The sequence below is a fragment of the Carex rostrata genome, chromosome 9 (assembly GCF_964058835.1).
Source record: "Carex rostrata chromosome 9, lpCarRost1.2, whole genome shotgun sequence".
Taxonomy (NCBI): Eukaryota; Viridiplantae; Streptophyta; class Magnoliopsida; order Poales; family Cyperaceae; genus Carex; species Carex rostrata.
Window position 1 is genome coordinate 4,646,183 of NC_135926.1, and position 136,765 is coordinate 4,782,947.

Sequence of the window (136,765 nt, forward strand, 5' to 3'; positions counted from 1 at the left end):
AAATGATGGTGTTCAAATCGTAAGTTTATTCTTTTATCTTGTTATAATTTTCCTCTTTATTTTATTTACCTATATATGCTACTGTGGTAATTCAAGCATTTCATCAAACACCTTGCGCACCCAAATCTCAATCAACTTGTAAAGTCTCCTATTTTAAAAAAAAAATTGTAAAGCCTCAATCTATAAATAAATAAAACCTTGTAAAGCCAACTTGGACTGGGCCTTGTCGGTTTTTCAAACATTCAAATGGTTACGCAACAAGACAATGCAAAACTACTCGGGCTGACAAGAAAATCTCGTAGCGTGGTCTGCTCAAAGATCAACTCCGAAAAAGTTCATAATTAGCTGGTTCTGCTCGTCTTTAACAAGTTTAACCTTGACCCAACTAGACTCGAGCTGACTCGGCTAGTTTCTTAGCTCAGTACAAGAAGAAGATAAAATTATTTTCCGACTCTTTCACTATATTTATTTATATTTATCATGGAACAATGAAACTCTTTGCAAGAAGATGATGAAATTTTCTTCCGACTTGTGATCTATGAGAGACTCGTAACATCAAATTGACAAAAACAAATTATTTGTACTGTACGGCTCACAACACAAATTAGCTGGCTTGGCTAAAATCTAGCTCAACTTGTTCTGGCATGAGTTCAAGCTTTACCTAGCTCGGTTCGGCTCAGCCCGTTAACAGTCCTATATATTACTACTATTATTATAAAAATAGTTTAAATAAGACAAGAAAAAACTGTATGAGATGTCCTTTGAGAAAGCTAAAATAGGAAATGAATGTGTGACAGTTTTGCGAACTTATATGTACGTAAAACAAATTACAGGTAGGTCGCATACACAAAGGGCTAAACCCATCATCATTGAACGAGATTTATTGGTCCGGGCCTAATCTGAAGAAAGGGGCCAGAATTGGATTCATGGCAGGGATGGTTGGTTTAACGGTAAATCTCTCAACACATGCATGTAGCAAGCAGTTAAACTTCAATTCGGAATTATTACATTTTACTTTATGTTAAATTAATATATGATGGAACAGGAAGCTATAGCAATTGGAAGAACATTTGCAGCAATCAAAGATTATCAACTTGATGGAAACAAAGAAATGTTGGCATCAGGAGTTATGAACATTGCGGGTTCTTTCAGTTCTTGCATTGTGGCAACAGGTATTGTTAAGCACAGAAAAGTTTCATAAAACGAAGTACTTTTTGAATTCATGATCTGATTTTTAGATTTTTAGATTCTAATAAAAAATTATGACTTCTTCTGATGGACGAATACTAAAATATTGTAGGACTAGAACTTGTCATATAAACGAAACCAGTAATGTTTATAATTATGTAATTTTGTAGGATCATTTTCAAGATCAGCGGTGAATTTCATGTCAGGATGCTATACGCCATTGCCTAACATTGTCATGTCTCTGATAGCGTTGCTATTTTTAGTTGTAATCACACCTCTATTCAAGTACACACCAAATTCAGTTATTTCGGCGATTATCATAAATGCCATTATTGGATTAGTTGATTTTAGATCTGCATTCAAAATTTATAAGGTCGACAAAGTCGATTTTCTCGCATGCTTGGGGGCCTTCTTAGGTGTTATTTTCAAATCTGTTGAAGTTGGCCTTCTGATCTCGGTGAGTATTTAATATCAATCGTACAAGTATCGTATTGAGATGCATGGAGATAATTCTGGTACTGCATGTGTCCTGTACCAACCATTTTCTTATTTCTGTTGCTTGTTCTTACAGTTCTCATTTTATTCTATCTTATGCATCTAAATAAATCATAGCAAACCTACATAAGTTTATTCTAATTGTTAATGCTTTGTCAATTAGGTTATATTATCAATTGCTAAAATACTTCTTCAAGTAACAAGGCCCAAAATTCTCCTACTTGGCAATCTCCCAAAAACTACTACTTTTAGAAACGTTGAGCAATATACAGAAGCAATCAGAATTCCAGGAGTTCTGATCTTAAAGGTTGAATCAGCCATTTATTTCGCCAATGCCACCTATGTCAGAGAAAAGTAAGAAACTTAATTTTGTCGTATTAATAAATCTTTTTTATTTATTTAATATGTTTAATTTGTAGCATGGTCAATATACTTCCCCAAATAGCCCATTATATTGTGATATTGCGTTTTTCAATTTTACATATATAGTGCATCATGTTTAAGTTCAAAAACTTTCATGGTTATTTTTACCAGTCTGATTGTACCGGCCAATAAACCTTTATTTGCAAGCCTTGATCAGTTCCATATTTCCCTTCTTTTGTAAACCAGAAAATGATTGTTAACAATCTAATAATGGGCAAAGAGAAATCTATGCCAAACTAATTGTTCCAAGAAAAATTAGCTAACTAATTACTTGCAACTTTCGCTCTTATAATTGACCATAAATAAAAATACTATTAATAACTATTCATTTCAGAATACTAAGATGGTTAAGAGATGAAGAGGATCTAAATAGGCAGTATATGAAGGACAGAACTCAACACTTAATACTTGAGATGTCAGGTATGCAAACTTTAAGAAAACTTTTTATTTATGTGTGTGTGTGTGCGCGCGCGCACACCCACGCGTGTGCATGTGCATGTGTGCGTGTGTGTGAGCTTATCAAGCTATATTGCAATTTTAATTAACAAATGTGAGACCTTCTTTTGATGTAATTTCTACAGCTGTGACAGATATAGACACTAGCGGCATTCGTGAATTAGAAGAGTTGTTCAAAATCCTCAAAAGGTTATATATCCAGGTTAGTAATTAGAACTGTTCAAATTGCATGATTATGAGGAAGAATAACATATTTCAAACACATGAGTAATCATTTTTTCCGGTACAAACCAGCACGTACAGTCTGGTATGTGGACTGCCATGCATGATATGCCCCTCTCATTGATAATCCACATAACTTGGATTTTGAGGCTTATAATGACCAAAATTAAGAAATTCTAGCAATTATCACACCATTAGAATTGGACGGAATGAGCGCTTATAACTAAAATGGTACCAACAATTGAGACGATACACAACTCATCAGCGCTTATAACACAAAAAAATTAATTATAATTACATAACTATTTTTTTTCCACCTTAGCTTGAACTTGTCAATCCGGGCCCACTGGTCATGGACAAGCTTCTCCTTGCCAACTTTATTGACCTACTGAGAGAAGAACATTTGTTCGTCACGGTAGGAGATGCCGTCGCACATTGTTTTGCAAAGTCGTCCAAACCCCCGGAGGATGTATGTGTATGAAGGAAATGAATAACATGGTTAAGCAAAACTTAGATTCATTATCAAAGGAAAATTTTACCATGTTAGTGTATTTTTATGTTATAGAGAAAGTGTGTGCAACCAGAAGCGAAAGTTTTTATTGTGCGGATTTGGGTTCTCAATTTGTATAGCAATTAGTGTGTATTGTGCATATATACACCGTGAATGGAAGTAATAGGACATGTCAAAAGTCATGAGTAAAAACAGCCCTTATTTCAAAAGAAGTAATAACAAAAACAAATGATACATGTAAATAATTTTCTATCAATCAAAATGTAAGATGACAAGGTGCCCTTACCCTCGGAACAAAAATAAATGATCCTGGTAGAAATTCACAATGCTAAATACGAAATTATAACATCACATATTGCACTTTAATTGCGCTGTTATATATGTTGCATTTAACGCTACGGTTATAGTTCATATATATATATATAGAGTTAGGCTGGAGTGCTATGGATAGCATAGTGGTCTCCCGTGCTACGGCTCAATATTCAAGTTTTCAAAATCCAAACGGTCGATCCGAACCGTTCATCTTGTTCTCCATATTAATATGTGTTTGGAGACCAAATTTTACATTTTTTGAAAATTTTTTACTATTTTTTTAGCTAGGTAGAAAATCACTTGATCTAAAAAATTCTGCACCATTAAGATATTTGATTTTCTACCTAGCTAAAAAAATAGTAAAAAATTTTCAAAAAATGTAAAATTTGGTCTCCAAACACATATTAATATGGAGAACAAGATGAACGGTTTGGATCGACCGTTTGGATTTTGAAAACTTGAATATTGAGCCGTAGCACGGGAGGCCACTATGCTATCCATAGCACCCCAGCCTAACTCTATATATATATATATAGAGGTTGGCTAAGATCAAAGTGGTAGTTCCTAAGCTTTGGTGCTACCAATTCGTTTTTTAATTTTCAAAGTTCAAAACGTCGATCCGAACCATTCAAGTTGTTCTCCATATTAAATTGTGCTTGGAGATCAAAAATTTCATTTTTCTGAACTTTCTTTACTATTTATTAAGCCACTTTGAAAATCACTGATCCAACGGTGTCTTAACAAAACAGTAAAATCAGAAGCCACCGTTAGATCAGCTGTTTTCAAAGTGGCTTAATAAATAATAAAAAAATTCAGAAAAATATAAAATTTGGTATCCAAGCACAATTTAATATGGAGAACAACTTGAACAGTTCGGATCGACGTTTTGAACTTTAAAAATTAAAAAACGAATTGGTAGCACCAAAGCTCAGGAACTACCACTTTGATCTTAGCCAAGTTATAACGAGTCTAAGTTATAACATGTCATAACGTTAAAATTTCAGCCTAAGTTATAACGAGTCAATTTTTGAGATTTCAAAGTCCGAATAACCGATCCGAACCGCTCAACACAATCTCCATATTAATATGTGCTTGGAGACCCAATTTTACATTTTTTGAGATTTTTTACTATTTATTAAGCTACTTTCAAAATCGCTGATCCAACGACAATAGTAAAACCAAAAGGCACCGTTGGATCGGCGATTTTCAAAGTGGCTTAATAAATAGTAAACAAATCTAAAAGAAAAAAAATTTGGTCTCCAAGCACATATTAATATGGAGAACAAGATGAACGGTTCGGATCGGTTGTTCGGACTTTGAAATCTCAAAAACTGACTCATTATAACTTAGGCTGAAATTATAACGTTATGACATTAGCCGGACTCTATATATATATATAGAGTTAGGCTGGGGTGCTATGGATAGCATAGTGGCCTCCCGTGCTACGGCTCAATATTCAAGTTTTCAAAATCCAAACGGTCGATCCGAACCGTTCATCTTATTCTCCATATTAATATCTGCTTGGAGACCAAATTTTATAATTTTCTGAATTTTTTTACTATTTATTAAGCCACTTTGAAAATCGCTAATCCAACGGTTTTACTATTTTGTGCAGCCACCGTTGGATCAACAATTTTGTAAAATACTTAATAAATAGTAAACAAATTCAGAAAAATGTAAAATTTGGTATCCAAGCAGATATTAAAATGGAGAATAAGATGAACGGTTCGGATCGACCGTTTGGATTTTGAAAACTCGAATATTGAGCTGTAGCATAGAGGCCTCTATGCTATCCATAGCACCCCAGCCTAACTCTATATATATATATATATATATAGGACTTGGCTACGGTGCTATGGGTAGCTAAGAGGCCTCCTGTGCTACGGCTCAATATTCGACTTTTCAAAATTCTAACTGTCAATCTGAACCGTTCATCTTGTTCTCCATATTAATATGTGCTTGGAGACCAAATTTTACATTTTTTGGAAATTTTTTACTATTTTTTTAGATTTATTGAAAATCGCTGTTTTTCAGACAAATCTGGACCATAAAAACAGCGATATTCAATAAATCTAAAAAAATAGTAAAAAATTTCCAAAAAATGTAAAATTTGGTCTCCAAACACATATTAATATGGAGAACAAGATGAACGGTTCAGATCGACCGTTAGAATTTTGAAAAGTCGAATATTAAGCCATAGCACGGGAGGCCTCTTAACTACCCATAGCATATTAGCCAAATCCTATATATATATATGGCATGGCTAATTTGCTGTCGGCGGTGCTGCCGCCGTTTTTTTATTTTTTGATGTTCAAACAACAAATCTAAATAGTTAGATATTTAATCTATACTATAATCTACTTGGAGACCAAATTTTACATTTTTTGGAATTTTTTTACTATTTATTAAGCTGGTTTGAAAACCGCTGATTTCAATGTTGCAGAAATTTACTGAAATCAGCCGTTTTCAAACCAGCTTAATAAATAGTAAAAAAATTCCAAAAAATGTAAAATTTGGTCTCCAAGTAGATTATAGTATAGATTAAACATCTAACGGTTTGGATTTATTTTTTGGACATCAGAAATTACGATATTGCCCCGGCAGTACCTCTGCTGAAATGCTACCGACGGCAATTTAGCCGTGCCCATATATATATATATATATATATATATATATATATATTAAGGTTGGTGGCATAATTCCTATATTTTGAGGTGTATAACAATGTAAATAATTTTTTTATCTTCAATACAACCGTTAGTGACCGCTCATGCCACTGATTTTCAATTAAAAACAAAAAATCAACTCGATCATAGAAGAATGTGGGGCCTTTGTTGGTTGACATTTATATTTCTTCATATAGAAGAAATTGGCAACACAAAAATCAACTCGATCATAGGACTTGCTAAAAATGCACACCATAAAAATGTCCCGATACATTGGAGCACTGCGGGTAGGTGTGAAAACTAGGGCTGTAAATGAGCTGAGTTTGAGCGAGTTACCCCCAACTCGAATTCGGCTGGCAACACAAAAATCAACTCGATCATAGGACTTGCTAAAAATGCACACCATAAAAATGTCCCGATACATTGGAGCACTGCGGGTAGGTGTGAAAACTAGGGCTGTAAATGAGCCGAGTTTGAGCGAGTTACCCCCAACTCGAATTCGGCTGGCAACACAAAAATCAACTCGATCATAGGACTTGCTAAAAATGCACACCATAAAAATGTCCCGATACATTGGAGCACTGCGGGTAGGTGTGAAAACTAGGGCTGTAAATGAGCCGAGTTTGAGCGAGTTACCCCCAACTCGAATTCGGCTCGTTTAATAAACGAGCGAGCCAACTCGAGTTGAGATGGTAATAACGAGTTGTAGAGCCAACTCGAACTCGGCTCGTTATCAACTCGAGTTGGCTCACAACTCGTTTATAACTCGTTTAACCAGTGATAGTATTACAACACAAGTTCGAACTCAGCTCGTTATCAACTCGAGTTGGCTCACAACTCGTTTATAATTCGTTTAACCAGTGATAGTATTACAACACAAGTTCAAACATATTTTGCACGAATCTCAAAACACAAATAACAGTCTAGAGATTCGAGTTTGATTATTTTGGAATTTATTGTGACCAATAATTTGCAACTCGAGTTATAAATGAGCGAGTTAAATTGGGCCAACTCGAACTCGGCTCATTTATTAAACGAGTTGGCCAACTCGAGTTGTAAATAAGCTGAGCTGTAAATGAGTCGAGTTAAACGAGTTGTAAATGAGCGAGTTACGAGTTCGAGCTTTTTTGCCCAGCCCTAGTGAAAACGAATTGGATACGGAACCAGTATCTTTTTATTTTTCGAATATGAATTCGTATTAAATATTAGAGGATCACAGATCGGTCGGAAATTTTTAAAATATATCTGTGTTATTAAAAATGTCAAAATTATAATATTTATTAATTATAATAGTATAATATAAATTATATAGTATATATCTATTAAAATACGGATGATTAAAATTTAAAACTATATCCGTAATCATATTCAATATTGAATATCTGTACTTGAACTGAATTGTGAATACGGAACATATATTATCCGGTTGATTTTCATTCCTAACTGCGGCTACTAACATAATATATAGCAACATTTTTTTTTTCAAATTGTCGAATAAATCAAAATTCTGATCCCATGAGTCCATGACCCATACATTGTCCGAATTATCAACAACAGCAAAAAAAAAAAAAATTCGTCAATTAGCCACTTACAGATGGGAATGTGATGCCGTCTTGTTTGCATGATGATGAGACGGATTTTAGTGTACATTACTTAGTCTCCTTCATCGATTCTACATTTTTTTAATTATGTACATTAAATTTTAATTAATTTTTTTTAAAAGTTTTGATTATAGTTCAACTTCTATTATAAGACATCAAATATTTGTTTGTAACTTAGTAGTTAAAATTGTTCATTGTGGTTGTAGAAAATTTTGAGTTCAAATTTCACCTATCACATTATATATTTGTATATTTTATGTTTTAAAAATTATTTTATCTAAATTTTCTAGTTCCATCCCTACATAATAGTTCAAGTAGATCATATCAGTATCAGTCAGACAACAAAACTCAACAAGTTATTTTTATTATTATTATTTAGATAAAGATGAAATTTAAAACTTTCCAACTTTAAATATTTAGAAAGTAAAAGCTCCTTTCAAAGGAAAAATCATTGATAGACCCATTAAACATTCTAAATTACTTATCAAAACAACCAAATCTTTTATATCGCCATTTTAAATTAAAATACATTTTTATTTCTCCTTATGTGTATAAGGTAACAAAAAAAAATTAACAAAGAAAACAGGGTCTAACCCTTTTTCAAAGAGTGTAGTCAAAATAAGAAAAACAATTCTGCTCGAAACATTCGAGCATAAATAAAATACAGAATTAAAGAAAAAAAAATAGCAATAAAATAAAACAACAGAAAGCAACAACATATTAATATGTAATTATTTGTAATATAGACTATCTTTTCAAACTCTTGTTGTTGGGCTATATTTCCATTGCATCTCCACATGTTCCGTCAGTTGCATCAAGTTACACATTTCTTCTCTAAAAGTTTTGACACATCTCTCTCTCCAAATTATAAATTGTGTGATTAGCAAAACTAATCTCTCCTCTCTTTTTTTTTTTTTTCTAAACTTGAGTTCCTTCAAATTTGTTATGGTGTCTTCATCTTCGTTTGATAAACCTCCCAGTAATTTGATCTTCATCTTGATTTCTATCAATCTTTATAGAAACTTGTACTATATGCACCCATTGAATAAGTGAAATAATGATTCCGATTGCATCTTACACATGATGCATCTATTCGGAAGACATCAACCACGCTTATTTAAGTTATCCACCATGATATCAACCATGCAAAAATTTTGAATTTTGGTGGCACTTTTAATTTTCAAATTCTTCTAACTGTATTTTCTATTCTTGGGCTATCCATCAATGCTTGATAAGTCGACTTATTCGTGAAATTCTCTGTTGATGTCAATAACAAAATTATTCCATCGTCAACATTCGATAATTGCACCGGACTTGCCGCAATCTGTCTTTCGAAGTTTGTCATTTCTGAAAGTTGCCTCTAAAGCAATTTTGTAATACACCTTGTAAAATCTCCTTTAAACTTGTTTCTTTGTATTCAACAAATGTGTATAAGATTGGATATATATAGCTCAACCGACATAATCCCCAGTTATATGTCCAGAATTGTATATTACCTCCATTACTGGGAATTTTGACAACTGATATATTGAACATTGGTTCTGCCGTCTTTAAGATTTTGTTGAAGAAGTATGCATTCGGGTAAGGAAGTTGCTCCCCATTTGTGATCTTGAAAATTGTCTTCCATAAGTGTTCTTTAGGTGCAAATCATTGCCATAACCATTTCATAAGTAATGCTAGATTGAACATCTCGAGATCCATAATACCCAAACCCTCCATCTTCTTCGGCTTGCAAATCATTGGCCAATTTGCCAAGTTTAATTTTCTTTTAAACGAGCTGACCCCATGCCATAAGAAATGTCTTCTTAATCTGTCAATTTCTTTCAAGACTCTTTTTGGTAATATGAAAGTCGACATAAAATATATCGAAAGAGAGGATAGCACATTATTAAGAAGTACTAGTCTTCTGGCAATTAATAAATGTTTTACTGACCATCCCATGATTCTTTTTTGGGAAGTAATGGAAGATACGCTTGTTTGTTCAACGCTTTGTTAGAAGAAGAAGACTGATAGGGGTAAAATAAGTAGTGATTTTTCTTATCACTTGACCTAAAATATTGCCATTATCGAATTACAATTACTCATTTTTTTATAGAATCAGATTCATTTTTATTATTTTACTTGATTTTGGAGAATTGCATATTTTCAGTGTTATTCAGGCTAAAACAAGCATAAAACGAAGCAATTCAAACACAAAGTCCCAGGGTGTGCGGATGCACTCATCCGCATGCGACCCAGAGAGCTGCTGCGCAAGAAGTTATGCTATCCGTACGATTTACCCATGAACCGCATGCGACTCAGGCATCTGAGCGAAGGCCTACCATTCATCATTCCAAACCAGAGAGCATATAAGATTTCTCTTATGGAGGCTATGCAAGCATAGAAGATTAAAACAACAAAGTCTCCATTAAAAGAGAAGGAAGAGGCATGATCTGAAGATGATGTACATGAGAGAAGAGACCGCATAGGTGTACTCATTTCATCTCTCTCTATTGTTCTCTTTCTTCATGTCTTTTGTTGTTGAACCAGTCATGAGCTGCTAAGCAACATTTTTTCTAGGGTGAAGACATGTAATCTTGAATTATTATGAGTTTAATCTAAAGATTTATTTATATTTATCATTTGCTTATGATCTGAATTCTTTTTGAGATTTACTCTTTGTATCACTACTTGACTTAGTGCATACCTTGACAACATGGAGATGTACACTATATGGATGGCGTATAGGGTTGACCAGTAGGATTAGTGTACAATTATCTTACATCTAAATAGAGAAATAGACATAACTGTTGATCTCTTGTGATCCGAACTTCAGTTAGAAACTTATTGGAATATAGATCCGTAGATGAACGTCACGTTCTATAAACTGATAGTGGAGTAATCTTAATTATTACTATCACGAAAGGCGTATAGGAAGGACGTAACTGTGAAGTTAAACCTTTATAGTCATAATAATTGAGACTTATCATTAATCTTTATGCAATTGCTTAGGGTTAGGATAGGATAGGATACCATCCCCTTACCAATCCTACTTAATTAGGGTGTTATAGCATAACTATGATTAACACTAGAACATGATTAGCAACTCTCAAATTGCATTTGATACTAGTACAGGGCATGTGCGGTTCTAACCAAACCTTGTGTGATTTCGACTGGTTTACGTAGTAGCATGCGGATAATGACAGAACTGTATGCGATTGATTAACTTTACTTGACAGGTTTACGCAGTAGCATGTGGATGGTGATAGAATCGCATCCAATTGTTTACTTACCAGAAATTAGATTAAACAAGTTTGAATGATAGAATGTCTGAATCCTTAGAAGCCACATCTTCTAAACAATAATCAATTACTTACTACACTGTTGTAACTGAACATTACAACTAAACAACCAACCAACCAATCAATCAACAACCATACCAACCTAAAAGAATCGATAATCTAGACTTGATTTGCGATTATATCTCTTAATACACCATTTTTGTGTATCAACATCCCGATCTATACTATACGAATTGATTCATGCACTTGTGAATCGATAGTAGAGTAGACAATTAGGGTTATAAATATTATTAGCTCTGACTTGACCCATCAAAGACCAAAGTAAATGAAGGGGAAGGTACTTAGTCTATATCCCATCATTCTTGCCAAAGACGAACCAATTGTTTCAGAGTTTTGAGTGAGCAGTAACTCAGGTTTTCCCAGGTTTACTTGTAGACCTAAAATATTTTTGAAGGTTGTGAAAGCAATTATGAGCATCTGGAGTTGTTGTTTCCCCGATTTCACGAAGAAGAGCACATCATCAGCGTATAGCAGGCATGGTTTCATTCCGTGATATGGCAGTCTTATTGCACCAGTATTGACTAATTTTGTAAACCATCTTGATAAGAAATCTATCAAGGTGATAAACAAAAAGGGTGATAATGGATCAATTTGATGAACCCCTCTTTTTAGAATATATTTTTTCCAAGTAACTCATTAACAATCAGCTGAGAGGTACCTTGAAGCACTACTTCTTTTATTATTGTTTGTCATTTTGGAGGGAATTCCAATTTCATCGTCATTTTTTCAATGAAGTTCCAACTTATTGTATTAAAGGCCTTTTGTATATATGCTTTAAATATTGTCAGTGGTATTTTTGAATCCTTACCAGTGTTTTAAAATGCGGCCGCATGGGCCGCATATGCGTATGCGGTCGGCAGCCGCGCTCAGAACGGCCATGCAGTCATCCCATGCGGTTTTGAGCATGCGGCCGCATATGCGGTCCGAATATGCGGCCATGCGGAATAAAAAATGCATATGCGGATTAAAAATGCGGCCATGTGGTCCGAATATGTGGCCATGCAGTCCTCCCATGCGGATCAGCAGCCACCGTTGGATCAACAATTTTCAAAGTGGCTTAATAAATAGTAAAAAAATTCAGAAAAATGTAAAATTTGGTCTCCAAGCACATATTAATATGGAAAACAAGATGAACGGTTCGGATCGACGTTTTGGAGTTTGAAATTTTAAATTTGGACCGTATGCATACGAATGCACATTAGTCACACACTCTCTCTCTCTCTATATATACGTGAATTTTTATTTTAAAATCTGCATATATAAATCCGCATGAAAATCCGCATATGCGTCCGCATACCGCATATGCGGTATGCAGTGGCCTTCCGCATGCATGAACAAAATCGCATTTTAAAACATTGATCCTTACAGTGGTGAAAACTTGCTATGCATAAATAAATCCTTCCGTTATTTGCCGAATTTGATGAAACCCATCTGTGGTATATCCACCATCTTGTGTATATGTAGCTGCACCATGTTTGCAAATACATCCAAAAAAAATTATGGATTGCGTGTATCAAGCTGATCGGTCTGAACTCCTCTTATTTCGTTGCATGATCCTTCCTCTGTATGAGGACTATGTATGATATATTGAGAGGTTTTAAGGACTGTCCTTGTGGAGCTACCTTGTGAAAAAACTTGTGTATGTCTTAAATAATGATATCACAATTTTTTTTGAAAAATTCTCCCGTGAATCTGACTAGATCCGGACTTTTGTTTAATGGCGACTATTGTATAACATCCTTGATTTCTTGAATTGTTATCTCCTCATTTAGCTCATGTACATCCAGTTGGTTCGTGTATAAGTTAGTGTTGGTCCCAAAGGCACCTAGAGGGGGGAGGGTGAATAGTTTTTTTTTTTTTTTCAATTTTTAATCTAAATTAAATTATCTAGCGTGTCTATAAGTTATTCTCGGTGAAAACTTGAATAACTTGAATCTAAACTAAAATATAAAATAAATAAAGTAAATAGTAGAGTTTAAAGACACTTGACAAGAGAGATGTTTACGGAGTTCGACACTAACGCCTAAGTCTCCAGGGCTTTGCGACCTTCTTGATGATGCGTCTTTCTTTACCCAATGAGAAAGGAGTATAAGGTGGAACCGGTGAGCCCTTACAAAGCTTGGAAAGTCGCACGGCCTGAGCACGAAAATGGATCAAGAGCACTATAGGCTCTAATACAAGAGAAACGAGCACTCAAGGCTCTAGGGCTTGTATGAATAAAATATCTCTCACAAATCACTCGAATTCTTACAATAGATTGAGTATGGAGTAGATTTTCAGTTGTTGAATGAATATCAAGGTTTTAAATAGCGATTATAGCGGCATAGCGGGGAGACAAAAAAAAACCTATTGCGAATAACGTAGCTTTAGCGAAAGCTATCATACATAGCGATTTTTCCTTTTCAAATTTTATATTCTATATTACTACTAATTATCAACATAATCAATATTGGAGAATTGTGGTAGCAACTAAATAACAACTAATCTAAGTCTATACTTTTTTATCAATTTTGGAAATAAGAAGGAAAAAAAATTCTAAAAAGTAACATTATTTAATAGTTCATACTTCATAGTATTACATATTATAATAGACAAAGAGCAATTAATTTTATAAGGTAAATGAAGTCAATATATATATTTAAATATTTTATATATTATAATAATAATCAAAATTAGCTTTCAATTTAAACGAACGATAATAATTTTACAAATGAATACTATACGAAGAGCAATCAAAATGAAGAATTAATATTTGAATATTTCTCAATATAGAATGAGAGAATAAATCACAAATAAAAAAAAAGGAGCACATAGTTTGGTTTAGCATACTTATCGTAGAGGACCATGTAACATTAGTTTGGTTTAAAACACTGATGAATATTGAAGTTTCAAGATCAAGCAACCAAGGTAGCTCTCTATTTGAGTTGAGAAGAAGATGTTTGACGGCTGGAGCACTCCCAAGAAACCTAGCCTTTGTTGGCTTTTGGGATGAAATTGAAGGTGTTTGTGGTACTCTAGTAATGTCTCCAGATGGCAAGATAATAGGGCATTTACAACCCAAATACAACACTCTAATTGAAGGTGTTTAGAGCATTCTAGTTGTGTCTCTATATGGCAAGATAATAGGGCATTTACAACCCCAATACAATACTCTAATTGGAGGTGTTCAGTGCACTTTACTAGTGTCTCTATATGGCAATATAATAGTTCCTTTACAACACTAATACAATACTTCAATTGATAGTGTTTGGAGCACTCTAGTAGTGACTATATGTCGCAAGATAGCATTTACAACCCTAATACAACACTCTAATTGATGGTGTTTGTAGCACTCTAGTAGTGTCTCTATATAGCAAGATAATAGGGAATTTACATCCCTAATATAACACTCCAATTGAAGGCGTTTGCACCACTATAGTAGTGTCTCTAGATGACAAGATTATAGGGCACTTACAACTCTAATACAACACTCCAATTGAAGGTGTTTGGAGCACTCTAGTAGTGACTCTATATTGCAAGATAATAAAGAATTTACAACTCTAATATAACACTCCAAATGATGGTGTTTGTACCACTCTAGTAATGACTCTATCTAGCAAGATAATAGGGCATTTACAATCCTAATACAACACTAGTACTCTAGTAGTGTCTCCAGTGGCGTAGCTAGGGTTTGCATCAGGGGTAGGCAAAATTAATTATTATTATTTTATTTAAATTATTAAATAATTTTCATTGATAGTAGAATCAGTAATTGACCATAAGTTAAAATCAAGAAAATCAGTAGAAATCAACCGAATTAGATCGAAAAATCAATTTTTTCGAAAAATTATTAAGATAGAAAATTTAATCTGAAATATTGAAGTATTAAATTTCACTTTGAAGCATAGTTTACAAGACTCTTCTATTAAAATTCAGTCCATTTTGAATGGTTAAACTTAATAAAAATAATTTAATGCATTACATTAAATTTCAGTATATTACTAATTAGGGTGTGTTTGGATGAAGGCTTGGGTTAGTGAGAATAGTGAGCTAACTCAAATTTGAGATAGTGAGCTAACTCAACTTTTAGTTGAGTTAGTAGAATAGCATGCTAACCCACTAAAGACAAACAAAGAATAGTTCCTTTTTACTAACCCAAACACATCCAAACATAAAATAGTAGTTCGGAATAGTAGCTAACCCGGGTTAGCACTATTCTTTACCTCATCCAAACGCAACCTTATAAAACATTTTAGTCTATTCCTTTAAAAAAAAACATGTTTATTGTGGTTCCACTATCATATCATTCTTAATCACCTTCCTCTTGTCAGTATATTTCAAAATAGATTGATGAAAGACTACCAAGTTTATAACGACGACTCGGCCAATTTCACTAATCAAGAGCTTTGACTCAGTTAGGAGTAGGCAAAACTCAAATCCAGAAATAGCAAAATCCAAATTTAGAAATAGACAAAAGCCAAATCCAAACCAACTATATACAAACTTGGCATTGTATTCCAAAATTCAGGGGTAGGCGACTGCCTACCCCTAGAATAAGCTGGCTCCGCAACTGAGTGTCTCCGTATGAGAAGATAATAGGGACGTTTACAACCCTAATACAACACTCCAATTGAATGTGTTTGGAGCAATCTAGTAGTGTCTACATATGGCAAGTTAATATGGCATTTACAACCCTAATATAACACTCCAATTGAAGGTGATTGGAGTACTCTAGTAATAGCTCTATATGGCAAGATAATATGGCATTTACAACCCTAATACAACCCTCCAATTGATGGTGTTTGTAGCACTCTAGTAGTGACTCTATATACCAAGATAATAGAGCATTTACAACCCTAATACAACACTCTAATTGATGGTGTTTGTAGCACTCTAGTAGTGGCTCTATATAGAAAGAAAATAAGGCATTTACAACCCTAATACAACACTCTAAATGATGGTGTTTGTAGCACTCTAGTAGTGGCTCTATATAGAAAGAAAATAGAGCATTTATAACTCTAATACAATACACCAATTGAAGGTGTTTGGAGTACTCTAGTAGTAGCTCTATATGGCAAGATAATATGACATTTACAACCCTAATACAACACTCCAATTGATGGTGTTTGTTTCACTCTAGTAGTGACTCTATATAGCAAGATAATAGGGCATTTAGATCCCTAATACAACACTCGAATTGAAGGTATATGAAGCACTCTAGTAGTGACTCTATATAGCAAGATAATAGGGAATTTGCATCCCTAATACAACACTCCAATTGATGGCGTTTGCAGCACTTTAGAAGTGTCTCTAGATGGCAAGTTTATAAGGCATTTACAACTCTAATACAACACTCCAATTGAAGGTGTCTGGAGCACTCTAGTAGTGTCTCTATATGGCAAGAGAATAGGGCATTTGCAACCCTAACAAAATATTTCAATTGAAGGTGTTTGTAGCACTCTAGTATAACAAGATAATAGGGCATTTACAATCCTAATGCAACACTCCAATTGAAGGTATATGAAGCACTCTTGTAGTGACTCTATCTAGCAAGAGAATAGGGAATTTACAATCCTAATGCAATACTCCAATTGAAGGTATATGAAGCACTCTAGTAGTGACTTTATATAGCAAGATAATAGGGACGTTTACAACCCTAATACAACATTCCAATTGAAGGTGTTTGGAGCAATCTAGTAGTGTCTATAGATGACACGATAATAGGGCATTTAGATCCCTAATACAACAATCGAATTGAAGGTATATGAAGCACTCTTGTAGTGACTCTATATAGCAAGATAATTGAGCATTTACAACCCTAATACAACACTCTAATTGATGGTGTTTGTAGCACTCTAGTAGTGACTCTATATAGCAAGATAATATGGCATTTACAACCCTAATACAACACTCCAATTGATGGTGTTTGTAGCACTCTAGTAGTAACTCTATATATAGCAAGATAATAGGGCATTTAGATTCCTAATACAACACTCGAATTGAAGGTATATGAAGCACTCTAGTAGTGAATATAGCAAGATAATAGGGCGTTTACATCCCTAATACAACACTCCAATTGAAGGCGTTTGCAAGATTGTAGGGCATTTACAACTCTAATACAACACTCGAATTGAAGGTGTCTGGAGCACTCTAGTAGTGTCTCTATATGGCAAGAGAATAGGAAACACTTCAATTGAAGTTGTTTGTAGGACTTTACTATAACAAGATAATAGGGCATTTACAACTGTAATGCAACACTCCAATTGAAGGTATATGAAGCACTCTAGTAGTGACTCTATATAGCAAGATAATAGGGATGTTTATAACCCTAATACAACACTTCAATTGATGGTGTTTGTACCACTCTAGTAGTGACGTTTACAACCCTAATACAACACTCCAAAGGTGTTTGGAGTACTCTAGTAGTGTCTCTATATAGCAAGATAATAGGATATTTACAACCAAAATACAACACTCCAATTGATGGTGCTTGGTGCACTCTAGTAGTGTCTCCATATGACAAGATAACGGGGCATTTACAACCCTAATACAACACTGCAATTGAGGGTGTTTGGAGCACTCTAGTAGTGACAATATATAGCAAGATAATAGGGCATTTACAACCCTAATACAACACTCTAATTGATGGTGTTTGTACCACTCTAGTACTGGCTCTATATAGAAAAAAAAATAGGGCATTTACAACCCAAATACAACACTCCAAATAAAGGTGTTTAGAGTACTCTAGTAGTAGCTCTATATTGCTGGATAATAGGGCCTTTACAACCCTAATGCAACACTCCAATTGATGGTGTTTGTAGCACTCTAGTAGTGACTCTATATAGCAAGATAATAGGGCATTTAGATCTTTAATACAACACTCCAATTGAAGGTATATGAAGCACTCTAGTAGTGACTCTATATAGCAAGATAATAGGGCATTTACATCCCTAATACAACACTCCAATTGAAGGCGTTTTCAACACTCTAGTAGTGTCTCTAGATGGCAAGTTTATAAGGCATTTACAACTCTAATACAACACTCTAATTGAAGGTGTCTGGAGCACTCTAGTAGTGTCTCTATATGGCAAGAGAATAGGGCATTTGCAACCCTAACAAAATACTTCAATTGAAGGTGTTTGTAGCACTCTAGTATAACAAGATAATAGAGCATTTACAACCCTAATGCAACACTCCAATTGAAGGTACATGAAGCACTCCTGTAGTGACTCTATCTACCAAGAGAATAGGGAATTTACAATCCTAATGCAACACTCCAATTGAAGGTATATGAATCACTCTAGTAGTGACTCTATATAGCAAGATAATAGGGATGTTTACAACCCTAATACAACACTCCAATTGAAGGTGTTTGGAGCAATCTAGTAGTGTCTATAGATGGCAAGATAATATAGCATTTACAACCCTAATATAACACTCCAATTGAATGTGTTTGGAGTATTCTAGTAGTAGCTCTATATGGCAAGATAATACGGCATTTACAACCGTAATACAACACTCCAAAGGTGTTTGGAGTACTCTAGTAGTGGCTCTATATAGGATATTTACAACCAAAATACAACACTCTAATTGAAAGTGTTTGGAGCACCCTAGTAGTGTACATGGCAAGATAATAGGGCATTTATAACCTTAATACAACACTTCAATTTAAGGTGTTTAGAGTACTCTAGTAGTTTCTCTATATAGCAAGATTATGGGGCATTTACAACTTACAACACTCCAATTGATGGTGCTTGGAGCACTCTAGTATTGTCTCCAGATGACAAGATAATGGAGCATTTACAACCCTAATAAAACACTCTAATTGATGGAGTTTCTAATACTCTAATAGTGGCTGTATATAGAAAGAAAATAGGGCATTTACAACCCTAATACAATACTCCAATTGAAGGTGTTTGAAGTACACTAGTAGTGGCTCTATATGGCAGGATAATAGGGCCTTTACAACCCTAATACAACACTCCAATTGATGGTATTTGTAGCACTCAAGTAGTGACTCTATATAGCTAGATAATAGGGCATTTACAACCCTAATACAACACTCCAATTGAAGGTGTTTGGAGTACTCTAGTAGTGGCTATATATGGTAGGATCATAGGGCCTTTACAACCCTAATACAACACTCCAATTGATGGTGTTTGTTTCACTCTAGTAGTGACTCTATATATCAAGATAATAGGGCATTTACAACCCAAGTACAACACTCCATTTGATGGTGTTTGCAGCACTCTAGTAGTGACTCTATATAGCATGATAATGGGTCATTTTGCAACCCGAATACAGCACTCCAGTTGATGGTGTTTGTAACTCTAATAGTGACTCTATAAAGCAATATAAGGGGGGTATTTACAACCCTATTACAACACTCCAATTGAAGGTGTTTATAGCACTCTATTAGTGACACTACATAACAAGATAATAGGTCATTTACAATCCGAACACAGCATTGCAATTGATGGTGTTTGGACAACTCTGGTAATGTCTGCAGATGGCAAGATAATGGGGCATTTAAAACCCTAATGCAATACTCCAATTGAAAGCGTTTGAAACACTCTGGTAATGTCTCAAGATGAGAAGATATAACAGGCATTTACAACCCTAAGACAACACTTCAATTCAAGGTGTTTGGAGTACTCTAGTAGTGGCTCTATATAACAAGATAATAGGGCATTTATAACCAAAATACAACACTCTAATTGAAAGTGTTTCGAGCACTCTAGTAGTGTCTACACATGGCAAGATAATAGGGCATTTATAACCCTAATACAACATTTCATTTGAAGGTGTTTCAAGCACTCTAGTAATGACTCTATATAGCAAGATTATGGGGCATTTACAACTTACAACACTCCAATTGATCGTGCTTGGAGCACTCTAGTAGTGTCTCTAGATGGCAAGATAACGGGGCATTTACAACCCTAATACAACACTCTAATTGATGGTGTTTGTAGCACTCTAGTAGTGGCTCTATATAGAAAGAAAATAGGGCATTTACAACCCTAATACAACACTCCCATTGATGTTGTTTGCAGAACTCTAGTAGCGGCTCTATATAGAAAGAAAATAGGGCATTTACAACCCTAATACAACACTCCAATTGAAGGTGGTTGGAGCACTCTAGTAGTGGCTCTATATGGCAAGATAATAGGGCATTTACAACCCTAATACAACACTCCAATTAATGGTGTTTGTTTCACTCTATATAGCAAGATAATTGAGTATTTACAACCCTAATACAACACTCCAATTGATGGTGTTTGTAGCACTCTAGTAGTGACTCTATATAGCAAGATAATAGGGCATTTAGATCTTTAATACAACACTCCAATTGAAGGTATATGAAGCACTCTAGTAGTGACTCTATATAGCAAGATAATAGGGAATTTACAATCCTAATACAATCCTCCAATTGAAGGTATATGAAGCACTCTAGTAGTGACTCTATCTAGCAAGAGAATAGGGAATTTACAATCCTAATAAAACACTCCAATTGAAGGTATATGAAGCACTCTAGTAGTGACATAATAGGGACATTTATAACCCTAATACAACACTCCAATTGATGGTGTTTGCAGCACTCTAGTAGTTACGTTTACAGATGGCAAGATAATACGAAATTTATAACCCTAATACAACTCTCCAATGGTGTTTGGAGTACTCTAGTAGTGGCTCTATATAACAAGATAATAGTGTATTTATAACCAAAATACAACACTCTAATTGAAAGTGTTTGGAGCACTCTAGTAGTGTCTCAACATGTCAAGTTAATAGGGCATTTATAACCCTAATACAACACTTCAATTGAAGGTGTTTGGAGCACTCTGGGAGTGACTATATATAGCAAGATTATGGGGCATTTACAACCCTAATACAACACTACAATTGATGGTGTTTGTAGCACACTAGTAGTGACTCAAGATAATAGGGCATTTACAACCAAAATACTACACTCTAATTGAAAGTGTTTGGAGCACTCTAGTAGTGTCTCCACATTGCAAGATAATAGGACATTTATAACCCTAATACAACACTTCAATTGAAGGTGTTTCGAGCACTCTAGTAGTAACTGTATATAGCAAGATTATGGAACATTTACAACATACAACACTCCAATTGATGGTGTTTGGAGCACTCTAGTAGTGTCTCCAGAAGGTAAGTTAACGGGGCATTTACAACCCTAATACAACACTGCAATTGAAGGTGTTTGGAGCACTCTAACAGTGACTACATATACCAAGATAATAGGGCATTTACAACCCTAATACAACACTCTAATTGATGGTGTTTGTAGCACTCTAGTAGTGGCTCTATATATTAAGAAAATAGGGCATTTACAACCCTAATACAACACTCCCATTGATGTTGTTTGCAGAACTCTAGTAGTGGCTCTATATAGAAAGAAAATAGGGCATTTACAACCCTAATACAACACTCCAATTGAAAGTGTATTGAGTACTCTAGTAGTGGCTCTATATGGCAGGATAATAGGGCCTTTGCAACCCTAATACAACTCTCCAATTGATGGTGTTTGTTTCACTCTAGTAGTGACTCTATATAGCTAAATAATAGGACATTTACAACCCTAATACAACACTCCAATTGATGGTGTTTGTAGCACTCTTGTAGTGACTCTATATAACATCATAATAGGTCATTTACAACCCGAATACAGCACTCCAATTGATAGTGTTTGTAGCACTCTAGTAGTGACACTACATAGCAAGATAATAGGGCATTTACAGCCCTAATACAACACTCCAATTGAAGGTGTTTGAAACACTCTGATAATGTCTCAAGACGGGAAGTTATAAAAGGTATTTATAGCCCTAAGACAACACTACATTTCAAGGTATTTATAACCAAAATACAACACTCTAATTGAAAGTGTTTGGAGCACTCTAGTCGTGTCTCCACATGGCAAGCTAATAGGGCATTTGTAACCCTAATACAACACTTCAGTTGAAGGTGTTTGGAGCACTCTAGTATTGACACTATATACCAAGATTATGGGGCATTTACAACTTACAACACTCCAATTGATCGTGCTTGGAGCACTCCAGTAGTGTCTCCAGAAGTCAAGATAACGGGGCATTTAAAACCCAAATACAACACTATAATTGATGGTGTTTGTAAAACTCTAGTAGTGATATAGAAAGAAAATAGGGCATTTACAACCCTAATACAACACTCCAATTGAAGGTGTTTGGAGTACTCTAGTAGTGGCTCTGTACAGCAGGATAATATGGCCTTTACAACCCCAATACAACACTGCAATTGATGGTGTTTGTAGAACTCTAGTGGTGACTATATTGCAAGATAATAGGGCATTTACAACCCTAATACAGCACTCCAATTGATGGTGTTTGTTTCACTTTAGTAGTGACTCTATATAGCAAGATAATAGGGCATTTACAACCTTAATACGACATTCCAATTGTTGTTTGTAGCACACTAGTAGTGACTCAAGATAATAGGGCATTTACAACCAATATACTACGCTCTAATTGAAAGTATTTGGAGCACTCTAATAGTGTCTCCACATTGCAAGATAATAGTGCATCTATAACCCTAATAAAACACTTCAATTGAAGGTGTTTGGAGCACTCTAGTAGTGACTATATATAGCAAGAATATGGGACATTTACAACTTACAACACTCCAATTGACGGTGCTTGGAGCACCCTAGTAGTGTCTCCAGATAGCAAGATAACGGCGCATTTACAACCCTAATACAAAACTGCAATTGAGGTTGTTTGGAGCACTCTAGGACTATATATAGCAAGATAATAGGGCATTTACATCCCTACTCTAATTGATGGTGTTTGTAGCACTCTAGTAGTGGCTCTATAAAGAAAGAAAATAGGGCATTTACAACCCTAATACAGCAATCCAATTAAAGGTGTTTGGAGCGCTCTAGTAGTGTCTCTAGATGGCAAGATTATAGGGCATTTAAAATCCTAATACAGCACTCCAATTGAAGGTGTTTGGAGTACTCTAGTAGTGGCTCTATATGGCAGGATAATAGCGCCTTTACAACCCTAATACAACACTCCAATTGATGGTGTTTGTTTCACTCTAGTAGTGACTCTATATAGTAAAATAATAGGACATTTACAACCCTAATACAACACTCCAATTGATGGTGTTTGCAGCACTCTAGTAGTGACTCTCTATAAGATGATAATAGGTTATTTTACAACCCGAATACAACACTCCAATTGAAGGTGTTTGTAGCACTCTTGTAGTGACTCTATATAACAACATAATAGGTCATTTACAACCCAAATACTGCACTCCAATTGATAGTGTTTGTAGCACTCTAGTAGTGACACTACATAGCAAGGTAATAGGGCATTTACAACCCTAATACAACACTCCAATTGATGTTGTTTGAAGCACTCTAGTAGCGGATCTATATAGATTGAAAATAGGGCATTAACAACCCTAATACAACACTCCAATTGAAGGTGTTTGGAGTACTCTAGTAGTGGCTCTAGATGGCAGGACAATAGGACCTTTACAACCCTAATACAACACTCCAATTGATGGTGGTTGTAGCACTCTAGTAGTGACTCTATATAGCAAGATAATAGGGCATTTACAACAATACAACACTCCAATTGATGTTGTTTGTAGCACTCTAGTATCGGCTCTATATAGAAGGAAAATAGGGCATTTACAACCCTAATACGACACTTCAATTGAAGGTGTTTGGAGTAATCTAGTAGTGGCTCTATATGGCAGGATAATAGGGCTTTTACAACCCTAATACAACACTCCAATTGATGGTGTTTGTTTCACTCTAGTAGTGACTCTATATAGCAAAATAATATGGCATTTACAACCCTAATTCAACACTCCAACTGATGGTGTTTCAGCACTCTAGTAGTGACTCTATATAGGATGATAATAGGTTATTTTACAACCCGAATACAACACTCCAATTGATGGTGTTTGTAGCACTCTAGTAGTGACTCTATTAAGCAATATAATGGGGCATTTACAACCCTAATACACTCCAATTGAAGGTATTTGTGGCACTCTTGTAGTGACTCTATATAACATCATAATAGTTCATTTACAACCCGAATACAGCACTACAATTGATAGTGTTTGTAGCACTCTAGTGGTGACACTACATAGCAAGAATTATAGGACATTTACAACCCTAATACAACACTTCAATTGAAGGTGTTTGAAACACTCTGATAATGTCTCAAGATGGGAAGATATAAAAGGTATTTACAGCCCTAAGACAACAGTTCAATTCAAGGTATTTGGAGCACTCTAGTAGTGGCTCTATATAGCAAGATAATAGGACATTTATAACCAAAATACAACACACTAATTGAAAGTGTTTGGAGCACTCTAGTCGTGTCTCCACATGGCAAGATAATAGGGCATTTATAACCCTAATACAACACTTCAATTGAAGGTGTTTGTAGCACTCCAGTAGTGACTCTATATAGCAAGATTATGGGGCATTTACAACTTACAACACTCCAATTGATCGTGCTTGGAGCAATCTAGTAGTGTCTCCAGATGGCAAGATAACGAGGCATTTACAAACCTAATACAACACTACAATTGAGGATGTTTGAAGCACTCTAGTAGGGATTATATAGAGCAAGATAATAGTGTATTTACAACCCTAATGCAACACTTTAATTGATGGTGTTTGTAGCACTCTATTACTGGCTCTCTATAGATAGAAAATAGGGCATTTACATTCCTAATACAACACTCCAATTAAAGGTGTTTGGAGTACTCTCGTAATGGCTCTATATGGCAGGATAATAGGGCCTTTACAGCCCTAATAAAACACTGGAATTGATGGTGTTTGTAGCACTTTAGTAGTGACTCTACATAGCAGGATAATAGGGCATTTACAACCCTAATACAACACTCCAATTGATGGTGTTTCTAGTACTCTAGTAGTGACTCTATATAGCAAGGTAATAGGGAATTTAGATGCCTAATACAACACTCCAGTTGAAGGTATATGAAGCACTCTAGTAGTGACTCTATATAGCAAGATAATAGGGTATTTGCATCACTAATACAAACACTCTAATTGAAAGCGTTTGCAGCACTCTAGTAGTGTCTCTAGATAACAAGATTATAGGGCATTTACAACCCTAATACATCACTCCAATTGAAGGTGTTTGGGGCATCCTAGTAGTGTCTCTATATGGCAAGAGAATAGGGTATTTGCAACCCTAACAAAACACTCCAATTGTGGGTGTTTGTAGCACTCTAGTATAGGAAGATAATAGGGCATTTACAACCCTAAGACAACACTCCAATTGATGGTGTTTGGAGCACACTAGTAGTGACTCAAGATAATAGGGCATTTACAACCAATATACTACGCTCTAATTGAAAGTGTTTGGAGCACACTAGTAGTGTCTCCACATTGCAAGATAATAGTGCATCTACAATCCTAATACAACACGTCAATTGAAGGTGTTTGGAGCACTCTAGTAGTGATTGTATATAGCAATAATATGGGACATTTACAACATACAACACTCCAACTGATGGTGCTTGGAGCACTCTAGTAGTGTCTCCAGATGGCAAAATAACGGGGCATTTACAACCCTAATACAACACTGCAATTGAGGGTGTTTGGAGCACTCTAGTCGTGACTATATATAGCAAGATAATAGGGCATTTACATCCCTACTCTAATTGATGGTGTTTGTAGCACTCTAGTAGTGGCTCTATATAGAAAGAAAATAGGGCATTTACAACCCTAATACAGCAATCCAATTAAAGGTGTTTGGAGCACTCTAGTAGTGTCTCTAGATGGCAAGATTATAGGGCATTTAAAATCCTAATACAGCACTCCAATTGAAGGTGTTTGGAGTAATCTAGTAGTGGCTCTATATGGCAGGATAATAGGGCCTTTACAACCCTAATACAAAACTCCAATTGATGGTGTTTGTTTCACTCTAGTAGTGACTCTATATAGCAAAATAATAGGACATTTACAACCCTAGTACAACTCTCCAATTGATTGTGTTTGTAGCACTCTAGTATTGACTCTATATAGCAAGATAATAGGACATTTATAGCCCTAACACAACACTCCAATTGATGCTGTTTGTAGCACTCTAGTAGTGACTCGATATAGCATGATAATAGGGCATTTGCATCCTTAATACAACACTCTAATTGAAGGTGTTTGGAGCATTCTAGTAGTGTATGGCAAGAGAATAGGGTATTTGCAACCCTACCAAAACACTCCAATTATGGGTGTTTGTAGCACTCTAGTATAGCAAGATAATAGGGCATTTACAACCCTAATACAACACTCCAATTTATTGTGTTTGGAGCACTCTAGTAGTGACTCTATATAGCAAGATAATAGGTCATTTACAACCCTAATATATCACTCCAATTGATGTTGTTGTTGCACACTAGTAGTGAATATATATAGCAAGATAATTGGGCATTTACAACTTACAACACTCCAATTGATCGTGCTTGGAGCACTCTAGTAGTGTCTCCAGATGGCAAGATAGCGGGGCATTTACAACCCAAATATAACACTGCAATTGAGGGTGTTTGGGGCACTCTAGTGGTGACTCTATATAGCAAGATAATAGGGCATTTACAACCCTAATACAACACTCTAATTGATGGTGTTTGTAGCACTCTAGTAGTGGCTCTATATAGAAAGAAAATAAGGTATTTACAACCCTAATACAACACTCTAATTGAACGTGTTTGGAGAACTCTATTAGTGGCTCTATATGGCAAGATAATTGGGCCTTTACAACCCTAATACAACACTCCAATGGATGGTATTGGTTTCACTCTAGTAATGACTCTATATAGCAAGATAATAGAGCATTAACAACCCTAATACAACACTCCAATTGATGGTGTTTGCAGCACTCTAGTGACTCTATAATGCAATATAATGGGGTATTTACAACCGTAATACAACACTCCAATTGATGGTCTTTGTAGCACTCTAGTAGTGACTCGATAAAGCAAGATAATAGGGCATTTGCAACCCTAATACAACACTCCAATTGAAGGTGTTTGGAGCACTCTAGTAGTGTCTCTATATGGCAATAGAATAAGGTATTTTCATCCCGAATACAGCACTCCAATTGATGGTGTTTGTTGCACTCTAGTAGTGATTCGATAAAGCATGATAATAGGGCATTTGCAACCCGAATACAACACTCCAATTGAAGGTGTTTGGAGCAGTCTAGTAGTGTCTCTATATGGCAAGAGAATATTTGCAACCTGAATATAGCACTCCAATTGATGGTGTTTGTAGCACTCTAGTAGTGAGACAACATAGCAAGATAATAGGGCATTTACAACCCTAATACAACACTTCAATTAAAGGTGTTTGGACAACTCTGGTAATGTCTCCAGATGGCAAGATAATGGAGCATTTATAACCCTAATACAATACTCCAATTGAAAGTGTTTGAAACACTATGGTAATTTCTCAAGATGGTAAGATATAAAAGACATTTACATCCCTAATACAATACTCCAATTGAAGGCGTTTGCTGCACTCTAGTAGTGTCTCTAGATGGCAAGATTATAGGGCATTTACAACTCTAATACAATACTCCAATTGATGGTGTTTGAAGCACTCTAGTAGTGTTTCTATATGGCAAGAGAATAGGGCATTTGCAACCCTAACAAAACACTTCAATTGAAGGTTTTTTGTAGCACTCTAGTATGACAAGAAAATAAGACATTTACAACCGTAATGCCACACTCCAAATGAAGGTATATGATGTATTCTAGTAGTGACTCTATCTAGCAAGATAATAGGGAATTTACAACCCTAATACAACACTCTAATGGAAGGTATATGAAGCACTCTAGTAATGACTCTATATAGCAAGATAATAGGTCATTCACAACTCTAATACCACACTCCAATTGAAGGTGTTTGGAGCACTCTAGTAGATTGCACGATAATAAGGAATTTACAACCCTAATATAACACTCCAATTGATGGTGTTTGTACCACTCTAGTAGTGACTATATATAGCAAGATAATAGAGCATTTACAATCCTAATACAACACTAGTACTCTAGTAGTGTCTCCATATGAGAAGATAATAGGTACGTTTACAACCCTAATACAACACTCCAATTGAAGGTGTTTGGAGCAATCTAGTAGTGTCTACAGATGACAAGATAATACGGTATCTACAACCCTAAGATAACATTCCAATTGAAGGTGTTTGGAGTACACTAGTAGTGGCTCTATATGGAAAGATAATATGGCATTTACAATCCTAATACAACACTCTAATTGATGGTGTTTGTTTCACTCTAGTAGTGACATAGCAAGATAATTGGGAATTTACAACCCTAATACAACACTCCAATTGATGGTGTTTGTAGCACTTTAGTAGTGAGTCTATATAGCAAGATAATAGGGCATTTACAACCCTAATACAACACTCCAATTGATGGTGTTTCTAGTACTCTAGTAGTGACTCTATATAGCAAGATAATATGGCATTTAGATGCCTAATACAACACTCCAGTTGAAGGTATATGAAGCACTCTAGTAGTGACATATAGCAAGATAATAGGGCATTTGCATCCCTAATACAAACACTATAATTGAAGGCGTTTGCAGCACTCTAGTAGTGTCTCTAGATGGCAAGATTATAGGGCATTTACAACTCTAATACAACACTCCAATTGAATGTGTTTGGAGCACTACAACACTCCAATTGAATGTGTTTGGAGCACTCTAGTAGTGTCTCTATATGGCAAGAGAATAGGGCATTTGCAACCCTAAATACACTTCAATTGAAGGTGTTTGTAGCACTCTAGTATAACAATATAATAGGGCATTTACAACCCTAATGCCACACTCCAATTGAAGGTATATGAAGCACTCTAGTAGTGACTCTATCTAGCAAGATAATAGGGAATTTACAAATACAACTCTCCAATTGAAGGTATATGAAGCACTCTTGTAGTTACTCTATATAGCAAGATAATAAGGATGTTTATAACCCTAATACAACACTCTAATAAATGGTGTTTGTACCACTATAGTAGTGACGTTTACAGATGGCAAGATAATACGGCATTTACAACCCTAATACAACACTCCAAAGGTGTTTGGAGTACTCTAGTAGTGGCTCTATATGGCAAGATTATAGGACATTTACAATCCTAATACAACACTCCAATTGATTGTGTTTGTTTCACTCTAGTAGTGACTCTTATAGCAAAATAATAGGGTATTTACAACCCTAATACAACACTCCATTTGAAGACGTTTGCAACACTCTAGTAGTGTCTCTAGATGGCAAGATAATAGGGCATTTACATCCCTAATACAACACTCCAATTGAAGGTGTTTGGAGCACTCTAATAGTGTCTCTATATGACAAAAGAATATGGCATTTGCAACCTTAACAAAACACTCCAATTGAAGGTGTTTGTAGCACTCTAGTATAGCAAGATAATAGAGCATTTACAACCGTAATACAACACTCGAATTGAAGGTATATGAAGCACTCTAGTAGTAACTCTATATAGCAAGATAATATGGTATTTACAACGCTAATACAACACTCCAATTGAAGGTGTTTGGGGCACTCTAGTTGTGTCTCTAGATGACAAGATAATAAGATATTTACAACCCTAATACAACACTATAATGGAATGTGTTTGGAGCAATCTAGTAGTATCTCCAGATAGCAAGTACCATCATCTCTTTACATCTTGAGAACTACAAGAGTACTGCAGAGACCTTCAACTGGAGTGTAGTATTAGGGTTGAATCTACCATCTTCTCTTGCCATCCAAAGATACTATTAGTGAGCTGCAAAGACCTTCACTTGAAGTGATGTATTAGGGTTGCAACTAACATCTTTTCTCTCTATATGATGACACTACAAGAGAGTTTCAAAAGACTTCAATTAGAGTGTCTCATTAGGGTTGCAAAGACCCTCTTTTGTTGCAATCGAGGGAGGGGGAGAGGGGCACTACTAGTGTCCTGCAAAGACCTTCAATTAGAGTATTGCGATAGGGTTACAACTATACTCTTATGTTACCAACTAGAGACACTACTAGGGTGCTGCAAAGACCTTAAATATAGTTTTGCATTATGGTTGCCACTACTCTCTTGTCATCTAGAGACATTATTAGTGTGCTGCAAAGACTTTTATTTGGAGTATAATATTATGTTTGCAACTAATATCTTCTCTTGTTATACGGAGACGACTATAGTAATGCAAAGACTTTCAATTGGAGTGTTGTATGTAAGTTGCAACTACCATCTGGATATACTGCTAGAGTGCTGCAAAGGCCTTCAATTGAGTTGTATTAGGGTTGAAACTATTATATTTTCTTGCCTTCAAAAGACACCACTGGAGAGTTTCAAAAACCTTCAATTAGAATGTCATATTGGGGTTGCAACTACCCTCTTCTGTTGCCATCTGGAGACACTACTAATGTTTTGCAAATTTGAGTGTTGTATTGGAGTTGCCACTACCCTCTTCTCTTGCCATATGGAGACACTGTTGGCTTTTGGAACCCTCGACTTGCTCATTTGACTGGATTTGCAAAACATACATAATTGCATTTTACAATTTTCCTTCTTGAGACATGTGCAGATTCATGACAACTGGAGATACAATAAATATACATCGACGATGAATCAATGAACTGCAATATAACATCAAGGATGTGGTCATGAAGTACAAGAGTATGGATAGCAAAATCATAACTCAAGATTAAGGATAATCAATCTGTAAAATTGGTAAAATAAGCTTGATGTTGCATATCCAAACCTGTTGCAACGGAATAAATAAAGCATAACTTACTTAAAATGAGACTGAACTAAGTGAGGCCTACTGTTGCAATGGAAAAAATAAAGTCGCAAAAATGACTGCACCGCATTAAATTGAAATCAAGCGGCTCCAGTCAAAAGTTGAGACAGAGACTTCCGTTGTGGAGACCGTTACAACGGTCCTTGACTGTTGCATATCCAAACCTGTTCGAACTACCCTGCCATTGTAACGGTCCATGTACCGTTGCAACGGTCAGCACCACTTACTTCCTTTTTGACAGCTCTCTATAAATAGAAGCTATACCAAGGTTTGGATTGACACTCTAGCCACCCCCAACTTCAATATTTCGTATCTACAGATCTAGAGAAAGCCATTTTTGCTTGTGTTCTTAATCTTTAATACTCACAATCAATTTCAAGCTTATTCAATCAATTACACAACTCCTAGAGTGATCCTGCGTGATCAAACCATTTACTACTTCGAGCCTTTGTGCTCACCCAGCAATTCTTGAGTCCTTGCGAATCAGATTGTCTTCATTGAGTCTTTAGTGCTCCTTGTTCGGGCCGTGTGACTTCCCAGAAGATTGTAAGGACTCATCGGTTCCACTTTGTAATCATTTCTCATTGGGTAAAGAAAGGCAAGCCATTTCGAAGTTCGCGGGCCCCGGAGACGTAGACGTTAGTACCAAACTCCGTAAACAACTCTTGTGTCAAGTGTCTCTAAACTCTACTCTTTACTTTATTTATTTCATACATTTAGTTTAGGACAAACTTATTATAAGTTTCCGCCAATAATAACTTTAAGACACACTTGAACTTTATAACTTAGGTTAAAATTTAAAAAGACCCTATTCACTCCCCTCTAGGTACCTTTGGGACTAACAGACACTACTGGAGTGCTGCAAAGACCTTCAATTGGAGTGTTGTATTAGTGGTGCAACTACGCTCTTAACTTGTCATCTTGAGACACTATTATTGTATTGGAAATACCTTCAATTAGAGTGTTGTATTTGGGGGTGCAACTATCTTTTTATCTTGCCATATGGAGACACCTCTAAAGTGGGAGAGAGAATTTCTCTCTTTTTACCTTTTTTTTTATTTTTCCTGACACCTCTAGAGTGGGAGAGTGAATTCAATTTTTTTCTCTTTCACATGAGTGGAAGAGAGAATCTCTCTCTCTCTTTACCTTTTTTTTTTATTTTTCTTGACACACTTAGAAGTTTTATATATAGAGATTCGGTTTTAGTTTGATTTATAATTGTGGAACTAATCAAATGGTTTGGATCCGACTATGTATTTCTTTTTTTACAAATTAAATAAACTAATGAGAATTATAAATACATAATTACAAATTATAAAAATAGGTGAAAATTTTAAATACAAATTGTTTTAAATTACATAAATAGGTGATTTTTAATACATTTTTTTTACTAATATATGAGAAATTATAAATTACATAATTATTATATACATATTTGTTAATTTTTTTATAAATGTTTATCAATATTTATATTTATAAAATAATAATTGAGAAGTAATGTTTATATTTATTAAATTAATAATTAATAAGTAATGTTATGTTATTATTTAATATATTTCTTAATTATATTATTAATAATTTTATTAATCAAAATTATTGTTTAATATCAAGGATTTTAGGAAGAAAAATAAAATATCTCATAGCTAATCCTACAGTAAAACTCATTTAAACACATTCCATAATCAATCATGTTTGCATCTGTATCTGTGTTCTCACTTTTTCAAAAATTTGTTTCCATCCGCATCAAATCTCATCCCGTACAATCTTGTGACAAACAAAACTGGCCCTTAAGTATGTATTATTATTATTTTTTTTACTATTGTACCAAAAAGAAGATAAAGAGATGATATTTGATTCAAGGGTTATAAAATGATGAGACAGTTATTGTACTAAAAAGAAATAAAGATATGATATTTGATTCATGTCCGGATTCCGTAAGATTGTGCTCCACAGCGCAAGGGTAAATTCCTCATTAAAGAGAAGGAAGTGAACATATCAACCTCCGAACAGTGTTTTTATACTCCAAATCGGAGGTGACAAAATTCGCCAAAAATCAATACCTCACAATGTTGTGCTCCCCTCTGAACAGTACGCCTTCACCTCCGCTCCCTCTGTAGTTCTTCTCTTCTGGAGCAGGGAAAATCGTCGGGCAGCAACAGTCTAGGGTGAGCGTCTCCCTTGCACAGTAAATTTCCCTTTCTCTTCTTCCGCGTACCTTTGTTTGGGATTCGGATTCGTTGCTCGGGATATGTGCACTCCACTTCGGATGGATTGTCACGGATTCGAATCGGACAATTCCGATCTAAAATTCAACAATTGAGTTACTTTATTGGATCTGAACTCATTTGATTCAAGGGTCATAATTGATAAGACAGTTATTATAAATAATTTATTACAAATATATTCCAGATAAAAATTGTAATTATAATAAAGAAAATAGTGTAGCTCGACTAATCAGCAACAGAATACATTAATCAACTGATGTGAAACTGTCTTGCAACCCAAAATAATAATAATAATAATAACCCAGTCAATTCGCCATTAAATTGAAACCGTCTATGAAACTAACCAACTAATCAGCAACATAATATAGAACAAAATAAATGACGTATCCCAATATATAAATATATAAATGTCATAATTTTTTTATAGCACAACGTCCACAATGAATTTAAGTATCAGTTCGAGGTAAAATTTTGTTGAAATTCTACAAATTGGACGCTTCCTTGACAGATAAATCATACATCCATGCATGTTTTAATAAGCAGCTATATTTGTTTCAATAAGTCCTTTGAGAAATTACATATTTACCTTTAGGCCCTGTTCGGCTGCAAAGTGGGAATGAGAATATGAATGGGAATAGAAAAAGTTTGAACTGAAATTTACTGTTCACATGGAAAAAAAAAATTCAGCCTGAGTGAATTTTCTTTTCCCCACGTGAACAGTATTTTTGGGATTACATCCGAACAGGCCCTTATAAGAAACTCAAAAGCAAAAGGCATTGGGTGCCTCTTGAGTCTTGACAGATAAAATGCAAGAAGCGCGCACGGTAGCAGAAGAAATCAGGTATGTGCTTATATATGTTGAAAGGAGATCACTTCATTATAACACATATTTCATAATAGATATTTAAAACTAAGAAGTTTGCGCTCTATCTTTAATTTATCTATATCAATATATTTTGAGAAAAGAGAATGAGAAAGGAGAAATAATAGAGGAAATATCTTTCTTTATTATTATTTTCATGAGTAGAACTAGGGTGCTCTTAAGCTCACCAAAGTGTTTGGTGAGCTTGACTCCAAAATCCATCAAATCGATTTTAAATGACGAATCTGAACCGTTGAAACCCGCCTACCTTACGTGTGATGCGTCTACATGTGAAATTTTTAAACATTCGAATTAGTTTAGTATAAAGTCAATCGGTTAAAATTAGAAGGTTAATAAATTAATTTTAGTGCATTCATTTTTTGAACATTTTTTGACCGCTTGACTTTATACTAAACTAATTCGAATGTTTAAAAATTTCACATGTAGACGCATCACACGTAAGGTAGGCGGGTTTCAACGGTTCGGATTCGTCATTTGAAATTGATTTGGTGGGTTTTAGAGTCAAGCTCACCAAACACTTTGGTGAGCTTAAGAGCACCCTAGTTCTACTCTATTTTCATTAAATTTGTATTAATTCTGACAGAATTAATTATAGCAGATGAGGGAGAGAAAGTAGGAATTTATATCCTTCCATGAACGGTCCAGATTTATTCTCAGTCAGTTTCTATTTGAAATAGCACAGGGCAATATTATTTGTGCTTTGAGATTCATGCCAAATTAAAAGAACGTACATGGACAGTCCATTTCAATCATCTTCAATCAGGTAACCTGAGAGGATGTGAATTTGAGAAAGTAGAAGAGTATAATAGATATTTGGGGCATGATAATTGCCCCCCCCCCCCCCTTTCATCCCCCCATTATATCTCCAATTTTATTTGTTCAATCTCGTCCACATTTCTCATGATCTATAAGGAATTTTACGAATCTAAAACCACGAATGTCTTCTACGTAATTTTATCTTTCAAATGAGATCCATGATGACATACTTTCGAGCTCGTCATCACGCAAGTATTTATACATCGTCATTTAAGTATTTATACCTCGTATTTTACACATATGACATTGCTGACATTTAAAAGTATTAATATCAAGTATTACAAGTATTACAAGTATTTATACCTATGCATTGAAGTATTTATACCTATGTGATCAATTATTTTTGTTAGAGAAAGGTTGATGCAGGGACGATTGGAAAATGTTGATGCGGAGATGCGGGGTCCATGATTGGGGATAAATACTTACAAGTATAGGTATAAATACTTGCACGATGAGGTATAAATACTTGTGTGACGATGAGCCCGAAAGTATATCATCATGGATCTCATTTGAAAGATAAAATTACGTAGAATACGTTCGTGGTTTTAGATTTGCAAAATTTCACATAGGTCGTGAGAAATGTGGACGACATTCTCAAAATTTCACATAAATGGAGGTTTAAAAGATGAGGGAATAATGGGGGGATGAGAGTGGGGGAATTGATATAATTATTCTAGATATTTAGATAGAAAATTTTCTCTCAATTCTCAAAATTATAATTGATGTGTTGAATATAGCACCTCCCCTGTTTGTTGATATATTTGGTGAAAATTAGAAAGTTTGTTAAATTGCGACAATAATTAGTTTCTAGTTTAAGGCAAATGCGTATGCTATGTTCATAATTAAACAAGCACCCAAAAATAGACAACTATGAACTATTAATTACTTCTACAAGGTTTTGGTAAGGTCCTTTTGAAACTTTGACAGTGACTGTCAAGTATAATTTTTATTAATTAAAACATAAAATACATCCATCGTTCTACATCCAAAACATCATTCAAATTATATCTAAACATCACATCTAATAACACAAACAATTAAAACAACAAAAAAAAAATCATATCCTTTAGTGATAGACACTGATAACCTTCAATGAAGGTTATCTGGCTAGCGAAGGTTTTGGTAAGGTCATTGCTATAATTAGATATTTGATACCTATGTCCTATGACCTATATTTTAGCATATTCATATCCTGTTTCATAATTAAACAAGCACCCGAAAATAGACAACTATGAACTTTTAATTACTTCTACAAGGTTTTGGTAAGGCCATTGCTATAATTAGATGCTTAATTAATGAACAAAAGTTAAACATTTTATATGCTTTTGAAAGGAACATCATATGCTATTGAAACGAGAAAATGTTTTTTTTTTTTTTTGAAAGAGAAACATGGGAGTCTAGCCCCCAGATTCCATTAAAATGGACACCAGAGGTGTCAAAAGGTACAGTGTTCATAAGAGAATCAAGAAAAGAAAAGGAAACGCCAAAAAAAAAAAAAAAAAAAAACCAAAAATTGAATTTAAGCTACAAAACAAATCTCTGCGCATGGCTACTCTTCTCGCCTTAGTGTATTCCAACTGGTGTACTCTTGGCAGATCTCATCCCCCACTGCCTCAACGTTCTTCCTCTTATCCTGAAATAGCCGCCTACATCTTTCCTTCCATAGGATGAAGCAAAACGCCAACTGCATATGTCTTACCTTGGTATGCTTTGAGAAGAGGATTACAGCTCTGAAAGACCCCCTTTGAAATAGCTGACAACTGCTAAGTTCCGGCATCTTCACTGTGATTTCCCTTCTCAGCAAGCTTGTAAACTCGCAAGCATGAAAGAGATGTCTCACTGACTCAGCTTCCTTTCGACACAAGTAGCATATGTTTGGCAACTCCCATCCCTTCCGAGTGAGGTTATCCGTTGTTAAAATCCTTTCCTTAATAGCTAGCCAGCCAAAGATTAGGATTCTTAGAGGTGCTTTGAGCTGCCAAACTTTTGCATTACAGCTCTCAATAAATGGCCCACTTGCCATTGCCTCATAGGATGTTTTAACCGTAAATTTTTCGTTCAATCCCCACTTCCAACTAAGCTGATCCGGTTCCTCCTGACTCACTAGGTATGCATTAAGCTCCTGCATTAATGCAGTACTTTCTTGCTCCGCCTGGATTGATAGCTGCTGGGACAACTTCAGATTCCATTGATCCCCACTTCTAGCTTGCTGAACCATCATATTTTTCTCTTGCGCATGACTGTATAGCTCTGAGTATCTATTGCAGATCGCCCCACTAAGTCAATCATCCTTCCAGAATCTTGTATGAGTACCTTGCCCCGATCTATAGGTGATGGAAAAATCGAAAAAGACTTTAACTTGCTTTAACCCCTGCCATAAAGGAGTAACCTGTGTGAGATCCCATGGTCTGATGGTTGGACCCGTAAAGGTCAGCAGCTTCATCCAATCCGGTCTGTTGATTTGTACCCATCTCCACATGATCTTTGACAGGAGCGCCTTATTCATAATATGCAAATTAAGGACTCTCATTCCCCCCAATCCCTTATGCCTTGTTACCACTTCCCAGGCCACCAAACTAATCCCTCTTCTATGTTGTTGTTTATGGCCGTGCCAAAGGAATTTTCTTCTGATTTGATCAATCCTTTTTATCACCCACTTGGGTAACAAAAACGTCTGCATCATGTACAATGGCATGGCCGTTAACGTCGCATTCAATAGTATGACTCTGCCTCCTATTGATAGCATACTCGCTTTCCAACTTGTCAATTTATTTTCTATCTTCTGTATCAATGGCAAATACTGACTTTTCAGTAATTTTTTGTTGGATAGCGGCATTCCAAGGTAAGTGATCGGAAAGACTCCCGGTTTGCATCCCATGATCCTTGCCATATGATGCACTTGAGTTTCATCCGCTGCCGTGATCAGGAGCTCGGATTTTTCCAAATTAATCCCTAGACCTGACAATTCTTGAAAAATCCGAAGAATGATTTTTAAGAACTTCATCTGCTGGCTGGTTGGTTCTATAAAAAATAGCGTGTCATCGGCAAATAGGAGGCATGGCTGACACCTTTGGAATGGCGGCCTGTACAGATTCAATTGAACAAGCTTCTTTGACCATTTTGCTAAGAAATCCGTAGCCAAAATAAATATGTAAGGGGACAACGGGTCTCCTTGGCGTACCCCTCTCTTCAGTATGATCTTTTTTCCTTGCACTGAATTGAGCAGCACCTTTGCCGATCCCATAAAGACCCCATTTTTTATCCACCTCACCCATTCTTCAGGAAATCCTTTAGCCAGCAACACTCTCTGTATGAACTCCCACAATAGGGTATCAAAAGCCTTGAAAATATCCGCTTTGAACAGCCCAACCTGTTTCTTTTGCCTTGTTGCCATTGTAACCACCTCTTGAGCATAAAGGAACCCTTCATTTATGAATCTGTCTTGGACAAAACCCGTTTGGTTTGGTTCCACCAAATCATTAATTTTCAATTTGAGCCTATTTGCCATTACCTTTGAAAATAGCTTTTGAACCGAGTTTATGAGGCTAATTGGCCTATAATCTCTTGGCTGAAAAGATCCCTTTTTCTTTGGGATAAGGGCAATGTAGGAATCATTCAAGGGGTACAATGTCTGATTTGTCCCCCTCAGAACGCTGTTGCAGACTTCCAATAGATCCGGTAACATCATTTGCTTGAACTTTTTGTAGAACTCCCCCGTGTAACCGTCAGGTCCCGGTGCTTTATTTGGTGCCATATGCCCTATTACCTGCTCAATTTCTTGTACAGATATAGGATCCGACAAGCACTGTAGTTGGTGCTCTTGTCTCTCATATAGCGATTCATAGTCAAATTCCATGCTGCTGTTATGGCTTGTTCCCATTAATTTGACAAAATGATTAAAGAAAACCTTTGCCTTCTCCTTGTGTTCTAAGATTTGAGTATCTTCCAGTTGCACAACATCAATCCAGTTTCTAGTTTTTCTGAGGGTAGCCACTCGATGAAAGAACTTTGTATTTCGGTCTCCCAACTCCATCCATGCTCCTTTCGCTCTCTGTCGCCATTTGTTTTCATTTGCTAATCTGATGGTGTTATGCCTATTTTCCATAAAGGTTCTTAGCAGCTTCTCCACCCTCGTTAGGTCCCTCTGTTCCGATTTTTTTTCAATCCATGACAAGGTTTCAAGACAGACCCGAATTTGGTAAGTCAAGGTTTTATTGAAATTCCTCTTCCAAACCGTGATTGCTTTTGTTACCTTTGACAGCTTTTCTGCAAATTGAATTGCATTTGTTGCCAATGGAGATTGAGCCCACGTATTCTCAACCAGCTCCTTGAACTGATTCAAATTGATCCAGGAGTTCTCTATTCTGAAAACATTCGACGTTGGGAACTTTGTTTGGCTGATGCATAGCAGTGGGCAATGGTCTGATAACGGGTCTGTTCCTGCCGTCTGCACAGTGTTTGGGAAACTGTGAATCCATTCCGTAGAGACTAGAAACCTGTCTAGTCTTACAAATGTTGGGTTTTCTCTTTCATTAGACCATGTATACCTCCTTCCATGCAGCGGCAAATCAATGAGCTCCAACTGCTCTATCAACCCTCTGAATCCCCTCATCTGGTTCGCGTGATGGTTCAGATTCGACCTGTCTTGTAGATTTAAAGTGACATTGAAGTCTCCTGCCACCATCCATGGCATGGCAATTGGCGGTTTAGCCTCCTTTAATTCCTCAAAAAATGCAAGCTTGTTCCGCTGATTTGATGGCCCATAAACCCCTGTTACTCTTATCACTGATGTGTCCATGTTGACCATGAGGTCTACTGACAGTGTGTACGCCCCCACCTGCTTATCTATCAATGTCATCAGATTTGCATCCCACGCAAGTAACACCCCTCCTGCTGTGCCAATTGCCGGTAAAACCACATAACTCATGTACTTTGCACCCACTGCTTCCTTAACATTTTGTATAACATCCTCTTCCCACTTTGTTTCTTGCAAACACAGCACCGTTGGCTTCTCTTCCTCAATTTTCTGCTTTGTCATTATTCTTTTATTTTTTTCCTTTTATCCCTTTAACATTCCAAGAAAGGAACTTGAATTTTCTAGCTTGATTCATTAATTAAAATAATTGCAACATTCATACCACAAATTGCCTTCTTTTCCTTTACAAAAACGAGCCTGAGGAAAAGAAACCCAATTCGGACTCCACTACCCAGTTCATCACTGCAATCTACGCCCCTCTGACAGACTTGCCCAATCAACAACAAAGTGCTAATATCCCCTCTACTTAGAACAAAATACTTAAAAGCAGGAAAAAATTGGAAAGCATCTAAAAGGAGAAAAAAAGAAGAAAAGCTGATACTCAAGAACTCTTCATTCATTGGACAAATTGGTACCCATCATTCTGACCTCCAATTCATGCCCAGCCGCACTCGTTTCTCCTTGAATAAGCACCTGATGGCCTTCCTTTGCAGCGGCAAGGAGGAAATGTTTTTTAATCGCAGGCGACATTTTTTTTCAATTTCGTCTTCCAACTTTAATTACTTCGCTTTGGCTACTTCTAATTATTAGAACTTATTTAGGAATTTAAAGAATTATAGTATAAATATACGAGTGTGGCTAATATGTTTCCATAACAATTTTGGCCTGAAATGTGGCTAATAATATGTTTTTATAAGTATTTTGATTTGAAATATTTACAGATCAAATTTCAAAATTTCATATTTAAAACGTTGACTTAAGCAACTCAATAAATTGATTATATCAGAAGCTTGTAGAATCCAATATTTATTATATGTAAATCTTTTTACTATTTTTGATGATTTTTAAAAGATGGTCTAAAAAAAATCTTTTTGTTGAAATGCTTATGAAAATATATTAACAGGAGTCATAATTATACTATAAAGTTATTGCTTTAGGTTTTGAAATTTTTATTTCTTATAATTAGTTAAGAAAAAAAAAGTTATATTCTAGCTCTTATATATTTGGCAAGCTCCGCTATTAGAAGAAATTTGTTGACTATTTAGAACCATTCTTTAATTTACACTCTGTTTGGATAGAGAGTAGAGAAAAGAATGGGAGGTGAAAAGTAGAAGGGAATAGAAAGGAAGATTAATATATTTAATTTCTTCGTATTTTGATGATTAATGAGAGAAAATAAATTTAACTTTCCTTTCCGTCTCATTTTTTGTTTGGTTGATTAAAATTTAGAAGGTTAATGAGAAATTTGGTGGTTGTTGTAGGTTTATGATAAAAAAAAACTTGTATGAGAATTATATTGATAAGATATAGAATTGGATATTTGTATTATTTTTTCTAAAAATATTTACAATAAAATTTATTTTCATCCGCTATACCTCAAATTGAGAGGAAAACTAATTCTATTAATTACAATACAAGGTTAAACTTTTTATCTCATGTACCCTTTATCTCCGATATAATTTTGTCAACCAAACACGATTTGATGAAAAGTTTTTTTTTCTTTCCATTCTCTCTTCCTCTACTCTCCATCCAAACAAGGTGTTAGTGACAAAATATAACATACTCTGTATAAATAATATCAAGATCATCGATCTCCCATAAAAGTGGTTTATTTTTTTTTAGTATGGTATTCATAAAAATTTCGACATCCGACTTCTCTACGTATAAAGAATAACCAATCAAACAAACATAATTAAGATTCCCTAGGCAAGTAAAGCAACATTGTACAAATCCCGTGACCTGTGTAGTGTTGTGATTTTTAAAAAGTTACTAAAATCGACTGTACGTAGGTTATCTAATTAAGGAATTGAAAGCCTTAGATATGAATATTTATTTTTTTTTTTTTTTTTTTTTGGTGAATATGCCTTTGGGCGTTTTATTTCATTAGAGCAGAGTTACACCCTGCTTAAGCAGGTTTCAAAAGGTCCAGAGTCAAAGAAAAAGTAAAAACAAGTGTTAAAAAGGTGTTAAGCCCTCTTCCTTGGCTCTGTTGTAAATCGCACAAAGGTTAGATCTCCTGCTCTACTTGCCACTGAAGAGGCGAGAAGATGGGATAAGTATGTCCCGTGTATGAGAACTGAAGAACTTGCGCCCAATTAGCCAGTTGATGCACACAATGGTACGATTGTTTAGGTCGAATGATCTTGGAGATTTTGACCAGAGTTGAGTATGCTCTCCAGTCCGCCACTTGGAAAGTGTGAAAGAGGATCTCTGTCATTGAGAGTGTCCACTAAGGTCTCAAAGTCTGTTTTGAAGATGCATGCTTCCAGCTGCATTGCTTGTGCCGCTTGGAGGGCCATAAGCAATGCGTTGGCCTCCATTTGGAAAGGGGAAGCTGCAATGGCACGATACCTTACCTCGTACGAAATGAGCTAACCTTGCATCTTAAGAACAAAGACAATGCCTCCTCTTTCCATGGAGCTGAACGAACCATCTATCCAGCATTCAAACAACCTTTCATTGGGAAAAGGGGGTGAGATACCCAGGTCTGCTATTTTGCATTTTTTTATTTTACCGTTTGTTCAAAGTTTCTTCATTTTGACAACTTACCAATTTTTCAATAGTAACAGCCAAGAGGATTCAAAAAATTAAAAACCTAAAAAATTGAAAATTTAGTTTTGCCATTTTTTTCTCTGTAAATCAATAAACGAATAAACGAGGGAGAAAGAAATTAATAAATCTTGCTCTTCTCACGAGCAGTGGTAGCAACACAGCGCAGCAGCAACAGCGATATAGTGCGGTGCAACAGCGGCAGTGACAGCAACAACAATACAGTGTGGCGCGGCAATGACAGTAGCAGCGATACAGCGTGGAGCGGCAGCAGCAGCGGCAGCGATACAGTGTGGCACGGCAGCGACAGCGACATCGATTGAACTGGGTGAGGCAAGGCAGCGGATCGCGACCTCTGGATTGGGCTGCTCTGCCTCATTACCTAGGTTTTATCGTTCTATTACTTTATTTAATCTTTTAATTTAAAACAATGTTTCCTAAAAAATATGCATCAGATAGCGAAAAAAGAAAAAGAAAAAGAAAAAGAGAGGGAGAAGAAAAAATTTTGTCCCCCATATTTTGTATGATCTATTGACCTATTAATAAAAAAAAACAATATTTATATTAAGATCACAAATTTTTTTCTCGCCCCAGACCCCAAAATCTTCAAGACCGGCCCTGGCTAGCATACAATCCATCGACACCTGACAACCAAAAAAAGTATAACCACAAACCAAAATAACATATAACACCATAGGCTAACAACGAAAGCATACGAGCATAACATGAAATAGTAATACTAAATGGAATTAGAAATGGCTATAACACTAGAAGAGGAGGCACTAGCTGATGAAGATGAAGTACTAGGCAGAAGGCCAGCAGCACCAATAACTGCTCTGTCACTCAAATAATCAGCTAGGTCCTCGTCTGAATCCAGCGGGGAGCTGTCCTGTTATGTGCATCCGTGTCGGATAATACTATCAGAGAGCCTATCTGAGTCAAAGAAGAAACATAAAAATGCATAATCATAGATAACTTGAAATAAGAATTATCTAATCGCGACTTACACCAAAATGAAGTTAAAGCAATAATAAAAGCAGCTACAAACCTAATAGAAGGTATAGGAGAATTTTGAAAACAAATTTTATTTCGTGTTAACCATACAATCCAAAGAGTTGCAGCCCTAATCAATTCCACTAGTAGTGAATCCTTTAATGGAATCCAATAATCAAAATATGAAAGATCAAACACCTGGGTACAATTAAAAAGAAAGTTGTTATGGTTACCAATCCAAGACCATAAAGAAGAAATAAAAGGACAAGTAACAAAGAGCTGATCGACAGTTTCTGGGGCACCACAGAAAACAAAATCAACATTACCATGCCAACCCTTTAATTGTAAATTGCATTTAGTAAGGATTTTATCTTGCCTAAGTAACCGAACAAAAACCTTAATCTTAAGTGAAATCTTAGCCTTCCAAAGAGTATTTGTAAATACAAGTTGGAACACCTCTAAAGAACAACCATTTATAAAGAGAATTTACAGTACAAAGACCAGACGAATTCCATCTCCATAATATTCTGTCAGGACATGATGAATCTAATTAATAAGAAGAGAAAAGACCTAAAAGTTGTAACCATTCAGAAAATATAATACCAATTAATTGCCTATTAAATTGGAATGATAAGGGGAAATTAGTGAACACATCTGTTACAGTGATATTACGGTTAGAAATGATTATAAATAGATTAGAAAAAAAAAATATAAAGCACAACTGCTATTGCCATGCCATTTATCGAACCAAAAAGAAGTATTGGAACTATCGCCTACAACCCTATTAATACCCAGAGTAAGGGCTACGATGTTATGGGTTGCATAGAGCGTTACGGTGCTATGGCTCAATATTCGAGTTTTCAAAATCCTAACGGTCGATCCGAACCGTTTATCTTGTTCTCCATATTAATATTTGTTTGGAGACCAAATTTTACATTTTTTAGAATTTTTTTACTATTTTTTTAGATAGGTAGAAAATCACTTGATCTAAAAAATTCTGCACCATTCAGATATTTGATTTTCTACTTATTTAAAAAATAGTAAAAAAATTTCAAAAAAATGTAAAATTTGGTCTCCAAACACATATTAATATGGAAAACAAGATGAATAGTTCAGATTGACCGTTAGAATTTTGAAAACTCGAATATTGAGCCGTAGCATCGTAACCCTCTATGCAACCCATAGCACCGTAGCCTTACTCTAATACCCATATCAAATATTTAAGTAAGATCTAAAATACTAGATCAAAAAGATGAAAAGTTATTAGAATTTAAACTATTAAGATCATATTTCACAATAAAAATTGATTTCCACTTCCCTTCATCGTTATATATCCCAAAAAACGCGAATGATATATTTCATATCATTTCATTGTGCTATTTTAGTTCAAGTTTAAACGTCTATATTGTTTTTATACTTGCCAAAGTAAACGTCTAGATTGTTGGTGTGAGATTCCATAGACTTTCTTTTGTTATTTTTCGCTCAATAATAAATATAGTTGCTTTTCAATTGGGAGTTGGGACCGATTTTTTTTAAAATACCCAGACATTAAATAAAATTAATAAAAATAACCACGTTATCACCAAAATTTTAAAAATACCCCCCTCCCCCCCCCCCCCCCCCCCCCCGCGGATATTATCCGCGCTCCGTAATTAAAATTCCCCCCGGCGGATAATATCCGCGCTCCAGATTAAAAATTCGCCCTCGCGGATAATATCCGCACTCCGAGTCTTTTATTTATTTTTTTTGGCACAATTTTTTGTTATAAATATGAAAGATCAGAGAGAAGTCAGAGAGAGAAGGAGAAGGAGAAAGAGAGGATGGAGAAAGAGAGGAAGGAGAAGAAGAGAGGAAGGAGAAGAAGAGAGGGAGAGAAGGAAAAGAAGGAGACGTATTTGTTCAGCTGGTAAATCAGGTATGCACTGTTCATATACATATACGTATTTACTATTTATGTGTATGTATTTTCTTTTCATGCACTGGTCATATACATGTACGTATACGTATTTACTGTTCACGTACTATTCACACCTACTGTTTGTTCACTGTTCATGTACTGTTGAAGTACTGTTCCTATACTGTTCAATCACTGTTCATATATACTGTTCAAATGTACTATTCATTAACTGTAGAAATATTGTTCATAAATACTGTTCAATCACTGTTTAAATACTGTTCATATGTACTGTTCAATCACTGTAGAAATACTGTTCATACATACTATTCTCAACTGTTGACAATTGAAATCAGTAAAATGACCAAATATTTGATATTTATGAATGTAGTTCATTGGCCATGTCTATTGGAATTTCAGTACATTTTGGAGGGAAGTTCATAAATGATCAATATGGTGTACGTTACTCCAAACCTCCAGTAAATACGTATTGGGTTGAAGAAAATTTCTCATTCAAGGAGTTGCATTCGCTTATTTATGAAGCGAGCAGCTACAATAGGAATCACTGGAAATTAGAAATACATGCCTGTATGCTCCAAGCAGGAAAGTATCTCAGAATCACATTGCGAGATGAAGGAGCATTTAGAGGCCTGCTTAGGAAGGTTGTGAGGTCCGGTGATCCTCTGTTGGAAGTTTTTGCATGCCGAATTAACAGAGAGTCAGGAGCTAGATGTTCATCCCAAAATTTGGCTGTAGAAAATTATCAACCAAATTATGAACCACACACTCCTCTATTCGTACCCAGACCAATGCCAGTACTAGAACCAGAACCAGAAATATACAGTAATTCACCTCAATCGCCACCTTTTATCCAACCCCAACCACAATGTCCACCTTTTATCCCACATATATCCGTAGGTTCTCCATCCTTACCTGGACCTGAACCAAATCCTCACCCCAGACCGCCACGAGTACAGGAAGATCCAACGGAGTAAGAATTTGAATTTATTTACGAGGTACCGGATGAGAATCTGCAAACTGGGGATGAATGGGGGGAATGAGACTTGGATGATGAGGTAGATGAGGAAGATGAAGAAGATGAAGAAGATAAAGAAGATACACAGCTCACTGTGAGGCAAAATAGAGATATGCCGTTAAGTGGCCGTTCTAAGACTCACCCGTTCCTAAACTTCAATGACACATCTGCTTTTCGAGAAGCAGATGTTTCTTACTACAGTCATCGGATTGGTAAAACAAACTCCAATCTCTGCCGGGGTGATTGCCGTGCGTCATCCTGTAATTAATATGTTAGTTACAATTTTAAGTCAATAACCAATGTCCGCTACTAAATAAAAAAATAATATAACTTACCCGTGTAGCCTCCTGATCTCAGATCTCGGGACGTCTGGATCTGCGGGGATGAGTGGAGGATATCCAAACTGACGGAGCACCCGGTCCGGATAGTGGAACTACACTATCCAAAGGCACACCAGTGGACCCCTATATAGCCACACCGCCGAATCATCTGCTACAGTCTGCGGCAGCCTTCCCTCACTGTATAGCTCCTGGTATGGAGTCCAGGTCACCTTCGTGTCACCCAGGCTCTGAATCTGTCCTCGGACCAGCCTGATACCTACTGGTTTTCCGTGAGGCTGGTTCCTGTATAGGTGATGTCCATAAAATTTCTTGCCAAATGCATAACAGTCTTGATTCATGGGAACTCCCCATTATGGCGATTCATTCAGCATAGGTACCCCTACCGGAAGCCGTGACCATGCCCAGTGCTATAGCAGAATTACTGGCCCATACATAACCTTGTGTTTCCTCTTTAATTTGAAGAATATTAGCTATCACAGAGAAGTTAAAAAATTTAAAATAAGATAAGAAGAACTTACTGACCTGACAACTCTGGTACAAGTTGAATTAAAGATGTGCCAGGACTGCCCCACCCCAGTTGTACTTTCTATCCGTCTCAAGGTCCTACACCAGCTCCAAATACATCAGCGGGACGGTATCACCGCTCGAATCAGGGAACATAATAGAACCAAATAGGTCCATCAGGAAGGCCCGTGTGTATCTGTAATATTGAAATTAGAAGGCAACTCATTTTTCGTCATGAATTATAGTACAATATAAATTTATTTCCTAATAGTTTTTTTAGTACCTCTGAATCTCGAGCTCCGTGGCATGCCGATCCAGACCTCCCGCAAACAGAGCTCGCAGCTTCGTCTTCTTGAGAGCGTATCTGAACTTCCCATTATTATCCCGTATATCTCCTTCAGCTCCCAACAGCTCTGCGAGTCTGTCATTGATCATGTCGTCATCCACCTCAGGGGGGTCAGATATGCCACCAATGGGCTCACCCTGGATGGGCAGACCCCATAAGACACTAACGTCCTGGAGAGTCACTATCATCTCTCCGAACGGTAGGTGGAACATCTGAGTCTCAGGGCGTCATCACTCCACTAGTCCTGCCAAGAGGGACGCATTAATGGCCTTAGTCTCCGTCTCCATAATATCGACCAAATGATGCAGTCCCAAATTTTGCAGATACTGGTCCATCAACGAGTAGTAGTACTGTATGCTAGGATGCCGACTCCTGGCCTCTACAATCTCCTCACTCTGTGTTGAAAGAAGTAAACAACATAAAAAACTGAAAATACGACAATTCCACAAAATTTAACTTAAAAAAGTAATAAAGTACCTCAACAGATGCCAGTGAAACTCGGTGCTCTGCGTGAGTCATCCATAATAGAGGACTGAAATATTACGTGCTGTTATCGGGAATTGGTTCAAGATCAGGGTCCGGTGGTGGTACTCTCCTAGGCCGTCCCCATCCCCTAGCCGCCATCCTACGTTAAAAAAAAATTAGACATGATACTATTGGGTAAGATACTCTAATTGCGGTAAAAATATGTTAAATTAGGCTAATATGAAAAAAAGAGGGTTATTCGGGTGAAATATGCTCAAACATGCCAAAATATACTCAAATATACTAAAATACCATAATTGCGGTAAAAATATGCTAAATTAGGGTAATATGCATAAAAAAGGGGTTATTCGGGTAAAACATGCTAAGACATGCTAAAATATACTCAAATATGGTAAAATATGCTCATTGCGGTAAAAATATGCTAAATTAGGCTAATATGCCAAAAAAAAATTATTCGGGTAAAATATGCTAAAACATGTCAAAAGATACTCAAATATAGTGAAAAAATAGAACATGATTATAATTAAAAGATATAGCTCAAGTGATATTGAACTCAAGTGAATTTTCTGTATGAAAGTGAAAGCTACATTAATTCATTATTTCTAATAAAAGAATGAAATCTAGTATAATTTCATGACTAAAAGAAAGGCCTTATCACTCAAATCTTCTTCTAATCGTATTAAAACCTCTAATAATCAACTAAGCACGAACCTCTAAAGAACTGATGTCATCTAATTCCAAAAGAAAATCTCATCTGAACTCATATGTCAATGGCCTGTAAACAGTACTAGCAAAGCACCAATCAAATTTATGTAATTTATTTTTCAAATTAAGAGTAATAGAAAATTTTGTAATATAAGAAGCTATTAAAAAAAAATACAAACTCATGTTCTCTGAAATACAAACAAATTATAGTTTTATTTTAATTTTACAAAAATAGTATTTGAGCTCATCATTGACTCCCAAATTATTAAAAAAAAATCCCAACATATTGCCTTATACACATACAATTAATAAAACTAAGCTATAATTTTGATTTCTAAATGAGAATTTGTAATAGGCATCTTCATAGAGAAAACGGATACCGTCCTCATCTAAATGAAACATTTTACATAGCATTATAATCACTATACATCTACTATACATAATACGAATTTTTGGATCGTTTAAATAGCTATACATCTACTATACATACCTTATTTCCATGTTCAGTATTGTATATTCAACATACTTCACCTAAATACTATCTAAAAAGGGATCAAAACAATTCTATTGAGTCGGGAAAATCAACAACACGCACTCAATAATTAATCAATTCAAGTTCTACGATCTTCTCGAATTAGATCGATCGACACAAGTCACATAAGCTATCATTAATTCGATTGAGTCGGGAAAATCAACAACACGACTCGATAACTATCAATTACTTCAAATATGAAAAAATTGAGAGAGGGATATTTACCCGAGAGAGAGGAAAATTACAAGGAAGGCTGCAAAAGTCAAATGCGCGGAGAAGAGAGATCTTGGCTACCTTTCTGCCTTCTCAATCGGTGCTGCAGGTTAGTGAGCAAGAGAGACGGGTTAGGGTTAGTGAGCGGGGTGGGTCAGTGAGCAAGGAAGAGAGGAGGCGGATCAGTGAGAGGAGAGGAGGTGAGTTAGTGAGCAAGGAGGAGAAGGAGGCGGCGGAGCTTCGGGCAAGGAGGAGACAGAGGGAGAGCAGAGGCGGAAGGGTTTTCACAGAAGGGACGCGGGTTGGGGAAGAAAGGCACGCTTCAAGATCCGTGCTGGGCAGATCACGCCTGGATGGAATTTAAACCCCGGGCCACGGATAATATCCGCGCTGGGGAATAAAAATTCGGGCCCGCGTATAATATCCGCGCTCCGGAATATAAAATCGGGGCCGCGGATAATTCCGCGATTTGGCTATTTTTAAAATTTCAATCACAACCTGGTTATTTTTATTAATTTTATTTAATGTCTGGGTATTTTTAAAAAAATCGGGAGTTGGGACCATTCAAAAAAAATTCTATATAATATCAACAAGTTCATTGTAACCACATATTTTAAATCGATTGACTCACTGATCGCTACTATCAGTTTTTTTTTTTTTTAAATATTAAATCGATTGGTATAGTTTAAAAAAAAGATAGTTCCGACGACAATCCTGACGGGTTTTTCTATTAATATCCACCATAAAATAAAAAATTACAAGAATATCCATCATTTTCTACGAATTTAAAAATACCAAATCTATCGTAACTTCTAGCAGTTGAACTTTTTATTAGACCGTCAGGAGTTCTGACAATCCATTTTTTTAGAGAAAATTTTCAAAATTAAAACACTAAACTAAAGTTTTGATAAAACACTAAACCAAATACTCAAAATGATCTATTTTTGTATAACATACTCTAAATCTGAATATAAAAAAAATACTAAACTAAATTATCAAAATTATATGTTTTTATTATAACATATCCTAGATCTGAATATAAAAAATGCTAAACTGAATTCTGAAATAAAAATATTAAACTAAAAAATATAAATATAACAAAAAACTCTAAATTTGAGACTTCATACATTTACGTGAACAATATCTAAGAAAAAAATATGGTAAAGAATAGGAAAATAAAAATTAAACCGAAAAAACTTTAATAAGAAACTTCAACTCAAGTTTTGAAGCTCTTATCTTTGTTTTTTTTTTTTTTTTGAATTTCTGAATATCAAAAAAACACCATAGTTGTTAAAATCAATATCTTTTTCTCGCAAACTTTTCGAAAAATAGTCATACGTTGAAATCGAATACTCGAGTTTCGAGATACGCATGTTTGAAGTTTCCTTGTCACTTTCTGCGATTCTCAGTGATATCATCTCTCTTACCCTAGCCTTACCTGTTTACGAGAGATGTCTCAGATAAATGCATGTACAACCTACAGGTGCTTTAGAAATGAGATGACTTACCAAAAATAGATAAAGATGCATTATAACACGAAGACAAAGATTAAAATGAGATTGTTGGAGCATAAAGTAAAACCATGTATAATTATTAGAGCATTCATTCGCAAAAAATAATGCTTCTTTTTTTTAATTGAAATAATACAATATTTATGTATTTTCCTGTAAAAAAAAAGTGGACCCCAGAATTCCTGTGGTCTAAAAAAATATTCAACTTGTAGGAATCCTAGCGGTTTAGATATTTTTAAATTTTTCAGAAAATTATGGATATTGTTGTAATTTTTTTTTTAGGGTGGATATTAATAAAACATTCGGCAATCCTGGTAACGTGTGGCTAAGGGAATTAGATCTAGTTTGGTTCTTTTGTGGCAAAACAACTATCACTCTCCGTGTCGGGTCATTTTCATCTAGGTTTCGGCACTATCAATTATCAAATTGTTTTCAATTCCGTTTGAAATTGCTTTTTTTGGTAAGTTATTCTAATCTTTAATCCTTAATTGCAGTATCAGTAATCTCACTATAGTCTATAATTATCAATACAATTTCAGAAATAAATTGCTTCCATGATTTAAAATGAAATCAAGACAACTATTTTTGAAGAAAAGAGAGTAACGCCTAATGTTATCGTCCAATGGGTAATTAGAGAAGAAACATTATGGAAGCGCACTGTAGAGCGGTACTGATACCGGTACATGCACTTGCTCCAGTTACTTAGAGATCTAGCTTTTTGGTTTTCATTTTGTTGTTTTCAATTAGCTGGAGCGTATAGAGAGATGGGTATTTTTTCTTTTTTTTTATGCAAGGATGTGGCGGCACTGTGTAAGAATTGTGTGGCTTTTTAATATATCTCCCCTGGCAGCCTCTGCCCGGTTTTCTTATAAAAAAAAAAAAAAAAATCAAGACAACTAAAATTTAGAAATTATTTTCTTAAACTTGTTCTTCACCAGCTCGCTACATGCAAAGACACACTTAAAAGGAGACGGGGACAAAGACCCCTGTTCTTGTTCTGTCGCTGTCATGTATTCAATGAATCGGGACGGAAGTTGGGCCTCATCAATTCGGGTTTCTTTAATTTTGCTTGTTTGCAGGGTATTTTGACCAGTCTTCAGCTGCTCGGATACACTGTTACCGATTTTATCAGAGTTTACTGTTACGAGTCAATAAGAACTGGGCAACAAGCCAACAACCCACATGACTCATGAAACTTGCTTAAATAATGGCCATTCACTTTTAAGTTCTAACAGAATAATTTAAATAGATAAAAATTTGCATATTTCATCATCTACGGTCAATGGCCACAATTATTGAAATGTGTTGATGGGGGGGCCACATGAAGACATTTAATCCTATTGTTTTGCAAAATCAAATACTGACACTTTGGCAACTTTTTAATTGTCCACTTGTAATGAGGTGATATATTCGGGTTTTGACTTGTTGCCCCGGACACTTACGGAAGACTTCCGGCGTTATTTCAAGGAAAATTCAAAAGTTTATTAACTTTTGGGAATGTGAAAAGGGCGTAGTGAAAGTTGCACAAACAAAATGTTTCTATTATTTTTTTGTTTCTGAGAAATAATCATACTTAAATATTTAGATCAGTCATCAGTGTAACTGTAAACACTTGAGTGGGTTGCAAGACATCTTTATTTATTAAAACTCATTTTAAATTTACAAAGTATCAATTTTTATTCTTTATTAAAAAATAAAAATATATATAGCATGTTTAACAGAAATGTTTAATTTTCTAATTAATTGATTGTGAGATCACTATATATACATCACAAATAAGATATTCTGAGCTATAGATATTACTAGAAAAACAAAACATATAAGGATAATTATGAAGTCTGCTTCTTAAAGGATACATACTTGAAAATGCAGATTTTGAGACATCAAAATTCTAGTTTAAGTGAAAATTTAATTTTTAGTTGGTAAGAGGAGATTTACGCGGAAATTACGTTGGATTATATTGGTCTTTATCCCTTCAGTTGATAATTTCTAATGTACATATTGCTAAACCAGATTCTCTGGTTTTGTATATAATTTTCTTATTAATTCAATCGTTAGTGGACAATTAGCCCCTAACTTTTTTTTTAAAAAAAACTTTTTCGTTAAGAAAAAAATATTTGAGCCAGAATTTGTAAATTCCAAATTCTTTCAATATTCTTTTAGAAATTTATATTTCTCAATTAGGAAAATAGCGGTTGACTCACAGACTACAGTCTACACCAACCCCAGTCCCCAGATTTACAGCGGTCCAGTCACATATATAAAAAGATATTAGTCTTATTTCTGTTTCCATAAGGGTATAATAGAAAAATTGCTCTGGTCGGTGGAAAAGCTTTGGAAGCCATGATCGATTGCACCAAACTTGCCCTTTTTGGCACTTAATGATCCCTTTATAAGGTAACTTTTGTTAATTACTTTTGTTTTAATTCTCCAAATGGCAGTTCCTTGATTCTCTTAAAAGCCACTGAACAAGAGGTCTAAGAAATTATTAATCTTGCTCGTATGATTAATTTGGCACCAGCTTAAATAAACCAAACCCGAGTTTTTTATTTTTTATTTTTTCTTCTTTCGAAGGATGCATATCACTTGGCCAGTCCTACTGAATAGGTTTTTTTTAAAACTTGGGTTTGGTTTTGAGAAGAAAAGGAAGTATTTATATATGAATGCCCTTTTATGTCATTTGCCCTTAAAATATTTCAGAAATATATAAAAAAAAAGTATAAGAAAATCTCTTGTTTGGTTATTGAAGCTGTGAAGCTGGGTTGACGTCACATTTTTTTTCTATATAGCACAATTACCAAAATGGAATAATATACCGCCAATATCAGGGTTTCTTGATACCGTGAATTTCATAAAGTACCAAAATACAGTTTTGTCAATAATATGCATAAAGTTTACTTTTTACAATAGTCCCATGCCTCTGTTTAGGTTGTACCATCCTCATACCTGTTTGTACCAGGTAGAACTGAACTGATACCAACCAGAAGTCAAAAGTCACTTGTTATTGCCTTTGCTTAAGTTAGGCAGCATTATAATCTGTGATCTAGTTTCAGCATGCACTGGTATCCGGTAGTATATTAATTCTTGCCAAGATCTTATATGCTTCTGTTTAAAAAATGGGTCAAAACAACTGCAAGAAAAACTACAATAATTGAGGTTTCATTGAAATTAGACTTTTTGTTTCCCCAATTGCATCAATTTAACTTTTATAGGTTGCCTCAACATTTGGGAATTTCAATTTCTAAAGAGGAAAGGAAAAAGAACAGGGCTTTTTTGAAAATAGACTGTGAAAGGAGAACTGTCTGTACATATTATATCTTACCCGAAAAAATGTCTTTAGTCAATCAAATCAATGAACAAAGTCATAATAGTTGGGATGATTCAAAGACTAAAGGTTGGCATTGCTGTCACTTCACTAATTACAAATTATATCTCCTAACCCCAATATAAACCAACTACAATTATTGAAACCCTGATTTTCCTGAATGATTTCACCAGAACAGCAAAAGATAATAAGTTGACCAAAACAAGTATTTAATACTTAAAAGCTAAAGTTCATATTACATTGCTTTCTTATTATACAAAGGCATGAATTAGAGATTCATTAAAATAGTGCATTTAATATTTATTCCATATATTTGAATTTAGCGCAAATTAGATCTAGATTCATACATACCTGTGAACACAATTTTGGTTGGCAGATATGAGTTGACCTCTCTGCCAGTTTGGTTTTCAAAAAAAAAAAGATATGAGTTGACCTGAATTTTATATTTAGTTGTACTACTTGTATATAAGACTATAGACATCTTATACTTAACCAGACCAAAATTGCCTTGAAGAATAGTTCTCTTGTACAAGTGAGGCCAATTTCTTTTCTTTTCTTTCCATTTTGTTAATAAAGTAAAATTTTGTGTATTTTTCCTTTTTCAATTTAATTCATTGTCAGATACTTTCAAGAGGCTTCCTATATATTATAGTATAGTAATACTCTTTTCTTAAATCAAATAGAGTAATTTCACAAAAAGCATCATGTTATTGGATTAAGGTGGTCTTTTATCCACAACCTTTTTAAAATGAGATTAATTGGCTAATCTGATTTTTTTTTCTTGTTTTCATTAAAAATGTTCAGAGCCATCTTGGGTCACATTATCAGAGGCCTGATGAAGAGCAACTCAATTTCGGCTGAAAATGATATCAGCAGTAATATTTCTTCACAACCCCACCAGCGCAAAGTAGGAAACAATACCAGCAGCCACAGCCATAAGGTCGAAGTTCCTCCGAAAAGAAATCTTCTTCATGATTTTTCAACTACATTTAAAGAGATATTTTTCCATGACGATCCACTTTACGAGTTAAGGGATCAACCAAAGAGGAAGAAGTTCTTGCTTGGAATTCAGTCCTTTTTCCCGATTGTTGGTTGGGCAAGGGATTACAACCTGAAAAAGTTTAGAGGAGATTTAATTGCCGGATTAACAATTGCAAGCTTGTGCATTCCTCAGGTACATAGAATAAATAGCTTAGTTGTTAATTTGTACTGTATATTATATATCGTTGTACCACTGCACATCATGTTTTTGTTGGGGAATCATAAAGGCCAAACAATTACGTCTTATCTAGAGATCAAATAATTATATCTCATCTCGGGGTCAAACACTTACATCCCGGGAAAGGAGAAACAGTTCCCTACTTTAACCGAAGAACCGTCCTATGCCAAAAAGACCCAAAATATAAATCATAAGTGCGGAACATAATACATGAATCCATGTCATTTGTCATGGAATAACCAAAGCGATAGTAGAGCAAGCCGTCTCCGTGAACACGAGACAAGTCTTCAATGGCAAGAAGTCCTTCTCACCTTTTTGTCATCAGGTCGAGGAATAAGTCTTCCAAGACAGCAAGGTCTGGCCCTTGAAAAATCATCTCCATATTTTCTAATGGATTTCTCTTCTTTATTCTTTGATGATGAAAGAAGAAGAGAAGGCACACAGAACTGTATTTTTCTTAAGAGAAAAACATATGTTCAGTTTCTATATTTTTTTTTTTTTATTACCTTGTACCTTAGGGACCAATCCTTATATATAATAACATTTTTGGTTATTTGCCAAATTGAAAAATATATAATGTGTTGTGCATCAAAAACCGTGCTGACGCATCAAAAGCTCTGCGACTGCATTGATTTCCGTGCAAACAGCACAACCCTCCATAAAACCAGATTTTTTAATTGCAAATTTCTAAATCAGTCTATCAATGATTTGATCTTTACCTAAATTGTTCTACATATTTATGGACCACATCCTAATGAATATATTAATTGTTTATTACCTTATTTGATTACTTTGATTGACAACCATATATGACAGTAAACAATCTATAATTATATTACATATATACTCAATATTGGCATTAAATCCAATGAGGTTGGCAATAAATCCAACAGTTATGTGTTATTTAATGTTTTTTTTTTTTTTGCCTTATTAATGTTTACCTAATGGATAGTTGTGCCTCTTTGATAACTAATGCTTCCAATATACCTGTGAAAATGACATGTTATTATTCCAGTAAACACGATATTACCTATGACAAATTATGCTTCCAGAATATATATATATATATAGAGCTGGGCTACGGTGAGTTGCGAAGTAAAGCGACTATTTTACTTCACGCTCATATTTTGTGATTTTAAAGTTCAAAACGTAGATCCGAACCGTTCATCTTGTTCTCCATATTGAAATGTGCTTGGAGACCAAATTTTACATTTTTTGAAATTTTTTTACTATTTATTAAGCAATTTTGAATGCCGCTGATCTGAGGGTTCACAAAATTTTACTGTTTTTTACTGTTCACAACAAAACAGCAGTTTTCAAAAATGATTAATAAATAGTAAAAAAATTCCAAAAAATGTAAAATTTGGTCTCCAAACACATTTCAATATGGATTAAACATCTAACGGTTCGGATCGGTCGTTTGGGCTTTCAAAATAAAAATACAGCGTGAAGTAGAAACGCGTTTTACTTCGCAACTCACCGTAGCCTATCTCTATATATATATATATATATATGAGATGGGCTATGGTGCATTGCAATGCATGAACCCCCTTATGCATTGCACTATAATCACGGATTTAAAGTCCAAACGACCGATCCGAACCGTTAGATGTTTAATCCATATTGAAATGTGCTTGGAGACCAAATTTTACATTTTTTTTGGAATTTTTTTACTATTTATTAAGCATTTTTGAAAATTGCTGTTTTACTGTGAACAGTAAAAAACAGTAAAATTTTCTGAACCATCAGATCAGCGACTTTCAAAATTGCTTAATAAATAGTAAAAAATTCCAAAAAATGTAAAATTTGGTCCCCAAGCACATATTAATATGAAGAACAAGATGAACGGTTCGGATCGGTCGTTTGGACTTGAAATCCATGATTTATAGTGCAATGCATAAAAGGGTTCATGCATTGCAATGCACCATAGCCCATCTCATATATATATATATATATATAGGCTGTGGCTAATTTGCTGCCGGCAGCATTTCTGCCGGCGGTGCTGCCACTGTTTTTTCTATTTTTTGATGTTCAAACGACAAATCTAAACCGTTAGATGTTTAATCTATATTATAATCTACTTGGAGACCAAATTTTATATTTTTTGGAATTTTTTTACTATATATTAAGCTGGTTTGAAAACCGCTGATTTCAATGCTGCAGAAATTTACTGAAATCAGCAGTTTTCAAACCAGCTTAATATATAGTAAAAAAATTCCAAAAAATATAAAATTTGGTCTCCAAGTAGATTATAATATAGATTAAACATCTAACGGTTTGGATTTGTTGTTTGGACATCACACGGCTAAATATAGCCCCGGCAGCACCTCTGCCGAAATGCTGCCAACAGCAATTTAGACAGACCCTATATATATATATATATATATATCAGGGTTGAGTAACCAAAAATACAGTATTCATCATTCAAAAAAATATACAATCAACTATGTCATTTAATGTTAAAAAAAAACACTATACAAATAATCAAAATATAGTATAAGCAGTGCTTACATTTTTTTATTCATTAAATTGCTTTGCTTTTTAATATGTTGTGCAGCATTTGTATTTCCAAATTTTATTTCACAATTGTCAAATTGCAACTGTTCTGTTATTATAATTGTAAATATTTATGGCAAGATTATTAAAATTCTATTTCTTTCTTACTAGGATATTGGGTATGCAAAGCTTGCCAACGTCCCATCTCAATACGGGCTTTGTAAGTGCAGTATTTACTTTATTATATTTGCAATCCAAATGGTTAACTAAAATATTGAGATACTACGATCAGTTAATTATATACTATAGGGCAAATTCATGGTTCTGAACAGAACCTCCACAACCACATAATGTGGACATAGAACTTATGAGCCTTATCTAATTAATCAAAACAAAGGGATAAAAAATACAATAGTTTATCATTCCCTGCAAATTAGAGAACTGTGGACTTAGCGCAGTGGCGTGAGTCCCATCTCTCTACAGAGAGACACGTTCAATTCTTGCAAAAGCATCTAAAAGATGCTGCGGTGTACCAAGACCCTTCAATAAAAATAAATCGTTCTCTACAAATTTAAAGGATAACTACCAATTGTTCTTCACATTATATTACAGTCCCTAGATAAACATATATAGCTGCACCCAAGCAAAATGACTCTAGATACAGCAAAAGATTCATTGTTTCAACCCTTCAATAAAAATAAATCGTTATCTACAAATTTAAAGGATAACTACCAATTGTTCTTCACATTATATTACAGTCCCTAGATAAACATATATAGCTGCACCCAAGCAAAATGACTCTAGATACAGCAAAAGATTCATTGTTTCAACAAACAATTAGGAATCTACTACATAGCAACTTTTGTATCAGTTATATGGGATTCGTGTGATGCCTTGTATAGTCTTTTATTATTAAAGAAAAAAATTAATAACTTTGACCTGTGGGTTGGGCCAGAAGGATAGGAGCCAGCAGACTGCCTGAGCATTTTCTAAGAGTAATTTGCATATGAATTCAAAACAAGTGTTATTTGGTAAAATAAGAAGTTATATTAACAAATGTTTGTTTTGTGTAGACACGAGTTTTGTGCCGCCTCTTATTTATGCGGCAATGGGGAGCTCTAGAGATATAGCAATTGGACCAGTGGCAGTTGTATCACTCCTGCTTGGTGATATGCTAAAAAAAGAAATTGATCCAAAGAAGCACCTAAATGAGTACCTCCGTCTTGCTTTCACAGCCACCTTCTTTGCAGGAATAACTGAAGCCGCACTTGGCCTCCTAAGGTACCCACCACTTCAGACTATTATTTTCTCATCATTTTATATAAAATCATAAGGATAACTTGCAATGTTTTATTTAAATTGGTTAAATATAAGTTTCTACACGAGCTATATATATTTCAAATGATCATTTATACTTCCCTGCTTTATAAGTTTCTTATGGTATGGTTTTTTTTTATCTAAAAGGTTGGGTTTTATCATTGAATTTTTATCACACGCGGCAGTGGTAGGATTCATGGCAGGTGCAGCCATCACAATAGCCCTCCAACAGCTGAAAGGCCTTTTGGGAATCTCAGTATTTACCACACAAACTGATATTGTTCATGTCATGGACTCTGTCTGGAGTAACGTTCACCATGGGGTCAGAAATTACTTATTATACTGGTTTATTAATTTCCAATGAACGAATAATTAACAAACAACAGGAAGGGAAAAGATCATAAACTAATTTAAATGTATGTAATATTTAGAAAAATACAGCTTGCTAACAAAATACTTCGGGTATTATTCTTTTCCAGTGGAACTGGGAGACTGTGGTTATAGGGATATCCTTTCTGGCATTCCTTCTAACTACAAAATTTATTGTAAGAACTTTGGTCTTTTAACAGTCTTTTGAAAATCTAATTTTAGAGGTTTTGAATCTCACCTCCAACTTATTGCATATGTAGGCTAGCAAGAACAAGAAGCTATTTTGGGTGGCAGCTATCGCTCCGATGATCTCAGTTATCATATCTACATTTTGTGTTTACATAACCCGTGCTGATAAAAGAGGAGTTAGCATAGTATGTTTTATTATACCATTTTCATTTTCTCTCCATGCTTCACCGATATAGGCAAAGGACACACACGAGAAATTAATTCAATAATAAATTTAACAAAACTGTTCATGGTGATTATTGTATCTCAAATTTTTAGACCATTCTGTAGTTTTCAAATTGGCTAAAACTCAATTGTCAAACTCTCAGCATTTTATACTTCAGGTCTACAAAATTTCATATGTTGGATAAGTGTAAGCAAATAGATGCAAAAGAAAATACTCCAAACTAGGATAAAAAATTTCTTTTCAACTATATCACTTTCTGGGTTAGTTATGCACATTTAAAATATAGGTGAGGCACATAGACAAAGGAATAAACAAATCATCAGTGCACAAGATCTACTGGTCGGGAACATACCTGGCAAAAGGAGCTAGAATTGGCATCATTGCTGGGATGGTCGGCTTGACGGTAATTCCTTTAAGAAGTTCAAAACGTATAGTTTTTATGGAACTTCAAAAAATTTCATGCTGGACTCATGAATATCATGTAATGCATCAGGAAGCAGTAGCTATTGGGAGAACATTCGCAACCTTAAAAGATTACCCAATCGATGGAAACAAGGAAATGTTGGCGTTAGGTGTTATGAATATTGCTGGTTCTTTGACCTCTTGCATCGTAGCAACAGGTATCATTATAATCGAAAATTTTGTGTACAGCCCCTTCTAAGTTCTTGAAACTTATGTCAGTGCCTTAATTTAACTTTAGTAATTGCATGATCAACTCAAAGTAGGATACTGGGAGGTAATTTAAGAGCTTGTTTTGTCCAATGTGTTAGTATATTAATTCTGTTTGGAACACTGACAGTACTAGTGAGTTTTGTACAAGGCTAATTGCTGACATGCAGAGTTTGTTTTCCCTTTTTTCCTTTTGCTTCCCTCGATAATTTGCATATCCATATCTGGCAAGAAAAACAACCATGAATGTTAAGTATAGTATTATTTTTTCAGGGTCTTTTTCAAGGTCAGCTGTGAATTATATGGCAGGATGCAACACAGCCGTGTCTAACATAGTTATGTCTATGGTGGTGTTGCTAACCCTTTACGTAATCACACCTCTTTTCAAATACACCCCAAATGCTGTCATTGCAGCTATTATTATCAGTGCCGTCGCTGGACTAATTGACTTTAAAGCTGCATATCATATTTGGAAAGTAGACAAGCTGGATTTTATGGCATTACTGGGGGCATTTTTTGGTGTTATTTTCAAATCAGTTGAAATCGGCCTTCTAGTAGCGGTTCGTATTATACTATGATCATACAAGAAATAAGATACTGAATGACGAATGGTTTCATAGTTTCATTTCTTATTGTGATTAATTAGGCTATCCTTCTTTTTCTTTGCCTTTGAAGATAATCAATCCAAAAAAAAGTGTGAACTGTTTTTTTCTAGTCAAACAGTAAAGTGTTCCCAAGAAAAAGAACCAAAATATTCCATCAAAGAAAAAATACAACCAAAAAAAGGTGCCAATAAAACTGTATTTGTTTGAACATTACGTTGAGCTTCCAACAATGCATCTGGAATTGATTAGATTTCCAATAAAAAAAAATACTCACTCAAAATAGACTAATTTGCATAGTAGGCAAAAGGTATCTTACATATACCTGCATCTTTGCGTGTTTAATGAAGCAGGTTGTATTATCACTCGCTAAGATACTTCTTCAAGTTACCAGGCCTAGAATCACTCTTCTTGGCAACCTTATGGGAACAACTATTTATAGAAATGTTGAACAATATCCTAATGCAAGCAAAGTGCCAGGAGTTCTAATCTTAAGAGTTGATTCAGCTATATATTTCTCCAATGCCAACTATATCAAAGAGAGGTATGTTGCTTATATTATCTGATTGTATGAAATTTGTTGAGTGAATCAGTTTCCCTGCAGAAAACATGCATTTCTCTGTCTGTTTGTTGATTTTGATGGAGCAAACCAATGTATCTTTTTTTTGTTACTCATTTGGGCGTTTCTACTTTCTAGAACTTTATTGAGGCATCCTCGGATCTCTTTCATTAGTTTCACATTCAAACCTATAATCTTCTCCAAAATACTATTATTTAATTATGATTCATGTTGATGCAAAGTTTTTCCTAGTAGAAAATGAAATGAGAAAAACAACCTCTGTTCTCTAAAAACCACTGGAACCTCTTTTTCAGAATATTAAGATGGTTGAGAGATGAAAATGATCTCAACAAGAAGCAAGGCCTACCGGATATCGAGCACTTGATAGTTGAGATGTCGCGTAAGCAGTTTTCTGCTTGATTAGTAATCTATAGAATTGATGTTATTTTATTTCCTATGCAAATATTTAATTATGAATTAATGCACTCATCATGTGCATTTTCTACAGCCGTGATTGACATTGACACTACTGGCATCCAAAGCTTAGAGGAATTGCACAAAGTCCTCACGAAGCGTGACATTCAGGTTAGTAGTACAAATTTATTGCCCTCGTATCTGGTGTCACCTTCACCGGAGAAAGCAAGGACTACTTTTTTAATCCAATCCCATTGATCCCAAATTTACGAATTAAATCCATACCAAATCTATATTAAACCATATATATATGAATGAATCCAGTCCACCAGTTTCAAATCAGACAGACTAAATCGAAAAACTAGCTATGCCTTACTTTTCAAGATGAAAAATGGACAGATAAGGCCAACCTTGGCTAGCACACAAAATTTGTATATAATTAATTTCATTTGTTATTACCTTAGCTTGAGATCGCCAATCCTGGCCCAGTGGTCATCGAAAAGCTCATAGCTGCCAAATATACGGACCGCATCGGCCATGAACACATCTTCCTCACCGTAGGAGACGCAGTTGCACAATGTGCTCCAAAGGCAATAGAGGATGCATGAAAAACACAAATGACAAAATTACAAAATGATGTGCTAGATTTTTAAGTTATAAGAAAAGTTTTTTTTTTTGCCATATAGATAGTTGTATATTTTTTTTTTTGAGAAAAGATAGTTGTATATTTTATTTCAGTGTGTTATACTATTGGTGTGCCACTTAAAAAAGAAAAATTCTCTTGTGCATTTTGTTTGAGGCGCTGTATGTAGCCAGTTGCTGCTTTAAGGGCCTCCCATTAGTGTTAGGACTGTCCTTCAGTAAATTGCTACGCATTTCGCCACAGGTGAAACTTGTAGAAAGAATTTAAATGAAATAAAGAAAAGTATATTTAGAAATTATTTTTCTAACTTAGATTTGTTTTCCCTTGCAACTTCAAATAAGAACACCATGTTCCGTGGTGTTTCAACAGCTCGCTACATGGACAGACACACTTGGAACAGAGACAGGGAAAAAAACCCTTGTTCCTGTTCCGTGGTTGTCTTGCATTCAATGAACCGGGACGCAATTTGGCCTCCATTAACTTGGGTTTTTATATTTTGCTTGTTTGTAGGGTACTTTGACCAGTCTTCAACTACTTGGATTGTCTGTTACCAATTTTATCAGAGTTTACTGTTACGAGTCACAGAAAACTGGGCCACATATATTACTTATGAAAGTTGCTTTAATAATGGCCAGTCACTATTAAATTCTAACAGAATTACAGAAACTGACAACTGTGCCTGAAAATTTAAGAAGGAAATTTCATGTATGCCCCTCAAAAACCTCAGATTACGTATTTCCTTTTCTAAATTTATAATATCATATTTACCCCTCTAAATTTAAAGAACAAACAAATTTACCCAATTTATTATATTTTCATTTAAAACTCGTTTTAAATTTATAAAGTACTCCTTAATCCTTATAGAAATTTTTTAAAAAAAATATGTGGTTAGTTAAGAGAAATATTTAGTCTTTTAATTGACCATTTGTGATGGCAAATGATTCGTATTTTACTTGTGGTGTGCACACAACACAAATGTATGTCTAAATGTCACTTTGTATGCGTCACAAGTAGATAAATTAATCATTTGTTCTAAAAAACCAATCAATTAGGGAATTGAATATTTTTCGTACACAAATAACATATTTTTATTTTTAGTAAAGAGTAAAATGGAAGCATTATAAATTTAAAATTAATTTTAATAAAACAATTATAAATTGAGTAAATTTATGAGTTTTTGAAATTTATGGTAAATATGATATGATGATTCTTAGAGGGGGGGGGGGAGAACACAATTTGAGATTTTTGAAGGACATCCATGAAATTCTCCCAAAATTTAAACAGATAATAATTTGCATTTGTCATCATCCTGGCCAGCTCAGTGGCCACAATTATTGAACGTGTTGATCGACCCCCCATATGAATACATTTAAAATGTAATCCTATTATTTTTGTTTTCAGAATTTAATAGTGAGTTTGGCAACTTTTATTTGCCCACTTGTAATGAGCTCATATAATCTGGTTTTGACTTGTTCCCGGACAGTTATGGAAGACATTTATCTGCTTATGTCCTAACAAAAAAAATTATTATTTTTTGTAATGAGGTCCATCTTATAAAACTGAACGATTATAAGTTAATTAGCTTCATCTTTGTTACTAAACTGAACTTTTTATTACTAGTCTCCATCTTATAATTAAGTTAGCTCCATCTTTGTCATATGAAAAATTAGAAGTGCATCTGTTCATCTATTTTGATGATATATGACTAAGCCTATATGTACAATGAACGACTTTCTATTAGTCTGACATGATATGTAATTAAGTAACACAAAAATTTCATGAGTTCACGTTTCATCCCTCAAGAAATTTTTTTTTTAAAATAAATAAAAATTAAACCATGTATTATTAGTTATGATTATTTGAAGTCTCGCCTCCATATAGGTCGATTCAAGTTATTTCAAATATGTCATATGTGCACCAGTGCACGTCATATGTGTTTGTGCGTACTATACTATAATTAGACTTACTAAAGGAGCAAAAATGTTTTGTATTTTTGTTTATTATGATTCATTTTTCGGACTTCGTCTTCTTTTTTTGAAAATCTTCGCAGAAGCTGCGAAGTCGTGAGGGAAAATCGAACTCTCGACCTTTGGGTACAACAACTCTATGACTTATTTCTAGCCAATTGTGCTACCTCCCCTTTCTCCATTTTTCGGACTTCGTTTTCAAAAGTGAAATATTTATTTAAAAAAAATTCAAAATTTCAAAATAAGATAACTTGTATAAAAATATTACATTCAGTATATTTTGAACATTAATAAGTAGCATTTTTTAGATAATAAAATTATGTATAATAAAAAATAATAATACGATAATTAAGCATTATCGGACTATTGTGGACATAAGTAATTAATGTGACATGGTTAATTAAACAGCTTAGAAACTCAAACCTCTTTATGCATTCAGAATTGTTCTTCATCATATACATATGTTACTTGCTTGCTTGAAAAAGAATTATCAATCACAAAATAATAGTTATTCAGCAAGGAAAATATGAGATTAGATTAATTACCCACGGGATAATTTAATCGACAGAGACTAGCGAGGATGACCGTGATCTCCTATATATCAATTAGTATTAATGTTGCATATTATGCTAGAGTGCACTCATCACATTGACATTTTTTTTAGTCGATTATTTTATCAAATTGATCTTTTAACTAACTTTATTAAAATGATCAGATGGAAATTAACAAATTATTATACAATTAGCATATTTACTTATTGACGTGGACGCCGAAATGAATAAAATATATCATTTCTCATAGATGTATGCAGGGCCGGTCCTAAAGATTTTGGAGCCCAGGGCGGGAGCAAATTTTGGACATTTTTTGAACTATTTTTTTTACCAAAATAATATGTGGAGAACTCTTATTGTATTTATCTTTAGAATAATTAATATTAGAATTTCTAATAAGACCATTCTCAACAAGCAAATCTCTAATCGGCCAAATCGGATCGGAAACTCATATTTTATTAGCAGAAACTTGTTTTTCACTAAAATAATAGAAAAATTAGGTAAAATAAATAATTAATTAATATGAGACATTATTGCTGAAATTATTATTTTTCTTTTAGTGTTCAATAAGTTAAAATTAATTTCAAACCAATTTTAATAAAAATGACAAACTTCACCGCATGGATTGTCTTCATTTTTTTAATAAAAATTAACGAGATAGTAAGCTTGTCTTCATTTCGTCTTAGTTGACTAGCGACCTCTTCAAATATAGCATGGATTGTCTCCATTTCTTATGTATTGATTTCTCTAGTACTGCGATGTAGGTCGCATATTAATAATTTGGGCCCACCTACAGCGTCATTCTTTCTAATATTTTTCTACCCCGCACTTGACCGAACAGTCCAAGAACCCTTCTTCTCCGATCAGCATTTTAACCCAGTCAAAATTGCAAATTTCTCCCCCAAATCGGACGTGGGTGGTAAGTCGTAACACTTCACTTCTCCTAAAAAATTGCTTCAAATCATGAGAATCATCTCCAAACTGGCTCCAAACCGGCTCCAAACGTCAAGAATCGGTGAAGAATCGCTTGATTAAGCCAGTTTGATCCGGTTTTTCATTCTATGATTTTTAACATATACAATTTTTTTTGGGGCCCCATTGGATTTTGAGGCCCGGGGCCGTTGCCCTGGCTGCCCTGGGTCAGGGCCGGGCTTGGATGTATGCTGACATAATTATTGATGTCGGCTTGCTGCATGTCATCAAATATAAATAATTCATGTGGATATATATGCTTACAGCATAAATAATTTAGATGACATGGATAGTGATTTCATCATCAATAACACCTTTTAAATAGGGATGTGTCAACTGCGGTATGAAGGTCGATATTGGTAAATGTAGAGCTCATGCTAGTGGTTTGCTAACGGGTAGGTTACGGGTACCTCGGGTATATCCGGGTCGGGTAGTCGGGTAGGGCGGGTACGGGTAGGACGGGTAGTCGGGTAGGTTTTTAAAAGAGTGTACCCTACTCGTTTCAAACCCGTGCCCGTCTCGAGTAACGGGTACGGGTACCTCGGGTACGGGTAGTCGGGTAGGGCGGGTAGGGTACGGGTATTTTATTTTTTTTTCAGTTTTTAATTTTTTTTTTCTGTTTTTTTTTTACTTTTTTTTCTGTCCTTTTTTTTTTCCGTTTTTTTTAGTTTTTTATTCTGTTTATTTTATCCTTTTTTATTTCTTTTTTTTTACTGTTTTTCTTTTCTTTTTGTTTTCTTTTTGTTTTCTGTTTTTTCTTTTTTTTCTGAACCGGCGGCAAATTAATTCAAAATTTGAATTTTAAAGGGTAAACGGGTAAAGTTGTTCGGGTAAATGGGTGCGGGTACGGGTACAACGGGTGCGGGTAAATGGGTGCGGGTACAACGGGTGCGGGTAGGCGGGTTTCGGGTACGGGTAAGACGGGTACGGGTTGGGCGGGTTTTTTCTCAAATATTGGTACCCTACCCGTCTCAAACCCTTACCCGTGTACCCGTTTACCCGCCTATACCCGGGCACGGGTACCTCGAGTAACGAGTACGGGTCGGGTAAAACGAGTCATACCCGTTCGGGTAAAAGCAAAAGACTAGCTCATGCCCATAGAATTAATATTCCACCAGTGGTTTTGTTGATATTGGTATTAAATGAGATGCATAAAAAAAACCAGTGTTCTAAATAGCTAGCTATAGCTTTTTCAGACCATAAACACTAAATTATGAGATAAAAGTGCACTAACTCAGCTACGACCGCTATTACCGCTATATGCGACTCACTATATATAGCTACCGCTATGATACATGAAATTTTTTTGCAATTTATACGGGCTTCTGTACTTCTATTATTATTTCTAATGTTACATGGTCTTCTATGATAAGTATACTAAACCAAACTATGTGCTTCTGTTTATTTGTGATTTATTCACTCATTCTATATCGAGAAATATTCAAATATTAATTCTTCATTTTGATTGCTCTACGCATAGTATTCATTTGTAAAATTATTATCGTTCGTTTCAATTGAAAGCTGATTTTGATTATTATTATTATAATATATAAAATATTTAAATATGTATATTGACTTCATTTACTTTATAAAATTAATTGTTCTTTGTCTATTATAATATGTAATACTATGAAGTATGAACTATTAAATAATGTTACTTTTTAGATTTTTTTTTCCTTCTTATTTGCATAATTGATAAAAAGTATAAACTTAGATTAGTTATCATTTAGTTGTTATATCAATTCTCTAATATTAATTATGTTGATAATTAGTAGAAATATAGCATATAAAATTTGAAAAGGGAAAATCGCTATGTATGATAGCTTCCGCTATAGCTACGTTATTCGCAATATTTTTTTTGTTTTTGTCTCCCCGCTATGCCGCTATAATCGCTATTTAGAACCTTTAAAAAAACAGATAGAGGAAATAATTATTTTTGCTCCTGATTAGAAAATTATATGTACGTTTGTCAAGTTATACGTCATGCATGTTGGGTCAAAATTAGGATTACATTATTTACTATTATAATAAAGTCAGATTCGCATTATATATATCGGGTTCGAATTGTTAGATTTAGTGTCAACCTCGTTAGATTTAATGTCAACATTGAGCATATATGTAGTTTAAATTATGAATTATTTACTGTCATATATAGTTGTCAATTAAAGTGATCAAATAAGGTAATAAACAATTAATATATTCATTTAGATGTAGTCTATAAATGTGTAGAACAATTTAGGCAAAGATCAAATCATTGATGGACTTTTTTAGAAATTTGCAATTCAAAAAAGTATATTTTCAGATGTCAGAAATCTGCCTTTATGGAGGGTTGTGCTATCTGCACGGATATCGATGCAGTCACACAGCTTTTGATGAGCCAGCACGGTTTTTGATGCACATCACATTATACCGTTTTTAATTTGGCAGATAACCATAAAGGTTATTATATATAATGATTGGTCCCCAATGCACAAAGTAACCAAGAAAAACACAGAAACTGAACATACGTTTTTCTTTTAAGAAAAATACATTTTTATGTGTCTTCTCTTCTTCTTCCACCATCAAAGAATAAAGAAGAGAAATTCATTAGAAAATTTGGAGAGGATTTCTCAAAGGCAACACCTTGCTGTCTTGAAAGACTTATTTCTCAATCCGACGACAAAAACGAGAAGGACTTCTTGCTATTGAAGACTTGTCTCGTGCTTACGGAGACGGCTTGCTCTACTATGGCTTTGGTTATTCCATAACAAACGACATGAAATCAGGTATTATATTCCACACTTATGATTTATGTTTTGGGTCTCTTTGACATAGGACAGTCCTTAGGTTAAGGTAGAGAATTGTTTCTCCTTTTCTGAGGTGTAAGTATTTAACCCCTAGATGAAATGTAATTGTTTGATTTCTAGATAAGGCGTAATTGTTTAGCTTTTATGATTCCCCAATACGAATTTCTTTTAATTATAGTTTAGAACTTTAGATTTAGATCATCTTGAGTTATGATTGGTGACGATGTATTAAATGAAATCCAATTATTTATAGAATTTCAACAAAATTTTACCTCGAACTGATATCTGAATTCGTTGTAGATGTTGTGCCATAATATTTTTATGAGATTTACATATTTATATATTGGAATACGTCATTTATTTTGTTCTATTAGATGGTTAGTATTTATAGATCGATGGTTTTCAATTTAATGAAAGTTGGTGTTCAAATCCATTAGCAGAGGCGAGTAACGATCAGTGGAGGCTGCAATTTGAGAAGGCGTCCAATACTATTCGTTTCTCTGAGTAATAGAGGAGCAGCCGAGCAGTAGAGGTCAGAGCAATTAATTGCCTGCTGCTTTTCTTTTCTCTGGAAGTAGCAGAGTGTTTTCGCTTTATTTTTCTTTACGTACAGAAGAAAAAATGTTAAATTTTTGTGAAGATATTGAATATGATGGTGTTTTTATAAAAAAATTAAATTGGCTATTTTAAAAATTTGTACGAGTACATCGGAAATTTTTTAAAGTTTAATGATCTGTTCTTAGACCTCTTGATAAAAAAAATTACGTTGATTGAAATTAAGAGTTAGCAAGAATATATTACTACTAACTTGGGACAAATATGGATTTTTAAAATCGGCCGCCGCAAGTGACAGCCTGCAAAAAGAAGTATCTGAAGGAGATTAGTCTGACAGGATTAGATTAATTAATTTTTATTAGGATAACATACCATGTCCGATGGGAACACATGACAGCATCATAACATGCAATAAGAATATAAAGGAACAGCAAATGCATTGATTGAGGAGTTGAATAAAGAAGAATAATTATACTAATTCTTCCCCCCCATTTATCCCCACACTCTCTCTCTTCCTTAACTGCCGTATATCCCCTCACTTATTTCACTAAAAATTTTCATTTATCCCCGCATTAAATTATACTGTCATTTAATATCAATCCCCCCATTAATTATGTTTTCCTCTAATAACAATTTCCGCATTAATTATTCATTTAAAAACAATTCCCGCATTAATCATACTGTTATCTAATAACAATTCCCGTTAATAAATGTTTATTTGTTATTTCTGAGAAGTATTTATCCATGTAACATAAAGTATTTATCCATATAACATAAAGTATTTATCATTATGTCTGAGAGTATTTATCATTGATGTTTACTGTAAGTTGCAATTATGTTTGAGAAGTATTTATCTATGTAACATAAAGTATTTATTCATGTAACATAAAGTATTTATCATTATACATGAGAGTATTTATCATTGATGTTTTACTGTAAGTGCAATTATGTTTGAGAAGTATTTATCTATGTAACATAAAATATTTATCTTTGTAACATAGAGTATTTATCCATGTAACATAGAGTATTTATCATTATGTTTTAAAATATTTATCATTGATGTTTTACTGAAAAATTGCAATTATGTCTGAGAACTTTTTATCTATGTAACATAAAGTATTTATCTATGTAACATAAAATATTTATCATTATGTGTGAGAAGTATTTATCATTGGGTGAGGGGATTGTTTATTTAATGGTCCCCAGTTGTGCAGAGACAATCCAAAAAAAAGAAAGTTTTGTGCGGAGATAACTGACAAGTATTTATGAGGGGATTGTTTATTTAATGGTACTCAGTTGTGCGGGGATAATTAATGGATTGATTTATTCAGTCATAAATAGAGATCATTGCATAGGAATTAATACTTTGCAAATCCACGATAAATACTTTGATGCTTCAAGTTAAATACTAACAATTTCTGCGGAGTATTAATGATTTGAGCGGTCCCCTCCATGACTTTTTTTGGCAGTTTGTGCGGGATTTTTTGCGGGGATAGACTTGCGGGGATTGTTATCATGATCCAATAAAGAACGATACAAAGTTTAAACAAATATGTGGAAGTTTTAATAAAGCATTAACTGTACCCAACTTGATGCATCTAATAAATAGTAATAATAAGAAGGCAACACTGTCAAAAAAAATAAGAAGAAGAAGAAGGCAACACAACAATCTACAAAGACCTTGGAAAAAAATCCCAAAAATATAACAGGTCCATTTTCATGTACTGATCACTTTATCAGAGAAGCCAGAGTGTGGTTGCAGTTTTCTTTTTATGCGACAATAGTCGAGAAACAGATTTTTTTTTGTTTTTTTTTGTTTTTCAGTCTGCGCTTTCTCATTTTTTTGCATTCCAGAAAAGTATACCCATAGGCATTAAATTTAAACTGAAAAACAATTAGACTGCATCATCAAACACAGAATTTTTTTTATTAATAGAAAATAAATAAATAAAATATCGAAATCGGAGATTATTTCTGAGTTTTTTTCGAGATATAGGTAGACCGGGACCAACTATCCCGTCCGGTTTAATCCTATGCCAAATCAACCTTAATCATCTTAGTGGTGGAAAAAAATTTACAGGACGGTACAATCAAATTCGTCCAAATAAAAAAAAAATGTGCAAGACGGTAAAGGAAATCCCATCCGCAACGTAAAAAGAACTCACCTACTAAATAGTACTAAAATCTAATACTCTTTAAATCAAAAAAAAAAAAAAAAAACCAACCAACCTTAGCAGCAGCTTTTGATCCAGTGAGCGGTTTGCCCCTGCAATTTTTTTTTTTTTTTACCCCGGACGGAAATAATGCTACTGTCCCCCCCTCCCCTTTTTTTTTTCTACGCTAGCGCTTAGCTTAGAACAGTATTAACATGTTATTAAGTCGGATGGGATAATTAGTCCCGTCCCTCGGACGGGATAATTAATCTTGGTCTACCTATATTCTGAAATAACTCAAAATCGATCCCCTATTCCGATATATTTTTTTTAATTTATTTTCTATTAATAAAAAAAATCGACCATCAAACATGTATATTATTTGATTTAGTCAGAACCATAGTGACAAATGAATTATTCGGATTCGGTTCGACGAGATCAAAAGTTCATGATTTGGAAATAATTCGGATATAATTTGGGAATGATTCGAAATTATTCGGACCAGAGATCTCAAACCTGCAAGAGAGCAAAAAAAACCAAAAAAAAATGTTCTGGGAAATTCAGAAAAAATTCACGAATAATTCGTAAAATTTGGGAATTATTCGGGTTTAATTCGGTTAAAGTTCGGTCAACCGAATAATTTAACATTCGGTTCGGCATCATAAAAAAAAATTAATCGGCTTTAATTCGGATTTAATTTGCGAATCTTGGACTATGATCGGAACTAGTTCTAGACCTCTTCGCTCTTAAATCCTCCGGTTTGGTCCTTTGGCTATTAGTTATTTTGGTTTGGCACTTCGTCAAGATCTAATAAGATGAATATTGAAGTTATTAAATTAAATCATAAAATACTAGTAAGTGGAAATCTGAAGATTATAGCGATGGCAACAACAGAAAAGATATTGATATATCATGTCGAACCCCTTCTGAATACTTTTAAATCGGAGTTTATTTCAAGAAGCTTTTTTATTTCGAAGATCAATTTGTAAGAATATTGTTGGAAATTTAATTTTGTAATTACTAAAATAAAACTAAATATTGAATTAAGGATTATAGAAATGAAACAGTGATAAGAAGAGTATCTCAATTGCGATTTGATCATATCTTAGGGGAGAGTTTTTGTTCAAATGGCTTTGGACAAAGTCTCATCCAAAATCTGATCTAAACAGTCTATTTTGTATCAAAATTCGTATAAATATTTAGATTCAAGAAGTCATTTAAATTTTTGGATTTTAAATATATTTGTACGAATCTCAATGCAAATCAGACGTTTAATATTGACTTTGAATGAGACTTTGTCCAAAGTTTTTTGGAGAAAACTCAATAGCATGCAGCTGTGGATATTACTTGTTGTAGATTATATCGTATCAGAAGTACATTATTTAAATATCATGTATGATGTTATAGAATTTTTTATTCCACAAAATACAACAGATTTTTTATTCCACAAATATATTTAAATATCAATATCTTCAGTTTCAAAATCCAAAAATAGTCGATGTGAACGTTCAATATTTTCTCTATATAAAATATATTTGTAAATTAAGTTTTATAAACAATCAGTGTTAATGTTGCATATTAGGCTAGGCTGCACTCATCTCATTTGACATTGTTTTTAGTCGATTATTTTATTTAAAAATGTAATTTTTTTTAAATATTAAATGAACTTTGAGATGGTAAGACAAAAATAAAAATTCCAACCTATACACATTTAACTAGAAGAGAAACAAAATTAATAAATAGAACTATATATGAAAGTCTGGTTCTTAAAGGATACACATTTGAAAATCTGACTTTCCAATAATATAAATTTTAAATTATTTTTTTTCGATAATAGTGACTAATATCACCTGTTTCATTAGAAACTAGTTATTTTACAACAGTGGTGATACACCACAGTACAAAATATACTAAAGGATGATTAAAGGATCCCTCAATTGTGAAGCAATATGAGGAATATCTACATATACAATATGGTAAGCACTAACTAAATTATGCTATAATTAACAGTCTAGAACAACCAAAATATTACAAACAGCAAGTCAAGTTTTCAATAGGTTGTGGAGGAGCTTGCATTAGAAGAGTTGGGTGCAGTAGGGTCTGAGGAATGTGTTGCATCCAGTGCTTCAATGCCTACCATGTCTCTGAGATATTCATCCAGATCTGGTCCCTCTAACCCAAGAAAGGGTTCTTCCTCGGAATCCCAGCTGTACTCTTCCTCCTCAGATGTATCGGTCTCTGAGAGGATTATAAGGCCTGACTAAAACAGAGAAGAGGTATCCATTAGAAGGATCAAGGTTAATTTAAAATAAGAATCATCATAATTAATTTTACACCAAAAAGATGTTAATGAAATAATTTGAGAACCTAGGGAAGAAACAGTTGGTATGGCAGTATTATTAAAACAAATTCTATTCCTAGCTAACCAGATTATCCATATAGTTGCAGCCCTAAGTAGTTCAATTAAGAATCTGTAGCCAAAGGTCATCGAGACATTCACAATTAAAAGTAAAATTGTTGTGTGAAGTTATCCAGGTCCAAATTGAATTGATAATAGGACAAGTGACAAATAAATGATCTATAGTTTCCAAGGAATTACAGAAAACACAAGTTTGGTCTCCTATCCATCCCTTCTTAGCTAAATTGTCTTTAGTTAATATTTTGCCCTGTCTAACTAGTCATATGAATATCTTGATTTTAAGGGGAATTTTTGTTTTCCAGAGTGTGGTGTAAGTTGAGTTTTTAATCCCTCCATACTCAAGCCATTTGTATAAAGATTTTACTGTAAATTGTCCTGATGTGTGCCATCGCCAAACAATTTTATCTAGTTGTGAGATATTGGCAAAGACTGAAAAGAAAGGTAAGGAAGAGAGTAACATATTCCATTCTGTAAGGAGTGTACGAGTAAGCTGTCTGGTGAATTAAATATTAATATTGGTATGTGTATAAGCTCTGGAGACAGTAATTGTGGGGTTTAGGACAATTTGGAATAAATTTGGGTAAGTGCAGTATAAGGCACATTCACCAGATCATCTATCTAGCCAAAAAAAAGTATCGTTGTCATTACCTATTACCCTATTAATTCCTAGTTCTACAATAAATTTTAAATTATAATCTTTTAAGTTTATATAAAAGGTCATATATGTAGGAATTTAACAATTTTACTCTTCTGAATGTAGAAACTTCAAGTGTTGGACATTAAAATGTAGGGCTTTAAAAATCAAGTTTAAGTGAAATTTTAATTATTATTTTTTTCTTTCGTTTGTGTCATGAAAAAAATATTCGAGCCCGAATTTCAAAATTCCAAATTCTTTCCATATTTTTTTTTAAGAAAAATCTGTTTGACTTCAGACACCAGCCCCAAATTTGCAGCGGACCAGTCACAAATATAAAAAAGATGGGTCCGGTCACAAATATATAAAAGATGTTAGTCTTATTTCTGTTTCCATGAGGGCATAATAGAAAAGTTGCTCTGGTTGGTGGCACCGTGGCAGAGCTTTGGAAGCCATGATCGATTGCACCAAAGTCGCCCTTTTTGGAACTTTATGATCCCATTCCCTTTGGTTAATTACTTTTGTTTTATTTCTCCAAATGACAGTTGCATTGGCTCTTTGATTTCTGAATATCTTTTTTTTTTTTTGAAATCTTGACAGTGGCTGTGATTTCTGAATATCTTGGACTTCATTGGTTCATTGATTTTTCTTAAACCCACTGAACACGAGGTCTAAAAAATAATTTATCTAGCTCGTATCATTAATTAGGCACCAGCTTATATCTAATTGGTTTTCAAAATACATCCATGGAGTTTCTTTCTGAGTTGTATTTGCAAATATTTAATCCCTAATTTTAAATTAAGCTGACGAGTTCGTTTCTTCTCTCTCTTTTTTCTTCTTTTTTTTGCTACTTTGAAGGGTGTAATAACACTGGGCAGTGCTTCTGAAGAAGTATTTGTATATGAGTGTCCTTCTATGTCATTTGCACATAAAAGGAAGTCAGATAACTCTATGCTCTTAAAATATTTCAAAAAAATTAAACAAGTATAAGAAATCTCTTGTTTGGTTATTGAACCTGAGGCTGGTTGACGTCACAATTTACACTAGTCCATGGCAGTTTAGGTTGTACCAATCTCATACCTGTTTGTACCAGGTAAAACTGAACTGGTACCAACCAGAACTCAAAAGTCACTTGTTATCCTTTTCTTAAGTTAGACAGGATTATAATCTGTGATATTGTTTCAGCATGCACTGGTTTCTTTTAGTATGTTAACTCTTTCCAAGATCTTATATGCTGCTTTTTAAAAAAAAAAGTCATAACTCAAAACAAAAGCAAGAAAACTACAATAATTAAGGAGGTATAATTGAAATTAGATTTTTTGCTTCCCAATTGAATCAAGTTAACTATATTAGGTTCCCTCTACATTTGGGAATTTCAACTTTCAAATAGGAAAGCCTGAAAAGAAAAAGAACAGGGCATTTATGAAAATAGACTGCAAAAGGAGAACTGTCCTACATATTATATCTTACCCAAGAAAATGTCTTTACTCAAACAATTCAATGAATAAAGTCACAATAGTTGGGATGATTCAAGTCTAAAGATGGGCATTGCTGGCATTTTACTAATTACAAATTATATCTCCAATATAAACTAACTACAATTGTTGAAACCCTGTTTTTAATGAATTCTTTCGCCGTACCAGCAAAGATGGTAAGTTGACCAAAACAAGTATTTAAGAATTAAAGGCTAAAATTCATATTACATTGCTCCCTTATTATACAAAGGAATGAATTGGCATTAATTAAAATATTGGCATTTAATATTTATTTTATATATTTTAATATAGCACAAATTGAATCTAGATTCATACCTGCCTACGCAATTTTAGTTGGCAGATATGAGTTGACCTGAATTTTTTATATAGTTGTACTTCATGTATATAAGACTATGGACATCTTATACTTATTCACAGACCAAGATTACCTTGAAGAATAGCTCTCTTGTAAAAGTGAGGCCAATTTCTTCTCTTTTCTTTTCATTTTGTTAGAAAAAGCAAAATTTGTGTATTTTTCCTTTTTTTCAGTTTAATTCATTCTCAGATACCTTCAAGAGGCTTCTTACATATTACAGTATTGTAATACTCTCTTCTTCTTTTTTAACCCGATAGAGCACTTTCACAAAAACATCATGTTATTGGATTAAGGTGGACTTTTTTATCTACAACTTTTTTCAAATGAGATTAATTGGCTAACCTGAATATTTTTGTCTTGTTTTCATTAAAAATGTTCAGCGCCATCTTGGGTCACTTTATCAGAGGTCTGATGAGGAGCAACTCAGTTTCTGCTGAAAATGATATCAGCAGTGACATTTCCTCAAAACCCCGCAACGTAGGAAACAATAACAGCAGCCACGGCCATAAGGTCGAAGTTCCTCGGAGAAACAATCTTCTTCGTGATTTTTCAGCTACAACTAAAGAGCTATTTTTCCATGATGACCCATTGTATGAGTTCAAGGATCAACCAAAAAGAAAGCAGCTCTTGCTTGGAATTCAGTCTTTTTTCCCGATTGTTGGTTGGGCAAGGGATTACAACTTGAAAAAGTTTAGAGGAGATTTAATTGCCGGATTAACAATTGCGAGCTTGTGCATTCCTCAGGTACCAAGAATAGCTTGGTTGTTAATTTGTACCTGGGTATATGGTTGTACCACTACATATCATGCTTTGATTTTATTTAATGTTCTTTGACTAATTGAGGTTTAGCTAATGGATAATTGTGCCTTTTGATAATTAATGCTTCCAGAGTACCTATGAAAATGACATATTGATCCAGTAAACACGACATTACCTATGACAAATTGTTTCCAGAATATGTCAGGGTTGAGTCACCAAAGATAACTGTATTCATCATTCAAAAAGATATACAATCAAGTGTGTTGTTTAATTTAAAAAAAAAACAATCAATATAAGAAATCGAAAAATACTATAAGCTGTTGCTTACATTTCTTTATTCATTAAATTGCTTTAGTTTTTAATATGTTGTGCAGGGCATGTATTTCCAAATTTCATGTCACAATTGTCAAATTGCAATGGAGCTATTATTATTGTAAATATTTATTGCAAGATTACTATTTTTTTTTTCTTTCTTACTAGGATATTGGGTATGCAAAGCTTGCCAATGTCCCACCTCAATATGGGCTTTGTAAGTGCAGTATTTACTTTATTATATATGCAACATGTGCAAATGTTTAGCTAAAATATTGAGATGCTAGGATCACTTAATTAAATGCAATAGGACAAATTAATGGTTTTGAAGCTCCACAACCACAAAATGTGGACATATATAGAAGTAGAACTTATGAGCCTTTTCTATATAATCAATAAAAGGGAAAGAAAAATTACAATAGTTTATCATTCCCTACAAATTAAAAGGATGAACTACCAAGCAAACAGATTTAATATTTTGGGCTGTGGGTTGGGCCAGAAGGATAGGAGCCAGCAGACTGCTTGAATACTATCTACCATATACTAGTAGTAATTTGCATATAAATTCAAAGAAGAGGTTCAAATGCTTTCATTTTTAAAAACTTTAATAACTCAAAATTTAAAATTTAGAAATTTAAATAAAACTGTTGGTTATGATCTACATCATTTTATCTATGCACGTGTAAAAAATTATGGCATTTCAATTTTATTTTGTTGTCATCAAGAGCTTGTAAAAAAAATACTAATGTAGATAATTTCTAGACGTTGATTTTTCAACTTATTAATTCACATAAAAACAAAATTGAAATGTAATAATTTTTTACAAGCACATAGAAAAAATAATATAGATCACATCTAACGGTTTTATTTTGACTTTTAAGTTTAAATTTTGAGTTATTAAAATTTTTAAAATAGAGACATGATGGAGGCACAAAAAATAAAGGCATTTGGACCCTCCTCAAATTCAAATCAAGTGTTATTTGGTAAAATAAATAGTTATATTAACAAACGTTGGTTATGTGTAGACACGAGTTTTGTCCCGCCTCTTATATATGCGGCAATGGGGAGCTCAAGAGATATAGCAATTGGACCAGTGGCAGTTGTGTCACTCCTGCTTGGCGATATGCTAAAAAATGAAATTGATTTTAAGAAGCATCCACATGAGTACCTCCGTCTTGCTTTCACTGCCACATTCTTTGCGGGAATAACTGAAGCCGGACTTGGTGTCCTGAGGTACACACTACTTCAGACTACTATTTTATAATTTTCTATAAAATTACAAGGATAATATGCTTTGTTTTAAGTTTTTCTAAAAAGTAAGGCTTAGGTGTTATAGATAGCACAAGGTCTTCCATGCTATGGCCTCAAAAATTTATTGTATAAACTTCAAACTTCGATCTAAGTATTTCAATAAATTGGTAATATAATGAACTTGTAGAATACCAACTCTTACTATTTTTGAATTTTTTTTTTTACTATTTTTGAATTTTTTTTTTTTTTACCATTTTTTATGATTTATGAAAGATAACAAAAAATAACTTAAAAATAAAATAAAATTGTCAATGTTTTAAGCTATTTTTTTGTCATATATATTTCATAAATCATAAAAAATAGTAAAAAATTTTCAAATATAGTAAAAGTTGGTATTCTACAAGTTCATTATAATGAGCTACTTAGATCGAAATTTGAAGTTTATACGATTGGTTTTTGAGACCATAATACAGAAGACATTATGATATCCATATATATAGCACCTAAGCCTTAATCCATTCTAAATTGGTTATATATAAGTTTTTCTACATGGGTTATTTTTAAAATGACCATTTAAAACTTCCCCCACTTAAAAAATTTCTTAAGATATGGTTTTTTGCTCTATCAGGCTGGGTTTTATCATCGAATTTTTATCACACGCAGCAGTGGTAGGATTCATGGCAGGTGCAGCCATCACAATAGCCCTCCAACAGCTGAAAGGCCTTCTGGGAGTCACCAATTTCACCACAAACACTGATATTGTTAATGTCATGGACTCTGTCTGGAGTAACGTTCACCATGGGGTAAGAATCTACTTATCATGGTGATTTATTAGTTCCAAATGAACGAATAACAAACAAAAGAAAGGGAAAAGATCATAAAATAATTTAGATTTATGTAATATTTAAAAAAGTACAGTTTGCTAAAATATTTCGGGTATTATTCTTTCCAGTGGAACTGGCAGACTCTGGTTATAGGGTTCGCGTTCCTGGCATTCCTTCTAACTACAAAATTAATTGTAAGAACTTTGACTTTTTAACACCATTTGAAAATCTAATTTTAGAGGTTTTGAAACTCACCTCCAACTTATATGTAGGCAAGCAAGAACAAGAAGCTATTTTGGGTGGCAGCTATCGCTCCGATGATCTCAGTTATCATATCTACATTTTGTGTTTACATAACTCGTGCTGATAAAAAAGGAGTTAACATAGTATGCTTTTTATACCATTTTCATTTGCCCTCCATGCTTCATCGATATAGTCAAAGGACACATACAGGAGAAAATAATTCAATAATAAATTTAACAAAAGTGTTCATGGTGATTATTATATCTCAAATTTTAGACCATTCTCTAGTTTTCACGTTGGCTTAAACTCAATTGTCAAACTCTTATATTTACATCTACAAAACTCCATATGTTGGATAAGTGTAAGCAATGAAATGTAAAAGAAAATACTCCAAGCTAGGATACATATATTTTTTTTAATTAACTATATCACTTTCTGGGTTAGTTACACATATTAAAAATATAGGTGAGGCACATAGAAAAAGGAATAAACCCATCATCAGTGCACGAGATCTACTGGTCGGGGCCATACCTGGCAAAAGGAGCCAAAATTGGCATCATCGCTGGGATGGTCGGCTTGACGGTAAAAACCTTTAAGAAGTTCAAAAAGTTTTTTTTTTTTTTTATAGAATTTTAAGACTATTATGCTGGACTCATGAATATCGTGTAATGCATCAGGAAGCAGTAGCTATTGGGAGAACATTCGCAACTTTAAAAGATTACCCGATCGATGGAAACAAAGAAATGTTAGCGTTAGGTGTAATGAATATTGTTGGTTCTTTGACTTCTTGCATCGTAGCAACAGGTATCATTATGAACGAAAAGTTTGTGAATAGCCCCTTTTAGATCATTAAGTTAACTTATATCAGTGCCTTAATTTAACTTTAGTAATTGCATGGTCAACTGAAAAAAGGATAGCGGGAGGTAAATTCAAGTGCTTGTTTTCTTTATCAAAAATTTAAGTGCTTATTTTGTCCATATTGGTTAGTAAAATTCTATTTGGAACTAATACGGTACTATTAGTAAAGTTTTGTACAAGTCTTATTGCTGACATGCATAGTTTGTTTTCCTTCTTCTTTTTCCTTTTGCTTACCTCAAAAATTTGCATATCCATGTCTGGCAAGAAAATAAACCATGAATGTTTTTTTTTTCTTTTCTTTTTTTTATGGTTGGTGAGTAAATGCTCACCAACAATTTTTCATTAATAGAAAAACTGAACAACACCTCTAAGTACTGTACAACATCAACAATATTCAGCCATGAATGTTAAGTACATATTTATTTTTTCAGGATCTTTTTCAAGGTCAGCGGTGAATTATATGGCAGGATGCAGCACAGCCGTGTCTAACATAGTTATGTCTATGGTGGTTTTGCTAACCCTTTACATAATCACACCCCTTTTCAAATACACCCCAAATGCTGTTATTGCAGCCATTATTATCAGTGCTGTCGTTGGATTAATTGACTTCAAAGCTGCATATCATATTTGGAAAGTAGACAAGCTGGACTTTATTGCATTACTGGGGGCATTTTTTGGTGTTATTTTTAAATCAGTTGAAATCGGCCTTCTAGTTGCGGTTCGTATTTTACTATGATCATACAAGAAATAAGTTATTGAATGATTAATAGTTTATTAGTTTCATTTCTTAATGTGATTAATTAGTTATCCTTCTTATTCTTTGTTTTTGAATGTAATCAGTCCAAAAAAAGAGTGTGAACTGTTTTTTCTAGTCAAACAGTGAAGTTCCTAAGAAAAAGCACCAAAATATTCCACCAAAGGAAAAAAAAAACAAAAAAAAAATTAGCGAAGAATTGTATTTGTTTGAACATCACGTTGAGGTTCCAACAATGCATCTGGAATTGATTAGATTTTCAATTATTCCTTCAAAATAGACTGATTTGCATACAGTAGGTAGACAAAAAGAATCTTACATATACATGCATCTTTTTTTTGTTTTATGAAATAGGTTGTATTATCACTAGCTAAGATACTTCTTCAAGTAACCAGGCCAAGAGTTGCTCTTCTTGGCAACCTTCAGGGAACAACTATTTATAGAAATGTCGAACAATATCCCAATGCACGCAAAGTGCCAGGAGTCCTAATCTTAAGAGTTGATTCAGCTATATATTTCTCCAATGCCAACTATATCAAAGAGAGGTATATATGTTGCTTATATTATATGATATTATATAATTCTATGCTAATTTGTTGAGGGAGTCAGTTTCCTGCAGAAGGCATGCATTTGTCAATATAGTATGTGTGTGCGTGTGTCAATATTGATGGAGCAAACCAAAGTACCTTTTTTTTGTTACTCATTTTGGGGTGTTCCGGTGCTTTCTAGAACTTTATTGAGGCCTCCTCAGAGTTCTTTCATTAGTTCCGTATTTTAAACCTATAATCATTCTCCAAAACACTACAATTAAATTAAGATTAATGTTGATGCAAAGTTTTTCCTATAGTAGAAAATAAAATGAGAAAGCAACCTATGTTCTCTGAGAACCACTGAAACCTCTTTTTTTCAGAATATTAAGATGGTTGAGAGATGAAAAAGATCTGAACAAAAAGCAAGGCCTACTGGATATCGAGCACGTGATAGTTGAGATGTCGCGTAAGCATTTTTATACCTGATTAGTTATCTATACAATTGTTGTTAATTTGTTTCGTATGTAAACATTTAATTATGAATTAATGCACTCATTATGTACTTTTTCTACAGCCGTGATTGACATTGACACTACTGGCATCCAAAACTTAGAGGAATTACACAAAATCCTCACGAAGCGTGAAATTCAGGTTAGCAGTACAAATTTATTGCCCTTGTGTCGGGTGTCACCTTCACTGGATACTTATGTTGTTTTTCCTCACCTCACAAAGCAAGGACTATTTTTTCAATTCAATCCCATTGATCTAATATTAACAAATTAAATTCATAACACATCCATATTAAACCGTAGATGGATGAATCCAGTCCTCTAGTTTCAAACCGGACAGACTAATTTGAAATACTAGGCCTTACTTTTCAAGATGAAAAATGGGCAGATAAAACTAACCTTTCCTAGCACACAAAATTTGTATATATAATTAATTTCATTTGTTATTACCTCAGCTTGAGATTGCCAATCCAGGCCCAGTGGTCATCGAAAAGCTCAAAGCTGCCAAATTCACTGACCGCATCGGCCATGAACACATCTTCCTCACTGCAGGAGACGCAGTTGCACAATGTGTTCCAACGGCAATAGAGAATGCATGAAAAACACAGATGACACAATTATAAAATGATGTGCTAATTAAATTTATAGGTTAAAAGAAATTTGTATATTTCATTTCAGAGTGTTATACTGCTGGTGTGCCACTAAAAAGGAACAAGTTTTTTTTTGTGCATTTTGTTTGAGGCGCTGTGTGTAGCCAGTTGCTGCTTTAATGGCCTTCCATTAGTGTATAGCACCATCGTTCAGTGACTTGCTACGCATTTTGCCTCAGATGGAACCTGTAGAAAGAATTTGATTTTCTTTTCTTTCTCTATTTGTTGGATTGTGATGGGGTTTAATATTGTAAAAAAGGAAGGAGAGTTTGAGTCCACTAGGACAAAATGTTAGTTTGTGGGAAGGGTCCTATAAAACAAATTTTTTTTTTTTTTCCTTTTGCTGTATATTTATTCATTTGTTGGGTTTTTGTTGGGCTTTCTAAAGATTGGGTTTTGTTCGGCGAGTATCTTGGGCTTTCTAAATGACATAATTTCTATTTGAGTTGAACTGTTCTGGATCTGTTGGTGTTTTGGTGAACTCAACTTCATTTTTTTAAGAAACTTATTACATTGATTTAAAATGACAAATTTAAACTGTTGAAATGTAAAATATATATAGTGTAAAGTTAAGTGGTTAAAAATAAATTTATAAGTTATTTTTCAAATTTTATACTAAATTAATTTGAATTTTATAAATTATGTATGTAAACATATTATTTGTGAAGTTGATTAGAATGTTTAAATTTATCGTTTAAAATCAATCTAATAGATTTTAAAATTAAGTTTGAACACCCTAATCTACTCTTTCTATTCTTCACTACGTGAATTAAAAGGTCTGAAGTCTGAACTTATATTTGATGTTTTGCACCACAAACTTTCTAGACCCCGAGTTAACTTCTCATTATATATTTTAAATTTTAAAATCCAGAACCACAAAGTTAAACTGTTGATTTTATTGTCTTCACTAGTGAGGCATAGTCCATTTGTGTAAAATCAAGACAGATGAAAAGGCGACCTATCATTCCCACAAATATCATCAATTTAACAATTGACTTTGCAAAAGTATTACATTTGTAAAGTCAATTTTTTAAAGGAGGGTTCAAATGCCTCCATTTTTTGTGCCTCCGTCATACCTCTATTTTTAAAAATTTTAATAATTTAAAATTTAAAATTTAAAAGTAAAAAAAAAAAAAAAAAATCCATTGGATATGATCTACCTCATTTTATCTATGCATGTGTAAAAAATTATGACATTTCAATTTTATTTTGATTGTCATCAAGAGCTTGTAAAAAACACACTAATGTGGATGATTTTTAGACGTTGATTTTTGAACTTATTGATTCACATAAAAACAAAATTGAAATGTGATAATTTTTTATGAGCACATAGAGAAAATAACATAAATCACATCTAACGGTTTTATTTTGACTTTTAAGTTATGAATTTTGAGTTATTAAAATTTTTAAAAATAGAAGCAGAATTTTATTTTGACTTTTAAGTTTTAAATTTTGAGTTATTAAAAATTTTAAAAATGGAGGCAGAGTGAATGCACAAAAAATGAAGACATTGAACCCTCCTCTTTTTAAAGTGCTAAATCTTAATCATTCAAATTTTGTAGAAATGAAAATATGGAATTTTCGTATTATGAACATTGGAAAATGTTATAAAATTATGAAAATTAAATAGAGGCCATAAGACCTACTCATCTACAAGAGTAGTTTGTCGAAAATTTTGTGGATTTCAAATTTTTAGGACAATTTTATAAATTTCCAAAAACAAAAAGTCCCTCCTTAATTCTAAAATAGCGCCGCCTCGCATTAGGGGTGGCAACGAATCAAATCGAACCAAACTTATCTTAGGTTTGAGTTTGGTTTGAATTAATTTCGAACCGAACCTGGTTTGATTCGTTTCGAATCGAACCCATTTCGAATCGAATTAATTGCGAACTACACACGAACTAAATTATTTTTTAGCAGTCCTAGTTATACTAGTAGTTTATACATTAATTTTTTCTCGCGGAACAATTCACATGGCTTCCTTTTACCGGTATAAACTATAAAATGAGTGTTTTTAAGTTGAAAAATTGTTTATGAAAAAATACATCAGATATGGCTTTTCTGGTATGAACTATGAGAGACGACCGAAGAGAGAGGAGAGACAATCATCTAGGCCGGAGAAAGGAGTGACAGCCGGAGAGACAGCTAGTCCCCGAGAGCGTCAACTAAATTTTCGAACTAAAGAGAGAGTGAGTTAGTGAGAGGTGGAGAGAACTAGATTATTGAGATTTAAGAATGAGAGAGTGTCAGCTAAGTTAAATTATGACTCTCTATCTTGGATTTTAATTTCATCAGGTAAATGGACGGTCGATGTTATTATGAGATTCAAACCATAAAAATGATCGAACCCATTTCGATCAAACCAGGCTAGGTTTGGGTTTGATTTGAATTAATTCCGAACCGAACCTGGTTTGGTTCGTTTCAATGCAAACCCATTTCAAATCGAATTAAACTCAAATCAAACCCGAATCAAACCCGAATCGAATCACAAGCCTCGAATTTTTTTGCCAACCCTACCTCGCATGATTGCTTCAGATAATATACTCGATAAATAAAAAAGAAAAATCATAGAATAATTTGGAGTCGTCTACACTATTTATTATCAAAGAAACGATCTCCTCTACATTTATATGGTAACCCAGAGTTTGGAGTACGGATAAAATAAGTTATTATTAAATAACTACACGACTATGGTCAATACACAGGCTTTACAACCTGAAAATCATGTTCGCATCGGGATAAATACTCGATAATTGAACAAAATAAAATAAAATTGACGAACAAAACATCTTATTTCCTTGGAAAGCATTTCTCAGCCACGAGCTTATTCAGTTGCTATCATCAAAAACTCATGACGAAACCAATGAACCAATAATCAAAGAGTGAATTATTCAACCAGTGAAGGATTTTGCTTGGTTTTCCAGGAACTGTGCTCTACTAGCAGGATCAATCTGCAATGAAAAACAAAACAAAATAAATTTTGAGAATTGGTCTTTAATATAGTGACAAAGTTAATATCCTCTCAATAGGAGGTCGCAAGTTAAATTGCTTGAAAGAACCCTAGTAGATATTTAAGCTAGGAGGTTTGACTCCCATCTTTACCAAAAAAAAGGGCAAATCTTGAGATTCAACAAGAATTAGAAAAGGTTCAATTTGATGCTCATGACATTTCAACTAGAGAAAAAATTTTGACTTCCGAGAGAGACATACCTCCTTAAGATGCATTGAAAGAGCCTTGGACAGCGCTTCCAAACTCGAATTTTTCAAAAGCTTGTACACTCTGTGATACTCCAACTCCTTAAGATGTGCCTCGTAATTTTTGGGGTCATTCTTCCATGCAAAGAAAGCTTCGTCATCATCCCATCTCTCACTGCCAGACCAGCTCTTCACCAGCTCGACAGCCTCTTTATGGCTCACTTCCTCGCCAGCTGCCTCGACCACCCTTTTCACAATTGAGCTCTCTGATACCCGCCTCTTAAGTCTCTTGTAGAAGAAAGCCCTGGACACATCCCAATCCACCACCTTCTTAATCACTCCCTTTGCCTCCATCCTTAGAGAGCTGTCGTGCAGCTCTGCAAATTTGGTGGCAATCTGTGTGTAGAGTGGTGTGAGTTGTTTCACACGCTCAGCAATTCTCTTATTGGTGGCATCCACATCTGCACCAGGCTCCTGGAGCTTGGCTTTGAGAGATTTGATATGCGGGTCAAGGCGGCCCATGCAATCAACTAGCTCCCTCTGCCTAAACTTGATCTCAATCAAACCTTCAGGCTCAAGCACGTTGCCCTTGGCGTTCCTCTCGGCATACATCTCAATGTTGTCAGGGTTGATTTTGCTATCCACCACCACCCATGCGCCTCCACGCAACTCTCCAGCCTTTGGGATGTACACAAAAGCTGGCTGCTTATATGTACGCAGGTTCTCGACAATGGTGGATCCTGCCTGGAGGATTCCTTCAAAGAGATCCCGTTGCCCACCTGAAAATCCACGCCAGTTGGCCATGATAAATAGTGGCAATTCTTCCCGGTTGAAATCCATCAATGCCTGTGCGGTTTTGGTGGCAGAGTCAGGGAACCACACTTGCCCGGCCTGTGGGACCACACGCTCACTTGAGTCCAGCTGGCCAGGGTCGGCTGGTATCACTTGCATCACTGTTTGTGTCTCAACAGCAATGATGCCAACTGGTATGCCACCCAGTTTTGCCCGACCTGTCACGACAGTCTTAGCCCAGCCTTCGAGTGCCTCTACGAAGCTACCTTTGTCAAAAATGCCCCCAAGCCAATTTCCTTTCACATCATTGATCCCAGCAATGGCCGCACGGGGGTCACAAGAGGTCTCCGGGAGGTAGGCCACAGGCCTTTCAGGAGGGTCCAGTGTCCTAGAAATGGGTAGGGGACCACCACCATAGGGTGGCACATAGCTCAGCCAATTTATTATTGCAGAAACACCCTCAAGATCATCTGCAACAGTCAAGTGCGTGACACCATTCGTGCCCATGATTTTAGGACCACCAAGCTGCATCTGCGAGCTATACACCTCACGGCCAAGAAGCTTATTCAAAGCTGAGAACCCAGTCAAAATGATGGGCTGGTCAAGCCGTTGGATGCACCGCATACCAAGACGGGCCAGGTAAGCGCCAATACCAACTGTACGACCAGTCACAAAAGTTAGCGTAAAGGTTTCCTTGTAAGCCCTAGAATATGAGCTTGCTATCGCACCACTTCCCATTAAATTCTCAACACCCAATCCATCCTCTTTCCCGACAATGGCATCCAATACCCACCTTGTCTCCCCACTTTCCAGCTTGAGCTCATGAGCAATAACTGATGAACCAATACGGGCGTGATCTTCTTCGGTGATGTAAATATATTGGAATCCACGATCCGGATTTGTTTCGTCTGCCCATCCAATGCGGAAGCAGGACTGGACTTCCTTCGCTACACCGATCCTGGCACCAGAGTTGGCTGCGAGATATATAAGAGGAAGTTTCTCCCTGATGGCAAGCTTGGTGACCGAATCAAAAAACATGTCTTCCTTGGGGCCGAATGACCCCGAAATGAAGGTCATGTCATTCGCCACTACTATAATTTCTCTCCCTTCAGGGAACTCAGGAGTGATCATCTCCATGCGCCATGCAACCATCCCTACATGGTTTAGGCCTGGAGCACGTTTGGAGGGCACCAATGGGGTGCCCCAAGTTGCATTATCATCAGAGAAGACAAGTTCTGTGGCCTTAAAATATTCCTTATCAGCTTTGACAGGTTCGTTGTTCCACAGTTGTTGGAGTGCCGTTTCGAATGCCTGAGAACACAAATGTTGATTTGTATCAAAATGGGAATTTATGTTCATTTCTTTTTCCAGTTTTTTTCTGTTAAGGTTAGGAGTATTACCAATGGAAAGTCATAGCAGTAAGTTGTGCTGCTTTTCCTGGCAGTCAGGCGCCTAAGATCAATGCGACTTAATGGTGGGTATTGAGCTGTCAGAGGCAAGCCATGAAGTGGGCCATGTACTGGTCTGGCTGAATTGTACACTAGCTCGTGCGATTTCCCATCTTCCACCTCCCGATAAATCTGATTGGAAGTAGAAATGATATTAAAAAAGTAGTATTGGAAAAAAAAAAAAAGTAGCTCGTGCATGCCATTCTCTGATACTAGTATGTGTGAAGTTCCTTGGTAGTAAACTTACATGCACTGTGCAAGTGTGACCCGTAACATTTGTGACTACAACACGCCATGCACCACTAGCAACTCCATCACCCCCTAACCAGAGCTTGACTTCCCAATCACAAACAGAGAGGCGGTGCATGCGTACACCGACCAATTCGTGAACCATCAGTACCATTTCCTTAAGAATAGTGCATACTGTGTTCTCATCAGGGCTGACAGGTATGTCCATGCTCCTAAAATGCAAACATTATTAATGATGGTCAAAATCACATATAAAAAACTTGTATCCCAATACTGGTAAAAGGTACTATATTGAATCTGCATTGCACTGAAATTTTGATATATTGACTCACCTTGAAGGAGGAACAAGATTATAAAGCTGCTGTTCCCTTAGTACACAGAGGTACATATGCGCATGATCTGATCTTACAGTAGCATTGTGTGAATACAACTCGAGCTCTTCCAATGCACCTATCAGGGATCTAAAAATACCACTTGACGTTAAGGATAGCTTAGCCTGTGCACGACTTAGCTCAGCATCAATCAATGGCATCGAGGAAAGGACATTTGTGCCCAAGGGCTGCCTGACAAGTGTCCGAAGGAACATGCGTTGAATTGGCTGTTTGCCATCGGACACCGTGTACAAGTGCCACTGCCTGTCGCGTGATGGGGTGTACTTTATCTTTTCGTATCCCTTCAACTTGTCCTAAATTAAGAATAACCAACATATTCAAAATAAAATTCAATGCTTTTAGTTAAAAATTTGGAAGTTCTCCAAAATAATGTAGAGTGCGGAGGCATTCTGGTGATTTTATCTTATAATTTCCTAGCACCAATACTATACCCATTGGTTAAATTTACAGTCGGTTGAATTAGCATAAGACATAAAAGCTTTAACGACCAGGTGTTTTCCACCTTTTCACCATATCAGAAATCTACATAATGTACTTCTGGCAAATCCAATAGGAAGACAAACAAGCATACCAACTCAAGGAATGTTGAGAGCGGGGGCTCCAAGTGGCGAAGAAGAGGTTCTTCCTCATGGTAAACTTTCTCAGCCTTCCAAAGGAAGGAGTGGCGCATCGGAGGCCGCCCCTCGTCTCTCTGCATGATGCAACTGATAGCCCCAATTCCTGCATCAGAGAGAACATTTCTTATTGATCTCTCCTTCAAGATCTTCGCTAGCTTGTTAATTCTTTCCTGAGCTTGATCCTCATCTCCACTGCACAGTTCATGTAAAATAACACAATATAGTATCAAAACGGGACACAATAAAATAATCACAGTATACATAAAGCATATACATTAGTACCAAGAAAAGGATATATGCTGGCAGCAAGGAGTAACATCTCAGGTTAAATTGAACTAGTCATGCTTACCATTCTCAGCAGGTTAAAACCAGATAGGTCTAAGATTATTTCATTTTTCTTGCTCTTAAAGTTTCTTTCTTCATTTATGGAGTTCACTAGAATTAATGATAAAACTAATAAGCTAGAAAGATAAAAAAAAAAAAAAAAAAGTAATCCATGTCTACACTTGTGCACACAACCATACAAGCAAAAACTATAAATTAGGCAACCAATTTGCAAAAGGAAGGAAGAAAACATAGAAATAAAAAGAGGGAAGAAGGTGTAGAGTGTCGAACCTATCTTGGAGTGAGCTCATTGGGTTATTAATCCCCACAACAGCCACATGCAACATGTTACCCTGGTCACCTTGAGGACCAGAGTTCTTGCTCAAGGTCACTGCTTCTTTAAGAACCGCAGAGATGGCGGTTGGAAGAGCTTGGAGGGATTTGATAATGACCATGGCACCGCGCCTCCTCTGGCTATGCTTCTCCACTGACGGGTTGTCCAATCCATTCAGCTTCTCAATATGCTCCTCTGTGAACTCCCACAAGGCGATCAGGTCTTGCGGTGGGATCGATTTTTGATCGTCCGTTTTCTTCAGTTCCTCAGTTCTGAGCCAGTGGATTCTGATGCTCTCTTTTACCAGGAATGGCTGATAAAGAAACAAAAAGAAATAGTTAGTCATGACTAAGATAATCTAAAACACGATACTTTTACACAGGAAGCTGTAACATGACAATTCTAATACTGCTAAGTTTTTATCTATTCCTAAAACTTGTATGTTACTGATAGACCCAGCCGCTATGCACTCCCCCCCCCCCCACCACCACCATCACCACACACACACACACCAAAATCCCCCTTCTTTATTTGGCTGGACAGGGACATTCAAAGCTTGCTGTAGATTAAGAAGAAAGGCATACCCGGTACAATCTGCGGATGTAGGTCTCAACAACCCTGCGCTGAAGAGTGGTATCACTGTGGTCAAAGAGGGAGATGAGAGCATCTTCTACAGCCAGCGGGGCATTGACGAGGTCCTCCATGCGCTCATCAATAGCCATCTTGCGCCTCGGTGTTGATATTCTCTCTCCTTCCTCTGTAAACATCTCAAGCACTGACAGACTCCTTGAGATATACGCCCGGAGATCACTTAGCTTTGTGTGTTCTAGAAGCTGGCTTGCCTTCAGTGCCAACTGCAACAAGCAAAAGGAAAATAACACTGTCAGAATTGAGTTAAGTTAGAGCGATAAAAGTCAGGAAGGTAGGGTTAAAATGTTAAGTTTAACTTTATGGAAAAAAATAGTTTACCTCAGAGTACATGGTGTGGTTAAGAGCTGAAAAGCGGATTAACTGGTCTGTGTAGGCTGCAGGGTTCGGATAAACCAGTGCTTCCATGAGACGTAGAATCAACTTATTTTTGGTCCTCACACCCTTATAAAAAATAAAAAATATAGTGTGCACATACAGAAGTTAGCATTCTAGGTGCATGCATACATAGACATGCAAAAAGGAAGAGTGGGGAAGGCAAGAGCATACCTGGTGAGACAGAACAATGTCTACGACAATGCTTAAATCTTTTTGGTGCTGAAGCCGGAGACGTTCTATAACATCAGACTACAATACAGACATAAAAGGATTGGAAATATGTATTAAAATATATAAATAAACTCACACCGCATTATTAAAAAAAAGGGAAAAAAGGAGTAATAAAGTACCTGAATTTGGTCACTGAAGAGCTCCTCAACAGAGAGGTACTCCTCAAAAAGGGACTGGACAATGACATGTGCATGGCTCTCCCTTCCCCCCTCATATGACTTGACAAGACTCAAGAGGGGTTCGATCAGCCTTTCCTGTGTAGCCCTTTCTCTTTCAGGAGTTGAGGACAGATGAGCCTACAGCAAAAAGATAATAATATATTAAATCACAAAGTATGTGAGGAGCTATCAAATATATCGTTAAATGCAAGTCATATATCAAGAGCAGACCTCAAGAATTCCAATTAGCATCTTTGCTGGAAATTCCCGGTTCCTTATGTAAGTGGTGTTTAATTCGTACTCCTTGTACTTTGTGTCCAGCTGTCAACATAACACCAACAATCAATATATCAAGTAACTATTAAGAGATAGAAAATATTACCAAACATAAGAAATTGGTAAGTACCTCACTCCTCAGCTCCTTTGGGAGCCGAGTAGCCAAAACAGACATGATTTCTTCCCATTGGAGGAATGGAAGCTCAGGGTCGTCAAGACAACTCAACAAAACTTTCAACACCTAATATTGACCAGAAGAACATACCAGTTACAATAAAAATTAAGAAACAAAATTGATTCAAAGGAAACCAAAAAGAAAAGATTTAGCCTATACTTTGCCAATGTCATGTTCATATCCGGCGAGTATCATACGCGCTGCATGTAGGCTTGCGGCAAATCTCTGGTGAACTTTTCCAGATAAAGCTGTTGGTGGCCCCAGCTTTGGAAATTGATCGGTGTACGGCTCAGCCCTTCTGACAGCTGAGGGGTCGTCAAGATCCAGATTGGCAATCAACTCACCAGCCTTCAATCAAAATGTTTCGCAATATTATGACAGTTTTTATTTTAAATGCAACCTTTTGAAGGCTCTCTAGAAAATTGCTAGAGAAATATGAAATTGGCATTACCTGCATGGGCTGGCCTTCAGACAAAAGGAAGTGAATAACACCAGAAGCAGGGAGGAGAAGAGGCATGCACATCTTCATCACCTCAACCTCAGCGTAAGGTGTGTTGGCTTCCACATGGGACCCATCTGGGACCAAGAACCGGAGTAGTTTGCAAGGTGTCTCAGCCAACAGCTTGGATGGATCATGATCATTCTGAAACATAACCAGAATTCAGTTTCCTTGCTTTTGTTTATTTTACTTCTATTTGCTATCATTTATTTTACTTCTATTTGCCATTTTTTTTATTTCTTTCTTATTTTCACCTGTAATAGGCAAGTCCTTCCATTGATAAGGAGGCGGCTACCAGCTGCCTCTTCCTGAGCATATATAACATGGCTGTTTCCATCCAACTGCACAGTAACATCATAATGGACAAGTTTTAGATATCTAGTTTCATTGTACGAGTAATTTTAAATAGAAGGAATTGAAAACATGTAAGTATGTATCACAGTATACATGCCTGCATCAGAAGACCGCCATCTCTCAATGTATGAATTTCGGCTTCTATCTCAGAACCATTCATTCTTAATCTGTAGCTACCTGGCCCTCCTCTAACCATATCAATCTGTGCAAAACATAAATAAAGTTATACAAACTCCATTTTATATAGTTATTTAAAAGTAAGATCAGAGAAGAAAGATATGCATGTCATACCGTATATTTGCTCCCTTCGATGTTCAAAGACACAACTGAGTTGACAAGTGATATGTGCTGAAACAACAATTGAACAGGAGTTAACTTCTTCGCGTCAGTTGAAAACAGAAGAACTTAAAACAGATATGTATATGAAATAGGTATCTCAATTCTGATAAAATTTTATACCTTGGGTGGAATTTGACCCTTTTCAAGATAACTGACATACTCTGATACAATAGCAGTACTGGTGGACCAAGCTTTCTGATAACAATGAAAGAAAATATTAGCACAGTGTATAAGAATTGCATCAAGTAGTTTACCATAAAGTTCAAATTAAGGAGGGTACAACTTACATATAAAGCACCTCCAACAACTGAAAGATACCAAGGTGGCCTCTCGGCTCTCACACGCATTGCTATTCTGCTGTCCAACCAACCAGTGTGGATTTTGTTCTCTCTATACTCGGAAGCCTGAATAAAAAATAATTTCAAAGTCAGCATCTTTTTCCTATTATCAAGAGAACTTGGAAACAGAAAACACCACATTCCTCACAAGGGTACAGTTAGGGGTGTTCATTGGGTCCGGTTATTCGGTTTTGAACCAAACCGAATTAGTTCGGATCAAACAGTTCAGTTTTTCAGTTTAATGGTTCGGTTCGGTTCGGTTTGTTTTTTAAAACCGAATTATAACTTCGGTTCGGTTCAGTTTGGAAAATTTCAAAACCGAAATAACCGAACCGACTGAACTTTTATATATTATGAATTTGATCCGGACCGCCCCAGTTTATTTCTTAATCAATTGCTTTAAATACTTTGGTTTATTTCTTAATATCTTAGTTTATTTCTTAATACCCGGTTTATTTCTTAATATACTTCGGTTTATTATAAATCAATTGTTTTAAATAAAAAAATTAATATATTTCGGTTTGAACCGAACCGAACAAACTGAAATAAAACTTTGGTTCGGTTCAGTTCGATTGCAATGCTAATTCAGTTCGGTTCGGTTCTATTTTTAAAACCAAATTATAACTTTGGTTTGCCTAGTTCGGTTCGGTTTCAACCAAACTGAACTGATGAACACCCCTAGGTACAGTGAACTATAAAGTATGATAGCACAAGATAACATACATTCAAGAGATCAATTGTGTAGTCAACATTGCAGCGAATTTCACCGCGAATTTGTATCTCTTTTAGCCCCAAAATCATATTGGCTATAGCCGAGCTCCTTGATTCACCAAAAGCAAATACATGACCTGCACATAAAAAAAATTACAGATGGTTTAGATGGTTTAGTCCTAGTAGAACCATATAAATTCATATTTAATCTGGTATTTATAGCCCATACCGAATTGAGAATCAGAGAACTCGTGAATCCCTCCTCCTGACTGGAAAAAAGCACGGAGAAATTTGAATTAATAAAATAACACTCATACATTACATGTACCAAAGATAACCATTCAATTTTCAAAACAATAAACCTTGACTGAGAAGTAGGCCCATGTACTTGGCTTGCTCTTAAAGCTCAGCTCCTAAAACACATATAAGAGAGGAAATATATTAATAAAGTAAGAAAAAAGTTAGTAAAAGCTAAATGAATTAGGAATAATTTCATGTCTAACCCTCAGAAATGAGATATCATGCATTACCAAACATATGAAATGCCATATATTACATGTCCTGGCAATCTAACCATCCATGCTCAGTGTTTTATATGATGGATATGAGGCAGTTAGGTAATTATCAAAAGATGTTTCTAATGTTTATGGAGGCTTGCTAATTCATTTCTCAAGGTTCTGTAGGGAGACACAAAGTGTTTCCAATTCCTTGGTAAAGGGCAATAAAATTCTTAATAAAATTAAAAAGAACGGGAAGTCAGAAACCCTAATGTACCTGCACTTTACCGCCAGTGGGTTTGAAACCATCATCAGGGTCTTCACTCGTAACCCGAACAGCTACAACATGACCTTTCGGCGTCACTGACCGAGCCTGATCAAAATCAAACTGAGTGGCAAGAGATGCTGTTTTCTTCCATGCACTGTAACCCCCACCATGTTCCTTTCCATAAAACCTCCTTATTTCTACATTACAAAGTAACAAACAACAACGTTTAAGAAAGGTAAATCATCATGTGAGTACATAAGTTCCTGTTTGAAGAATGCATTTGAAATTTTGAGTATTAGAGTGTCTAGAAACTCAGCTACATGAAAAAAATTCCTCCTGTTGTTGTACCTCTCTGTCTATTTTCTCATAGATATATGATTATATGAAACAAAGAAGTAATTCAGCAATCAGATACTCACCGGGAATTTGCCACAGTGGAATGCCCATCCCGACAGCAACCTGAGCTGCTGGCAAGTTGACTTCTGCGATCCACTCAGTTACAGGATGCTCAACTTGCAGACGGGGGTTGAGTTCGAGGAAGTAGTACTCGCCTGTCTCCATGCTGTATAAATACTCTACTGTCGCAGCCCCCACGTATCCGACAGCCTTTGCAAGCCTCCTGGCAGCTTGCTCCAGCTGTTTCACTATCTCAGGTGGGGCCACTGTGATGGGACCCTCTTCTATGATCTGTTAAAGGTTAAAGAGAAGATTGATTCAGTCATGGTGTCATCATAAATAGACCTTTCCCACAAACAACTTGAGACCTGAGCTTTACGAGTTGATAACAGTGTTCAGTAATAAAGTACCTAATTACCAGAAAGTAAAAGTTATTTACCATAAATGATTCATATAAACTTGGAATCAGACTTCACAAATCCAATTGACTTGATTTGATTTGAGTTGAATTAGACTCACATAAATATGCTCATTCGAAAAAGCTTACAAGAATCTAGCTGCTGCATCCTATTTACAAGTCAAATAAATGTTGGATTCAAAATGATATGATTATAGAAGTACCTTCTGATGACGCCTTTGGACACTACAATCTCTGCTGTGCAGAGCGGCAACATTTCCATATTCATCACACAGCAGTTGAACTTCCAGATGCCGACTCTGTAAATATATCAACAATTAATTAAGAATAATATAAGTAGTTTCTTCCTTTCCCTAAAACTTTAACCATCAAAAAGCAGAAGTAGAGAACAATGTTGATAACAATTATTCTTACCTGTGAAGCCAACTTCATTATAAAAATGGGTGAACCAGGTACTTCCCCTTGAACTTGCTTGAAAAGTGCTCTCACTTCATCATCATTGTGCACCTAAATGTATTAAATATAATTTAAGCAACTTGAAAGGCTTAAGCAGTCAACCAAATAGCAAAAATAAACAAAGACAAACCTTTCTTATTCCTTTACCGCCGCCGCCCCATGATGCCTTGATCATGGCCGGATAGCCAATGACTTGACAGCTGGCCACAGCCTCTTCAGTTGTATAAACGCACGCTTGCCTATAAAATTCTTCAGATATAGTTTCCAAGCAATTTTCTTGCTGAATTTGAACCTGCATATCATAATCCAGAACCAGCCATATATTTAATCCATGCTACCAAAATTTTAACACTTTTAAGTCCCAGAAATAGCTTCAAATTATTGAAATTCCAAAATCTTCTAGTAAAAAGAAATTGTTGACTTAAAACCCAGTGATCATCGTCCTAGCTTTATGTTTCATATATAAAATAATCTGAAGATCAAATAACATAAATTGCTTACATGGGACCCACTCCATGGAAGAGTTGGAACACCAGCTGCCTGCGCAATCAGAGAAGAGCCAATTTTATCACCAAGAGCAGACATTGGTGCAGCAGGAGGCCCCAAAAAGATTATCCCTTTGGCTGTGAGAGCATCAGGCAGTTCAGGGTTCTCAGAAGCATGGCCCCATCCTGGCCAGACAGCATCCACGTGAGTTCTCTCTGCAATCTGATTATTTAAACTCATGATCAATTGTCTTCCTAATTATGGTGATCTCTAAATACCAGGTTAATCATCTCAGCATCATTATACACTAAAAGTTACAGCAGTTCAAGTAGTATGGATAAAACTTACCTGATTAAACCAATTAACCATAACTGCTGCATATACTGTCACCAAATAACTGTATAGCAACCACCATAACAGCTTAACTAAATGAAAAAAGGGTACAGAACTAAATTTTTCATACGGCTACTAACCAAAGCATTTCCCAAAACTTTATCTCACTTCTTTGCTTGCTATAAGACAAAGGAACATGAAAACTATTTCAAAGAAACAAACCTCCAAAATTTTCTGAACATTCGCATAGTTATTGTTGTTTGTGCCACCGGGCACCTCAACAAACTGATCAGCTATCCTAATATGCTCAGCATTAATCCTCATGTCCTCTGGTGTCGCCATGGCAACCAAAAGTATTGCTTTTTCATTGCCAAATGCCTCAAGAGCCCAATCTCTGATGCTACGCATGAATTTGACAGCCGCCATGCCATTGTTTGCCACCAATATACTGTGGATTGGCCTTTTTCCGCCGAGGGCCCCACAAAAGTCATCAACTTCTGAATTGGCCCCTGACGGCCGGGTTTTGTTGGTAGCTCCATCAATGGCTCCATTCCAAGGTTCATTTGTCATTCTACAAAAGAAGTTTCACAGGAAAACAGGAAATTAGTTTACTTCTTTTGTTCTGAGAAACTGGGAGATTGTGCTCAATTTAGTCTATGTCTCTGCATAGTTAAAGAATGACAAAATTAATAATGTTGAAATGATATATACAATACTGGTAGCCAGCTAGGAGTCACAATCTGAGAAATAATTTACCAAATCAAATAATAGAAAGTGGCTACGACATTGTTAATCATTCACCAGTATTGTGGTCAACACTAGGACTCCTCAAAATTATCGCCTCATAATTTATTCATTCTTACTCTCTCCGCCTTTCTTTCTTCGAAGGTTAAAAATTGCAAAATTTTACTGCAAATAAGCATCACGCAGCACTAAAAGGAGAATTGTACAAGTACATATTATTAAAAACAGACTTAATCTCCCGCACCTAATATGCATGACCCAACTACCAAAACCTCCTAATAATTACGATCAGCTTAGTGGATATCCACAGAAATAACGATCACAGAAGACAAACAGAAAACTTCAATCAAAATTCCAACGAACTCACTTGGAATGAACTAGCAAGTACCGCCACGAGTCAAAATTGAGATATCGAACAGATCACTTTTGCTCCTAGATCACTCTTCACTGCTCACAAACGATTCAATGAAATGGCTGATCCAGATTAGATGCGTAGCATGTGTTGTCTGTCGGGGGTGGAGAGAGAGAGTGAGAGAAATGAGCAAGGAAGGAGTCGAGGAGGAGAAGCGAAGAGTTAATACAGGTAGGGGGGCGAGAGAAGCAACGGGCTTTAAATGAGTGGTAGGAGGTGAGAAAGAAAAGGAGAGCTTGAATTCCCACGTGAGTGGCACCTGCCCGTTTCCTTCTCTCGGTCTTACCTCTGATCCGGTGTAAAATTTTCGTACTCCGTAGAGAGAGAAAGAGAGAGCGGGGTAGTTGGTTGGTAGCTGCTTCCTTTCGCTTACTAAAATCCAGAGCCATTTTGTCTGGACGGAGACTTGCGAAGCCGCCGTTTAGAAACCAACCTCACGTTGACTCATCTTCTCCAGTGGTCAAATAACGGATGTGTTCGGTAGACATGTCTAACCGCTACAAAGTTGCAATTATCTGATTTTAAAAGGTGGGAACATGACTGTAGAGGACTGAAGGAGCCGTCTGGATTTCTTGTGCTACCCAAGGGTGCGACTCTCGTTCATCTTTCAGTCAAAACTATTAACTATACACCGTGTCTAGTTAATGTTTAGATAAATGCTCTCCATTTTATTTGATGACCAAGTCGTCCATTCTTCGAAGGCTAAAACTTGGCACGTGGCATCCCGCCATATGATTTGAGCAACCATGACATTGCTTTTTGAAAAGAAGCATTTCTTTTACTTTGAAAAAGATTATTTCAAGTTTATACGTAAATATTTTATTATGATAATAATGTTAACACAATCGGATACATAACTTATTTTTCAATTCAGACCATCCAATTTAAAATAAATATCAAAGGTTCCAAATAGCGATTATAGCGGCATAGCAAGGAGAGAAAAAAAGCTATTGCGAATAGCATAGCTATAGCGAAAGTTATAATACATAGCGATTTTTCCTTTTTAAATTTTATATTTTATATTTCTACTAATTATCAACATAATCAATATTAGAGAATTGATGTAATAACTAAATAACAACTAATTTAAGTCTATACTTTTTATCAATTACATAAATAAGAAAGAAAAAAAACCTAAAAAGTAATATTATTTAATAGTTAATACTTCATAGTATTACATATTATAATAGACAAAGAGCAATTAATTTTATAAGGTAAATGAAGTCAATATATATATTTAAACATTTGATATATCATAATAATAATAATAATAATAATAATAATAATCAAAATCAACTTTCAATTGAAACGAACGATAATAATTTTATAAATAAATATTATGCGAAGAGCAATCAAAATGAAAAATTAACATTTGAATATTTCTCGATATAGAATGAGAGAATAAATCACAAATAAAAACAGAAGTACATAGTTTTGTTTAGCATTCTTATCAGAGAAGACCATGTAGCATTAGAAATAAGAATAGAAGTACAGAAGTCTATATAAATTGTAAAAAAAAAGTCAATGTAGCATAGCGGTAGCTATAGCGGGTCGCATATAACGGTAATAGCGGTCGTAGCTGAGTTTGCGCACTTTTATCTCATAGCTTAGCGTTTATAGTCCGGAAAAGCTATAGCGTCGCTATAGCTAGCTATTTAGAACACTGATAAATACATAAAATTAATTTGCTGACATAATAAATTATACTCGCAGATAAATACGATGCACCTTGTTCATTTTAGATTAAATTATATATAGTAAGAAAATAAATTTATTGTTGATTAAATGAAATAATCATGATTTTTCATAACATTAAAGTTAATAGTATATAGAAAAAATATTATAAAGTCACAAATAGCCCAATTGGCATCAACTTAACAAAAAGAAAAGCTTCTTATATCATATAACGTTTCGTGCAGAGGAGTCCTGACAATGCTCTTATATAAAAACACAGCAGTCAAGCGCACTGGAAGTTTCCAGTACTGGAGAAAATATGGACTCAATATAGTCAGGACGGACATGATTGGATGGCATTTTATTAAATGGCAATAACTCTTTTTTGCTGTCTTTTAGAAAGAGATTTGAAAGAATATTTCTATTCATGGAATAATTATGGATCCAATCAGGAAAAAGGAATGAAGATTGATCCAAACAGGTAAAAGGAATGAAAAGGTTTGTAAAGGACCCAATATTCACCGACATTTTTAAACAAACAAGGAGCATTTTTCATGTAAATAAAGATTATCAAGCAAGCTAGGAACTTTTATTATTATTATTATTAAAAGCCCATTATAAGGTCTCGAATCTCGATAAATTGAACAAACTTTGTCAAATAAACTTCTAATTTACCAACATGACACCAAGCCGTCAAATTTTCATCAATGCACTAAATGAAGCACTTAACCCTGTAACAAATTGCTCAGTGATGTTAACCGATTATATTCCCCAAGTTGGAAATACCGCCTCAATAAAAAATACAATTTTAATAAGATGGAGATTAAGGAATACAAAAGTACAATATGTCTTATAAAAAAACACATTTCGTGCTTAAACTTTTAAACCAAAGTGCTGTCTAAGAAGCAACAAAAACATTATTTGAGGTCAAGGAAAAAAATAATTCGTGGTCTAGTTTAGAAATCATTAGAAAGAGAAATGGGATCTGACAAGCAATAGAACCAAAAAAACCAACAAGATGTACGGGGAAAGTATTATCTCCATAAAGTACCTTATAATAAAAACTCAGCATTTAAGCTAAAAAAAAATTGGTCGAGGGTAATTTAGAGATGTAATAGTACTACTTTGCGGTCATTAATATTGTTGTGAAGACATTTTTTTTTTTTTAAATAAAGGTTGGAGATCAAGTTATCCAACTATTTAATATTCTTGTTATTACAACAAAGAATTTTTTCATCCGGATTTCGAACCCATGATCTCTCACATGACCATATGACTTTGCCACTAAATTAAAAGTTAATTTTTGTAAAGAAATTATTTAAATTTGGAAGAATTAGTTGGTTGGCTTGTGTGGCTAAAATATGGAGTTTGGCAGAGTAGGTGTTGATGGCCAACTAACAGATCTCCTTTTTTTTTTCCCAAACTAAAAAAGAAAGAAATCCATAGACCAATGGCCTTCGCTCACCTGTCTCTTTTAATCTGTTATTATTTGCGAAATAGTACAATCAGTAGTAATATTCTATTGATAGATATGGATAATGCTAGTAATATCCTGTGAGCTTTGTCATTTGTCCTCTAAAATGTTAAAGGAGGAAAAAAAAAATATGGAGAAGAAGAGAAAGGCAAAAAGTGCATGGCAACATTTTTTCCAATGTGCCTAAGGGCTTCAAAATAAAATAAAAATTCCAAGGAAAATTGGCGCATGTGAGCTTCAGATTTTCTACGACGTCTATTAGTATGTATACAATGTAACGAGTGAATAAACAAGGTATATAAGAAAAATATAAATTGCAAAATCTCCAGCAAATTTTAAGGCATGTGTTTGTTGATTGTATCTGCGTCTGCTGTAATTCATGATGGACAGTCATTGTGGACAAATCATTCATGAATTATAAACAATCATTGTGGAGAATTTAATCACATACGATGTGGTTTGTGTACTCCAGAAAAATAAAATAAAAACATACGAATGGTTCGGATTTATATTAGAAATTGCTATTGTGGGTGTGAGAAGGGAGTAAAACAAAGAGGTGTGCTTCTCTAATTCCATTAAAAATTAAAAGATCTAATAACAGTATGTTAATTTTTAATTTAAAACAATTATATTAAGGGTGACCATTAAAGTAAAATTCAAAAAAAAAAAAATACAGGAATTGCATAGGTTGTGGGAGCACACGCAGTGATAATATCAGAGGGGGGAGTAGGTACGAGGCAAGGGTACCAAGCTCTTCGTAGAAATTAAATATTTTCATATTTTTTTTAGTTTCTATTTTTTTTGCAAAAATTAATATTATTAATTTCTCATAAAGAGTGTGACACATAGTATTTTAATTGTTGTTAATAATAAAAAGTGTGAAAATTCTTAATTTTGACCTTTAAGGTCATATACCGGAGAAGATACAAATTAAATGAAAGTCCCATGCTCCGGGAATTTATGCAAGGCTTTAAAGATCCGACCAAACCTTCTCCGTCTCATTCATAACGAAATTGTACATAATATTTTACTACTTCTAAGGTTGAGTACCACATAGACAGATCGTCTAATAAAAAAATAGTAAGATTTTTCTATAATTAACCCTTGTCAGAGAATAGTCATCATCGTTTCGTGTGTAATTGGGCTAACACATGCAAAAAGGATAAAAATAATTTGAATTTCATTTTTTTTCTATTGCCCCTAATTTATGCGATGCAAAGCCCATAGGTTGAATTGTTCGCTTTTGTTTGGGTTGACAAATAAGGAGTAGAACTAGGGTGCTCTTAAGCTCACCAAAACTTTGATGAGCTTAACTTTAAAACTCATCAAATCAATTTTAAATAACAAATCCGAACCGTTGAAACCCGTCTACCTTACGTGTAATGCATCTACATGTGAAATTTTTAAACATTCGAATTAATTTAGTATAAAGTCAAGCGGTCAAAAACGTTCAAAAAATAAATGCACTAAAATTAATTTATTAACCTTCTAATTTTGACCGCTTGACTTTATACTAAATTAATTCGAATGTTTAAAAATTTCACATGTAGATGCATCATACGTAAGGTAGGCGGATTTCAACGGTTCGGATTCGTCATTTAAAATTGATTTGATGAGTTTTAGAGTTAAGCTCACCAAAACTTTGGTGAGCTTAAGAGCACCCTAGTTCTACTCACAAATAAGCAATGGATATACGCAAAACCACAAATTATTCTACGGAATTAGACAAACAGCAGAAAACGTTGGGGTAGTTGGTAAATGTGGTCCCTAATGAACTGTGCGGGACCCACTTCGCAAATTAAATGTGGCCCCTAATGAACTGTGTGGGGCCCACTTGGCTAATTAGGTTGTCTTCCCATTTATTTGGACCATCAAACTTAGTCATGGGCGGAATTAGACTTTTCGACTATGGGAGTCAATCGTGAATGGGGGTAATCATATAAAAATTTTATGCTGCGAATGAAGATTAATTTACTGTAGCATTTTACTCTAGATTATATAAAAAAATATGTATCGATACAATTTTTTTAAAAAAAATGGAGGTCAATTGATCCCATATACCCTTACTCCCTCCGCCTCTGCACTTAGTATCATGTCATATCAACCCACAATAGATCCCAATTAAAAAAAAAGGAATAATCCTCTTGGCCAGCCTCTGCCAAGATCTAAAAAAAAATAATAATAATTTAATTTAACTAATTATACCTATAAAATGTTGCTCATTACTTAAGTGGGGAACTCGGGATATTCTATTATTTGGAAGAGGAAATAGAAAAACAAGAGTCAAAAAAATCAGTATAGATCGTACTCAAGATACAATTGAGTCCGTGTCTTCCCAGGTACATGAGGTACAACTTATAAAAATAGACGGTTCAGATTAATCCCAACAAGGCCAAATTCAATCAAAAGCCAATTGGGACTGTGGAGGTCTGTTTTGAGATTCATACCACATGAAAAGAACGATTCATATTCATAACTTGCATCTGGGGTGATACGGATTCGATACAATTTTGTCGCACGTGTCTATCTTGGAACAAACTAACAACACGCATGGATTTTGTTTATTGGAAGAAATGATATATCGAATTAGTACTGTCGATTTAATTATACTATAATTTTAAGGAATAATTTTCATTTGCCATTTCTAATTATTAAACACCTATTTTGATCCAAATTGAGTCAATTCCAAATTCCACCCGATCAGTAAATTTATTTGGAATATTGTTAATTTCATAAACAAGAATATCCAAAAAAAATTATATATATTCCAGTAATTATTCATGTAAAAATATAATTCACGAAATTACACAAATTTTAATAACAAGCTAACATTTTTTTTTGCATAATGAAAAAACAATTCTACTTCTATATCAATCGGATGGCCAGGATGTTGCTTACCTATTTAACAACCAACATTTGTAGCGCCAATAATGATGAAAGCTCCAAGACGCATTTATTACAAAAGTACCCAAATTGATGCTAAACAAAATGCGAAGCTTTTATGATTTGGGTCGAAAAAAAAAAGGACAGCAAGCCTAAGAAGTCCAGAAAGTAAAATTCTTGTTTTCTTGAATTCTATTGTTTTGCTCACAAAAAATATTTGCAAGTCACAAAATTTCACATTTTCTTGGAGAATATTTATGTTATCTTTATTATACTTGTAAAGTATTTTGCAACTCATAAAATTGCTCGCAAAATATTTTGCAGGTCGCAAAACCCATTTTACAAGCGTAAGAGAGTCGTATGTGAAATGGTGTGATTTCCTTATTTTATTTGTTTCGACGATTATCTAAGAATTTTAAAATTTATTCCTCACTTTTGAGTATTCTTAGAAAAATAGTTATTCATGTTGTTCGTTGCGTCACAAATTTACTCAGGAATTTAAATCGTTATATGGATCTCAGTGATGGAGTCAATTTTGACCCCTTGAGATGCTTGAGACAGTTATCAAAAAGATTCGTTTGAAAGAGACAGGTGTTTTGTAAATATTAAAAATAACAAGGGGTATAAAAATATTGCAGGTGTTTGGTATGCATCTCTACCTACCCAGCGCCTGCCTCTATTGAATAAGCTTTTCTCCTTACTTTAGTTGGTTGAATTTATTATATGTAATTTGTCTAATTTATTTTATTCAGTTTTTCTTTGTCTCGTCTTTTGTTTCCAAATTACCCCAGGCGTTTTATATTGTGCAATAGCATATACCTACTTGGATTATTGTTTTTTTAGCGGATGAGTAAATTTTATTTTAATTATACAAAAATATAGAGTAATTATTTTCTTCTGAGGTCACTAGATTATACCACTACAGCTTTAATTGGTTGTTGAATAATTAATTTACTATCTATCGAATAGGATGATCAATACTTATAATAATCAAGAGAAATAGGATGAGAAGTATAAGGGCCTGTTCGGCGTTACGAGGGGAAAGGAAATGGGTACATAATTTTAAAACTTTTGAACTGAAAATTACTGTTCATGTGGGAAAAAAAAATTCAGTCAGAGTGAATTTTTTTTCCTGCGTGAACAGTAATTTCGTTGTTGCAGTTGAACATGCCCTAAATAAGGAAAAAAAAACAAACATTGTGCTTCATAGTTGTTTAGAAGGATTCGTTGTTTCCAATGCATCTTACTGTGATTTCTTAATCCAATGGACTGCTGGCTTTATATATTAAATTAAAACCAAGCATGTAGAAGCAAATAGATTTTGTCAATCGCAACTGGCAACACTACTTCTCACTATTTTAGTGCAATGCAATAATTAATATGATACTCAATATTGATTTGATTAACTTGCAAGAGGTTCAAAATATAAACATGTAACTGTATCGAGAACAATCTGAAATTCTCTTGTTTAGGTTATTTTATGGCCATGCTGAGGATAGTAAGAGGTTAGAAGATTCATTTAGAAAGTTCTGACAAACAATTTTGTGTAATGCTAAAATAGCTTAATTTATCAAATCTTGAAAAATTTATATTCATATAGAAGATTCATTCAGACTAATTTCCAAACTTCGTCCCAAAAACATTAATTTATGGAGGAACGTTGAAGTAACTTTTAGAAGTTGTGAAAATTTCTATATTTTCTATATGTTTGGATTCAATTTGAAAAGTATTAAAAGATGAGGAGGGTTCAATTGTATCCATTTTTAAGAACTTTAATAACTCAAAATTTAAAACTTAAAAGTCAAAATAATGCCGTTAGATATGATCTACATCATTTTATCCATGCACATGTAAATAATTATGATATTTCAACTTTGTTTTGGTTATCATCAAGAGCTTGTAAAAATGTACTAACGTGGATAATTTCTAGACATTAATTTTTTAAATGATTGATTCACATAAAAATAAAATCGAAAAGTGATATATTTTTTATGAACACATAAAGAAAATAACATAGATCACATCTAAGGTTTTATTTTAACGTTTATAATTTAAATTTTAATTTATTAACGTTTTTTAAAATAGAGGCATGATGGAGGCAAAAAAAAAGTAGAGGCATGATGGAGGCAAAAAAAAATAGAGGCATTTGAACCCTCCTCTTAAAAGATTATGATATGCTCATGAGATATAATTAAAATTGGACGTACTGCTGCAAAAATGAGACAAACATTTTAAAAATAGATTGACTAGATCTAATTTGGAATTTAACATATGTGCATAAAAAAAAAATTGAATCATGCCATACTAAGATTTTTAGTGATTGATAAGTTTTATACGGATTAATTTTGCAAAAGTTTTGCATAAATGATACCATATGTAATATTGAAGAGTATTACAAAAATTGAAAATTCATGATAGGAGTATATTTGTGGAATCCCCCCAAGTGGTTAAAAGAATTTTGTACGTTGTATTTTTGTGTTATCTTTTATTGCAATAGAATTTGCAACTTATTTTTTTTTAGCCAATGAACATTTTGTTATTGTTCATTCCATAGACCATATTTCGTTGAGAAATTGGAATTTTTAACCACTTCAATGAAATATAGATAGAAAATTAGGAGCTAGTACAATTGACAAATTTCTCAGATTATGTGTTAACATGTTACATATTTATCAAACTTCTAGACACAGAGGCAGACTCAATTTAACATTGACAAAAACCTGAGATGCAACCATTCTATTCCATATTACTCATAATTATGTTGGAAATCAATAGAGGTGAAAGTAAAAACATGTGTCAAGGTCCAAGTCAATCGGTTGTAAGATGATAATATTTTGATTTTATGTTTATTGTAATTGTGAAAGACAAAAGCAACATAAGAAAAGAAAGGACTCATGCATCTAGATCCGAGTCATAAGATGATTGAAGGAGAATTTTTATAGTTTTAAAAAATCTGCATTTAAAAAAAAGTAGCATAAATTTATAAGAGATAATTTTGTTCGCCATTATTCATGTAGAAATCAGTTTGGCTGTAAACAATCAACAACCATCCATCCTACCAAACTTCTTATTTGTACACAAAACCTACCTTGAACCTACCCCCATTGTTGCAAATTACATGAAATCATAGACTGATTTTTATAAGTTGAATGCATCTAACTTTAAAAGGGAAAGGGGGAAAAAAGACAAAAGGTTGAACTGATCAGCTTTGCATTCTAAAAGAGCATAGACTCTCTCAACAATATTGACATGACGACAAGTAAATCTAACAAGGTGGGGCCCCCTCTTTTGTTATTTATTACATAACTAATAAGTTTTTATTTATAACATGGCATGATGTAATTGGAGTTTAGTTATATTGTTAGGAATTTAGTACTTTTAAATTAGCGTGTACTGCGTACAAATCAAATTGCTATCAGAAGTTAAAAATTATCAACGCTGAACTAAGAAAGTGATTTGTATCTTTAAAAAAACAAAGAAAGAAAGATATTGCACAAACCAGCTGGACAAAACGATGCACTTGAGAGATGGGAGATTTGATTCCATGTTTTGACTAACGGAAAAGTAGGTGGAAAGATAAGTGCGTCTATGGCCATTGATTAAAAGGTTCGCACTACCCATTAGACGTGTCAATAAATTGGTTTCAAAATTATAATATTCATAAATAGACCACAAAATATAGATAATGGTTATCGTACCCATTTACTCTATAGAAAAAAAAAACTGATTGTCATATGTAAAATAATTTTATATTTATTTGATTAAATAATGTTCGTAACGATGGATATATTGAATTATACAATGTTCCATATAGTACAAAAAAAGGAGACCAGCATATGCATATATTTTATAATTTATGGTGTATACAATTGTTGTTGCTGTTGTTGTATTTACTTATGTACTATCATTAGGACTAAGTAGTGTAATTTCAATAAGTTTATCGCGCAACTTCGTTCTCAAACAAGACCCTATCTCTTAGGTTAAATTAATGGTTTTGAAGTTCACCACTGTGGTAAATTGCCAATCACACAACTTGACCTTATAATTGGTATTTCTATATTTTGAGTCCTATAAAAGTATGTTAATAACAATGACCTAATATTTAATGTCATATGCGTCTTATTAGTGCCTTATTTAATTCTCATGCCATTTAATACTTCACAGTGGGGATCATAGTGACAAATGAATTATTCGGGTTCGGTTCGGCGAGATCAAAAATTCGTGATTCGGGTATAATTCAGGTATAATTCAGGTATAATTCGGGAATGATTCGGAATTATCCGGATCAGAAATCTCAGTCCTACAAGAGAGCAAAAAAAATAAAAAACCAAAAAAATAATTGTTCTTAGAAAAATTCAGGAAAAATTCGTGAATAATTAGTAAAATTCGGGAAAAGTTCGTAAAATTCGGAAATTATTCGGGTTTAATTCGGTCAAAGTTCGGTCAACCGAATAATTCGGTGTTCGGTTCGGCATCACCCCAAAAAAGAATTAAACGGATATAATTCGGGTATAATTCGGATACCTTGTCACTATGGTGGGGACAGACATAGTTAACTAGACCATAGGCATTACATTCTCTAATGACCTAATTAGTCACAATCAATTGCTAACATGACATGTCCAGGATGTCATAAACTCGTAATTCCTTTCTCGCCCATATATGCCTTGGCACATCCCAAAATTAAAATTGGGTCAATTTAGGTTTAAACTAAAGCCTGTGACTTAATGGAGGCCCACAATATCCTCACCTATGTAGTTGTATTGAGGCATTCACAGAGAAAATAGGCCAGTAATCAAGTATTTGGGCTTACAACCCAAATAATATATTTCATCATGAGAGCATACTAACTTGAATTGCTCAATTTCAGATTCCAATGATCTCTCTTTTTCTTCATATCACTGATCAAAATGCAAAATTTATTTTCTTCAGTTCATGCAAGCCGCTCTACAATCGCTACACATGAAATTCTGATTACATTCTAAAACTGACAAATTCTTTGTCGTAATTAAGCCGGAATTACTTTCTGTTACTTTCAGAGTGTGGCAGCTCAAATTGAAATTAAGAAACGCTTAAATCAAACCCCTTGTAATATTTTTCTCTCGAATGATCCAAATATGCATGTCATTGATTACAGATCCATTGACTGAAACTAGGATTCTACTTGTGAAATGAGGAATAAAATAGAGAAAAGTGGAGAAGGTTAGGCTGTCAAGAAAAGAACCATAGGTTTGAATTAAAAACAGAGAATATTGCTTTCAGTTCTATCTTATTCTATACGATTTATTTCCAATTGAAAAACAGTATTACTATAATTAATATTTTAACATAACTGACGATCAGCTAAATTTCGGCCCAAAATACACATAAACCCTAAATCCTACAACCCTGAACTGCCGCAAATCTTACAATGCAGACGTCAAATTTGCTTATGGAATTATATACTATCTCGTTCTTTGCCATCTTCCTATCAAATGCTGAAAAGGGATCGATAGATCTAATGAACATAAATCAAACTTGCATGCAGATAGAACAGAGAGATAATAAAACTGAAAAAGAAAAACCAGATCGACACAGATCAAAATACAAAATTAAAAGAGAAAAGAAGATTTGAACTGGTACCTGTCAGTGTCAGGCATTGCCAGTGGCTCTTTCATTGGCAAAGGAAGCACCGGTGGAAGTTGCATTTCCCTTATAGAACAGTGCGGTCTGAATTGAAACTTCTTCGCTAGTGTAGCCTGTCCGGGGCGCCGCCTCATAGCAATCGGTGAAACCATAGAGACTCCATAAGGGGTTTTTAGGCGCAAAACCATATGGAGTTTCTCCATTAGATTCCTCTTTTTTGCTTCCCTCTATGGGAGGGTTCTAAGTGCTTAAAGGGGAAGAGTGCGGTCCGAAATTTAGCAAATTTTTGTGGAATTCTCGGGAGCTAAATTTGGATGTACGTTGCATAAACCGAGTATTAATGCCTTCAGGCGATTTATATTGGTAACAAGTGTATTCGCTATTACATATTGTAACCGTTATACAACAAGTGTCTTGCTGTACCCCAGAGATCTAGAATCTTCCCCAAGACTGATTATTTTATTTTTGTTGGGTTATGATTCTCCACCTGATAGTTTGACCCCCCCTAATTATCCTCCATGTATTTTTGGCAAAAATTGTTTCACTTTAAGTTATGATGATCTTTATAAATTATTAAATATGCGTTAGTTCCAGATGAAATAAATATGTAATTTTGATTATAACAAATGTGCATTTTATCATATATGTATGCGTATATGTTGTACATGACCTTTGACACAATTGTCAAACTACACAGATTATAATTGCAAATTATCTATTACAATACAATTGTGTACTTTAATTTTACAAAATATTCATTTGATAAATGAAGTTTAGAATTTATAATTTATGGAGAATAATGAATATGAATGGTATGGGTACCGGATGCGGTACCAATTTGGCAATTCGTACTCTTTACTTTCTAATGAAATTAGTATTTGTACTTTATTTCCTAAAAAAAGTTGTAATGATCTTTGGTAGTTAAGACTTGGATGCGTTTATGTGAATCAAAATTTGTAAACTCCAATAAAAGTTTGTTAAGACTTAGATGTATCCTTGTAGTCAAAATTTGTTAGGACTTAGATGCATCCCTGTAATCAAATTAAATTCGTTGAGACTTAGATGCATTCTTGTTAGATGCATCCTTTGCTGAAACCAAACTTTTACGGTGTAAATCGTGCTGCCAATAAAATTATTATCATTTCCCCCATTAATTCCAAATTCTTGTTAGATGCATCCTTTGCTGAAACCAAACTTTTACGGTGTAAGTCGTGCTGCCAATAAAATTATTGATAATTTCCCCCATTAATTCCAACATGAAGCACCCTCTGAGAAGGCAATGAGTGCTTTGCCAGGGATCGGGCGGACGGGCGCTCTACACCGATCAGTCTCGATCATAATTCGGACAAATTTGGTCCGAAGTAAATTACACGCAATCCTTTTTCATATTCGTGTTAAAGTAGAGATCGGACGGTCTGAATCTAAACACAAATTTTGAGTTATTAGCTTAGGTGATGTGAATACCTCTCGATCCAGCCGCCAGCATCTGAAGTGTTGCCGTGTTGGTCCAGATAGAGTAGGACATCTAACTCTTTGAGCGATCCAATTTTACTGATTTGCTAATGCTCATTAGTAGGGATGTTAAAATTCGATAGACGGGTGATTTGATCCGATCCGACCAAAATCTGGTATTGATCAATAATTTTTTACCATAATTTATCCTGATAACTAAATAAATTCGGTACTTATAGTAAAAGTAATTAGTCATGTCATTACTAGTTCCTTTACGACATATCTCAGATACATTGCGGCACATGACATCACATGTGTCGGTCACGCGACATATCTGCCTTCAGTGAAAAATGACACATCACGTCACATTAATTTTTATGATCACAACATGTCACCTCATATGGCACAACTTGACTAGTTTTTTTAATATTATTTTTTTATGATTTTTTATTTTGTAATAGTTTCTATTAAGTATCTTTTGATATTATTTTTTTTGAACTAACTTAAAATCTGAAAAAAAAAAAAACTATGATCAATCACGTCATGTGAGGTCACGTTGTGACCACACCTAATGTGACTGTCCTTCACTATTTTAGTCATATTACGTCACGTCATGTGAAAGTAAATTTTGATCGCATGCCGTAATGGAACGTGACCAAATCAAAGTTTGTTAGTCACGTCATATCACGTTTTTTCCTTCATTAGATGCAGATCTATGATTTTAGGCCCGAATTAAGTCAGATTTTGTATGGATCCGACCCAACCCGGCCTATTTAACGGTGGTTGTATTTAGTTTAAAATTCAGCACTAATTAAGGTGTATTACACACTAATTAAAATAATTATAAATTGAGATTAAGTTGCATAATGAATTAATTAGAATAAATAAATAAGTAATCATGTTATATGAGTCGGATTTGATTGACCTGTGACCGGCCGTTTGATAAAACCAGATCAAACACGTCGAGAAAAATAATGAAATAAGCCCCTGATTCAACGCATGCACACTCCTACGTACGACCACTTATTATATCAGTTCAATCTTTTTGACATCTCACGGATCGGATTATAAGTCACGGGCACACGGAAAAATATTTATAATTATTTTATGAATTATGTCAAAGAGTTATTTTGGATTGGGATGCGATATATTAGTGTCACTGGGACCCGAACTCAGTTCCTCAAACATCAAAGTCAACTCCTAAATTTTTTATTTGACTAAATGATAGCACTTATACAATTAATATTTTTATGAACTTATTATAATAAATAATGACTCGTCCTGACTCATTGACACCTCTTATTCTGACCACTTATTATTTAATTGTGGGAATTTAGTCAATGTTGGACATTTTTAATCTAATTTTATCCTGATCTATGATTTTAAATGAATGGCTCTGATCTATTTTAGATTGTCTAATAATGATATGCAATTGGAGCCGAAATTTTTAAATATACCATTTCTAAAAAATAAACAAACCAAAAAACACTAATTCTGAGAAATTCAAAAAATGACATAGCCACATCTAAAAGATGCGACCCCTCAGAATAGGGATCGCACCTAGGGGATGTAGCCCTATTTTTTTTCCCCCAAAGCTTTGACAGTTGGCAGATAATTCGCTAGTTTCAAAAGAGAAAGAATAACATGATTCGTTATTGAAGGATATTAGCGAATTCAATAATATGTTATTTTATTTTGTGGTTATTTTTTTAAAGATCCAAGAAGTTTATTCCTCGATGGCATTAAATTAATTTTTATTACAATAAAGTCTAATTACATATATATTATTTTATTTTATGGTTATTTTTTACCAAATAACTTCAAAGTTTATTCATCGATAATCTTAAATTATTTTTATTACAAAGAAATTCAATTATATATATATAGAGAGAGAGAGAGAGATTGACTAATATGCTTTCGGTAGCACTTCGGCCGAAGTGCTACCGGTCCAAATTTTAAATTTTAAAATCCAAAAAGTCGATCTAAACCGTTAGATGTGATCTCTATATTGAAATGTGCTTGGAGACCAAATTTTACATTTTTCTGAATTTTTTTACTATTTATTAAGCCACTTTGAAAATCACTGATCCAACGGTGGCTTCTGATTTTACTGTTTTGTTAAGCCACCGTTGGATCATCAATTTTCAAAGTGGCTTAATAAATAGTAAAAAAATTCAGAAAAATGTAAAATTTGGTCTCCAAACACATTTCAATATAGAGATCACATCGAACGGTTCAGATCGACCTTTTAGATTTTAAAATTTGAAATTTGGACCGATAGCACTTCGGCCAAACTGCTACTGAAAGCATATTAGTCACACTTTATATATATATATATATATATATATATAGGGTCCGGCTAATTTGCTGCCAGCAGCATTTTAGCCGGAGGTGCTGCCACTGTTTTTTCTATTTTTTGATGTTCAAATGACAAATCTAAACCGTTAAATGTTTAATCTATATTATAATCTACTTGGAGACCAAATTTTACATTTTTTGGAATTTTTTTACTATTTATTAAGCTGGTTTGAAAACCGCTGATTTCAGTAAATATATATATATATATATATATATATATATATATATATATAGAGTTAGGCTGGGGTGCTATGGATAGCATAGTGGCATCTATGCTACGGCTCAATATTTGAGTTTTCAAAATCCAAACGGTCGATCCGAACCGTTCATCTTATTCTCCATATTAATATCTGCTTGGAGACCAAATTTTATAATTTTCTGAATTTTTTTACTATTTATTAAGCCACTTTGAAAATCGCTAATCCAACGGTTTTACTGTTTTGTGCAGCCACCGTTGGATCAACAATTTTGTAAAATACTTAATAAATAGTAAAATAATTCAGAAAAATGTAAAATTTGGTCTCCAAGCAGATATTAATATGGAGAATAAGATGAACGGTTCGGATCAACCGTTTGGATTTTGAAAACTCGAATATTGAGCCGTAGCATAGAGGCCACTATGCTATCCATAGCACCCCAGCCTAACTCTATATATATATATATATATATATATAGTAAATATATATATATATATGAGGAGGGATCAAGTTACAACATTTTTTGAGTTACAACAAGTTACAACAAACATTATTTACATTTTCAAAGTCCAAATCGTCGATCCAAACCGTTAGATGTGATCTCTACAATAAAATGTGCTTGGAGACCAAATTTTACATTTTTTGGAATTTTTTTACTATTTATTAAGGTGGGTACAAAAACTAGTCAAATTCATACCATTGAATTTTGTACCCACCTTAATAAATAGTAAAAAAATTCCAAAAAAATGTAAAATTTGGTCTCCAAGCACATTTTATTGTAGAGATCACATCTAACGGTTTGGATCGACGATTTGGACTTTGAAAATGTAAATAATGTTTGTTGTAACTTGTTGTAACTCAAAAAATGTTGTAACTTGATCCCTCCTCTATATATATATATATATATATATATATATATATATATAGAGAGAGAGAGAGGGGTAGGCTAATAAACAATCGATTGTTCCTAGCCTCCCGTGCAACCAAGTCATTTTCTGATTTTTAAAGTCTAAATGATCGATCCAAACCGTTAGATGTGATCTCCAAATTAAAATGTGTTGCGAGACCAAATTTTATATTTTCTGGATTTTTTTTACTATTTATTAAGTCACTTTGAAAATCGCTGATCCAACGGTAGCTTCTGATTTTACTGTTTGGTTAAGCCACCGTTGGATCAGCGATTTTCAAAGTGGCTTAATAAATAGTAAAAAAAAATCCAAAAAATATAAAATTTGGTCTCGCAACACATTTTAATTTGGAGATCACATCTAACGGTTTGGATCGATCATTTGGACTTTAAAAATTAGAAAATGACTTGGTTACACGGGAGGCTAGGAACAATCGATTGTTTATTAGCCTACCTATATATATATATAGAGTAAGGCTACGCTACTTCGCGAATTAAACGGGTTGTTTAAATTTGCGCTCATATCTCTAGTTTTGAAGTCCAAATAGTCGATCCAAACCGTTAGATGTTTAACCTATTTTAAAATGTGCTTGGAGACCAAATTTTATATTTTTTGGAATTTTTTTACTATTTATTAGGATGGTTTGAAAATCGCTGTTTTTTTTTTAAATTCTGCACCATAAAAAATAGTGATTTTCAAACCATATTAATAAATAGTAAAAAAATTCCAAAAAATGTAAAATTTGATCTCCAAGCACATTTTAATATAGATTAAACATCTAACGGTTTGAATCGGCTATTTGGACTTCGAAACTAGAGATATGAACGCGAATTAAAACAACCCGTTTAATTTGCGAAGTAGCGTAGCCTTACTCTATATATATATTGATATGTGCAAAGGGTATGGTAAAAAGTTTTAGTACAACTAGATGTACTTTTTATCCCTAAATACACTTTCGGTTCAGATTGCAAGTATACAATCCTACCGTGTAGTATATTGCCGGGTATCGATCCACAGAGAGTATGTTTAATTACTATGCTTAAACTTTAGTAATAAATTTCAGAAAATAAAATAAAGTGCAATAAAAGTAAATTGGGGGGAGGGGGTTGTTCTAACAATTCCTGAATTTGGGTTCAATACCCGAATAGAGAGTTTTAAACAATAAAAGTAAATGAATGAAAGAAAGATTGGCTTGTTTTATAGTTTAGGAGATCTAGGGGTATTCGGTCTACAATCCCTTGCTAATTCTATCTATTTGGTATTTGTTTAAATTCATGTATGATTTGATGAGGTTTCTAACCTAAAGTGTTAAAAAGGGTCACGGTCATGAATTAATAACGTGCCTAGATAATTTCGGACTTCACGGTCGTTCTTCACCCTAATTATCTAGACTCATTGAGTTCTTGTTAGCCTATATTGACTAATTATTGACACAAGTATTTTGGTAGGTTGGGTTAATGTTCCTCAAATTTTAGGTGCTGTCACCATCCTAAAGGGATATTTAACAATCACGTTTACACAAAATACGTATCAATACTTAATCAATTTAGGTGTCCTAAGTAGGGGTTTGACTTCACGGTCGTTTTTCACCAAACCCTAACCCTTAATTTCTATAGTTCCGGTTATAGGTATCAAAGTACGGTCGCTTCTAACCCAAAACCTAAGATATCTGTGTTCATAATTTGGTACTCTCCTCTCATTATGGGTGTAAACGGTCGGATACGGATCGGATAGTGGTCTTACCGTATCCGTATCCGTTATAATTTTTCGGATACGGATACGGATAGTCTCGGATACGGATACGGATACGGATACAGATACGGATACGGATCAGATATCGGACGGATACAGATATTTTTCATAATTAGCTTGTTAGTTACAAAACATCTATTATATTATTAAAATATTAGTCACTAATTATGTCATAGTGTTATATTGTTCATCAAAATATATATCTATATGCAATTTAATAAATTATTCGTACAATATGCAATTTAATAAATCAATTTAAAAACATATATCACATTTGTTGTGGTTTAAAGTATAAACGGTCGGATACGGATAGTAAAATGCCTTACCGTATCCGTATCTGTTATAATTTTTCAGATACGGATACGGATACGGATAGTCTTGGATACGGATCGGATAATTTAAGTACTTTTTCGGATTCGGATTCGGATTCGGACGAAATCGGATATTATCCGATCCGTTTACACCCCTACCTCTCATCCTACTTCTTTGGATCCTTTGCATAACAAAGTGATTCCAAAGCGGGACTACCGCGATTTCAAGTACTAAACTATATAATCAACACAAATGATAAATCACAGAAATTAACAATCAAATCCTATAAAACAATCATAATAAAAACAAATAACCGAATAAAATAGAATTAAACTAGTTCATGCATTGACCTAAACCCCTAAAGAGAGATCTACTCCCTCATGGAGAGATCCATTACAAAAGTTGGCAAAGTAAGAAGAAATAAAATAAAAGAAGTGATTACACCCTTTAACAAATCAAAAACCTCTATCTTGCTGAATCTTGCTCAGGAAACCCTTCTTCTCCTTGCTTGAAAGTTTTCCTTACTTCAGAATTTATCGCTAAGTATTGTGTGTGTGGAGAGAGAGAATGAGATAATGGATGATGTTTGAATGGGAAATCAACTCCTCCTTTTATAGCCAAGGACTATGCCCAATTAAGAAGCATAGTTGTGAGGTGAGTGAGTGCTATATTTGGACTACTTCCCAGGATGTCTTGTCCATATTTAGCTGTAAAACACATCCATGAAGCGCCAAAAATAGAAACCGTGTTGAAACTGTGTAAATTTGGCTTTCTGCAGCTCCAGTGCGTCCGCACTGACTTCAGTGCGGGTGGCTGACCCGCACTGGATTCTGAGTTTCCTTATTTAACTTAGAAAAATCCTGCGAGATCTCCTCAGTGCGTTCGCACTGAATATGGGTGCGGGTGGTCCATCTGCACTGGTGAAATTACTGTGTTGTTCTGAAGCTTGAAGAAAATCGGCTAAGTATTGAGTGCGGGTGGTTGACCCGCACTGGTGGCTGAGTGCGGACGCATTACACTGGGGAAAAATTCCTGGGTTTGCTGAGATGCTTGGAAATGCGGCTAAGTGCTGAGTGCATCTGCACTGGAGGTCACTTTCTTCAGTTTTTCACCTTTTCCTACATTTAAAGTCAAACAACCGCAGTAACTTGATTCTAGGTATATTTTAATCAATTCTTATTTAAAATACAAGATATTTGGTGTTAGAATTTGCCAAAATATAGATCGAATGTGTATATAATTTATGCTTATATAGGAATATGCTAGCATGTTATGCATAGCATAGAGCCCCTCCATGCAACGGCTCGGATTTCAACTTTTCAAAATCCTAACGGTCTATCCAAAGCGTTCATCTTGTTCTCCATATTAATATGTGTTTGGAGACCAAATTTTACATTTTTTGGAATTTTTTTACTATTTCTTTATATTTATTGAAAATCGCTGTTTTCAGTAAATATGGACCATAAAAAAACAGCGATTTTCAATAAATCTAAAGAAATAGTAAAAAAATTCCAAAAAAATATAAAATTTGGTCTCCAAACACATATTAATATGAAGAACAAGATGAACGGTTCGGATTGACCGTTAGAATTTTGATAAGTTGAAATCCGAGCCGTTGCATGGAGGAGCTCTATGCTATGCATAGCATGCTAGCATATTATATATATATATATATATAGAGGTTGGCTAAGATCAAAGTGGTAGTTCCTGAGCTTTGGTGCTACCAATTCGTTTTTTAATTTTTAAAGTTCAAAACGTCGATCTGAACCGTTCAAGTTGTTCTCCATCTTAAATTGTGCTTGGAGACCAAATTTTATATTTTTATGAATTTTTTTACTATTTATTAAGCCACTTTGAAAACAGCTGATCAAACGGTGGCTTTTGATTTTACTGTTTTGTTAAGCCACCGTTGGATCAGCGATTTTCAAAGTGGCTTAATAAATAGTAAAAAAATTCAGAAAAATGTAAAATTTGGTCTCCAAGCACAATTTAATATGGAGAACAACTTGAACGGTTCGGATCGACGTTTTGAACTTTGAAAATTGAAAAATGAATTGGTAGCACCAAAGCTCAGGAACTACCACTTTGATCTTAGCCAACCTCTATATATATATATATATATATATATATATTATGATTATTTTTTACTGAAGACCTTAGAAGTTTATTCGCTGATATCTCTAAATTTATTTTTATTACAAAGAAGTCCAATAACATATATATTATTTTATTTTATTTTGTGAATATTTTTTACAGAAGACCCTAGAAGTTTAATTTAGAGTTATCGGCAAATAAACTTCTAGGGTGTCCTGACTTTATTAGTTTAGGACTAACAAACATGTCGTGTTATGACTAGATCTTTATTAGTTTAGGACTAAAAGACCCTAAAACTTTATTAGTTTAGGACTAACAAATATGTTGTGTCCTGATCATATCTTTCAAGTGACGTGTTGTGTCGTGCTAATTTTCCAAACGACGGTAGTCACGGATCTTTTTTTCTAAATCCTAATCGTCGTATGTTCCCTTTCTAACTGTACACGTCACGCGTCCAGTACAGCGAACCTGAATCGTGTGAAACAAAAAATTGAAATAACGTAAAGAAAAAAAGGCGACTGCCAACTTGGTGATTGGCAAAGCAATTTAAGCTAAGGAGGGCGATTTGGAAAAAAAAAAATAGTGATCAACGAGACAACAACGCAGGATCGAGCTTGTTCGGGCAAAGACAGGAGAGCGGGCTTGACTGAAATATTTTTCTCAATATACTCAAATTCTAGCTCCGATTCGATCTAAAAACTTTTTATAGATATTGGTCATATTTAGTGATAAAATAAATGAGGATTAAATTGCTTATTCTATCTTACTGCTTGCATTTTACTTCTCATTTAGTAATTTAAGTTATAATTTTAAATTAATCTGTTTGGAGAAGTAAGATGTTAATATTAAAACTTTGTGTCACACAAACATAATAAGTATAAAATAAGTTAATTCATAAGAAGATAGAATAATTCATTTCAAAATAAAGAGGTTTACTGGGCTGTGTGAGAATTTTCTCACAATGCAGAGTCCGGATAAAGAGGAAAATTCTAACAAAATAAATGTCCGAGCTTTTTCCATAAGAAACAAGAATGTCTATGGAGCTGTGGGTTTTACGTTTCCCTTGTTATCTTCTCTATAGCAGATAGAACATGTATAGGATGTGCATTGCATAGGTTCTCTTTAGGTAGTTTTTTCCCTCTTTTGTAATAACTATGACTATGCTGCACCCCTGTAACAGATGTTTGATGAATGAAATGCACTCGCCTAAGGGCTTCAAACCAAAAAAAAAAAAAAAATGTCTATGGAAACACTGTAGTACATTCAGAGCATAAGGTTAATATCTCTAAGTTATCTTTTACGGTTAATATTTACGAGCTATATCTATTAATGTCAATACTTATTGAAAAAAAAAATACGGTAGTGTTGAAACTAAGGCTGCTTATGAGTCGAGTTGAGTTTGAGTTGAGAATAATTTGAATTCAACTCGCGAACTCATGAGCCGAGTTGAATCCGAGTTGTTAATACAGTTTCGAGTCAGAAATTCCAATTTTGAATCAACTCGAGTCGAAGTGAGTCGACTCGTGACACATAATGTAGTATATAGTGAGATAATCTAATTTAATTTTAACAAAAGAAATATCATATAGTATATCAAAATAATACACAATTAAAGACAGTACATAATGAGACAATGACCAATACATAATTAAAAATTATGAAAATACCAAAATAGTACATAATTAAAAATTATCAAACAAATAAAGTTTAGTCGTTTGAGAAGGGATGATTTTTTTTTTTTAGTTTCAAGCGGTAATACAGTAAATTGTGGAAAACATGTATAAGGTTTTGGGACATAAAAATTAGGAATATATGGATTAGAGTTTGGTATGAGTCCAACCGAGTTCATTCCGAATCAAGTTGGGGATAACTTGGATTCGACTCATAAATCAACCGAGTTAGTGAACTCGAGTCAGTTTCAACTTGAGTTATTAGCGAGTTGAATCCAAATTGATTCCGAACTGAATTTTGAGTCGTGAGTTTTTTGTTCACCCCTAGTTGAAACTAAGTTTTTGCTTTATGTTAAAAATAATCTATAAATAAATGAGAGTAAGGCTTGGGTGCTATGGATAGCATGAGGCCATCCAGTGCTACGGCCTCAAAAACTTATCGCATAATCTTCAAACTTCGATTTAAATAGTTCAATAAATTTGTTATATAATAACTTGTGGAATACTAATTTTTACTATTTTTGAAATTTTTTTACTATTTATTATGATTTATGAAAAATGATAAAAAAAATGAATAGGAAAATTTAAGCCATTTTTAACCATCTTTAATAAATCATAATAAATAGTAAAAAAAAATTCAAAAATAGTAAAAATTAGCATTCTACAAGTTTATTATATAATCAATTTATAGAGCTATTTAAATCGGAATTTAAAAGTTATACAATAAATTTTTGAGACCGTAGCACGGGATAATCTTGTGCTATCCACAGAGCATAGCACACAAGCCTTACTCAATGAATGACGCACCGAAAGCATTGGGAACATCGTAAACAACGAGCAGATATGTATTGCCGTATTGGCAAAATTTTGATTCAGTCGGAAGTTCTTTAATGCGGTGCAAAATTTTGACTCAGTTGGAAGTTATTCAATGCAGTTGGCAAAATTTTAATTCTCTCCGGTTATTCAATGCGGTTGGCAAAATTTGGACGCTCGAGTTATTCTACACAGTGGAATACTGTGGTGTGCTCACCATGTTTTTCTTAGAAAAAGGGAGGTATCATTACTATTTACTATGCTGTTTTTTTTTTTTTTTTTTGGTTCTTACATGGCCCGTAGGCCATTTACTATGCTGTTGATTCTGATCAGCGGCGATGAGGAGAGATGACTTGTGACGTTGGTACTGATTGATTGCAACATTTGTCAAAGCTGTATACTGCATGGAATACCACACATAAAGTGCAAAAGCTACTCACAAAAAAACGGGTCAGCTGAGCAGGAATTTTCGTAGAAAAATATATGATTTTATTTATACTGGTCTTGGCGGCGGATGCAAGTTTTTAATCAGAGTAGAACAATAAATTATTGAATTGAATTTAAATAGATAATCAGATTCAAATTCATTAAATAATTGGATATTAGATAAAACATGATAACAAAAACAACAAAAATAGTATTATAATACAATTTACTTCATAATATTTAGATAATCAACTAATAAAATTACTAATTAAAACATGATAAAAAATCAACAAAATAGTATTATTTTTATTATTCCTTCGAGTTAGCAGAGCAAGAGGAGTGTATACGCGTTTTTTCTTTCTTTTCTTTTATCTACATGTTTTTTCTTTTCTTTTTGTCGCGAGTCCGGTAGACAGAGATAGAGGGGCGAGCGGCGAGCATGTATTTTTTTTTGGGTGTTTCGCTCGACAAACAGAGAGAAACAGAAAGAGATAGGGCAGCTTTCTTCATTATTCAATATTTTTCTATTGGATGTATTCTAATCAATTAATGAGCCGCACCTTTCTTGATTTTTTTCAAAAAGTCACAACAAATGTGAGATATCTCAGATAATGCGGGCTAGTTATTTACAAATTTTAATATACAATGGGTAAGTTATTTTTATTTGGGCTACAGGGTAGGGCAATATCAATTTTCAGAGTAGGGCAAAGGCCCAAAACTCAGTGTTTGTAAATTAGTTTTTAATTTTCAGGGTAGGACAGTTGCCCTACCTTCTGCTACAGTAGATCCACCACTGCTGGTCGACATTTGGGGTGTTAATGGGTAAAATAAGGGTTGGGTGGAAGTTTTTTTATATTTGTATATGTTATAAATTGTTCTTATTCGTATTCAGAGGTGAAACCAGAATTTGAGTATAGGGAAAGTTAAATAATATCATTAATTTTTTTAATAAAAAAAAATCCATAAGACAATATAATACAAGATAAGAAGATCCTTCACGATTTGATTTCACAAAAAATACATTAAATAACTAACACCAACGAAACTAAAAACATAATATTCATATATATATATATATATATATATATATATATATATTTAAATTTTGCCCTATGATTTTCTAAAAGATCAAAATGCAGTAATAATCTCATTTGAAAGTAATTTTGCCCTATTATTTAAATTTCATCTGATGATTTCCTTCACCTTGAAATAAGTGTCTAACATGAACGTCTTTCTCTTAGACATAATATTATCTGTAAACAAATTACACAAAGAAATAAATCACTCCATCCTTAATTCCAAACACAAATTATTCTTAACATAACTTAATTTTTTACACAAATCCAATAAATTAATAGATGAAGACATAATTTTTTATTTACACAAACCTCTTGAGAATCAATGATCTGAAATAGAATAAAGATAGACTAAGAGAGTAAATTATATATTCTTACAATTCACTAAGGTGTCATATTGCTCCTGAGAACCGAAGAAGTGAAATTTGGTGGAGATGATCTAGACAGAGACGCTAAGTAGTTGCCTAGTTGGAGTCATGAACAACGGAGAGTCGGAGACACTTCAATTTTATAGGATCAGACAATCGGTACTATAATTTATAATTTGAAAATGTCTTCTTCCATTTGAGAATTTGTCTATTTCAGAAAGACAAATACTGAATGCTATAAAGGGTTTTAATTTAATTTGTTCTTTTCCAGCGCAAACACATAGAAATAGAAATAAATCTATTTTTGTAATCAGAAGGCCCACTGACATGACTGACCCAAATATAAATAAATCATTTTTTTTTTAATTTTACATTAAAGTCCTATAACTTTATATATTATTATTAGAGGGGGGCTTATACATGTAAAACAAACTATATGGTATTATTTTTATATACTTAGCAATAAAAAATTCAAACCTTGGAGTGACTTAGTACTCCCCAACCATATCTACGTTCTTCCACTATCTGTACCCTACTCTTACTCGTTACAAATTAACTTATCCATATTCTATCCTTACCCATTATGATTGTCGCATAACGAAACAGTAGCAGGTAAATAATAGGTAATACTAGTATAATAATTATATTTATTATTTATCAAATAAAACATAAACATTCATTTCACACATGTATAATACTTTATTGAAAAATAAATTTTGATCATGCTAAGCACAAATAAACTAATTAAAGCACTCTTTTCAATGCTAATTAATACATATAATATATATATTTGGCTAAAATATATATATATATATATATATATATAGAGAGAGAGAGAGAGAGAGATGAGCTGCAGTGAGCCATGGAGTAAAACGCGTTTGTACTCCACGCCATATTTTCATTTTGAAGATCCGAACGATCGATCTGAATCGTTAGATGTTTAATCCATATTGAAATGTGCTTGGAGACCAAATTTTATATTTTTTTGGAATTTTTTTACTATTTATTAAGCATTTTTGATAATTATTGTTTTGCTGTGAACAGTAAAAAAATTTGGATCATCGGATCAGCGATTTTCAAAATTGCTTAATAAATAGTAAAAAAATTCCAAAAAATATAAAATTTGGTCTCCAAGCACATTTCAATACGGAGATCGTGTTGAGCGGTTCAGATTGGTCGTTTGAATTTTAAAATGAAAATATAGTGCCATGGAGCACCAACGCGTTTTACTCCATGGCTCACCGTAGGTCATCTCTCTCTCTCTTTATATATATATATATATATAGAGAGAGAGAGAGAAAGAGAGAGAGAGATGGGCTACGGTGAGTTGCGAAGTAAAGTGACTATTTCACTTTACACTCATATTTTGCGATTTGAAAATTCAAATGACCAATCCGAACCGCTCAACATGATCTCCATATTGAAATGTGCTTGGAGACCAAATTTTACATTTTTTGAAATTTTTTTACTATATATTAAGCAATTTTGAAAATCGCTGATCCGATGGTCCAGAAATTTTTACTGTTCACCGCAAAACAGCAGTTTTCAAAATTACTTAATAAATAGTAAAAAATTTCAAAAAAATGTAAAATTTGGTCTCCAAGCACATTGCAATATGGAGATCACATCTAACGGTTCGGATCGGTCGTTTCGACTTTCAAAATGAAAATACGGCGTGAAGTAGAAATGCGTTTTACTTCGCAACTCACCGTAGCTCATCTCTCTCTCTATATATATATATATATATAGAGAGAGAGAGAGAGAGAGAGAGAGATGGGCTATGGTACATTGCAATGCATAAGCATTTTTTTGCATTGAACCATAAATCACCAGATTCAAAGTCCAAATGACCGATCCAAACTGTTCATATTGTTCTCCATATTAATATGTGCTTGGATACCAAATTTTATATTTTTTTTGGAATTTTTTTATTATTTATTAAGCCACTTTGAAAATCGCTGATCCAACGGTGCCTTTTGATTTTACTGTTACCGTTGGATCAGCGATTTTCAAAGTAGCTTAATAAATAGTAAAAAAATTCCAAAAAAAATATAAAATTTGGTCTCTCAGCACATATTAATATGGAGAACAAGATGAACCGTTTGGATCGGTCATTTGGACTTTGAATCGGTGATTTATGATCCAATGCATAAAAATGCATATGCATTGTAATGTACCATAACCAAGCTTCTAAATAGCTAGCTATAGCGCCGCTATAGCGGTTTTGGACCCAGAAAGCTAAGCTACGGGCTAAAACTGCGCTAATCAAGCTACGACCGCTATAGCGCGTAGCGGCAATAGCGGTCCGCTATGCTACATGGGTTATGATTTTGCAAAAAAAATTTCTGAAAACATGATTTTGCAATTTTAATGGGCCTTAATATCTAGATTGGTTTTTTTTTTACTTTATTAAGCTATATCAATACAATGGAACATGTGCGGGCAATACCGCTATATCAATTAAATTTTGTATCATGCATTAATATATGGTAGTGGTATATTTTGAATATAAAATATATCGATAGTTTTTGAATTAGGGATATTTTGAATGACAATTTGAACTTTGTATTGGTTTAATATGAATAATATTAGAACTTCTTAATTAATTTGATATTTTTTTTCTTGATGAGACATTTTTACTAGGCAAAGCCTTCTATGGACATAAGGACCTATTTGTAAAATGAACATATTTTTATTTTTAAAGTTCAAACAGTCGATCCGAACCGTTCATCTTGTTCTCCATATTAATATGTGCTTGGTGACCAAATTTTACATTTTTCTGATTTTTTTTTACTATTTATTAAGATGGGTACAAAATTCAATGGTCTGAATTTGATATTTTTTATACCCATCTTAATAAATAGTAAATAAATTCAGAAAAATGTAAAATTTGGTCTCCAAAGATATATTAATATGGAGAACAAGATGAACGGTTCGGATCGGCTGTTTGAACTTTGAAAATAAAAATATATTCATTTTACAAATAGGCCCTTATGTCCATAGAAGCATCACTCTTTTTACTATTAGTAGAAATATAAACTATAATTTTTGAAATAAAAAAAAACGCTATTTATAATAGCTTTCGCTATAGCTCCGCTATTCGCTAAAGCTTTTTTTTTTTGGTCTCCCCGCTACACCGCTATAAACGCTATTTAGAAGCTTGACCATAACCCATCTCTCTCTCTCGACTTTGAATCGGTGATTTATATAATTACCCAATCAGGTAATAGGTACGAAATAGGCTTTACCGTACTCTTACCTGTTTAGATTACAAAAATAAATCTTTACCCATACTCATACCCGACTAATTTACGAAAAAAAATCTTACTAGTACCCGTCTTATCGTATACGGTACAGATCAGGTAAATGGATAAAAGGGTGCCATTGACACCCTTAGTCGACGTCCTATCCTTCCCTCCACCGCCACGAAGAAAATTATAGTGACATTTATCATAGGTTTGTGTCACATCACGCATGTTATTTTTCTGAACGACAACCACATTTTTTTTTCTCATAATGAAGGATTAAATTGATACTTTTTAAATTTAAAATAGTTCTTAAAAGAAAAAACTAAAATGGAAACTTAAAATGAGTTTTAGATTAGAAAAAAATAAATGGGTAAATTTGTAAGTTTTTTTTATATTTAGAAGGGTAAATATGATATTATGAATTTTATTGGTGAAAATACGTAATTTAAATTTTGGAGGGGTATACATGAAATTCTTTCTTAATATGAAGATTATGTTGTGCTGTTCGGATCGACTATTTGAATTTTTAAAATAGAGATTAGGATGTGAAGCGCACTTCAAAATGACAGTTTAAACTTTAAGAATAGAAATAAAGATGTAAAGTATAATTGATAAAAAAATAGGTATTTAAATCCTAATCTATTATAATAATAACAATAATCATCATCATCATCATCATCATCATCATCAACAAGTGAACAAGATTTAAGCAATTATTTTACTGATGGGATTTTAACCTTCAGATTGATTCCTCACGTGATCTTCAAAAGTTCCGCACGTGATGAAATCTGGCACGGAGTAACAAACAGCAGACCAGGCGTAGTGCGTATCCTCTGAGATAACTCATACTTTGCGTGACCAACGTGTCCGGTGACTATTCGGAGACAGCGCAGGGGCAGTATCATTTGATCTTTGAGATTCGTGCAGAACGTATTTGAACGTTTTTTATTTTTCAAATGTCAAGCAAAATATGAGATATCTCAGAGGATACAAGTTCGACCACGTGGGGTCCGCAGCACTGGGATCCTGCCAGTGAAAGCACGCCGCACATGAGCCTGTTGAAACTACTGATTTGTTGTGTATATTTTCGTGCAATAAGTGTATTGAAGACGATTATTAGATTGTGTTATAGTGATAAATGAAGTATTTGGGTTCAGTTCAGCGAGTTCAAAAATTAGTGATTCGGATATAATTTCTGAATGATTCGAAATTATTCGGATCAGATATCTCAGTCCTGCAAGAGAGCAAAAAAAAAAAAAGGTTCTAGAAAAATTCATGAAAAAATCGGGAAAAATTCATGAATTATTCGGATTTAATTCTACCAAAGCTCGGTCAACCGTATAATTCAGTGTTAGGTTCAGCTTCACAAAAAAAAAAACAAATTATTCGAGTTTAATTCGCGAATCTTGTGACTATGGTCATAGTGTTCATAAATCATAATGACAAATTAATAGTTCGGATTCAGTTCGGTAGGGTTAAAAGTTTGTGATTTGGAAATAATTCGGATATAATTCGGGAATGATTCGGTATATAAGGAAACAAAAAAAAAGACCCAAATTTTTTTTACAAGAAATAAAAAAAAAAGAAAAAAATTGCTTTTTATTCACGAATAAAATGTAATATACATTTTTTTGTGTTTTATATCAGTGTTCAGTTCGAAAACATAAAGAAAACGAATTATACTCAAATGGCAAATTATTGGCTTCACTCGCCAGACTAGGTTGCAACACGGATAGGGAACTAGAGAGATGTCTTGTTCATTGGGTCCGCTTCCGTTTTAATGAAAAGAACAGATCCATCAATCCATCATCCATCCCATGTGATTTTGGGAAACACATCCTGCATCGTATATTTATTTTTATTTTTTTTAAATGTTTTTGCCCAATTTGCTAACGCCTTCTGATTGTCCGATCACGAGCTTGCGGTTGAAAGATGCTGCAGTTTAATAGTTTGTCTAAGTTTGTTGATCGTCTGTTAGAAATTAACGTTTATTTTGTTATTAGAGGATCAGCTTTTCCGGAAAGGAGGCAATTTATTATGATGATTCCCTTCTCGGTGGGTATCTTTCTGGTACTAGATCGATAATAATTTCAAGAGTTGTTGAGAATAAAATTAAGACAAGACTTTGTTTGGATATTTCAAGTAGTTCATCAACAATTCAAGCATTCTAATCCATTGGTGTATGTGATGGTGTTGGAAATTTCATTAATTATTCTGATGGTTGTCTCACTTGTTCGGTTGGATTCACATCACCTAAGGTAACTACAATTTTGAGTTTAGATCCAGACCCACCTGATATATTTTAACACAAACATTAAAAGGGTTGTGTGCATTCTACTTTGGATCGGATTGGTCCGGATCCAAACTCAAAACTTGAGTTACCTCAGAGAATTTGGACTGTTCGGTTTGGGACATTTTTGCATACTTGCATTCTACGAATAATACTGTTAGAGGGACTTCGCTGGTTATTTTTGATGATTTTTGGAAAACTGAGGTGTCTGTGCTGGTTTCCGCTAGTTTGCTGGTTTGGTTTTGATGTTTTGCTATATTAAAATAAATAAAAAAACGGACATGATCTATTTCAGACATAATCAATCAAGAATTGTAGAATGGATCATAATACAAACAAAAGGCTCGAAATTTTTGGGCCCAGAAGCCTACCATGCACCATCTTGGGTAATTCTGAGACCAAAAAAGAAAAACTAAGCATTTTTGCGGCCCAGAAACCAACCTTCCATCGTATTGGGTAATTTTGATACGGAAGTAATCAGTTTCACATATAGATATTGACAGAGCTGGTTTCACTTTATATAGTGCATCAGGCATATATATATATTTTCACTTTGTTTCTGTTAGTCGTGCACTGCATAAAACTAAATCAGTTTTGTCGATATCTTTACCTGTTGCCAAGGTGATACGATCATATAAATCGGAAGGTTAGAAGAAAGGAATGATTTGAGTCCGACATTTTTATTTTTACTCAATTTTTAAATATTTTAATAAAAATAATCAGGGGTTTGAAAAAATTTTAAAAATACCCAAAGTGCAGAAAAATTCGGAAGTGCAAAAAAATTCCGCACTCCCAAATAAAAATTCGGAACCGTTGAATATTTTCAAGATCCGTGCTGGATTTAATTGGGTGCCTCAATATCCGTGCTGGACTTCATTCAAAGGTCCAAACAATTCAATATTTCAATATGGTCTCATTTAATTGGTTTAAATTTCGTTTCTTTCATAAATTCAAATCGAAAGTTCGTAAATTTTTCTAATTATATTCGTACATATAATTCATATATTTATTTCTCAATTTAAGATTTGAATAATTCGATATCCTTTTATATAATTATATATATTCAATTAATTCTCTAAAAATCCTAAATGTACGAGTTTTATAAATTCTATATTTTCTTTAATTTCTGAACGACCGATTAAAATGAATCTAAAATTTTGAAATATAGATGAACTATGAAAATGTATATTAAAACTTTGAGATTTACAACATAAAATAAAGTATAGAACCAATAATTAGTTATAAATTAAAAATTCATTACAAGTTCCATTGAACCATTTAGAAAAGAAATTTAAAATTTTATTTGTATTAATAAATAAATAATTGAATTCTAATTAAAAGTATAATTATACGAAATTATTCGTACAAATAAAATATAGAATTTATAAAACTCGTTCATTTAGGATTTTTAGAGAATTAATTGAATATATATAATTATATAAAAGGAAATCGAATTATTAGAATCTTAAATTGAGAAATAAATATACGAATTATATGTACGAATATAATTACAAAAATTTACGAACTTTTGATTTGGATTTATAAAAGAAACGAAATTTAAATCAATTAAATGAGACCATATTAAAATTTTGAATTGATTGGACCATTGGATTAAATCTAGCACGAATCTTGGAAATATTCCACGGTTCTGAATTTTTATTCGGGAGTGAAATTTTTCCGCACTTTGGGTATTTTTAAAATTATTTCAAAATCCTGGTTATTTTTATTAAAATATTTTAAAAATGAGTAAAAATAAAAATGTCGGGATTTGAGTGCTTCCATCGTGATGGGAAATTAAATAATTGGAATCATTTGTGTGGGTGACCTAGGGCTGCTAATGAGTTGAGCCGGCTCTCAAATCTATGAGTTAAGCGGCTCAATAATTCATAACGAATCAAACTCAAAACTGAAAAAAGCCCAAACTCGACTCAGCTCGCTTTTGAAAGAAAAAAGTTCAGCTCGGCTCAAGTAAACACTTGGCTCGACTCGACTCGCGAGCCAACTCATATTTGTACTTATTTTCCTAGATTTATTTTCAGGCTGTTCTCTTTTGTTATTTTCCAAGATCAATTAAAACACACTTGCCTCCAAATTTCATAACTGAATTCTAGAAAGAATGGCATTCACAAAAACTGCATCGATTCCACTCTGTCACATAATAATTGTCATTTAACTTATAAGAGCTAGTTTCTTCGAAATTTTAGTATCCACAGTAGTATAAAATCTAGACTCAGTCTTCTAAAGATTGTTTTTTGCATATGTCACTAGCAAAGTGTCGATTTTTCCACTATTTTCATTTTTTTTCACTAATTTTCATATTTTTTTCACTAATTTCAATTTTTTTTCAAATTTCAGCCCGAGCGTGGGGGCTGCCACGCAAAAGCGGGGGCAAGTCGGCTGAGCGGGAGCCCAAACGTGGGGCTTCCAAGAATTTTTTTTTTTGAAATTTGAAATTTGCAAAAAAAATATAAAAGGACGAGCCCAAACGAGCTACACGTTAGGGCTAGTGAGATGCCATCGGCCCCCCAGGAGCAACCAGAGTGGGACTACCATTATTGGGTACTGGGCATGTCCAGTTGGCACGGCTTCTTTGACGAGCTTGGACGTCCAGTTTTTCCCCTAGTATGTCATTCTTTATTTTATGTCAAGTTAGTTAAAAATTTCTCCTTCAGTAAATTTCTTCCTTTATTTTATGTCAAGTTAGTTAAAATTTACTAAATTATTGGTATCCTTGTAGGGTCCTGTCTACATACCGCCACCGCCTATGTAGCAAGCAAGATCTTCAGAGATCCAGTCTATGCAGGAGTCTCCGTAGATCTACTATATGCAGGATGAGAGCTTGACTTTCAGCCTTGGAGATCTAGCTCCAGGTGATACATGGCATACAACCGTCTCCTCACCACCGCGTCAGCCGTATCATGAGAGGGCTCACGATAGGGAGGCCTCTGGTAGCGGGACTTAGCCTGAGTATGGGTCCCAGTTTGTGGCATCCATATTCGATACCCCTCCCCCTGCCACCGCCACCTACCCACGCGGCCGATAATCCATGGGATACAGCACTCAGGATGAGCAGAGAGGCCGAGCCCGAGCACGAGATTACATTTGGCATCGCGCAGAGAGGCCAGGGACCGTGGCAAGAGTGGCGTTGCCAATTTAGCAGAGAGAATAGGGGTCAACTAGCACAGCAATACTCCCCTCTGCCTTTCCGTTGATAGAGAGTAGTTTTATAGTTTTAGTTTAGTTTAGCTTTAGTTTTGTTATGTTTTATTATGTTGTATTATGTTTTAGTTTGAGCTATGTTATATATTTTTATGGTTTTATGGTAGTATTTATATCCTTTTTTTATATTTTTTTGTCACTAAATTATACAACAAAACAAAACAAAATGTGACAACCAAATATAAAAAATAACAAAAACACAAAAAATAAATTGATTAAGTTTGCATAGCTAAACAATAAAACAAAATTAAGAACAACAATACGAGAACATAAAACGAGAAATTCTAATCCTTAGGAGGCGGCTTCTGATTAGTGACACCTGACGAAGTGCTTGCATTACCAGTATAAGTACACGGAACAAAGTCATCGTCTAATGTTGGAGGCTCTGCATCAATTTTTTTTTTCAAACCATATCCGTATGGGTTTTCCACAAAGTTATCGTCTGATGTTAGAGGCTCTTCATCATTTTTTTAAACCATATCTGTATGAGTTTTCCACAAAGTCATCATTTAAAATTTCAAACCGAATAGGCTGCCTATCAAATATATTTCTCACAAAGCATATTTTACAGGGGCATGTTTTTTCTTTATTCCTACCTCGATCACTTATTGGCACTCCTCTCGCTATGTCACGATTGGATGATCTACCTTGGTTGCTATTGTTCATTGTGTTCAACAACAAAACAAAAATAAAATAATACAATCTATATATAACATAAATTAATACAATACAGATACAACACAAAATAGCACAATACCGTGGAGTTAGTAAAATAAAACAACATAAAATCCATATGTTTAAAACTAGTTCAAACATAACAATTATACAAGCCATCCCGAGTTCGAACATAAATTACTACGACACAATACAATCCTGACTATGACTTACGAGTTGAGAAACTTGCTCCCTTCTTATCCTCAGCCCGGCGGATGCACGCATGACACTTCCACTTAGCGAGACGAGCTTCATTCACCGAATCTGCATACGGGTCCATGCAATTGGGGTGAACAACTGTGCCACATGTAAAACAAAAGAACATATCCACCATATCTCCCTTCACCGCACATAAGCAGCGTTGTCCCCATCCAATTGGAGGGTTCCTGTCTTCCCAGCCTTCCATGCACATTTCTCTAATTGACGGACCAAGTATGCTCAGGACTTCTTCGGGATCTCTGGGCAAAAATATACTTTGCAACTTCCTCCTCACGAGGGCTTCAGCAATCCAAAAATTATTAATAAGTGTTTTTTTTTTCTCATGTTCGGTTTCACTTCGTCCTCTAATTTTTTTGACTTTGGATGCCATTGTAACTAGGGTTTCAAATGACAGTGATGAATTAGATAATTGGTATTAATTCTAAATTTTTCCTAACAATTTCTAACAATTTAAAAAATAATTAAAAGTTATTCACCCACCCAAAAGTTGTTAATAATCTCTTTCTAACTATTATAAAGTAATTAAAAATAATCAATTAATAAAATAATTAAATAAATTAAATAAAGAAATTATCCGAAAATCACCTCAGAATTCATCCTTTTTCACCTCCGAAATCTCCTCCTCTTTCTCTTTTCCTCTTCCTCTCTTTCTCTCTATGAATTCTAGTGAGTTTGAGAGGGGAGAGAGAGAAACAGGATTTTTATAGTGCAAAAAATCAAAAAAAAAAAAAAAGTCGCATGATTTTCTTGCGACTTGGGGCCTTAAATTCAAGTTGTAAAATAATTCTGCGACTTAAATATTTTTAAAAATAATCATGTAATCTGGTTATTTTTATTAAAATATATTATAAAAAAAGGTAAAAAAAATAAATGTCGATTGCAGTTGCAAGTTAGAAATTGGTAACTTCAGGAATCTTTGCGACTTCTAGGACCGCTATTTTGGGCCCAGCCCGGGACCCACTAGTAAAGGTAAGAGGAGATAATCTGGGCCACACACATCTCGGCTTTGCAGTTTCTATAGGCACCAAAGAGCAAATTCGAGGCTGAGATTTATCAGCCTATTTAAAATTTTAAAGCGAGTTCTGTTTGTGATTGGATATCTGGACTCTCTTTTTTGGGCAGATGGCATCGACGTGGGACCTCTCCACATGCCTTTGTGTGGAAAGTACCACACGTGGAATCCGTTTTCCTTTCTCATTTAATTTTTCTGCGCAGAAAAGTGTAGTCCTTTTTTGAAGGTGTCACATGAGTGGGAACCATGCAGATGCTGATTAAATAGAGAGGACAATGAATTTTGTAGGCTTTTTACCGATGGATGCTAAGGTTTTGGCACTATTACATGAGAAAATTTTGTTTCTTTTTTGCAATTGCAATTCGAGAACAATCTTGTATTAAGTCGTTGACAATACTTTTAGGTTAGTAGAAGGAATGAGATGTTGGTACAAAAATTGTCATAATCATACATTGTCATGTCACACTTTCGGGCCAATGAATTCCATTTTGAGGCAGAAGTTAGCATCACTTTCAAGTATCTATTTTGCGGATTACAGCCAATTTGAAGCTCTGCATAATTAAGCTCAACATGGATATAATTTAGGATCCTTATAACAATCCCTGCAGGTTTATCCCCACAAAAAACCCCGCACAAACTGTCAAAAATATCATGAGGGGACCGCTCAATAATTAATACTCCGCAGAAACTATTAGTATTTAACTTGAAGCATCAAAGTATTTATCCTGAATTTGCAAAGTATTAATCTCTTTGCAATGATCTCTATTTATGAAAGAATTAATCAATCCATCAGTTTCCCGCACAAAATTTATTTTTTTTAATCATCCCCGCACAACTGGGGACCATTAAATAAACAATCCCCTCATAAATACTTGTCATTTATCCCCGCACAAAATTTTCTTTTTTTTCTGGATTGTCCCTGCACAACTGGAGACCATTAAATAAAGAATCCCCTCACCCAATGATAAATACTCTCAAATATAATGATAAATACTTTATATTACATGGATAAATATTTTACATTATATGGATAAATACTTTATGTTACATGGATAAATACTTCTCAGGGATAATTGCAACTTTCAGTAAAACATCAATGATAAATACTCTCATACATAATGATAAATATTTTAGGTTACATGGATAAATACTTTATGTTACATATATAAATACTTCTCAGACATAATTGCAATTTTAGTAAAACATCAATGATAAATACTCTCAGACATAATGATAAATATTTTATGTTATATGGATAAATACTTTATATTACATAGATAAATACTTCTCAGACATAATTGTAACTTACAGTAAAACATCAATGATAAATACTCTCAGACATAATGATAAATACTTTATGTTACATGGATAAATATTTTTCAGAAATAATGATAAATACTTTCTTGAATATCAATTAACAAATAAGCATTTATTAATGGGAATTGTTATTAGATAACATTATAATTAATTATGAAAATGTTTTTAAAGGACAATAATTAATGTGAGGATTGTTACTAGAGGAAAGCATAATTAATGCGGGGATTGGTATTAAATGACAGTCTAATTTAATGCGGGGATAAATAGAAATTTTTAGTGAAATAAATGGGGAGATATATGACAGTTAAGGAAGATAGAGAGTGCGGGGAAAATGCGGGAATGGACATGAGGGGCTTCATATAATTATTCTATAATTTAATGTGAAGTTATTTTGAATATAACAAGTAACCATCTAACTATTTATTTATTTAATATCCACAAGGGATCTACTATTTGAATTTTAAATTTGCAATTTTTCGCATGAAGAATATTATTTTTGACATTAGGTTAAAAACTGATTCT

At 34.3% G+C, this 136,765-nt stretch overlaps 5 protein-coding genes and 2 long non-coding RNA genes across 14 annotated transcripts in view; 3 read left to right on the forward strand and 4 right to left on the reverse strand.

The window, feature by feature from the left end:
* Positions 1-3,475, forward strand: part of LOC144559488 (sulfate transporter 1.2-like) — a 6,269-nt gene extending 2,794 nt beyond the window's left edge. The window contains exons 6-13 of the mRNA XM_078308512.1: positions 1-23; positions 838-950; positions 1,046-1,172; positions 1,359-1,645; positions 1,847-2,037; positions 2,441-2,526; positions 2,688-2,764; positions 3,107-3,475. The exon at positions 1-23 is cut by the window's left edge and continues 95 nt beyond it. Of these exons, the coding sequence (XP_078164638.1) occupies positions 1-23; positions 838-950; positions 1,046-1,172; positions 1,359-1,645; positions 1,847-2,037; positions 2,441-2,526; positions 2,688-2,764; positions 3,107-3,265 (1,063 nt within the window). The 3' untranslated portion in view covers positions 3,266-3,475. The remainder of the gene's footprint in view (positions 24-837; positions 951-1,045; positions 1,173-1,358; positions 1,646-1,846; positions 2,038-2,440; positions 2,527-2,687; positions 2,765-3,106) is intronic.
* Positions 3,476-36,531: 33,056 nt separating this feature from the next.
* Positions 36,532-37,200, reverse strand: LOC144559402 (uncharacterized). The gene has a single exon (XM_078308420.1). It carries the CDS (start codon positions 37,198-37,200, stop codon positions 36,532-36,534), a length of 669 nt encoding a protein of 222 aa, XP_078164546.1.
* Positions 37,201-53,323: 16,123 nt separating this feature from the next.
* Positions 53,324-83,749, forward strand: LOC144559075 (sulfate transporter 1.2-like). 5 transcript variants are annotated; one of them, XR_013513084.1, is made up of 15 exons: positions 53,324-53,465; positions 55,198-55,567; positions 58,280-58,328; positions 59,182-59,389; positions 59,573-59,747; positions 59,905-59,970; positions 60,055-60,168; positions 60,496-60,612; positions 60,703-60,829; positions 61,152-61,438; positions 61,834-62,024; positions 62,354-62,439; positions 62,548-62,624; positions 62,918-63,145; positions 83,681-83,749. XR_013513084.1 is itself a non-coding variant. In XM_078308011.1 (14 exons), exons 2-14 carry the CDS (start codon positions 55,229-55,231, stop codon positions 63,059-63,061), a joined length of 1,980 nt encoding a protein of 659 aa, XP_078164137.1. In that variant the 5' UTR covers positions 53,324-53,465; positions 55,198-55,228; the 3' UTR covers positions 63,062-63,281. The 5 variants fall into 5 exon arrangements, 2 of the variants coding, with proteins under 2 accessions (XP_078164137.1, XP_078164138.1); XR_013513085.1 differs by having other exon boundaries at positions 62,918-63,142; XM_078308011.1 differs by lacking the exon at positions 83,681-83,749 and having other exon boundaries at positions 62,918-63,281.
* LOC144559074 (sulfate transporter 1.3-like) lies at positions 53,374-83,895 on the forward strand. 3 transcript variants are annotated; one of them, XM_078308008.1, is made up of 15 exons: positions 53,643-53,675; positions 77,158-77,208; positions 77,365-77,728; positions 78,224-78,272; positions 79,081-79,288; positions 79,935-80,109; positions 80,259-80,324; positions 80,403-80,516; positions 80,839-80,955; positions 81,051-81,177; positions 81,663-81,949; positions 82,340-82,530; positions 82,896-82,981; positions 83,090-83,166; positions 83,480-83,895. In XM_078308008.1, the coding sequence occupies exons 1-15, from the start codon at positions 53,644-53,646 to the stop codon at positions 83,621-83,623; spliced, it is 2,088 nt and encodes a 695-aa protein (XP_078164134.1). In that variant the 5' UTR covers position 53,643; the 3' UTR covers positions 83,624-83,895. The 3 variants fall into 3 exon arrangements, with proteins under 3 accessions (XP_078164135.1, XP_078164134.1, XP_078164136.1); XM_078308009.1 differs by lacking the exons at positions 53,643-53,675; positions 77,158-77,208 and adding an exon at positions 53,374-53,465; XM_078308010.1 differs by lacking the exons at positions 53,643-53,675; positions 77,158-77,208 and adding an exon at positions 76,951-77,082.
* LOC144559077 (uncharacterized) lies at positions 63,144-63,560 on the reverse strand. Its single transcript, XR_013513087.1, has 2 exons — positions 63,326-63,560; positions 63,144-63,275 (listed from the first exon to the last, which is right to left on the reverse strand). It is a non-coding gene; the product is annotated as an uncharacterized LOC144559077 (long non-coding RNA).
* A 2,352-nt stretch (positions 83,896-86,247) lies between the features above and the next one.
* On the reverse strand, positions 86,248-111,100 carry LOC144559078 (acetyl-CoA carboxylase 1-like). 2 transcript variants are annotated; one of them, XM_078308013.1, is made up of 31 exons: positions 110,796-111,100; positions 98,209-98,557; positions 97,669-97,875; positions 97,298-97,459; positions 97,126-97,218; positions 96,915-97,010; positions 96,317-96,584; positions 95,907-96,094; positions 95,495-95,545; positions 95,362-95,401; positions 95,145-95,269; positions 94,371-94,487; positions 94,204-94,278; positions 94,036-94,092; positions 93,842-93,946; positions 93,645-93,731; positions 93,343-93,534; positions 93,051-93,239; positions 92,847-92,957; positions 92,672-92,761; positions 92,402-92,578; positions 92,223-92,300; positions 91,995-92,117; positions 91,610-91,879; positions 90,983-91,338; positions 90,322-90,559; positions 89,691-90,043; positions 89,357-89,570; positions 89,062-89,241; positions 86,885-88,972; positions 86,248-86,625 (listed from the first exon to the last, which is right to left on the reverse strand). In XM_078308013.1, the coding sequence occupies exons 1-31, from the start codon at positions 110,999-111,001 to the stop codon at positions 86,566-86,568; spliced, it is 6,945 nt and encodes a 2,314-aa protein (XP_078164139.1). In that variant the 5' UTR covers positions 111,002-111,100; the 3' UTR covers positions 86,248-86,565. The 2 variants fall into 2 exon arrangements, with proteins under 2 accessions (XP_078164139.1, XP_078164140.1); XM_078308014.1 differs by lacking the exon at positions 110,796-111,100 and adding an exon at positions 99,098-99,446.
* On the reverse strand, positions 98,673-98,906 carry LOC144559079 (uncharacterized). Its single transcript, XR_013513089.1, has 2 exons — positions 98,772-98,906; positions 98,673-98,726 (listed from the first exon to the last, which is right to left on the reverse strand). It is a non-coding gene; the product is annotated as an uncharacterized LOC144559079 (long non-coding RNA).
* Positions 111,101-136,765: the final 25,665 nt, after the last annotated feature.

Coding starts and splice junctions, on each gene's coding strand:
- LOC144559402 (XM_078308420.1), bottom strand. CDS start 37,200: ATGGTTCAGCAAGCTAGAAGTGGGGATCAATGGAATCTGAAGTTGTCC.
- LOC144559074 (XM_078308008.1), top strand. CDS start 53,644: ATGCATATCACTTGGCCAGTCCTACTGAATAG. Junction 78,273..79,080: donor CCCACCTCAATATGGGCTTT/GTAAGTGCAGTA, acceptor GGTTATGTGTAG/ACACGAGTTTTGTCCCGCCT. Junction 82,982..83,089: donor CGTGATAGTTGAGATGTCGC/GTAAGCATTTTT, acceptor CTTTTTCTACAG/CCGTGATTGACATTGACACT.
- LOC144559075 (XM_078308011.1), top strand. CDS start 55,229: ATGAAGAGCAACTCAATTTCGGCTGAAAATGATATCAGCAGTAATATT. Junction 60,613..60,702: donor CTGGGATGGTCGGCTTGACG/GTAATTCCTTTA, acceptor GTAATGCATCAG/GAAGCAGTAGCTATTGGGAG. Junction 62,440..62,547: donor CTTGATAGTTGAGATGTCGC/GTAAGCAGTTTT, acceptor CATTTTCTACAG/CCGTGATTGACATTGACACT.
- LOC144559078 (XM_078308013.1), bottom strand. CDS start 111,001: ATGGAGAAACTCCATATGGTTTTGCGCCTAAAAACCCCTTATGGAGTC. Junction 93,535..93,644: donor GAAGGACTTGCCTATTACAG/GTGAAAATAAGA, acceptor GTTATGTTTCAG/AATGATCATGATCCATCCAA. Junction 92,958..93,050: donor ATGAACATGACATTGGCAAA/GTATAGGCTAAA, acceptor GGTCAATATTAG/GTGTTGAAAGTTTTGTTGAG.